Here is a 144,179-nt window from a genome sequence, read left to right as displayed (position 1 = left end):
ACCGACTCTATTCTTCAGCACAGCCTGAGGCAAGCTTTCTTGTCATTTCTTTAAGCAGTCTTCAGGAATAGTTCTCTGGGCTTCTTAAAGGACTTTTAACGCTCTTTTTTGGATGTTGGCTGTCTTTTGTTCTGATCTCTGTCAAGATGATCCAACGCTACTTCAGTGTCAGTGTGTTTGGTATCACTGTCATGATGAAAAATGAAGCCTTTGTCAATAAGACACTTTCTTTTTTCCATTTTTGTGTTCATAAGTCCATCACTTTTGATAAAATCCTTAACACAACTGGCTGAAATGCAGTCTCAACCATGACAGAGCCTCTGCTGTGTTATACAGATTTTTTCTTTTTGGTACTTATTCTCAGTCTAATTCTTGTGTCATTTGGTATTTCTAAGTCTTTTCTCTCTCTTGGTCTTCAATAAAGTCCATCTACTATTTGCTGAACATTAGATGGGAAATGTTTAGTATTACTTAGGCTTCATGGTAGCATTTTCGCTTCATTTTTGATGGTTCTGTGTTGTTATCTGTTGGTCATCTGTTGAGTGATGAGTTTCTAAAGTATGGACTTTTCAACCAAATTCAGAGTTTTCATTTTTCAGATTTTAATAAAGGTCTCATTTTTGCAAGGTGTTTAAAGCTGTAGTGAAAAATTGACTATTTGGATGGATGTTTGTTAGGTAGTTATTAAATTTTGGGAATTTGATTTTTTTTTTTTGGGAAATGTAAACCATCTCATATGGTATTTGCAAAAACTAAATTAAAACCATTACATTATTTTATTATACTATATTCTTTTTTTTTTTTTTTTTTTTTACAAGAAAGCAGATAATGACCATAAACAGTTAGCATTCTGCTAATGTGTGCTGATTGGTCTGTTAGGAATTCGTAATAGGATATATTCCCCTAAATCACACTTATTGCTAAACAATAACTAGATGTTAGAAACACTTTTAAATTACAACATAAAATTACATGCTCGTATAGGAGGGAGATGATTGCAGTGGACTAACTTGACAATTCTCCATGGTGCTATAAAGTCCCTGATAATCACAGAAAGACATTTTTCTACAGTCAAAATCCTTAAAAAATCGAAAACTGGGACTAACATCTACAGTCTGACTTCTATTCAAAACATAATTTATATTTTAGGGCTACAGGTAAATTATTCTGCATTTATTTTAATAGAAGCACACAAACATCAGGTACAATCCTCACATACATAAAAGCCCTAAACTTGTTATTGTGGTTATGCATTATAAACATAAATATCATTTTTTCCCCATCTTGCTTTTTTGACTCGCTTCACCTACATATTGTTAATTATTTTTAAATACAAATACTCCAAGATGAAAAATATTTCTGTCATTCCCTGTTCCTTTTTGTATCGTATCTTCCCTGGTACACTCCAACGAAATTTCTAATCCAAGCAAGCTGTCATCCATCACTGTATGTTTAACAAAGCTGCATTACTTCCTCTCATCTGGACATAAAGCCATCCATCCATTCAGCCATACATTCACTAATCTAATCTACGTTTTCTGCCGATCCACTCCCTCATAAGAAAAATTAGCTTAAACTCCTTTGTCAAGAGCATTACCATTACTCCGTATCTGTGACAGCTTTAATCACATTTGATAGATTTAGCATAATCGGTAACACAGAGAAGTGTGACCTCGCTGAGATGTTACAGCTGTACAAAAGAGAAATGAAACAACCTGCATGGCCAAAAAGATGCCAGGTATGAGACAGCACTGATATCACTTATTTCCATCATGTCACCTTCAGATTGATGACCACAAAGCCCTGAGCAGTACGCATCTACTAAATCTTAAGATGACGAGGCTCTGAGCTACACACTCATCCATCCGTACAATCATCAATCTGCAGATGATCTGACTAAGCAGCCAGCTCGCTGAAGCATAACCTGACAAGCAGCAGCATGCAGTTCTAAGTCACCTCAGGTGAGAGCCTGTGCACTGATCTTGTGTTTTACGTGCAGGAGGGGAAAACAAAATCTGAGCTGGCTGCATATACAGTACACATGAATTCATAATTTATCCATGTTTTCTATAGCCTTGGCAAAGCAGCTCTACCTTCAATAGCATTAATCATATGATAATATGCTAAACAGTGTTTTACTTTTCGTTTTGCTGGCAGCAATGACTCATTTCCGTGTTTTGTGCCATATATATACAGTTTAGTGCTGTCAGTGTTAATCTCGTTAAAAAAAAAACCCTATTAAAATGACGTTAACGCCATAACCGCATTAACACAGCAAAACTCCTTTAGCGAGTTAGTGCGGATCACTCTGTGCATGGGGCTGCAGGGCATCAACGCGTTAGCGCGGTTAGCTCATTAACTGCACGGCGCTAATGAGCTAACCGTTGACGCCGTGCAGCCCCATGCACGGAGTGATCCGCGCTAACTCGCTAAAGGAGATTTGTCGCGTTAATGCGGTTATGGCGTTAATGCCATTTTAATGAGATTAACGCTGACAGCACTAATACAGTTACACTGGTTTAAGGCCCTATTAAACATGCTTTCAATGATGTGGTCAGTGTGTACACAAATAACTCAAGGTTCGGGTTACTCTAAACACTCAGTTTCATAGTGTTTTTTAAACTCTTGGCTTTGTATGAGTGGTCATAGAGAGAAGATATGCCTAATGATCTTATAGTCTGTAAGCACAGAAGCCCCACCAACATTATAAAAATCTGCTGTTTGTTAAGGGTAGTCAATCACAAGAAAGTTGTCTCACAGGCAGAGAGTTAATATGGTAAACTTTTTATTATTACCCTCTGACAAAAATACTGTTAAACAACATTTTTCCTCCAAAGATACTCTGCCAAACTCAGCGTATTTGCACATATCAACAAGATACAGTAAAGTCACCTGAGCAGCCATACTGTTATTGCCAGTAACACAGGACAGTTGGCTGTTTTTGAAAGCTATTGGTGGATGGCTAGCATCAGCATTTACAGCTTTTATCCTACCTGTAAAGAAGAAACATTGAGTGATTCTTCTGAACCAACATTCTTTCAGTCCAGTTCTTGTGTAATTTGGTATACCTCAGCCTTTTCTCCCTGTTTCCCTCTGTTTAGAATGACTTCTTGACAGACATCCTTCCACTGAGACAGTTTCTAATGAGGCTTCAGCCAACAGTAGCTGGATCAACAGAAGGCTGAAATCTTTGTTTTTAGAGACTGCAAACCTCTGTCCAGAGAGAAGAAGCTGAAATTCCTCATGTAAGGGGGGGGGAAGCCAGTGTTTAATTTGGAGCAGGTCATCCTCTGCAACATGGTATACAGAGACCTGACATTAAGTTGGGATTGACCAATCAGATTCCCTGACCATTCACAATTTGCTTCAGTTTGTTACTGCCCTTCAAAGGTAGGTTGTCATACCTGGTCTGGTCAATGGTAATGATCTTGTCAGTGTGAATGGAGCACAGTTTCCACAAGCAAAACAAAAGATTTGCACACAATTTGCCAATAGTGCATTTATTAAAGTGCTTGTGAGTCACGTTATGCCCTTGTGTACATTTGGAGTCACCCACAAGCGTACATTAGAGGAAAGGTTTATTTTATTAATATATTTAATTTCATACTATTTATTATTCACATCCAGAAGTTGCTACTTGCTTCCAGACCTCTTTTGCCTCTTTCATTCACACATTATGACACAACAGTAAGAAAAAAACAAAACAAAGCAACCAGCTAAGTGGATCTTGAGTTTCAGCTTGCTGAAGGATTCAGATTGATTCCTTAAATGGCAGCAATGACGGAACCAAACAGAAACAGATACTCTTTGGTTATTCCAACCATGGAAACTGTTGAGTCTGTGTTTCCACATGCCCGGCTAGTTTAGAGACTTATTCCTCATGAAGAACGAAAACAAGACAGAACATCTTCAACCGGTCTTTTACTCGCTAATGAGGGAAGCTTGGTCAGAACCAGGTGGTGGAGCTTAATACTCCTCACCTGTCTCCAAACCAAGTCCTTCAAAGAGCAGCTCTCTTCACAGCTATTTATTTAAAAAACTATTACAATACACAACACAAGCACCTCCTACTGTAAAACCCCCCAATGGTTCTAACAGACAAGGCACTGTGTGTATGTGTGTGCACGTGTAAGCACGTGTGCAAGAATGTGTGTGTGTGTGTGTGTGTGTGTGTGTGTGTGTGTATGTGCGTGACTTCCTGATCACAACATCCTTAGTCATAAAGCGGGTAATCTTCCCCACACCCAATATATGGTTCAATTCCTGTTTGGTTCACCATACACAACACAGTGAAGCCATAAAAGGGCAGGAAGCTTACCAAACATCAAACAAAAGCTTGTGATAAAACTCTACAGCCTCCCCCCAGAACCTCGAGAGGCTGGGGAGGGGGACAAAGGAATGTCTTTGATCACACAGTTTGAACTAAGACTTAACAAATTTAAGAAACACAATGACAACATTCAACAATTTGACTTAACAGAAACCAAAGTTCTTATCTGTAATAGCCCAATATTTGTGCAATTTGAACATCTTTTTTTTTTTTTAAATCACTCCGATTGAGTGAGTCAGGTTGAGAAACTCTAATTCTACATGAGATATACAAGTGTTTTTGTACATGCACTTATACAATCTAGTCCACAGAACACTTGCAGCAGCAGAGAGATGGAGAGGTGTAGTCTAGCTGATCAGAGGTGACAAGTAAAAGGTGAAAGCTGAAAACTGCACATCAAGAGGAACAGTCAGCTTCTCAGCGATTACAGAAAAACGCCTTTTGTGTTTGAGTTGATGCCCACGCATCAAATCTCACTTTCCACTGGTCTGAAGTGATAAAAGGGCTCTGAGGTTAATGCAGGTTACAGAGCATGAAGAGAAGAAAAAAAGAAAGGAAACAAATGGCAGAGGGTTTAGACAGGAAAGCAAAACTACACCTGTAAGGAGGCTTACTGAGGTTCACCATCGGTTCAATTACTGAATCTAATCTAATCAATACTTTACCTCTGGCCCCATAAAATGATCCATTTCAGTCCGTTTTTTAAGGTAATTTATATGTTCAAACCTGCTATTTGCCTTTAAAAAACAGTAACCACAACCTAAATCCCTCCCCTACCACAGGCATATTTGACCGTACATTGAAACGCTTTTAAATAACTATCTTTATTAAGAATGGTATGGTTTTGTTATGGGTCTATTATTCATTTTCTATTAGCAGCAATATGTATAAATTAAAATTTAATTGTGAAATGGGAGGAAAAAAATTAACCCCACTGTTACGAAGGACAAATTTATCCATACTGACACAGTGCATTTACAGGTACAAGTACAATTATACTATTATATTTGGTCAGAAAGCAGAACAATATAACAAAAAAATAAAACAGAATAAAATGAAAGAGAAGTTAAGATGCAGGAAAAATACATGAGACGTTAAAAATAAAATCAAACTCAAGGTACAAAAATGGAGAAAGAGACATGACAGAGAAGTATAAAAAGTATAAAACTTGTTTTGACAGCAGTCATATTTACTCCTCAGGTTAGGTTATTACAAAGCTGCCTTGAAGGCAAATGCTCACCTTTGGATTCAGGCCTTGGTTTTGGAATTGCCAGAAGGACAGCAGTTGAGGATCTAACACTGCAAGATGGCAGATTATGATTTAGATAAATTTGATTAAATGATTTTTTTTGCCACTAGGTGTGAATGTGAGTGTGAAAGGTTGTCTGTCCCTGTGTGTTGGCCTTGCGACAGACTGGCGACCTGTCCAGGGTGTCATCAGGTTTCAAAATTAAGTTTGTCTATGTCTGTGTAAAAGTGGAATGAGACATAATTTGGTCCAGGGAAAGAAATTATTTAAAAAATAAAAAAGGGCCTAACATCAAACCTTGCGGTACACCACAGGTAATGTGAAATAGACGATGAAAGGTTTATCTGCTTTGACTGATAGGCGTGCTTTACAAGGCAACAGTAAAGCCAGCTGTTCCTGATACCAGCTTTATTTCTGTAAACATGGAGATTTTGAGTCTATAAGTGAGAAACTGCTTTAACTTAGATTAAAATAAACTTTAAAATTTAAAATACAAATTAAATATAACAACAAGGAGTTTGAGGGTTTCTTATATTTCTGTGATTTGTAAACAAAATCTCCCTTTGTTGGTCAGTCTGCTTTTTGTTTAACTTTGCTATTAAAATTAATTCAATGTCATCAAAAAATCTTAAATATCTCTGAGGGGAATAGATATAATTTGAATGACTGAATGTGACATATGACTGCTGAGTCAGAGCTTTGCTTTTTTCCTGCAAAGATTCATTGCCCAGGATGCAGCTAATTCCACAAACATAACATACTTTTCTACTATATGTACATATACTCTTACCAGACACATGTACCTGTTGTGATGGCATGATAATTGGGGCTGTTTCTGCTTTTATGTTAGTGGCAAACAGACCTTAAGGGAGCAATGGGTGGATAAATGGATGGTAGGACAGGGCGTATCAACATAATGATAGAAGGCATAGTATAAATCCTGAGGGGAAAATATGCCTGGATGACAGATGTATTCCTCGAAAAGGGCTTTAATGAGTGGCTAGTTGGGAAAAAAATGATCAAAAATGACAGAGCTGAAGGACAAATGACAGAAGTGACAAAAGAGGCAACGACTGTAAAGTAGAGGGAAAAAATGTCAATGAGGAGGAAGTGTGGTGAGGCTCAGAGGGAAGAAAAGGTGAAAGACCTCAATAGAAGTCAAACCAGGAGGAGGATGGTGTAACAATTTTCTGGTGACACACTGGAGACACTTCAAAGACAAGCTACCGTGGATAGGAGGAGATGAAACTTTAATGCCCCCACTGGGAAATCAGCTGCCCGACGTACAAGTTAAATTTCACACATTCAGCCGGATGTCTTTATCATGAGTTAGTCGTTCACTGGTTAGGATAAAAAGAAACTCTAATAAAAACAACCAAAATCCTAATTAATGGAATTTGTTTGTTTCCCTCATGTTCCTTAGACATGCCTAATCCACTTCTGTTTAATTGAGCAATTTACTTAATTTCCCACAATGCCACTTTAAAACATTTAGAGTATAAATTAAAGTACTCTGCTTGTTTTGTTGTTTTCCAATTGTGTTGCTATTAAAATGCTGAAGAAAAGCTGTACAAGTTAAATGAATTTTTCAGTCCTCATTACTTCTCTGTTCCACATGAACAGCACACAGAAACATCTCTGACGACATAAACAACCTGGGAAAAATGATGGAATCACCACGTTTGGAGGATGTTCTTTCAGCTTGTATGTTTAATAGCTTAACTCTGGTTTCATGGCCTTATGTTAAAATAAGATATTTTCATTTATAGCATATTTTTTTCATCTGATTTTTTATCTGATCTAAAACAAATACATACCCAAATATGCAGAACAGTCCGCAGTTAAGGGGAGAGTTTTGGAGCCTTAGTGAGCTGCTTGAAAGGAAGCATTGCCCCAAACGAGAGAGCTTTCAGATGGAATAAAATAGGATTAAACAACTCCTTCAAGAAGGCAATCCAACATTGGATATGGCAAAGGATGTTGGTTGTGTCTAAGATTTGGAGCAAACAACAAACAAAGTGGGAAGCTTAACCGTTATACTGTTATACTGACAACTTGACCTTTCTCAAAACAAAACATTGGTTTTGTGTCCAAGACTAATGGAGCCTTGACTAATGTCACATAAAGTAATATAACTGCCTCTGATCTTATTGTAGAGGTCAGGTTACGTTGTACCAGAGCTCCCAGGGAGGAGAGTTGGGTCAATGGCTGGGCCAACAAAACATCACAAGTGCTTCCTTTTACTCAAACATCAACCTTTTTCAAAATCTAAACAAGTTGACCTTGTGCCAAGAACAACCTTAACCACAGTCACATAAAATGATTAGTTATTGTTTTATTCAACATATTGTCAATAAAAATCTCACTCATGCAAATATCAGTGCAATCATGCAAATATATTGACATTTTATTATTATTAATATTTAAATGCCTACATGGTGATGGGGTGTTAGTCACTGCTCGGTGTGAACAAGAAGACAAGTTAAACAGAGAACCTCATTCAGCTTTGATGTAGTCTGTGTAGTTGTACCAATTTTAAAAGTAAACTCACTTCCAACTTTTTAAAGTGCACTCATTTTTTCTGAAGTGATGACAGTCATGTCAGGGCATTGATTTAGAACAGATACATGGGCACGCTCACATTAAGTTATTTTCTTGTCACAAACGGATGATGCCGTGACAATCGGACTTGTAAACAATGTGAGTGCGATGCAATTACTTGTTTTCTCGACTCTCCTGCTGTCTTAGAACATAACAAACCTCTCAGGGAAGTCAGTGGAGATTTTCCTGATGCATGTAAATCTATCACAGTCAAGCCATACGAATGTTTAATTTGCGTGAGGCTGTTGTGGACGTGATCGGTTTTCCTTCCAGTCAACGAGGGGCTCCACATGAGTATGCTCCATTAGCACTGTGAGTTAACTTGCTTGAAGAAAACGAAAATGAGATTCAGACACTGATTAAATACAAACACTTGTTGGATAATTAATAGCCGCAGTGGTAACAAAAAGTGTTTGGAGTGTTATTTTTTATTTTTGGTGGGACGGGCTGATAATTAGAAACAAATCTTGATTTTGAAGGCACTTGACAGCACTATTGAACCATTTTGTAAATTAATTGGTGATTTCAGCACGCACTCATTAAAAGTTTGGTGTATTTGTTTGCAAATGAATTTTCTGTGGAAGTTTTGTTCAGTAGCCGAACAGTTGGAGTTTGTCATCTTCATTTACTGTTTCCTAATGTGGCCATTACCCAGCTGTTTAATATCGCCGCTGTGATGAATAACATCGCAAATAAAATTTGACACCCGGAAATGTGATGAAAAAACAAACAAACCCTGAACCACAAGGATGGGGACATTGAGCTCCAATGTCTTATTTTTTTATTTTTCTACACAGACAAACTATGACATGCTCTAACTGCTGGGTCATTAGTACTCTGCTGCAGTCTGCCCAGACTTGTGAGTTTAGCTTAACTGCCCTTGAAGTGTATATTTAGTCTACTTAGTATTATGATGCAAAATGACTGCAAATAGTTGCGTTCTGTTTCCAGTTTATCTCATTTGACGTTCACACCAGGAGTCCTAGTAAAGGCAGCAATGCATTTCTGCCTTTATTCCTCTTAAGAGGTTTTCTTAAACCTGCTGAAAGAAACTTCAATAAAGGAAGTCAGAGAAATCCTGAGAAAATGATTTGTATCAGTTTCGCTTTCTGCTGTTTGCACCTCTTTTGAAATGTTTTTCCTGCTTTTTATGACAGCTGATTAGCATAATTGCAAAGTAGAAAAACAAAATGTTAATCTCTATATGCTGTTCCTATGTATTTTGGGGTCCTTCGTTTCTTTATTTCTTATATAGTTTTTTAAATGCCCTTTTTTTCTCATTTCTAACTTAAAAAATATTTTAGCTATTTATTTTTGTTTTACCCATTTGTGTCTTTAAGATTTATTTAATTTCTTTTTTCAATTTTATTTCATATACTTTTTGCATTTTTATTAAATTATTCATTTTAGTTTTTTATTTTTATTTATTTTCACATAGTTTTTTAAATTGTTTTTTCTTATTTTTTTTTCTCTTCGATTTGATCAGTGTAAGGTGAACCCTATATTCATGTGACTGGAACATATAATATAAGACAGCTGATGCAATTCAGGGAAATTCAAAGGTCAATTTCTGTGGTGCAATAAAAAGGTAAAAGAGTCATGTGGTATGCAAGCTATTTAAAAAAAAGGATTTCTAAAAAAAGAAGACTTATTCTAGTGGTGTAAAACCTTTGCCGTTATTACAGGATTAATTTCAGAGTGTATTAAGGGCAGCCAATGCATATATTAAAATTATTTTATTCAGAGAAACAACATATTGTGTTTTATCTGACATCAAACATCTGTGTGTCAATATTCTGATTTTGTCCCGCTTAATTCGATGTTAGATCACATTAAGTCCTGCGGAGACTTGAGTTGCTCATACTTTCACTCTCCCAAACCTCAGGTTGACGGATGGATAGCTCAGAATTGTCCCAATACCCCCTTTGTGGGTTGACTCTGATCTCTGAGGTTTTCATGTGAGGTTTTGTTGCTAATTGAGACTTCTCAGAAGTTTCAGAAAGTCTTCTTGATGTGTTTGAGACCATCACCTGTGTTGGTCATGGGGGCTGCAACAAATAGCCTTATCAGCCAGTTTTCAATCACAGGGTGTTAAAAACAGCATTCTGTCAAAGTTGATGTTATTGTACATTCTGTGTTTCAGATGTTTTTATAGAAACAATGAAACATGCCTCACTTTCAATGATTCACATAAAGATGCTTGTAAGAGACCTCTCTGTCTCCCAGTTAAACACCGATATCATTTTTCAATGTGCAGGGGTTCATTTTGTTAATGGGTGTAAATCACAATCTTTTAAGAAACCTAAATGAATAATTTTTGGTGTATATACAAAAACAGTGAAAGAATAATGAAACATGTCTCTTATGGATCCTTTATTGCATGGCATTATTTTAGTGCAGGGCTAAGGTTGTAAGGGCCCATATTTTCACCCAAATCCAAATTGTTTGCTAGATGTAACCTATTAATTTTTGGCGCCTGAACCTAACCAGTAAGTAAAAAAAAAATGCACACACAAAAGTTTTCAAAAGGCACATCAGCCATGGTCTCCACCTCCAGCAACCTAATGTGGACTTTACAGGCCTCATTTTAAAGAGTGATAATCTCCCAAAAAGATGTTGGACGCTTAAAAGCCAGAAGTTTATCACATAACCTTTTACCCACCAAGTCACCAGCAACCTTTGTGGTGTTACTTGTATGAGAGTTGTTGTAGAATATTTTACACCTCAAAATACAGACCAACAAAAAGTGAAAAACAATCAAGTAAAACTCCCCCCCATGACTGTTACGTAGTTTTGATGCCTTTCCATTTACAATAAATACATTTATTTTAAATGTGTGAACTTTTGTTGTGTTGTATCGCAGTTTCTTTTCTTTTTTTCTCTCCTACTTCTCCTAATGTGAGGCACAAGGCTGTTAGATACAGAACCACTCCTTGCAACACAAACACAAACCCTAAATGCCAGCCAAAATATGGTTTCCATTTTGAAGTGCTGTTGGCTCTGCTGATTCACTCCCACTCATTTTTGTTTCTCAGCAGGTCGGCAGAGCTGACATTTTACGAACAAACTTGACTCCCTGCTGCTGCTGCCAAACAAGTTTGGGTTTGCTTTAGTGTTCTTTCTCCACAGACCTCCTGGGATCTGATGAAAACTCATCAATGACACTTCAAAAATAATACTCAAGTCCAAGAAGGTTTCTTTCACAACTTGATGTACAAGGTGAAGGCGATACAAAAAAATAGTGACAATAAAAGATTACCTTCCCACAAAGGTTCATTGCTTGAAACACACCAGAAGAACAGTCATATGTCACATTTAGTGGCAGATCTTCTTTATTTTTAATTTTGTGTGATTTCCTAATCTAGACAAAAAATGTATCCTTCCTCTCGTAGGACTATGTGAAAAGTTGTGAAGGTTGTATTTAAACTCAGTGCAATCTTCTTTTAAGCAAGCTGTTTTGTTGACTACACTTAACCAGTGAGTGAAAGTACATGCAAAAACTAAAACTAATTTAATATTTAACATATCCACCAAAAAACATACCGGACACTAATTATAGGTTTCTACAATCCTTGGTCAGTATCCACCCCTTTTTACAGAAATTTAACCCATTTGAAACTCATTTTAATACCCGAACCTAAGTAGTTATTATTACCTAAACCTAACTGATCAGTTCTTCTTCCTTAAACCTAACCCAAGGAGCTTTAAATGCCTAAAGCATAATGGAGTAGGATTATTACTTAACAATTCTGAAACCAGTCTTCTGGAGAGGATACCACCTACTGGGAGATGCTCACATAGGTAATGACAGTGAGATGTGACTGGGAGGATCATCCTGTCTGATATGAACCTGAGTGTCATTCTATTATTGCACTTCTGTGCCAACCACAGTTTGTCCATAACGAACACCATGTTCAATCATGCAGAGTATTTATAACTGCACTTGGCACCCTTGATCACAGCTTGATGATCCATTTTGAAATCATATCATCAGATTTTTGGCCGCATGTCTTGGACATTCAGGTCCAAAGGAGCTGAAGTGTCAACTGATCGCCACTTGGTTGGAGTTGGATCAAGTGGCAGGGAAAGATACTGGACAGGCCTGGTGCCCCCAGATGTAAAGTGAGGGTGGACTGGGAGTGTGTGGTAGAGGCCTCAGTCTGTGAAATCTTCATCCAACCTACAGGAGAACTTCAGCTTGGTGGGTGGGGACAACGAGTCTGAATGGACCATGTTCCTCACTTCCATTGCTAAAAATGAAGGTGTGGCAACAAGGTGGTTGTTACCTGACATGCCTTTATTCCCTGAGCAGGACTGTGGACACTGACGGTGAAGGGAGCAGTCATGCTAAAGAACACAAGATATCAAGCCTGGTTAGCAAGTAGAGGGAACTGACAGGTAGCCGGCTGCATGCCAAACTGAGTGCAGTTCTGACAGTTACTGAAGCAAAAACATTCTGGGAATCCATAAGACAACAGGGAGGAATGCTCATTTGAGCAGGAGGCTATCTACATAAAAAGAGAAAGACCATCTCTGAAATGAAGAAGGGAACTAAGTGTACATCTTTTTGTGGTACTCATGGCCATTGATCAATGATAATGATAATTTGCATATTAATGATCATTAAACTTACCTCATGGCCCATTGTTAGCCAGTGTTGCTGGTTTTGGCCATTATGCAAATGGCAAATGTACTGTTTATAAAGTTGGGGAAACCTGCAATTAGCTGAGACTGAAAAAGTCACTTGTAATCAACTTTCTAGCATTTCCTCACAAGGATAATTGAACATGCATCAAGACTCTTACAGCTAACACCCTGACATTTTGGGACAGGAATGAATTGAAAATTCCTGAGGGCAAAACACATGAGAAATTGAAATAATCTGACAGTATTATAGCCACATAATACTGTACATAGATAATGTTTTTCATACATCCCCTGTATTTACCTCGACTTTAACTCTGATAGTCTCTTTTCAACTGACTCTAAATACTTTAAATCTGTCTGATGAGTTACTTGAAGATTCATGTTTAGAGAGCCTTTCAATTCATCAGTGGATCTCCAAATTAAACACTGTTTTGTTTTAGTCATCCATCGTAATTTACCTCTACTCATCTCACACAACCATATTCCTTCACAGCTCCATTACAAAACAAGTCACATCTCCTCACTGCTGTCTTCTGTTGTCATTATCAGCTCTGGCCATGCACAACCTTCAGCATTCACTCGTCTGGATGCGTCAGACGTGACGCACACTCATTCGTTGCATTCCTCCACCTTTCCCCTATGCATTTATCCTGATTGCTCTTCTGTCGGAATCAAAACTAGAAAACATATTATTTACGTCAGTCAGGAGCGTAGTTTCTCTTTGAATATATTGTGTAATGAGAAAAACATCAAGAAATATTTGCTGCTGTAGCAAACAGTGTCGGTACTCTGCATTTATATTGGTTCTCTGCATTTACATCAGTTTCTCTTTTCTTTTGCATCATAACCAGTATCAGTCTCTTGTCAGATCTGAAAATTGGAAAACAGATGATGGATGGATTTGTGTGAAAATTGTAATTGAAATTCCTTTTTATGAGTGTAGTAATGGATCATATTGAGCATGGAGTTAAAGTCTTTACAGGCTCTGGGATTTCAGTAATCCCGTCATTCTATTAGAAGTGCAACATGTATCTAATAAACTTGGGGAGGACATCAAGTCTGAGTCATGCAGAGTCTAGGTTGCTATTATTTCCCTTTCTTTACATGCTAAATCATCCTCAATGCATTTACCATAGGAGATGAAAGATGCATCATTTAAAAAAGCTATCTTAGCTGTCACAGGGCAAGAGGCAGGTTATGGCATTAACAGGTCACCAGTCTATTGCAAATTATATAGGTATAGAGTGGGTTAATATTATCTTCATGAGCAAGAAGGATAAAAGTAAGATAACTTACCTTAAACAGAATACTGCCTTGAAGTTTATCTGCTTTTCAAATGTTGCTAGAAATGCGCCATGCTGTTCTTGAATCCCATCACTTTGTTGATAAGATTCAGAATTTTAAAAGGCCAAAGGCCCCCCAAATTGGGAATCCGCTGCTGTAAAGACGATCAATAAATGTAAAAGAATGATCAATATTCAAGTGGAGGCCTGAGGCCAAGAACACTGAGCTGATCCCTCCTGGCTGAGGAAACATTAACCCCGACTTAGTGGTACTGCTGGAGGAAGGCAGTAATTTTACTGGCAGCTGGCTGTTGATTGTCCATATATGAAATGTGGATTGGTCTGAAAGGTTTGCTGACATCTTTAAGTAGATTTACACAGCTAAAGCTTGAATATTGATCATTGATCAGCTAAATATTGATCAGCTAAAACTTGAATATTGATCATTCTTTTACATTTATTGATTAATGTGTTTATCTTGATTTAGCTAGTTTTTAAACACATAGGCGACGTAGCAACAAGAAGATATTTGTATCCTGTTTAACAGTGAATGAAAAATTGTGAAGTGCATAACAAGGCAAAACGACAACAGTGAGCATAAACTGCATGGAAAAAGCACCATTTATAGGTTAGTGTGAAATTAAATTCGTTCACCACACTAAGGTCACACCAGCTCCTACTTTACCTGTTCCTATTTGCAAAGCCACAAGGATCACTTATTTTAAAAGATTAACGATAGGCCTGTGGTGGCAGGGTGTGGTTTGGCTAAGCTGGGGGCTTTGCCAAGAGAGACTGGCCAGTAAATTATCAATCAATCAGCCAAGTCTTTGCTTCTGGTTTTGACTCTTCCTATATGAGTGCTTATGTGGTGGTATTGTCTGAGCAGCGACACCTACTGTTCAGAATACTGCAGCGGCTTGCTTCACTTAATGGTAGACATAAATAGAAGTCACTTGCAGAGGTGTGCGATCTAACCAATACAGAGAGTATACTGGCATGTTTACACTCATCAAACAGGCTGTAATAGATCACCTGGACCACTGATGCCATTCCTGCAGGTGTCTTCTGAAGATGGGACAATTTCTTTGCCTATGCACAGAGGCTAAAGGAACCAGCAACCAGCTTGTTGCAACTAGGGTCATCTGGAGGGGAAATGTGCATGCTGGAACTGGTGGTGTTGGAACAGCTGATTCTGAGGTTCACAGTCAGGATGATGGAGTGGGTACTATGCCACCAGCTGGTGAGCTTGGAGGCAGTTGGGGCAGAAGTGCTGGAAGGGCCAACAGCCTGGGGATTTCTGCAAAGGACCGCTCACTCATGTAGGTGAGGCAGGTAATCCATATGGCTGGGCTTGCCACACCTTCCTCTAGAAAGGACACACAGTGGTTTGGCATGGTACCAACAGTGTTCGGAAGGTTACTTTTAAAATGTATTCCACTACAGATTACAGAATACATTCAATTACTCCCCAACACTGGGTACCAAGAGGGTATGCACCAGGCAATGGTGGACTCAGGTTACACGCATAACCTGGTCCTGTTGAACCTGGCTTTCAGGGCCTGCTGAGGAGACCCCACCGGCTCCCATGATTGACTCCACAGAAGATTTTCCACTCGAGCAGCTTTGTGACACGCTATGCTTTGCCAAGCAATAAAAATTGATGGTCAAATGGTAGGCTCAGACACAGCACAGTTATACCCCCATTTTCTGATGAATAGGCACAGATTGTGTAGCGTTGTGACACTCACACTGAAAACACCCACTTGTTGATGCCAAAAAGCTGTTGGGAATTAATCTTCCAGATCAGAATCAGAATCAGAATCAGAATACTTTATTGATCCCTTGGGGAAATTATTTTTAGCATCTTTGGAATAAGGACGAGGCATGATGTCTTCCAGATGGCTCATTATAACCCAGTGATTGGGCACATGGGATGATAAAACTCTTTATCGAATTATGACCAAGAGGTTACAACCAGGTTTGTGTGACCGAGGCTGTTTTTCAAGTTGCACCCCTGAACTGTAGAGACACAGGTACATATTCAATTCAATTCAATTCAATTTTATTTATATAGCGCCAAATCACAACAAAAGTCGCCTCAAGGCGCTTTATATTGTACAGTAGATTGCACAATAATAAATACAGAGAAAAACCCAACAATCATATGACCCCCTATGAGCAAGCACTTTGGCGACAGTGGGAAGGAAAAACTCCCTTTTAACAGGAAGAAACCTCCGGCAGAACTAGGCTCAGGGAGGGGCGGGGCCATCTGCTGCGACCGGTTGGGGTGAAAGAAGAAAAACAGGATAAAGACATGCTGTGGAAGAGAGACAGAGATTAATAACAGATATGATTCGATGCAGAGAGGTCTATTAACACATAGTGAGTGAGAAAGGTGACTGGAAGGGAAAAACTCAATGCATCATGGGAATCCCCGGCAGCCTACGTCTATAGCAGCATAACTAAGGGAGGATTCAGGGTCACCTGGTCCAGCCCTAACTATATGCTTTAGCAAAAAGGAAAGTTTTAAGCCTAATCTTGAAAGTAGAGATAGTGTCTGTCTCCCCAATCCAAACTGGAAGTTGGTTCCACAGAAGAGGGGCCTGAAAACTGAAGGCTCTGCCTCCCATTCTACTTTTAAATACTCTAGGGACAACAAGTAAGCCTGCAGAACGAGAGCGAAGTGCTCTAATATTCAGGGTGAAGTAAGAGACTAATACTATGGTAGAATTTCACACGACCAAACTGGAGAGCAAACTTATTGAATGGAGTGCTAGTGCAATTAACCAAAGTACAAGATATATTATTTATTAGATGAGTGCATTAAAATGCTCCAAAATGTCTGCTTATGTCTGACTCAGTTTTTGAAGCCTTCCACAAGTGACCATTAGAGGAGCTGTGTTTCTGGCACTTCTGTGTTGGGTTCACTTTTTAATGTTTGGACCCATATTTCTAGCCTTCATGCTAAGCTAATCTAACTTCACCCTAACTACTGTGTAATACACAGAAATTAAATGTATATCAATTTTTATGTCAAAAAAAAAATAATTAAATGGTGCCTTCATGTTTTAAAGTCAAAGTTAAACATGTAACCTTGTTAGGACTTTGTCCCCACAAGGCAGCATTTAATGAGAGTCTACACGTAAAGCGCTGGCTTGTAAAATTCTTTGGCATTTGAAATTTTATTAGGCTTGGCATATTTAGTAAAAAGTGCCAAATCACTTTGGGAAATGCAGATTGACAAAGCTGCTAGGAAGGCAACTCTGTTTGCAGTGACTGTCATCAGGACAATGATTTACTGTCACTACACATGCCACGCAGTGTGAAACGCACTACAAAGAGCTTTGTCATGGGAGAAGGCTTCACCAACATCAAGCTAATCTTTGGCGTTTGGTGTCATCAGATGAGGGGCTCCATTTTAGCTACAATGGAAACACTTCACTGTGAATTTAGCTTGCAGATATCAGCTTCGGAGCATATTGATTGTAGATGGGTAGGTTCGATTGATGCACAGCTACGTGCACCTACACAATGGAAAGCAATATGAACAAAATCCTTATTTTAATGTAATAGAAGAGGAATGGATTTGAAGACATGTTTGCCTGTGGGAAAATAAGATGTAAGTCTTTTATCAGATATGATTGAACATCATTTCAAGACAGGCGGCTCTTCTGCTTGCATTGATTTCAAAAGGAAAGATTCTCCTCAAAGGCTCAGGGCTAGAGCTTTGAAGGTAAATGATAGCAGGGGGGCGTTTGTCAGTTTACAATGACCACCACACAGTTATAATATTATTGAAAGTCCTACTTTGAAAGTTTTCTGATGACTTTTTGACAGCACTGCTTTATTACAGAAGTTCTTCAAATGAAAAAAATAAGCTGACGTCCTTTAAAATAGCTCACACATTAGATGCTTGACACATTTATTACATCACTTATGTTTCTTGAGTCAAATCACAAATCGAGTCACATTTATTTCTCATTAAATACTTTTCATTAAAAAATGTTTTGGGTAATCCTGTCAAAGTCTTCTGAAATCTACGAAACCCCCTGATTCTCAGTTAAACCAAAAAAGAGGGGGGGAAACTGCACATGCTCATTCATTGGCTGGATGAATGAAACTCAGACTGCATTGGGCAGGTTGCATTTGGGAAATAACATCCATCTTATCTGTCTGAAAAAGCAAGTAGGTGCTAAAATTGAACTGACTGAAACATATTATTTTCTGTATAAAAAAATACAACTTCTGATGAGACAGCTCACGGGGAAATATCTTCACAACAATGAACACCATGTGAACAGTGTTATATGACAAAAGCTGTCAGCACATGAAGCCTAGAATCTCTTATAAATAAACAGTGAAAGCAAGCCTGCACCACAGAAAGTAATGGGAATACCTGTGTGCATGTTTTTTAGCACATTCCTTAGAGTTCCCCAGTAAATTGCTGGTTGGTTCAGAGTGCTGTCATCCACACTCTGAATTGGTTTAAATTGGTGGCTTTTACGCTGTCCATAATTTTGGACATAATAATTCTCCATAATTTCCCGGTGTACCTGCATTCATATCTGTACCTCTATGTACTTAAACATCATCAGTTCAGGGCATTTACAGCATTCATTTTGAAAAAAAATGTCACTACTCCAGAAGCACATAACCCGTCTTCTTTTTGAGATAATTTATCTGAATTTCTGGAGCGGGACCACACCTCCGTACACGCCCCTTCCAGTTCTTTGTCTGTATATGACCCCCTCCAAGCTGTTTGCTCTTGTTTTCATGTTCCACCCTCCATCCTTTTTTCAATTCATTCACTTCTCACATTTCTCACAATTCATTCACACTGGGATCTGCCCGGCCTGGAAGCCACCAGTCCTATCTGACACCTTTCCCAAACCACACTGTCAATTTATGCTCGATGTATTTGCCATTATCTGCTTGTGAATTACCCATTATTTTTATTTTGCTCTTGTTCTTCTAATGTGTGTATGAAAGTTTGCATCCAATAACGAATGGACAATTGTACTATGTTCGGACATTTAAACATATCTTCAACAAGTACAAAGATACGTTAGATAGTGTTCTGCAAATAAAAACATTAGTATATTTGTATTTTTTTTATGAGGCACGGACATGCCAACACTCTTGCTACATTTGGTTTAAGTCTAGTGCTTTTTAAATTTAGGGCAAGTTTCTCTCTGAAGCAGTTTGTGATGGCAGCTCCCAATTTCCTAGCTGGATGTGGAATATAAACACTGGGGCCATGCTTATATCTGCATGCATGAATAAATGACAGGAATGAAAACGGGATCAGCTATGAGGAACTCCTGGATGCGTCTGTTTACCAATATTATGCATAAAACTGGCTTACAGAGTAACTTTGCCATAATGCCAAATCAGCTCTGTCTTAATTCATTTTGTTTTACTTCTCTGCTCCGCTGATTCTATCTTGGTATTGATCTGCATGAGTATTTTTCATCACTTCCTCGTTTATACTGAGGTTAGCTTAGTTTCCTCAAGTGTCCTATATTTTTCCTTCCTGCCTTTACCTCCCGTCATGCAGACCTAGAAAGCAGTCAGAGACCCTGGAGACCTCCAGTCGCGAGGGAAAAACAGATATTGCATAACTGCAAAGTGAATGGTTCCTGTAAGTTGCTGAGAGTTGCAAGAATTGCTCACAAGTCATATACAGTGTTGCGGCAAAAACCTCTGTGTGATTGCTTTGGTTGCTAGCAAATTGCTGAAGCTGATCGTAGCTTGAATGGAAGAAACTAATGTGTGTTCAAATAGCTGCTAATGCTCACCGAATGACACCAAAATGGAGGTGAGACAAAATTAAAGTTGTGTCTTTTGAAATGTGTTGATTTCTGCAGGAAGGCATAAATTTGAAGGTAATAGGTCTCCGTTCGTGGTCACACCTTGTCCCACCTTTCATAGCGCACTTTTACAGCCATTCAGTGTGCTCCTTCCAAACTATGGTCAATTGTGGCAAAGTACAAGCAATCCAAATGCTCACAAGGAGATTTTTCTTTAACCCTCCAGTTTTCTCATGTATACTCCAAGCTGGTACATTTTTTATAACAGTTTCTCAGTTTAGGTTCAGTTTATTTTGTGCTTCTAGGTTTTGGGTTTTATCTACTGCTGACCTGCATGTGACCTACAGTACATTTTGTTCATTTTTGTTGTTAGAGTTCGTTACTTCCCCCTAAAAACTAGATTACAGCTTTAGACTGCAGAGGAAACTTTTAATAGGAACTGGAATATGTGTACATTTTGTAAGACTTGGTTCTTTTGTCAGTTTTTCCATTTCAAGGTTTGTGATGACAAACATTTCATGACAGCTCTGATTTTGCTTTCTTTTTGCTTTCATCTTTAACAGTGGGTTGTCACCGAAGGCTTTTTTTGATCATGGTTCTTGTTAAAGAAACAAACACTAGTTCTACTTAACGTGCAGCTATGTGATTTGATTAAAGCACGACGAAGTACAGCTGAGCCCAGAAAGCTGAATCTCAGAAGAAAATAAAAATATTCAAGTATATTGGAAAAACAGTAGAAAGAGATATTTTATTTTGGATCTCTGGATTGTGTCTGACTAAATGCTTCCAGTCTATACAGCAGAGCAGGGGGAAGGACTCTGCTTACAAAACACCTCCTTTCCTGCAGGCGAAAAGGTGCATAATTGTGGCACTTGAAAAGAAAGTGTCTCCTTTTCTCTCTTGGTCTCTCGCTCTTCCCTTTTCACTTTCTCCAGCTGTCATCACTGTCATCTGTGGAGCTTTTTTTCTGTGTTTTAATCCCAGACACTGTGACTGGCACGCTCATTACAGCAAGGCTTCAAACGCTGACTAGGAAAAGAATCGACTGCGCTGGAGTGGTGACAAATATAGGCCTCCACAGCCAGACACATTACAAAGTTTTCAACAGAGGTACTAGGAAAGGTTTTCTATGTGTTCCTATTAAAAATGTGTGACAGAGTTATACTCAGCATTTGTGACAACCGTGGGAAATGACATTCCCTTGGACTGAGTGGTGAATATTAGAGTGTACAAAAAACTCTCAGTCTGATGGAAAGTAAGACTCTGTGCGACCTGCGTTATATAACTGTGTATGAATGAGTGTGCAGGCTCGATGAAGCCTTAAGTCTGATATTCACACTCGGCTGGTGGTCCTGACAAGAGCAATCTGTCTTTTGATGGGACATGAAGCACCACAACGTATTCAGGCCACTGGAAAGTCCTGCAAATTTCTGAGAAAAACAAGGAACAGTAGGCCAAACATTAAAGTTCACTTCAGTGCAATTTCATATTGTTGCAATTTCATTCAACTTGAGAATGATCTTGTAATGAAACTTTGCAGTATTTTAAATTTGTGCCATCTAGGACTTGCATGCAAAATATCTGAAGTGCTTGTCAGTGCTTAAAAAAAACTAATTTTGCTTACTGTGTAAATCAATGTTTCCCAACCACTGTGCCGCAGCACATAGGTGTGCAGTGAGAAATGATCAGGTGTGCCGTGGAAGATTATCTGGTTCCACCTGATTAGTACTCTAAGTGACAGGTGTGAGTAATGGGTAGAACTATTACATTCTCTTCCACTAGAGGGCAGTACAACTACCTGTTCTAATTAAAAAGAATGCCAACTGCCACTGAAACACAAGAAGACGACGAAGAAATTACAAAATAGCCATGCTGTGAGTGAGAAAACACAGCGCATAATAGCAATAGATAAATGTTTAAAAAGAAAAAGTAGTCAATCTGATCTGGGTCCTGGAGAAAATTCTGACAAAGATGAAGGCCCTAGCATGAGAAGTGGTCAGAAGAAAGCAAAAAAGGTATACTGGGAACAAACCAGGCCAATTCCGCTCTGCCTGGTGCGCTGGGAAAAAATTATTAATATGCTTTTTGTGAAATTTTTGTTTGGCGAATTTTTCTAAGATGAAATATGTGCCGTGGCTCCCAAAGGTTGGGAAAAACTGGTGTGAATCACCCTTTATCTTAAGATACTTCACAATTGTTGGTTCATGTTCTAGTGATGATGCTCATGAAGATAACCATTACTGTATAGTTGCAAAATAACCAAACCAGTCTTTTCTGCAACTTTATTGAATAATGTAAATACAATGTATTTTGTACACTGTACATTTTATCTCCTCCGCGAATCGCTACCTTATCGTGGTGGAGCGGTTTGTGTGTCCCAGGGATGCCAGAGGCTATGTTGTCTGGGGGCTTTTGCCCCCTGGTAGGGTCTCTCTTGGCAAATTGGTCCTGGGTGAGGGACCAGACAAACAGCGATTCTGAAGGCCCCAGTTCACAGTACCTAGCCTTCTTGGAGTCCCTGGATGGGGTACTGGAGGGTGCTCCATCTGGAGACTCTGTTGTCCTACTGGGAGACTTCAATACTCACGTGGGCAACGTCAGCGAGACCTGGCAGGGCGTGACTGGGAGGAACGACCTCCCGGATCTAAACCCGAGCGGTGTTTTGTTATTGGACTTCTGTGCAAACCACAGTTTGGCCATAACAAACACCATGTTCGAACATAAGAGTGTCCATAAGTGCAGGAGGGACCAGGACACTCTAGGCCACAGGTCGATGATCGATTTTGTAATCGTATCACCAGACCTGAGGCCATATGTTTTTGACACTTGGGTAAAGAGAGGGGCTGAGCTGTCAACTGATCACCACCTGGTGGTGAGTTGGATCAGGTGGCGGGGGATGACGCTGTACAGACCTGGCGCACCTAAACATACAGTGAGGGTGTGCTGTAAATGGCTAGCAGAGGCCCCAGTCCGCAAGATCTTCAACTCACACCTCTGGCAGAGCTTCAAAAGCATTCTGTGGGAGAGTGGAGACATTGAGTCCCAATGGACCATGTTCAGCACCTCCATTGCCGAAGCCGCTGCACTGAGCTGCGGCCACAAGGTACCTGGTGCCTGTCATGGTGGTAACCCCCGAACCAAATGGTGGACACCAGAGGTGAGGTGAGCCACCAAGCTTAAGAAGAAGTCCTATCGGGCTTGGTTAGTCTGTGGGACTCTGGAGGCAGCTGATAGATACCGACAGGCCAAGCGGAATGCGGTGCAGGCGGTGGCTGAAGCAAAAACTCGGGTGTGGGAGGAGTTCAGAGAGGCCATGGAAAAAGACTTTCGGACTGCCCCGAAGAGATTCTGGCAAACCGTCAGGCATCTCAGGAAGGGAAAGCGATGCTCTACCTGCACTGTGTATAGTGCGGGTGGAGTGCTGCTGACTTCAACTGAGAAAACCGTCGGGCGGTGGAAGGAATACTTCAAGGACCTCCTCAATCCCACTGGCACGTCTTCCTTGGTGGAAGCAGAATCTGGGGATGAAGGGGATGACCCACCAATCTCTGGGGGTGAGGTCACTGAGACAGTTAAACAACTACTTGGTGGCAGAGCTCCTGGTGTGGATGAGGTCCGCCCCGAGTTCCTGAAGGCTCTGGACGTTGTAGGGCTGTCTTGGTTGACACGCCTCAACAATGTTGTGTGGCGATCAGGGGCAGTACCCCTGGACTGGCAGACCAGGGTAGTGGTCCCCATCTTTAAGAAAGGGGACCGGAGGGTGAGTTCCAACTACAGGGGGATCACACTCCTCAGCCTCCTTGGGAAAGTCTATGCCAGGGTGCTGGAGAGGAGAGTCCGTCTCCCAGATAGCAAGGAAACATTGAAACAATGTTGAGTCAATATCAGGCGACGTCATTGAAGCAACGTTGAAGTGTGACGTTGACCCAACATCACTCTTGCACCCATTTTTAACGTTGAAACAACGTCAGGTTTTGATGTTGAATCAATATTGAAACCTGACATTGATTCGACGTTATATTTTCGAATACTGTTGACATTGAAACAATGTCAGATTCTGATATTGAAACACTGTTGAGCTATGGTATTGATTTTCCACCTCTTTCGTACAGTTGCTTTTTATTGAAAAAAAACAAAAAAACAAAAAAGGTCAATAGACATGTATCATTTGCAAAATACTTTATTAAAAGACAAAGTTTCCTATTTACATTTCTATGTTTCACGTCACTTTTTATTATTTACTCCGGGATGGGGATGGATGATGTGCGTCCTGCGCGCCACCCGTACGATCTGGAGCATATCTGAGCCATTTCTGGACTGCTTAAGCAAAGACCAACTCAGACATAGAGTTCGCCCCTACCTGCTGCGCCAGGCCATCTAGGACAAAAATAGACACACACACACAAAAAAAAAACAAAGACAAAAAAAAGGGAATTAGAGCACATGAATAAGCTCTTGTTAATTGTCTTCAGCAGGGAGAAAGTATGTAAACTCCTAGGCTGATAAACATGAAAGTCACCAGGCGGAAATCAGCAAACTGCCGCATTTGATTCCCAAAGAGCTATAAGCTGAAAATGTGATATGTCTTAGCATGGTGTGCCGTGTATCCTTTAAAAAAAAAAAAAGAAAAAAGAAAACATGGGGTCCTCGGGCTGTACAAAGTGTACAACCCGAGGACAAAACAAGCCGAAGACCAAAGACTCCATCTCCAGATTAACCGGACATGAAAGTCTTGTTATTAAGAAAGACAAAGTAATATAGCAAAAAAAAAAAAAAAACATAGGAAATGTGAAACGCACCCAGCACATCAATTGATCCCTTTATTGTTCACTTTAGGCTCATAAAACTACAATAAACAGTAAAACTTACCAAATATGCATCTGCACAGCACTGTCTCTTTAAATGCCCTTTTTTGCTTTGTCTGGTCCTTGGTTTTTTCCCCTGCCCAGTTGAGTACAGAGGCCAGCTCCTTTGTAATGGCATAAACCATTACACGGCGGACTCGCACCTCCAGTGTGGTCCAGCAGCACCAATCAACGCAAAGCGTCTCACCTATAGACACATTTTAAGAGATGGAATTAGCGTGTCTCATGTCTTAAATGTGTATGCAAGTGCTTGTGTGTTTACTTCATGTAATTGATGATAGAAACATGTCATTTAGTTTTCCCTAAAGCCTGATTTTCAAGTCATACAAAGAATAAACCAAAGTATTGGCAGTACAATGTATTTCTATTCCCTTTTGTTGGATATTCATTTGTTAGTTCTTGTAACTGCTAAAAGTGTTTACTAGTTTTTGCCTGTCACATATATTTGTTATACCATGTAAACTGTGAAATTCCAAGATTTTCAAACTTGCCTTGTAATAGTGGCCTCACAGAGTCTCTGGAATCTACAGAAAAAAAAAATCACAACAAGATGACATTCAGGAGTATAAATTGGGGTTTTTTTTTAGATAAGAGTACAATGACATTGTGATGCAGCTTTAAAACTTTTTTAAAAGCATACCATCTATAGGGAAGACATCAGACTGCATGCTGGCGAGATCGCAAAGCTGTGTCGGTTTGTGCCGGAGTGGCGAAAGGTGCCGGAAGCTGGGTGGGGCATTATGATGGTTGCTATCAGTGGGCTGGGGGGCAGACTGGAGTGATGAGGGCTGTTTAGAAAAAGATAATTTTTTAAGTATTTAAGAATACAGACAACTTGTCAAAAAAAGTTTCCTTGTGTCAGACACAGATATGTACACAGACACTAGACAGTATTATATTACCTGGTATTTTCACTCGAGGGGCCTGGGGAAACCGTTTTTTTGTAGGTTGCTCATCCTCTGAGTCCGTATATGTGTACAGGGGATTTGGTCTAAAGAAAAGAAATTAAAAACGGTCTTAAGTAATTGTAAATATGCTTTTGGCATATTGTTTCCTAAAGTTAGTTTGATTTCTAACAACACACACAGGAAACAGAGACGTGCAAGAAGGTACAGTATACAATGAATTTTTGAAGTGCACAAGTGTACACGACTTTGCATTTTTAAAAAGTTTACAAACTTCCACTTTTTGGACTATATTATGTGGTGATATTGCAGTATGCAAGCACCACAGATATGTATAAAAGACAAGATCATAAATTCTTAACAATCAAAGATATGTTTGTGAATAAAAGGGTTTTACTTGTGCTTTCTTTTAAGATTGGTCTGGGTTTCTTCTTCGGACTGAAGGTCAGACGTATCACAGCGTTCACGTGGATATCTCTGAAGACTGCGTTCTGCTTCGTGAAATGTGCCTGGAAATACAAACACAACGTACGGCCAGACATAAATTACGTGTGGACAAAAGGTGCAAACGCATAGAAAAATCAGCGTTTTCAAAAATACGCTGGTACGTGTGGACATAGCCTTATTCATTATACAAGGCACAAACAGAAAGTCATGTACGCGTGCAACGTAAAGTTAGGTCAGCGTGCAACGTACAGTCACGTGGGCATTCAAACTGAGTCTAAAGTTTTCGTGTGCGAATTGAAACGAGTGCTCTCCAATCATCAAAAGTAACAAAGTCATTGAACACGTTTATACAGTTAACTTTACGTTTATCAATCATATATCACAGATTTAGAATTTTTTGTAGTACTAAGCAACTACAGAGCGAAAGTCTGGGTCAAGCGCCGAGGCCACGGCAAGAACAAAGGAAAACTCGAAGCGTTAAAGCTAGCTTTGTAAGGGAATATAACGAAGAAATTATGAAACGAAAATGTTTTCTTTGTTGATATACTTTGTTCGCAGTGCAGTTTATTTGTTGCCGGATTGTAAGAAGTAGACACAATTTCGGGCTCGTAAATAACAGTAAAAAACTTGTTAATGTACAACATTAACGAGTTTTTTACTGTTATTCAAATGCAAACATGGAAATAACGAGTAGGAAAAAAAAATCATTCATTCTTACCTTATACTAATCGTGGTGCAGGCCAGTGCAGTGCATGAACTGATGCCTTCTCCGGTCAATTGCGCTGAGAGTAAATCAAATGTCCCGCTCTACTGTAGAAGACAATGAATACCTGGGGGGATGTACCAATGTGAGAGGGGTGCTGCGGAATAGTCCAAGTGATCGCTGCTTTAATTTCCCGGTCAACTATACATAAATTGCACGTAGACACGATTTTTTTTAAAGCTGGTGAACTAGACCAAGTCATTGATAACAAATGAACAATAAATCTACTTTCTCTGGTACTTTATACCCGATCAGTTGCAGTGCAATTTAATGCTCAACTACAAATCGATGGTTTTTGATGGTGACCGGAGCCGAATGATCGTCAACTATAAATAGACGTTTTCTCGACGTTGTTGTTGTCACCTGGTCGACTACAAATAGATCAAATATCAATGACAAAAAAACAACGGTGAATCAACATCGTTACAACGTCTCTATAGTAAGACCGTCGGTTTACCACAGTATTTCAATGTTGTTACAACATTGGCATTTCAACCCCGACCATATACGACGGTTTGGATGAAAAATCAACATAGATTCAATGTCGTCTTGCTATCTGGGCTGTTAGTCGAACCTCGGATACAGGAGGAACAATGCGGATTTCGTCCTGGTCGTGGAACACTGGATCAGCTCTTTATCCTCTCAAGGATACTTGACGTTGCATGGGAGTTTACCCAACCAGTCTACATGTGTTTTGTGGACTTGGAGAAGGCATTCGACTGTGTCCCTCAGGGGGTCCTGTGGGAGGTGCTCTTGGAGTATGGGGTATCTGGCGCATTGCTACGGCCATTCAGTCCTTATACAACCATTGCAAGAGCTTGGTCCGCATAGCCAGCAATAAGTCGGAGTCATTCCTGGTGGGTGATGGGCTCCGCTAGGGCTGCCCTTTGTTCTGTTGGCTTCATCAGATGATGGCCTCCAGCTCACCTTGGAACGGTTTGCAGCCGAGTGTAAAGCAGTGGGAATGAGAATCAGCACCTACAAATCTGAGGCCATGGTCCTCAGCCGGAAAAGGGTGGAGTGCCCACTCCAGGTCAGGGACAAGTTCCTGCCCCAAGTGGAGGCGTTTAAGTATCTCAGGGTCTTGTTCACAAGTGATGGGAGAAGGGAGCGGGAGATCGACAGACGGATTGGTGCAGTGGCCACAGTGATGCAGACACTGTACCAGTCTGTTGTGTTGAAGAGAGAGCTGAGTGTAAAAGCGAAGCTCTCAATTTACCGGTTGATCTACAGCCCTACCCTCAGCTATGGCCATGAACTGTGGGTAGTGACCGAAAGAACGAGAACATGAATACAATCGGCGGAAATGGGCTTCCTCCGAAGGGTAGCTGGCCTCTCCCTTAGAGATAGGGTGAGAAGTTCTGCCATTCGGGAGGGGCTCAGAGTAGAGCTGCTGCTCCTCCACATCGAAAGGAGCCAGTTGAGGTGGTTCGGGCATCTGATAAGGATGCCTCCTGGGTGAGGTTTTCAGGGCATGTCCCACCGGGAGGAGGCCCCGGGGCAGACCCAGGACATGCTGGAGAGATTATATCTCTTGGCTGGCCTGGGAACGCCTTGGTGTTCCCCTGGACAAGCTGGGGGAGGTGGCTGGGGAGAGGAAGGTCTGGGCTTCTCTGCTTGGGCATCCATTTATTTTAGTAAAGCAGATATTACATTACAAAAGCTAACATTTTAGAATGTAAGTTTGAAGTATCCACAAAGTGTTTTTGTAACTTTGTTTTAATGGGGCCTTGGCCTAATGGTTTTTCCTTGATATTTGTCATGTTTTGCTGTGTGGCTGGCAGGAGGAAGGACCCAAATGCAGGACTCTTAGACGGAAGATTAAACTCAGCAAAAAATCTAAAAACAATAGAGGATGTCACAAAGATTGTGTCCGACTTAGAAACAATGTATTCATTGCAATAGTCATTGTGTGTAGAATCAACATTTAGTAAAAGGTTCGTCAAAACTTTGGCAACTCTCCCCAAAAAATAACTTAATCTTCGATCGCTTAAATAACTTAAAAAAAAACAGATTTCTCTGCACATCCTAGGAGATCTGTGAATAACCACTAAAACAATAAAAAGTACAATTTTCTTTACTATGTTCATTTGTAGAGAGCTATGCCTTTTTCCTTTCCATTTCAACTTTTTAACCACTATATCCAACTACTAAAATTCACATATGTCCTTTATTTTTCAGTAAAATTTTCTGTTAGCCAAATATCTTTTAACAATTTATTGAGTACATTTAGGTAGGTATAGTTCTGCAGATTAAGACATTAATTCACTACTTTGATGTCTTGAAAAATAATTTAGACCTTATTCCTAGCTAATGTTCTACACTTTTATCCACTACTTTTACTTTATTCATCATATTCTTTAGCTACTTAAACATTATAAGATTAACTTAGGAGCCAAACATTATTCTTATATCCATTAAGTTAATCTGATTAATTCAAAGTTTTAATTATGACAACCTAGTTAAACTATCCTATTTCATGAATAATTCATCACTTTTAGATGATCATTTCTAGAATTTATCCCATACTTGAAGCTTCATTTTAATTATTTAATTATAACTTTACATTTAACTACTGATGCACTACTTTAATGTAGTTCTACTGTTTCCCCACCATCTGACATCTGATTTTGCTATAAATTTGCAATAGTTGCAACAAATATTTTCACAGCTTCTTAAACAATTCAGAGTCACGTGGGTGAGTTTAAGGACACCCAGGGAAAATCTATGCAGCCACTGGAAGAGCAAACTCTGTAGAGTAAGCTCCCAGACAGATACTCTTTCTTTTTTATTCACAACCTTTAGCCATTTCATTCGTTTACTATCATTTAATTTAACATCTGGTCAATTTATTCCACATCTTAATAAAATCTACACTCTAAACTTTAACTGAACATAGTCAGTGACATTAAATTGCCATTTGCAGTTGCAAATCACCAAATTAGTGCTTCAGCAAAGCAAATAATAAAAATAAATATGACCTAGATAAAATTTGAGAAAGAGTTTATGATAAAATATTATGATACTTATTCTTTTGATGGGAAGAAGAAAATACCGAGTGAAAATATTTCAAATAGGATTATAAAAAAAAAAAATGCTGGACATCATGCTGCTAATACGGAGCACTAACAGCTATTAAGCAAGCTGAAAATATTATGAGTGATATTATGAGCTTTTTTTGAGTGTTTTATCTGTTTATCTGATTCACTGGTCACAAGCCAATAAATATATCCATGGTAATCCTCTTTTGTGACTCTCAAAATGACTATTTACAGAATGGACTTCATGGTTTTTTAAATATGATCCGAAATGAGTAACTGAGAATGTGCAATCATCTGAAAAATTTTTTAGACAGGGTTGAGGGCCATTTCTCATAGACTTCTAAAGATCTCAACAGTTTGCAAATAGGCTTGTATTGAGCTTCTAGCACAATAACTGTTTTGTCTAGACTTTATATTGCACAGTTGTGTGGCTTTTGTGAACTCGATAATAAATATATAATAAGTTGACTTCATTTTAAAAGAAAGTCCAGGCTTTGTGTGCCCACATAGAAAATGAAATAGAAATTTCAAATAAAAGAGAACCGTACTCATGTGTGCGTGTATGCACACATGCAAGACTCTTGTAATTAATTAAATACAGCTCGTCTCACTAAAAGCAGAGGGGCAAATGTACCTAATAAGCCTTTTAATGAGGTTAACCCACAAGCTCTTAAATAATCAATTACAGTACAATGAATACGACAAAAGGCCTGTACCACCATGTTGGATGGAGACAGAGTGAGTACAGTTATAAACCCAGTGGAGATACGCTGATGAGTTGGCTGTTCACTGTATGCTGTGGTAAGAGAGACTGCTGTCTTTACTTCAAATACCTTAAAACTGGTGAGAATCAAATGATTTCACTTTCCATTTCCCATTGGTCTCAAACGATTTAACCTTGATCAGCACTGGGGCAGCAACTCAGAACAACTGCAGGAAATAGAATTTTCTTGAAATAAAGTCCTGGAAAACCAATCAGTCAGGAAATGGTTCACAATGTCAGAAAGTTTTGAATTTTGAACCCACTTTTGGTTTTTGATTTTGATGTGTTCACTTTATGAACAAAACACCTAACCTTTAAAAAAAAAGCTCAAAATAAATCTTTCATAGTTGGATTAAAGTCTGTATTCTAATCTTGATCTAAAAATACATATAGCCACTGGTTTTTAAAAGAGTAACCAATGCTTAGAAGCCTTAGACCTTTATTCTTTGTACTGGCCAACAAGGGGTGACTTGCCTGGTTACAAATGGCAATACAACAATCTGACTTAATAATCCTTCTGCTCTCTTTATTTATAGACTCAGTGAACACTTTAATGCTGAATTTACTGTCTCAGTCACTAGTTTAACATCGTATTAACTGTAAAATCATATTTGTATATTTGCAATGTAAAATATGGTCTTCATTAAAGCAAAAAAGGTGAAAAACATCATATCAGCATGAACTAGACCTTGGTTTCTCAGTAGGATTAAATTTTTGCCTCTCATGTAGGATTTTAAGTTGACAACAGAAAAAGTTATCAGCTTGAGGCTCCAGAACCTGACCACACTAACCAGTGGAAACATCACAGTAGCTATGTGCTTACAGTCTACAGTGTTTCTCACAGTACAGTAGTCCCTCGTATATCACGGTAGTTACGTTCTAAAAATAACCCGCGATAGGTAAAATCCGTGAAGTAGCTAACGTAATTTTTTTTTACAATTATTATAGATGTTTAAAACCCCTCACTACACACTTCATACACTTTTCTCCGACAGGCTCGAACATTTCCACACTTTTCTCTATTATAGAATAAAACCAAAAGCACCCGCAGTTGCCTTTGATGGATCAAAACGTTTCATCGACATTTTTGTGTTTGTTGGAGAAAACTTACAAACATACAGTACAGCACCTTAGAGTCGCACTGCTAGCGATCAAAGATTTAGGTAAATTTGACAAGCTGAACGCATTCTGTACTGTACAGGAGAACACAGAACACAATGCGCAGTTAAAAAAAAAAGAAAAAAAAGAAGAAGCATTAAAAATTGCACAAGAAAATCTGCGAAACAGCGAGACCGCGAAAGGTGGACCGCGTTATGGCGAGGGACCACTGTAAAGATTTAATTTGTATTAGTCACAGTGGCATGCACCTAGACTTTCTTAAATACATAAATTAAATATACATACTGTTTTACATTTTGTTGACAATAAAAAATGGATGCCATTCAATTGGCCATTCACTAACTTATTCATCATGTAGATTAACCTTTCTTGAACTACACGTAGCAGTACATGAACCAGGCCAGGCACTCCACACTCTGTTTTGAGTGACCCTGCAGCGCACAGAGGATGTGACTGGATAAACAAATCAGTGTGCTACAAAAAGTCCACAATAAGTAGTTCATAAAAAATTAACATTGGAGTACATGAAGGTTAATCACACTAAAAGAAAGATTGGGGTGAAGGACAGGACTAGTTATACACAAGGTAATCAGGGAACTCAAAAGAGGAGGTTAACGGGACAAAGCTGAGCCAAATCTAGACAATGACACAGAAGGAGAAGACACAAAAGACAATAATTATCAAAATAAAACAGGAAATTAATAAGAGCCATAACTGAAATTAATTAATTTGTTAGGAAACCCAGAAACACAAAGGAATTTATTGGTGGGAAAACACAAGAGGATAAGAGAAAAAAAACCACTCAGCAGACCAACTAAACTCCCCGCAAAAAAACGTAATAACTGACTATCAAAGGGCTTTCTAACCTCCCAGCATATATTTTGCCTTCGAAAAACAGTTGACTGATCATATTTTCTCAGAACAAAGATTTCTATCACAGATTCAATCACTTCCAAGGTGCATGCAGCTTTCATCAAACCCTGATGAAGGCCAATGAAATGTATTGGTCAAGTAATAAAGCTCCATCCATCCATCCATCTTCTTCCGCTTTTTCCCGGGCTGGGTCGTGGGGGCAGCAGACTAAACAGAGAAGCCCAGACCTCCCTTCTCCCCAGCCACCTCCTCTAGCTTATCCAGGGGAACACCAAGGCATTCCCAGGCCAGCCGAGAGATATAATCTCTCCAGCGTGTCCTGGGTCTGCCCCGGGGCCTCCTATCTGTGGGACATGCCCTGAAAACCTCACCCAGGAGGCATCCTTATCAGATGCCCGAACCACCTCAACTGGCTCCTTTCGATGTGGAGGAGAACCACATCATCTGCGAAAAGCAGAGATGAGATTCTGAGGGCACCTATGCGAAAGCCCTCCGCCACTTGGCTGTGCCTAGAAATCCTATCCATAAAAATTATGAACAGAATCGGTGACAAAGGGCAGCCCTGGCAGAGCCCATCACCCACCGGGAATGAGTCCAACTTATTGCCGGCAATGCGAACCACCTCTTGCCAAGGTTGTATAGGGATCGTATGACCCGTAGCAGTACTCCCGCAGCACCTCCCACAGGACACCCTGAGGGACACAGTCGAATGCCTTCTCCAAGTCGACAAAACACATGTAGACTGGTTGGGCAAACTCCCATGCACCCTCAAGTATCCTTGAGAGGATAAAGAGCTGGTCCAGTGTTCCGCGACCAGGACGAAAACCGCATTGTTCCTCCTATATCTAAATTTCAACTATCAGACGAACTCTCCTTTCCAGCACCCTGGCATAGACTTTCCCAAGGAGGCTGAGGAGTGTGATCCCCCTGTAGTTGGAACACACCCTCTGGTCCCCCTTCTTTAAAAGGGGGACCACCACCCCAGTTTGCCAGTCCAGGGGTACTGCCCCTGATCTCCACAAACATTGTAGAGGCGTGTCAACCAAGACAGCCCTATAACGTCCAGAGCCTTGAGGAACTGAGGGCGGACCTCATCCACACCAGGAGCTCTGCCACCAAGTAGTTGTTTAACTGTTTCAGTGACCTCACCCCCAGAGATTGGCGGATCATCCCCTTCATCCCCAGACTCTGCTTCCGCCAAGGAAGATGTGCCAGTGGGATTGAGGAGGTCCTTGAAGTATTCCTTCCACCGCCCAACAATTTTCTCAGTTGAAGTCAGCAGCACTCCACCCGCACTATACACAGTGCAGGTAGAGCACCGCTTTCCCCTCCTGAGATGCCTGACGGTTTGCCAGAATCTCTTCGAGGCAGTCCGAAAGTCTTTTTCCATGGCCTCTCTGAACTCCTCCCACACCCGATTTTTTGCTTCAGCCACCGCCCGAGCCGCATTCCGCTTGGCCTGTCGGTACCTGTCAGCTGCCTCCGAAGTCCCACAGGCTAACCATGCCCGATAGGACTCCTTCTTCAGCCTGGTGGTTCCTTTAACCTCTGGTGTCCACCATTTGGTTCGGGGGTTACCACCATGACAGGCACCAGGTACCTTGCGGCCGCAGCTCAGTGCAGCGGCTTCAGCAATGGAGATGCTGAACATGGTCCATTCGGACTCAATGTCCCCACTCTCCCTCGGAATGCTGTTGAAGCTCTGCTGGAGGTGTGCATTGAAGATGTCGCGGACTGGGGCCTCTGCTAGGAGTTCCCAGCACACCCTCACTACGCGTTTAGGTGCACCGGGTCTGTCCAGCATCGTCCCCCCTGCCACCTGATCCAACTCACCACCAGGTGGTGATCAGTTGACAGCTCAGCCCCTCTCTTTACCCGAGTGTCCAAAACATATGGTCGCAGGTCTGGTGATACGATTACAAAATCGATCATCCACCTGCGTCCTAGAGCGTCCAGGTGCCACCTGCACTTATGGACACTCTTATGTTCGAACATGGTGTTTGTTATGGCCAAACTGTGATTTGCACAGAAGTCCAATATCAAAACACCGCTCGGGTTTAGATCAGGGAGGCCGTTCCTCCCAATCACGCCCCTCCAGGTCTCACTGTCATTACCCACGTGAGCATTGAAGTCTCCCAGTAGGACAACAGAGTCTCCAGGTGGAGCACCTTCCAGCACCCCACCCAGGGACTCCAAGAAGGCTAGGTACTCTGAACTGCCACTCGGCGCATAAGCGCAGATGACAGTCAGGACCCGTTCCCTGACCCTAAGGCGCAGGGAACAAACCCTCTCATCAAGCCGAGGGGATATTAGAATACCCGCCCAGCCCTCCGCCTCTCACCAGGGGCCACTCCAGACTGAGACAGAGTCCAGCCCCGCTCCAGGAGACTGGCTCCAGAGCCCAAGCCATGTGTAGATGTGAGCCCGACTATATCTAGCCGGTACCTCTTAACCTCACGCTCTAACTCAGGCTCCTTCCCCACCAGAGAGGTGACATTACATGTCCCAATTGCCAGTCTTGGTAGCCGGGGATCAGTTCGCCAGGGCCTCCGCTCCTGGCTGCCGCCCGGCACACAATGCACCCGACCCCGGCACCTTCAGTGGGTGGTGGGCCTGCGGGAGGATGGGCCAATGTCCTCTTTTCGGGCTGTGCCTGGCCAGGTCCCATGCATTAAGGCCCGGCCACCAGACCTCTGCCCTCGGGCACCCTCCCCGGGCCTGGCTCCAGGGCGGGGCCCCGGTAACCCTATCCCGGGCAGGGTAAACTGTTCCCTCGATGTTTTCCTCATACAGGTCTTCTGAATCGCTCTTTGTCTGGTCCCTCACCCAGAACCAATTTGCCATGGGAAACCCTACCAGGGGGCAAAAGCCCCCGGACAACATAACCCCTGGGATCCCTAATAAAGCTGTTCTTTATAATCCAATATATCATATTTTCTTGATTTGGTTGAAAAATATTTCCAAAATGAAAGTTGTGCCATGGTCTGTTTATAATACTCATCTGTGTACATAGAGAAGATCTCGTGTGACTATCTCTTGACAACCATTTAGTGACCAAATTAGTTCAAATAACTTCTATTATTCATGTTAACAACATCAACACCTGCCCACAGACAAGCTTTTGCTGACACATACAGACAAGTTTTGATCCAGGACACAATGCTACTGATCGTCTCTCTTTTTTTTTTTGTGGGAATACTAATGAGGAAAAAGGAGATGAGAGTGTCCTTGTCTAGTTGGTAGTGGTGTGTGATACTGCATATTTTGGTATCTATCCAATACCAATTAAATACGGGCCAGTATCGCCGATACCAATACAGATACCGATACTTTTCAATAAATAAGGTGGATGCGTCATTGAATTGCTAAATCCAAATAAATTTTCAAGTGTTTTTTGTGATGTTTCCTTTTTTATTATTAATTTGTTAAAACCCAGGACATAATTAGGAGAAATGATTTATTTATAATTAAATTAAAAATGCTTTATTATTGTGGCGGGTCGTGGTCTGCAATGCCGCTGCAGGTGAGATGGACTCACCTTCACAGCATCTACAGTCATGCCTCGCCGGCTTAAAACCTGTGCGCTGCTTGTGCTTTTGTTGTTTTTGGTGGTGATGTGTATGGCTGGCAGCGGGAGAGCTGCAGCCATTGAATGTACTGTCACAGCACCCGTATGATTACTGTAAGGGTGGACAGCGCGCGGCTCGGGGTGAGCCGGAGGCTGGCGCGCCAGCAGGACCTGCCAAGCTGGAGATGGAGGTCGAGGTGCGCGGGGGTCGTGCCACCCTCGAGGGCGCTGTGCTGTCCGCTTCGGCCTACTCCAACAGAGGCCGGCATGCTGCATGGGCCTGCGTGCCGGCCGTCTGCCCAGCTGCCTGTGAGCCCCGGCTCACTTCCACGCCGCTGCTGGGGCCTCCGGGCTTCCGCTGGAGGCATGGGCAACCGCCAGAGTGGACTCTTCCCTGTCGCTGGGCCGGGGCATGGGTCTGGAGAGACCGATTCCCTCACCTGCTCGCGGAGTGGGGAGTAGGTTCGGCCCGATGGCTCCCCGGCCTGAAGCGGGCGATGGGGGTATGTGGCGGGGCGTGTTTTGTGATGCCGCTGCAGTTTTGGTGGTGGTGATGTGTACGGCTGGCAGCGGGAGAGCTGCAGCCGTTGAATGTACTGTTACAGCAACTGTGTGATTATTGTAAGACTAAATGATGCTGTGAAGTACGAAAATGCCATCGGGTCTGGCGTGGTGGCTTTCTTTTTTTTTTTTTCTAAATCTTAAGTGCACGCAAACCAGTAAACAAATTAAAACAAATACTGTTGATAAACTATAATACAAAAATTACAATTAAAATTCTCAACAACAAAAACAACTGGTAAAAATATAATTAATATGTAAACAACTTAAAAAACCCCAAAGTGTCTAAGTCATGTGATGTGACAGCTCAACACTGAAACATAAGAGTGGGGGAGAGGGAGCAAAGTGTGCCTGCTCTTCGCTGACACAGGAGCGGCGAGTCCAGCGACCTGGCTATTTCGTCTTTGCCGAAAGCACTGTGTTGCAAACGAGCAGAACTCATAGTAAAGAATCGATCTCACCAGGCTAGTATCGATTCGATACCGATGCCAAATTGGTATCGATACTATCGATATTTGGATCAATTCGCCCACCACTACTAGTTGGCTAGCTAAGCGTGAATTTTTGAAATCATAGTGTGGGGCTTGTGCACCAACCCACTGATAAAATTGTTTTTGAGGGGGAATAAAAAATATAAATCACAAAATGAAGGCCAAGTGAGGTCTGTGTGCAGTCTGTCATCTCCTCCTGTGGCATGATGGGAATCTGAAGTCCATAAATGCTGGTCTGTGATAATTTTGCACGCTCAGCTGACTCCATTTTCAAATGTGCTTTTTCAAACTGATAGTGTCACACACATGCTGACGTGCTGACACCAAACTTCACACTTCATTTTGCTTTAGATTTGCACTCTGCCAACACACATATTCACACATCACAGCCTTACAACACACACACACACACACACACACACACACACACGCTTCTTCAGCATCAATGAACAGCACTCTGAAAGCCAACATGTGATATCCTCCACACCACACTTTCGCAGCACAAGCTCTGGATCACACACACACTGTGTTAAACACACACGCACGTCAGCAGCGGATATGAAGCGGGCTTCGTCGCAACACTCACACATGACTGGTTGATGTAAACTGTCGCCCTCAGCAGCTGGTGGACACCAGATTTCCCAAATTTGTGTCGCTTTGACTTTAATCACTAGGATTTTGTGACAGTGAGCGAGCTGCACAGAGAACCTCAATCTGACTCATTAATTTACATGAGTGTTCCTGTACAGAGGCTGTTCTCCCTTTTATGGATTATGTATTTAAGCATGTATTATGCATTTGAAGAGTGTTGCTGCCTGTTACATTCCCCAGGAAGTCCAGGGGATCTGAGGAAGTAACATTAAATATTTCGGTGAACTAAAAAGGAGACAAGGAGCCGGAATGAGGTAGAAAAAAGGACAGTGAAGAAATACATTTCACCCACTTTCCTGTAAGTACAACATAAACACTAAATGTTGAATTCTCCAAATTTAATCCAAAAACACATAAATAGAATATAACGTAAATAAAGACTGTCAGTCTCTAATATCAGATCAAAAACAGCCAGATTCAAAAATCTTTCTCTCCCAGTCCCAAACTCAAGTTCTCAGTGAAAAGTCCATAAATGGTTCCACCACCAAATGTGAAGGTTTCTTACTTTTACCATAGAAAATAAGTAATTTTCATAGCATTTGTTTTGCCCATTGACTAATGTTTTGTGCATTTCTTTTCTTCCATAGCAGTTCTATAGTTCTAGTTTAATTTAGTAGCCTGTTTTCCATGGAAGAGTTTCCTCAGAACAGTCCTCCCAAAGCTGATTAACTTTTCTGTACTCCCACCTAATATAGAACAGCATTTCCTTCACTTCATTACAATTCATGCAAACATTTGGAAGATTTTTGGGTTGTTGTTTTTTCCCCAGTGTTGCATACTGTCGGTGGCCACTATATTAGGTACACCCATCCAACTGCTTTTGAATGCAATGCTCTAAACAGCCAATTTCATGGCACCAACAGAGTGCATTTAGTCAGTTTTAAACTGAGTATCAGAACTGAGAAGAAATCTGATTAAAATGACCTAAAATGACCTTAAATGATTGGTTCAATGGTTGCGGGTGCAAAAATATGCAGTTCCTCTTATGTCCATCGGAGGCTGGCTGACAGATAGATGGCGAGAGGGGGCGGTAATTGCCTGCTGTATGCTAGGCTTCATCTCAGTGAATTGGAGCCATTGGACTGTTTCACTGGACTGCATGTGTCCTCTTGTGTCCTTCAGTTTTGCTAATTGAACCTCTAGGAATTTATTTAAATAATTAATAGGAATCTGTATGTGTGCATATGTGCACCTATATACTTTATGAATTCAGCAGAAACTAGTGGGTGACATCATAGAGGCTACAATGTTTGGCATAAAATGTATCTCTGTACCTGTCATGTTAATTATGGTCTACTTCAAAATATAATTATACATAGATATTAGACACACAAAAGTCATATGAACATAGATTTACTACTGCCTTGGACGAATGCTAATTTATGGGTATTTCTAGATTTGGACTGTAGCTGCAGACATATATAATGCAGACAAAAACAGCTGCAGAGATATATAACCTGAACAGTAATGAGTTTTTGGTGGACACTGATTATTTTTAGGTATCCACATTGGTGCACTATAACTTATTTTGCTCTGGACCTGGGCCCAGGCTTCTGGAATAAATCTCCTAAAAAAACCCCGAGATGACAGCCGTGATGCCTCTCTCATTCTGTATAAAACAAATTGTTTAACCTCCACTTGAGTTCTGTGATGTTTGTCTTTGGCAGATACAAATTCTGAGTATAAGATAAATGTGAAATAAGGTCTGTTTTGCAAACAGCACAAGTGGCCTGCAGTTCTTTAGAATAACATGGGGACATAGACATTTCCAGCTCAACACAGCATGTTATTACACAGTTATTACACAGTGACTGACAGCTTGTTCCTGAATTTGATTCAGTCTATCTGTCAGTAAAAAGACTTTGTTCAGTGTGATGGCTTCATCCATTGATTTCTGTGGGATGAATTGAGATGTATTACCTTACTGGATGGTCAGCAGCTATTTTACCACTCAGAGGAACCAGTCAGGCTGAAAAATCATTTATTCTGTTTCAGTGAGCTGGATTAACTGGGCTGCACTGTAATGTGATTCTACTGCTGAAGTACATACAGGGATTAATGAGTACATCAAGGTTTGTGTGTGTTGTGTACACGTTTTTGTGCTAATTTACAGCTCCATATTTTTAATCTTGGATTCTACTATATAGCTTTTTATGATTCTCACTTTGCAACTGAAACAAGCTCCTCACCATTTTAGCAGTGGCATCCTGTCAGGGCAAGCAAGGCAAGCAGTGTTTGCCAAACAAAATCTAAAAATAGACATCATTTAAAATGTACCAAAGTGAAAGCGATCTCTGTCTTTTTATCTCAACTAGAGATAAACTAGAAATGTTTCTGTCATAACATTTTTGCACCCTCCTTAAGTTTTGCAGCCAAATTTGGCTGTTGTCTCTGGAAGCAACTTTAACTCAACTTGGATTCCATTTGAATCTGTAGTACATCTCTTTTTGATGGATGTGTCCTTTTATCATTAACCAAGGCCGGGGAGCTGAAGGGAAACTAACAAAAGAAATGTTTCCACTGTTTATGCTTTCACTGCTCTGAGGTCAGTTACCGTCTGTGCTTATGTGGAAACAGAGTTAGCATTAGCAAGTAAACATTGACTTCTTAAAAAAAAAAATCAAGGAAAGGTAAGTATTTTTGAGCTCATTAACAACAGGTTTTTTTTTAGCCTTTGCTTTCCTTTCTGTAAAATACACCACACCAGCCAACTTTATTCTGACTGTCTGTCTTTTGTGTACACTTTATATGAGTAAGATGCACATTCTTTGGGAATTCTTCTGAATTTCATTCCTAAAAGTGAAGCTAATGCTAAACTTGCATTTTTTCTACTGTCCAGCAGGGTTTGACACAGTTGTGAACACACAAAAGTCTAGCTGTATAGCAGTCAACAAGAAAATTAGCCTTCACTCCCCTTGCTCTGTGGGTTTATGGGAACAATGACTAGTTTACAGTTTTATTCAAAGAAAATTGTATCAATTTTATAGACTTATGGTCTCAGAGAAAAAAACAATGTCTGCTTTACAGCTGACTGAATAAAAAGTCTCAAGTGTTGCTACCACATGATTTCAAAATGTGAAGATGCACAACTCAGAAAAGCTCATTTCAGGACTTTAAGTTAGTGATGGGATTTCCGGCTCTTTTTAGAGAACTGGCTCGTTCGGCTCGGCTCACTAAAAAGAGCTGGCTCTTATGCACAAAAGGAATTACTAATGTTAAAAAAGTGGTTTTATTTATATAAGTTTATATATAAATATATGCGGTGGCCCATAGAGACAAAGCATGCACAAAGTCCAAAGCACATTTCTAGCGTTAACTGAATTTCCAAAACAGAGCTACCTAGATCACTTAAATTACACAATTGAAAGCATATGTGTATTGTTTGTGTATTTATACACAAGCACTCATATATATTCAAATAATTCAAAAATTTGTTCATTTACCTGTTACTACCACACACCAAATCCGGACGTTGGTACTTCCTGGCTTGTGTAGCCACTAGGTAACAAAAGCTCAACACTGCGCCGAGCATCCTGGAGCACTTCTGTTGTGTTTTGTACGTGCTTTGTCTCTAGGGGCCACCGTAAATATACTTTTATTTATTCACTCCACATAAAATGTAATAAATAAATCATATAATACAAAAACCAACTATTTATATTTCAACTTTTAACTATTTAAATTTTCAGCTTTTTCCTTTTAAACAAATTTAAAGTGAAACCACACAAAACACTGCAAACCACAACACAATTAAATATAAATTAAAATATGAAAACAAAAAGAAGATGCACATTCTCTGTCATATGGATCTGCATGAATAAACTTTATGAATCCTTTATCATCCGCCACTGAAAATAGTTGTGGATGATTACTATACCTTTCTAATGTGACGTTGTTGTCCCTGGCTCTCTTTCTCTCTCTCTCTCCCTGCCGCTCTGTTCCTATTACGAGTTTAACTACCGCCCCTCCCCCTCTTCCCAGTGCAAAGCACAAGGCTTGCGTGCGGAGTGAAGCGGAAAAAAAGTGTGAGAGAGAGGGTGAGAGAAAGAAAAAAAAAACCCACGGCTCCCAATAAGGAGCCGGCTCGCATTGTTCATTTCAAAGAGTCGGCTCTAAGAGCCGTTTCGTTCGCGACTGACACATCACTACTTTATTTTTATGTCATTGTTTTTACATTAAAAATGTTTGGATCACAGTCAATACAAGCACAAAAAATTCAGATATTGGATTTAGAAAGACACAATAGTATTTCTTCATTTCTTTATGACCCAAACAACCTAAAACTAGTAATACTTTCGATTTTCAGATACTCTAATTTCACTCCTGCCCTGCAGCGTTGGTATCAACAAAGCAGGAATTTCAGTGCATTTTACTGATAAAAATAGACTAATTACATATTTGACACCATTTGTAAGTGACTCTGTCTCGTATACAGCCTTTGACACACAGGTACATGTACAGACACTGACCTCGTAATTTTTAACTATGGCCATGTTAAATTTGAATATCTGCCATTGAATAAGATATATATAACAGGAAATAAGGTTCCTCAAATTTTTTTTGTATTATTTTAACCACAACCCATCATTTGACAGTGGCAGTTATGAGTTTGGGTAGCACAGTGGTGTTTGGTTGTCATCTCCCAGCAAAAAGTTTCCTGGTTTGAGCCTCCTGATTGGCTGAGGACTTCCTATGTAGACTTTGCGTGTTCTCTCGATGCCTAAATCTAATTTAATCATTTTAGCTTTATGCACTGCGAAAAGTTGTGAGCAACAACAGTAGAAACATGAAATATATTGCCTTCAGTGGGAAATAAATAACTACAACTCTATCTAGACTAACTCTGTGGCCTGAAGAGCTTATGTGAGTTTAACGTGCAGCTACACCTAGTTTATAAAAGGTCGGGGTCACTAATGACCTCAGGGACTGTTTGTGGCCATGCTGAAAAACAAAACATTTGAGGGTAAAAGCTGAAAAACTCCTACTGTGAAGCCACAAACACACACTCACACATATACAGTTTTCATCTTTCAACACTTTCATCCCTCACCAATGTAATAAATTAGGAGTGAAGAGCAGCCTGAATGCTAATGGGTTAAAATCTGAAATTGGTTGTAGCTCCTGTTTCTGTACTCTCCTTATTCCTTCGTCTTGTCTTTTTTCTCTTTTCCTCCTCTGCAGCCTTTATCAAAATATATTTCTCCTCCTCTTCCTCAGCTCATTCTCTAATGTTCCTTCCCTGGTGTCCCTCCTCCATCTTCCCCTCTCGCCTTTGTCTTCCTTATCCCTTAAATTCCCTTTAAGTCTCATTCCCTCCTCTCCTCATTCTTCATCCCTTTTCTTTGGTGTTTCTCTCATTTCTGCTTCTCTCTCATTCCTCTGTCCTCATCAGAGAAACAAAATTAAAACTAAAATAAAAACAAGATCATTACAACAAATTATTTGAAATTATGAATGAAGTAAAATAAAAGAATATGAAAAATAAAGAAAAGAAAATGATTAAAAGTCTATTAAATGATTAACTAAAATATATGAATAATTTACAAAAAAAAAAAAAATAGAATTCCACTAATCACTTTAAATTTTTTAAAATTGCTATAAAAGATTTGGCAAAATAGAATTTTTTAAATCTGTTGCTTCTTGAATCAGGCAGCAGTCTTTATACCTTTGTGGTGTGATTGTGGAACTGAAACTGAAATGTTAGCTCTTTAGTGGGCGGGAGCGTGAGCTGGTGTGTGAGGTCAACAGATACACTCTACCAGTGTTGGAGTCATTACTCAGAAAACACTAATTGTATTACACATTACTCGTACTTTTTTTAAAAGTAATGCAGTACGTGAAGGTGAAGTTGTCAAATTACCGGTTGATCTACATTCCTACACTCACCAGAAATGTGCTTCCTCTGCAGAGGGCTCAGCCTTTGCAGTTATGCTAAGGAGCTGAGGCATTCTCAGTCTTAAGAGCTTCAGAGTGACCACAGCTCCTCCATACTAAAAGAAGGAAAGGTGGTTCAGAATGCCACCTGGACATCTCTGACATCTTTTGGGAATATCCCTTGAAGAGATTAAGAAGAAAACCCTTGAACTCACAGTGCAGTGGTTATGTCTTTGGGATCACCTTCCCCTGTGCTCCTGTTGGAAGAACTGGAAGTGGAGGCTGGGGAGAGGGAGATCTGGGCACCTGTCCTGAAACTGATGACCCAAGACCCAATCCTAGATAAGTAGCAGAAATTCGATGGATGGATGAATAAAATAAATAAACTCCTCCCTCACGTAGCCTCCAGTGCCACCAACACCCCCCCGCCTCGTCTATCCTCCCTGCCTACGTTCTTCCCTCGCCTCCCCTCCTATAAACGAAGAGCCCTCCTCCCCTGACCCTCCACTCCTTTTTACGCGCCGTGCGTAAAGCGCTTTAGTCCGTCTCCAGAGCGCACGGACCAGCAGCAGGGAGAGCAGGAGAAGAACAGAGGTGCATATTTTAAACACCGATGTAGAGTCTGTTACGTTTACACTTTGCTCTACGTGCAGGAGGTGAATCTGTCTTTAAAAGCTTCGTGTGTCCTCGGCTCCTTGGAGGTTCGTTTGGGGGCCGAATTTACCGGCGGGTTCCGTTGATCCAAAGTGACAGAGGCGCGGATGTCAGCGCTGCTTCAGAAGCGGAGCCGAGCGATTGTTTCCTAAAATAGGGCAAAGGACAACCGAGACCTGGCTTCCCGCTCCAGGTTTGGTTAATTCAAAAGGACAGAGGAGAGAGAAAGAAGCGGGGAGAGGAGAGAGACTTGTAAGCGGGACTTACACCCGAGGATCCAGAGGATGGAGATTTAAACTCTCAATCATCGTCAGACACCCGCCCCCTTTGTTCCTTTCTTTTTATTTATTATTTTTTTTCTTTTAAATTAGATTTCCACTTTTGGTTTTATTTATTTATGTTGATGGCAGCCGGGAGCCGCGTGACTCTCCCCGGGGTTTTCCACTCGGGCTGCCGGGGAAAGAGAGAGGAGAGAGCCGAGATCACAGAGCGGTGCCGGGACCCGAGCTAAGCGCTGAGCGCCTGAGAGGAGAGACTCGGAGCAGGTCAGTGTGCCAGGCACGCACGCGCACCACGCGCTCACACACGCGCTAACGTGAGACACTGAACACGCACCTGCTGTCTCAGTGCTACAGGGAAGATGGTTGTACTGTAAGGGACCACACGTGCACTGATGGGCGCACGCTCACGATGATTTAAAGTGAATTCAAACTGCGCGCACGAGCGAAAAGCGCGAGCCTTTAAATGGGGTTAATTAAAACTTTTCACGCTTTTATTTTTAATAATAGAATGGTCTCGTTTTCTTTTCATGTTTCATTTCAGTTAATACAATTTCATGTTGTTATTTAATTTTATTTAATTTCCCGTTAAAAAATAAGAGTAATTTAATAAAATGTTATTTGTAATATATTTTATTTCAGTTCATCTTAATCCGTTTAATGCATTTTATTTTACTAATATTTTTCTTATTTTTAATTTTATTAATTTAATTTATTAGTTTACATTTTATGTGCTTTTTCACTTCATTACATTATTTTATTTAAATTTATTAATTTAATTTAACATTATTTAGTTGTTATGTATACAGTATATGTATTTGTGTGTCTCACTAGTCTTTAACATTTTTCTTATAACTTTGGTGATTATAAGGAAGCTACACAAGAATCTGTCTTCTTTATACTGTAACTGTGAATCTACACACCAGAAGTAGCTGGTACTGTGTTCATAAAGTTTTGGCTCTGAAAGTTCTTCTACAAGCTTCAGTTTTAGTGTTATTTTGGTCTCCAAGTTGAAAATGTGTCCTTGAAAAGCAAATGTTGGTTTCACACGCAGTGCTGATATGCTGTTAAATGAGAGAGAAACAACAGCGCCGTGATTGCACATGTTCACTGCTCATGTTATCCTCCCTGCGATAAGGAGCACAGCTGTTTAAATATTAAACCATAATTTCCAGCAGAAATCTGTCCTCCACACTTCTCCTCCGATGAGTCGCCCACAAACACTCGCTTTAATGTGTGCGTTTGAGCGTCAGTGTGGCTTCTGAGATGACAGAAAGGTGCAGGCTTAAGAAATGTTGAAAGTCCTAATGTTGGTGGATTCTGTCTGAGGTCTTAAAAAGAATCAGAGGCTTAGTGAGGTTTCCTCTCTGAGCTGACAGCTGGTGACCTGCTTCCAATAATTCATCCGTCTGACCACATTTTAATGTGGTCACCTTTTAAATGGTACACACTGTTCCTGGATGTTGAAATTCTAACTGAGATGTTGTTTATCAGATGAATTGTTAGTAAATCCAGCTCAATGAAAACAAGCTTTTCGTGTGTGTGTACCATTGGATTCAGAAGTCAGCAAATTACTATTAAAGTCCTATGTGACAACATTTAGTCCCATTAACATGCGACCTGAGATCAGCTCACAATATCAAAATATCAGCTGTGGGACATTCATTATTAGCCATGGATGACAAAATTGGTCCTCTGCTCAACATGCGTGTCCAGTGGCCTTAATCAAACACACCCACGCTGCCGCCTGGTCCACAGACACACGCTGGATCCTGAATCGTGTGCAGCTCCTTCCTGTTTGCCATTTGTGAGTCTGCAGAGCAGCAACAGCTCTCTGAAAGCTCTCAGTGGGCCGGAGGATGAGCGATCAGGCAGGGTTTGTGCTGCACAGGTGAGTTCACCAGCACCTTGGTGCTCCTGGAAGAGCTCCTGTTTAGCTTTACTGTATCCATGCTACAGCTGCTTGTTGACTCCAATATATCTAGTTAAAAGAACGCCTGGGTGTCTAATATATGCAGGTGTGCATTGATGTTTGTAACCACGGCAGACTCATTTTTACTTTGTGGTTGGTCAGTTTTGTCCTGTTTTCTGAAAAAGTGTGACAGTTTAAATGGAAGCATTAGTGCATCAAGCACCTTGTTAGCAAGCACAGACAGCAGAGGAGCAGCTGTTCTATTGTGTGCACTGCTTCGTCAGTACTTCAAGGTTCATTTTCACCAAAGTGCCAATAAGATAACACTTCTGACACAAAATAAATATCAGTCTGACTTCAGTGAAACTTTAGCGGCTAAGGCCATAAACTTATGAGGGAAGTGTTTACTGAGGTCGTAAATTAAGTTTATGAAGGGTAAATTTTTCATAGAGTTCTTTAGATACGTGTACTTTTTCAATCCGGTCTCGTGCCAAACAGGTTTGGAGCCGAGGTTTTATTGCCAAAGCTTAACCAAGTAGCTTTCAGTGCGTAGTGCTACACTCACATTAGGAAAACAGTGGCTGGTACGGCAAAAGTTATTGCAAATGTGTGCAATAAACTTGCAACCTTCATGCATTTAGCATAGCTTTTATCACGGGGACCTGGTCTATGACCACTCGCAGTGAGTTGCAACTTTGGTTCATCAAGTCTGCAATAAAACAGCAATAAGATAGAATCATTCTGCTAATGAATGGGGTCAGGTTAGCAATTACATGCAATCTCCATCCATCTTTTTTCTCTTGCTTTTCAGGGTTACAGAGCTGGAGTCCATCTCAGCTCCCGCAGGGTGAGGTGCAGGGTACACTTTGGACAAGTAGCCTATCTATTGCAAAAAGAGAGTTAACTATTCACAACCAATTTAAAATCAAATCACCAATTAACCTACCATACACGCTTTTAGGCTGTGGGAGGAGTCCTGTGTACCTGAGAGAACCCACATAGACATTGGGGAGAATAAGCAAAGTCCACCTAGAAAGGTGCTAGCCGGACAGTGGATTCAAATCAAGGGCTTTCTTTCTGTGAGGCGATGGTGCTAATCTTTACCATGCCACTCCTACATAATTATCTGTTTGTGATAATACAGCAATTAAGTTAGACGTTCACTGATCTGTCTAGCAGTGATTGCAACCAGTTCGAGTTGGGTTATGATTGTTTGGAGACAAACTGCCACCCACAAGAAGACCCATGCAATGACCTTGTGAGGTTGAACATGCAACACCTTCAACATCCGGGCGACGAGTTGGTCTCCGCAAGTATTTGCAAAAACCCCCCAACAAATATTCAATTAGTACAGGTTGCTGTACTATATTTAGTCTAGTTTTTACTCTTGACTGAGGCTACGTCGACACGTACATGGGTATTTTTGAAAACTGAGCTTTTTCTATGCATTTGGGCCTTTTGTCCGCTGTGTTTTGGAATGCTGAAAACTGAGATTTTTTTTTTAAAAACTCCTGCAAGGGTGGAGATTTTCATGTTTTTGCGTTTACATGTGGACGAGGAAAACAGATTTAGTCACGCAACGTGAAAGGTTTGCGTTTTTTTTACGTCACGCTGTGCGCCACGTTATTTTTTACATGAGATGAATTTCTACAATGGCAGATATAGACAAAATACTGTTGCTGTTAATCTGACTATCTGCAGCTTTTACACTTGTACATATACACGCAGTTACTGTCCCTCCATTTAGAAAGACTGCTTTTATGCGCCATCTTTGTTTACTCTTTCCCTCCCAGGCTTCCAGACTGGCCGATTGGCCAACATTTCTACATGGTTAGGATTATATCGCCACCTGTTGCTTTGGCATGTTCTTGACAGCGTTTGACTTTGTTTGTTGCGTTTACACGTGGATGGAGATATTTTTTCAAAACTGCATGTATTGACGGGATTTGTTTTGGTTTTTTTTAGACGAGAACAGAAAATCTCCGTTTACAAAAATACATGTGGACGTAGCCTGAGCCATGAACATAAATCAGCTGATTTCACCAACTCAAGGTTCTTTTTCAGAATGAAATTCATAAAGTGATTTACAATTCAGAATAAGATGCAACAACTGAAATGGTATAAAGATATAAAACTAAATAAAGGTAAAAAAAGGTAAAGGTGGGTCTTGAGGTTTCTTTTTAAAGGTATCAATAGTATTGATACCTTAGGTCCAGTGGAAAGGAGTTCCTATTTACACTGTACAGCCTCATTAGTTCCCAGAACTCAAAAAAATGAGTAAAGTTTACTTAAAATAATTAAGGTAGGCAAACCTACTCATTTTGAGTACACTGTACAACCTCGTTAGTTCCCAGAACTCAAAAAAACTATGCAAACCCGTTGCCTCAAAAAAATTGAGTAAAGTTTACTTAAGATGACTAAGTTAAGGCAACTTATTCACTTTGAGTACAGTGTAAAAACCTATTTAGTTTCCAGAACTCAAAAAAACTTAGTAAAGCTTACTTAAGATGACTGTTAGGACAACTTATTCATTGCAAGTCTGCAGTATTAAGAATAACTTGGTATTTCTGACTGTACAATACTAATTGTTTACCTACTGAGAAACATTTCAAGTTCAACTAAATGAAAAAACAATTTGTGGTAACCTGAATGATTAAAAATAATTAACAACACTTTTTGTAATGATGTTAAAATCAGCCCAACTTTTATTTTCAAACACAACAAAGTATAACAGCCAACATACTGGACACTGTTCTGCTGAACAACAAACAATTATATTGCCATCACTGTTATAATCTTACAATGAAACAAAGTCTCAGATTTAATTATTCTGAAAATAAGTTTAGGCCTACCACAAGTTTGTTTTGTACTTACATCACTTAAATAATCAAAATAAAATATATTTATTGTTCTGTCACAAGTGCAGTCTCTAATTTAAACAACACATTTGTTTTCCATTCCAACACATGAGCTGGAATGTTGTAATGTTTTAAGGATGGCTTGTTTCCAGGCCAGGCATTACTGCCTGAATGACTGTCATGGATCGAGGTGATCCAAATGTAGGTGCAGAAGAAAGTCTTTAACTTCCCTTAAGTACAGTGGCAGTGGATGTGGGTTGGAGATGCAATGAGCTTGAACCTGCAGGCGACCATCTTCACTGACCACACCATCTGTGACGGAGGACTCATCTCTCCTGTTGTCCTGCAAGCAAACAATCATATTTTTTGGAACACGAACTTAATTGCTTTCTTAAAATATTTTTTTTTCTGCATTTGGTATAAAACAGACTCCAATTTAAACAATCTCAGGCTCCTTCCCCACCTGAGAGGTGACATTCAATGTCCCAAATTGTCAGTCTGCATAGCCCTGACCACCACCCAACACACAATAATGTCATGAAAGCATCATTTTAAAAAGGGCTATGCAAACATGGCCAATAACTTTCATTCTAATGATGTGCAAAATGATTTTGGGCACAAAACAGATTTTGCTGTTAGAAAACTTGCAGACTTCACTATATACAGTGTAGACCCTCTAAACTAAGTTTGGGGGATGTGATCTTTCAAGAAATGCAGACCAAACTGTTGTTGTTTGTTTACTTACACAGCATGTCTTGTAGAATTAACTGTGGTCACCAGCAACAGCATAGTGCAGTCATATCTCAAGTCTAATAACAGAAGACAGGAAAAGATCAGTAAAGAAACAACTTCCCCAAACCAAAGCACAAATAAAACAATAAGTAAAACAGGCTGATCTAAAGTATGATTCAAGTTCAGCCTGATTAATATAAATGTCACTGACAGTTGCTAATATATTGGAAAACCAAAATACGACTGAGTTGATGTCTTTCTGTCCAACAACAGGAGTGCTGGTCCCGAGCCTCAAAGACAGTAAGAAGCAAGCAGAGGGAGAAAAACAGAACATTTTTCAGAAACTGATTTGATCCTTAAAGGCTGTGCAATCATTGTAACTTACAACACAGAAGGTCAATGTAGACCCCATACAACCAAATTAGAGTAACACATATAGTAATAAAAACACCATCTACTACTGTGTCTGAATGTGTGGTATTGGCACTGTCAGTTTAGGCCTAAAGAGATATGTGTTTAAAAAAAGACCACCTAATTTAAATATAATCATTACATGCTTGTTAAAAGTTAACTTTCAATATATAAAGTTTCTAATATGCAAAGTGACCAGATCTAACACGTGGCAGGGTCTATATGTAACATAATGTTTCTTATGATTCAACTGTGGAATTTAACTTAATTCTTTAGAAGGACAACCTATATTACATTATTCTCAATTATAAAGCCAAACTAGACTTTAACCATTTAGCAGGCCACTAATCTGGATTATAGCTTTCACAACAAAACTTGTTTTTAAACACATTTTTAACAAAACAAATACTATTGTAATTATTATTATTGTTATTTAAAATGTAATTAAACAGAAAAGTCGGTTAAATATAACAGCAGCTTGCTTATGTTGTTAAATAAAGGCTAGATTTGACATTAATAGATGCCACAGATGTTCAAAAGCTGCCACAAAGCATTAAAAAAAAAATAGACATCTCCGGAAACGTCGGAGCATTTTTGCAAATATGTGATGTCTTGATAAATCGAGCAGATATTTGAACTTTTCACAGCTACATTCTCGCCTGAAAATATCTTAAAAGTTTATTTTGTGACCCAGAAAAAGTAATATTTAAAAGTTTTTTAGCCGCTCCTCCGCCATTGCCGCATTTGAGTTTTGGACGAAATGCATTCTGGGATATTTAGCTGTACCAAGTGGCTCCAAGTCCACACAAGTCACCACCAATACATGCTCGATAAAACGGGAGGAGCAAAAACACATCCTGGAATTTTTCGCATTCTCGGCTTCATGTGTACTTTGAATTGGAGCAGTACTTGGTCCCCGACGTATCACAAGTCCACGAGACCACAAGTACACACAAGTACACATACAGAGGCTCAGACAACTGCAGCCGACAAATGCGATCCTCCTTTTCCCCAGATGACCCCTTCTGGATCACAAAATAAACTTTTAAGATATTTTCAGGCCAGACTGTAGCTGTGTAATGCTCAAATATCTACTTAATTTATCAAAATATCACATATTTGCAAAAGTGCTTCAACGTTTTCAGAGAGCTTTGTTATCCACCAGCGCGATAGCTGACCGGGATGCCAAGGCTCGATAGAGCCGGCGAGCACAGCTAACTCCTGGCATATCATTTTCAACCCCCCTGCAGTCTTTTGCTACTCAGGTTAAACATGATATATATAGTTAGTTAGTTAGTTATGGCTATGGATTCAAAATATCCCCCACACCCCACCCCTAACGGCTGCACCTCCCGAAAAATTTTGTCTGGGCTCTTATCTCACTTTTTTACTTCAAACAATCAACAGAAAATTTCACCACATAGTTTTATGTAAGGTTTTTAAGGCTGTGGTGTTAATTTTTAAGTAACATGAGCCCAGCGGCAGCAGCAACGCTAGGCTAACACTAACTAGCTAGCAAGATTATAAACCTGGTGCTAAACTAAGAGAAGCCACAAAATCAGTTTGAATAAGAGTAAACATTTACTCACCAAGTCAGTGTATCAGGTAAAGATCCACAGCAATGACAACAATAATATCTTGAGCTGACGCTTCTCCAGGTTTGCTCAACATAGTCCAGAAAAAATGCACCGTGAACATGCGGACTGATCCGAGAGGGAGGAGGACGGTAGTGACGCGGCATTTTCAAAACACATCTTTCATCCTTCCGCACTGAGAAGCAAAACTTCCAGCTTACTTAGTTTTTCTAAGTTAAGACAACTCAAATAAATTGAGTTGATCAGTGTTTTTGCATAAAAAGTACTGGTAACTTACTTAAATTGAGTTCTAATAACAAATTGATAAAAATTTAGTTCAGCCTATTTAATATTTTTAATTAAACACAATATTAGATTTTACAGTGTATTAACAAGGGGAACGCACACTCACTTCATCTTGACTACAGTAGCAGATTGTGACTGACTGAGCTGTTTCACAGTCACTCGATGTTTCAGGCTCTTTAATCTCCCCCTCTGTTGGATATGCCGCTTTTGATTGATTACAGCAAATCAGACTTTGATGTGTCAGTATGACCGGTCAATCGATCAGTCACTGTCACTCACCAAGCTCGTTCTGACAGTGGCATCACTCATACTGCTAGTTTCCTCCAGCTGCTTGTGCTTTCTCAGGCTCATTTAATCTCATCGAGGCTTGTCAAGAAGTAACGACGTCTGCTTGGATTGATCGTTATAAACTGAGACTGAAATATGTTTTGAAAGAGTGCTAATGGACATATCAGAAAAATCAAAACATGAATACTGAATGGAAATTGATTCACGGATTAATGATATAGCTCTCTAAATCTGTCAAACTGTGGAGTTGAAGTTTTGTCTGCTTTTGCTTGTAGGGTCTAAATCGGTTTCTGTGAAATAAAACTGTTGGGTTTTCAGATCTCTTGTTGAGGATATTTAGCTTCAGCATTCTTATTTTTAAGGGAGATGAATTTTTTTCCCATTTTTATCGTGAAAGGTCTGCACTGCAGGCAAGCCGGTTCAGAACATAGATTCTTCTACCAAGAAGCCATGCTGCTGTAATAGATGCGGTTTGCAGTTTAACATTGTCCTGCTGAAAAAGGCAACCCATTACTGAAAAGAGCACCTTCTGAATGGGAGCAAACATTGTTCTAAAACCTGTACATACCTTTCAGAATTGATGATGCCTTTCCAAATGGGCAAGCTGCTGATTCCAAAGGCATTGATGCACTTCCATCCCATCAGTGATGCAGTTTTTTCATGGTCCCTCGCCTCTTTAGTGCAGGGACACGGTATCTGCGGTTTCCATTTTACTTCAACCCACTTTAAATGAACTTTGGTCCAGAGGAGACAGCAGTGTTTCTGGATCATGGTCACATATGACTACTTCTTTGCATGATAGAGCTTTAACCTGAATTTCTTGGATGGTATGATAAACTGACAATGATTTCTGGACGTGTTCCTGAGCCTGTTCAGTGATTTCAATGGGAGAAAATGGCCTATTTTTAATGTAGAGCCACCTGAGTGTCTGAAGATCTCCAGATGAGCATCCAGTATTGATTTTTGTCCTTGTCCCTTGCGCACAGAGATTTCTCCAGATTCTCAGAATCTGTTGATTTTTATCACATGCTGGAGGTGATATTCAAAGTCCTCAGAATTTTACCCCGAGGAACATTATTTTGAAAATGCTCCACTTTTTTTCTTTCTTTCTTTCTTTTTTTTTTTTGCTGAACCACTGCTTGTGTTTACTTCTGAGAAACCGTCTCTTTAAGATTCTCTTTTTATAACCAGCTGTTTCTTTTAGTATCAGTTACTTTTCCAGCCCGTTGTTTCCTCAGTCACAACATTTTTGAGATGTCTTCCTGCCATCAAACTCAAACTGAGTTAATAGTTTTCTTATATATATATTTGATAAGTTTTCTGTTGTGAATATAAAAAAAGGTATTTATGAGATTCTAAATCTCTGCATTCCATTTTTATTTACATTTTGCACAACAGCCCAACTTTTTTGTGATTGTTCTTGTACTTAAAGAAAAAAAGGCCTAGCTAACTCACCTTCAACACTGTTTCCATGGTGTCAGCACCATAATCTGAGCTGAATATGTGCCACTACAATGCTTAACCTGAATGAATAGGTTTCATTGACTACTCAGATACAACAATTCTCTGCACTAAAAGCTACTATCTTTTCTGCGGGTGACTGCGTCCATACCATTAAAGAAAAAGGGGTCCTAAATGACTCTCCTTTAGCAGTGTTACCATGGTGCTGGCATCTAATAGGAACCCACCATGTGCCACCACAGTGCACTCACAAATGTAACCAACAGAAAATGGGAATCATCCCAGCATGTAAGACCGGCGCTTCTCTCAGTGTGTCTGTTCTCATGGTTACATAATCACAAAAAGCCCCACGCTCGCCTGCTGCGCTCAGGCCTCACCGCCAATCACCCCGCTGCTTGTGTGTTTTGTCTGATTTCAGTGCACACACATAACACACATCAGGACTGAGGATGTCGAGGTGATACTATTCCCTCAGTGTGTTTTCCCCATTGTTTCACTGTCTCTCCTCTCTAACGAGCGCACCATGGCTACAGATGTTGGGCAATTAAAGTTACAGGAAGCTGTGTGAGAGATTATCAACAGCCACACACACACACACACACACACACACAGAGGGAGGGTGATCTAATGGCTGCTGGCAGCTGAGCTTCAACACGCAGCTTTGCAGCTTTTCACCCTGAGGCAGCAAACGTTCTGTTTTAGCCCCGCCCTCCATCGCACTGTATCACCTTTCAATCATTTTGATGGCCTGCCTCCTATCCTGAAGGTCATAACCTCCCATCACCTCCTCAAATATATTTTCTTTCTTGTCTACCAGAGACAGAAGTGACTTCTGTCCTAAATGTCAAGGTCAAAAATCCAAAAAGTTGATTGATTCATCGTCTTTTCATGTAACTTATTCTGTCAGTGGAAAACTGCAACAGAGACCTGTATGCCTCAAGCTGAGGTTCCTGGTGTGAGTGGTGTAATAATTGTTATTTAATTGCTAATTAAATTAATGAATAAATAATTAAACTGTTGAAAGTTGCTTCAGCAGTAAACCACTTTCATTGGCAGAACCAGAAGTTACTCTTAATATTTGGGACAAATGAATAACAACAAACAGTCAAAACAGTCCTTTTTTTTGGCAAGCTGCAACTCCTCTTTTATGTTCACCTCTTAATGGGACATTTGAGTCTGCCTGAGACACAATCAGGTCCAGTGTGGGTGGGATGGGGGAAAGGCTCACTGTCAGAGTAACTTCCAGCATTGCTCTGAGTCTGATTCAGGCTTTGGTCTTGATTCTGGCCACGATGGAAAATCACGATTCACACAGATATGTAGTTGTGAATGGGAGAAGGGGTTTCAAAGCTCTCAGTGGCAGATATGGATACTCCTTTGAGACAGCCATCCAGAAGAAACCCAGGTCCAGTTTGCCCCACTGCAACTTTAAAGTGCTGTCAGTGGAAACTTCCAGAAGCTGGAATTCCAGATGTGTGGGCAAAGCAACATCATTTTCAGTGGGATCCATAGAAAATGGGTCCAAATTCCACATGTGTCCTTCTCTTGGATCCTCAGGGACAGACAGAGCCACTGACCTTCACCTGAGAGAAGTTATCCAAGATGTGAGACAAAAGTGGAAACATGTTCATCCTCTTTTCCTGGGCCCTCTTAGTCCACAAAGCAAGTTTCCATTGAAAGCTTGAACTTTGTCTGCAACGAAAAACTTGTTGCTGTTTCTCCCTTGAAGTGAGATGTTCAGCTGGTTCACCAGTGAAAAAATGTCACAAAAGTAGGCAAGCTTAGCTGTGAGCTTTGAGTTGGCATAATAATGTGCAAGAGATTTTTTTTCTCTGTGAGAACAGAGAATACCTCGTTCCTCAGTTTAAACAAACACTTGAGGACCTGTTGTCTTGAAAGCCATCCCACCTCACTGTGGTAGAGCAGCTGGACATGATCTGCTTCCATGTCCTCACAAAGCTTGGCGAAACATCTGGAGTTCACAGCATTATTTTTAGTTAAGTTGCTAGTGTTCACACTTACATCCATCACCTCGTGGAACTCTGGTGACATCTATTTTGCTGCAAGGCTTTCACGGTGGAGAAAACTGGGTCCATTTAGCTTCTGGTGCACGATCAAGAATCTGCCTAATGATGCCGTGATGAATGCCAGTCATTGAAGCTGCACCATCACTGCGCAACCCAGTTCTGCCAGTCCAGGTCGATCTCAGTGAAGTAGTTGTCATTCATTAGTGGTGGGTTGTGTTGGTAATGCTCCACAAAACAGCATGTCTTCATGCAAACTGATAATGTCTAATCTTTGTCTAATCTTCTGTTCTGCTTCAAGGTTTGATGTATTTTGCATTCACAGATGCTCTTCTGCACACCTTGGTTGTAACAAGTGCTTATTCGAGTTACTGTTGTCTTCCCATCAGCATGAAGCAGTCTGGCCATTCTCATCTGTCCTCTAGCATCAACAAGGCATTTTCACTGGATATCTTCTATTTATTTGGAACATTCTCAGTAAACCCGAGAGATGGCTTTGTGGGAAGATCCCAGTAAATATACAGATCAGCCTGTCTGGCATCAACAACCATGCTGTGTTCAAAGTCACTTACATCACCTATCTTCCTCATTCTCATGCTCAGTTTTAAACTGCAGCACATGATGTTGACCACATCTACATGGCTGGATGTACAGATTTAATGCCATGTGATGTGATTAGATATTTGCATATATCAGCAGTTCAACTGGTGTACCTAAGACTGGCGAGTGTCTATAAGTAATCCATTTGTTTTTAAACGGTTAGTAATTGCTGAATTTACATGAACTTTTGGGTTAAATAAAATTAATCTTTTTAATCTGAAAGTCTTAATTTAGTATGAGATAGGTGTGAAATGAATTTAAGACTCTTTTTTAAATTGTTATTCTTGGCTTTTGCAAAGTGTTAACCATGAATGTTATCATATATGTGCACGTGAATCAGTTCTGGGATGAGTTTTTCATCATTCTCTGTGTTTAATACGCTGCTTGATATGCAGTGCTGATCATTTGCATCTCATTTGAATTATTACAGAACGTTCAATTTGATTTGTACTCTCAGACATTATTTCGTGATGATGTCCTCGTGCCCGTCGGAGCGTCTTGTCAGTCTGAATGAGGAGAGAAAACAAAATGAGCTAGGCAGGTTAATTAAGAGGTCTCATTTAAAATTGTACATGTCAGCAATCAGATAATCGAAGAGCATGGTTGCACATGGCTTCATTTGCTCATTTCTCTAATACCCCTTCTTCCTCATCTCTTCCTTTCTTTTTTTATTCTTCTTTATGCAACACACAGCTCAAAGTATGCGAAAAGAGAATAAAAAGAGCAGCAAGCCATTTACATTGGAGAATTTTCAAGCCGGGATGGAGTTAATTAAACTATTGTTTTTACAACATTGCACATGATACCATATCATACCATACATATCACATTGCTTTATCATTGTGTCAAAGTTGTAAAATTGTTTGTGTAGCTGAACAACCTGCCCGATCCACTCCACCACATTTCCTCCAGCTTGTTTCCCTGCATTGGCCACCCTTATCTTGTCCCTTTTCTGATTTATGTTAATCCTCTTTCTATACTGTATACTCGTCTTCCTCTTTTTCAGGGGAGTTCATTAAAGCTGACATTATTACTGAGCTTACGGCTGACTTGGTTGCAACATTCAACCATAAAACCGCATGTTTATCTCCTTATCAACAAACTATTACCACCCACACTCACAGGGACTGTTAGTGCTCCATTAGTCGTACAACCAACGACTTCACTCTTTTAATAAGTCCACATATATTCACTCAGTTTATGTGTGTTTGCTTTTGTGTGATTATATGTTTATGGTTTGTAAATATGTTGTAAACATGGCTTTGAACTTTGCATCTCATTTTTATTACCTTTAAAATCACTCACTGATTCCACGAGGTTTATGACTTTACCTGACCCGTTTCTTTCAGTCTTTCCCTGTATGTTTTCTTCCTGACTGTCTTTTTATGCAGATGTTATTTGGTGCATTTTTATTATATCTGTGTAGTCCCTGTTAACTGCTTAGCTCCTACCTTAACAATACAAGTGAAAGGTCAATTGCAAATTAGGTGAATCATTTGAACTTTTTTTACATTCCAAAGCTGTCTTACAAAGTGGTTATTAAAGAAGACACAGCATCAAAACACATACAAAATGAAAGTATAATAGAAACAACAGAAAACACCCCCAAAATTGACAGAAAAATGAGACAAATACTGCCAAAATGAGACAAAGCCATTCCAGATCCAAAATGACCAAAATGAGACCTAAAAAGAGCAAAATGACCTGACACCTGACATATATATATATATATATATATATATATGTAGAGAGAGAGAGAGATCGATCTATCAATCTATCAATCTATCTATCTATCTATTAGGGGTGCAACAATACTCGTATCGATATTGAACCGTTCGATACAGTGCTTTCGGTTCGGTACGCAATACAAACTTTTTTGAGCAATACAAACTTTTTTATTTATTTTATCAACTTTTCTTCTGACGATGCTGTCTGTGTTGAGCGCTCAGTGGATCTGCGTTCGACTACTCCGCCTAGGCTGCACTGTCGAGTGCAGATCCACTGAGCGCAGCGCAAGCTAGCAGCTAAGCTCGTTGCAACATGGCAACTGCCTCAACTCTACCCAAAATTGAACCTCCCCCACCCTCATTCAGATCTGGCGTTTGGAACTATCTTGGTTTTCATGTGAAGCATGACCCTGATGGTAAGCGCGTCATGGACAAAAGTAAAATAGTATGTCGGATGTGCCACGCAATGCTCTATTGGTGGGAACTAGTGCGTTAGCACAGTTAGCTTGTTAACGTGTTGACGCCGTCCAGCCCCACGCACGGGGCGATCCGCGGTAACTCATTAACGGAGATTTGCCGCGTTATGGCATTAATGTCATTTTAACAAGATTAACACTGACAGCACTAGTGGGAACACAACGAATATGACTGCACATTTACACCGACATCATCCTAGTGCAAAGACAAGTGGAAGCAGACAAAAACAACAAGCACGCATGCTACAATTTAGACAGCCGTTAGCACATGATTCTCCTTATGGGGACCTGATATGTTTAATATGCTGCTGAGAATATACCCCAGGAGAAGCATATAGTATAGCTTTTATTTTGGAAAGAGCCATTTCTCTATAATAAACTCTCTATTCCAAAGATGAGCGATTTCTCGATCAGATAGATTTATTTTTTTATTATTATTTTGTTATTTCAGCAACATTAAATTTAAAAACTGTACTTTTGAGTTAAAATATATATTTATAATTTTAATAAATGACAAATTAAAAAGGCACGAACATTTTTTTTGTATCGAAAAAATATTGAACCGTGACACCAAAGTATCGAACCGAACCGAACCATGAATTTTATATATATATGTATATATATAATTTTATATAAATAAATAATTGAGTTGAACTGAAAGGTTAAAGGTAAAATGACCGAAACGGGCAACAGAAGATCAAAAATGACTAAAATCAGTTATAAAATGGGTGCAATCAAACATGAAATTACCCCACATTTTGCAAATTTCAAAACTGAGTTAAAATTGGCAAAAGACATACAAAAAATGAAAAAATAACATTAAACAATTAATATAATTGTGAGAATGAAGCAGAATAACTCCATAAAGAGCAGCCAAAATGACAAAATATTGATCTTAACTGAGCATAATGAGCACAAACACATGCAATTTGGCAAAATGGGAGATTTAGAGAAATTAGAGGAAAATTAGAGAAAATTAGTATAAATGGGAAAAATGAGAACAAAATCAGACATAAACCTCACAAATTACAAATAACAGGCACAGAATTACAAAATTGCCATAAAATAATAAGAAAATGAGACAAAACTAGATGTCAAGGAAGCACAAATCACCAAATTGAGAAATAAAACCACCTAAACATAATTTGAAATCCCATATGATCATAAAGACATTAAAAAATGGAGATATCAAACAAGCAGAAAGATGGAAAACAAGACAGAGAAAGAAAATTTGATGAGAAATGATATATAAAATGATATGTTAACCATCTAGAACTTTAAAGGTCTTCTTAATTTGACCAAATGCCAGCAAAATGTACATATTTTAACTGAGAATCTGGAAGGAATTATCATAGAAGGCATTATATAGAGAAAGACAGGGGACCAAAGGTAGAGCCTTGGGGAACACCATGAATAAATCTGATATGTGTCTGAGATGTCACAATTCTAGTCTAATTGCTTAACTTTGTTGTTTTGGATTTGTGTTAGAAGCATTTCCATTTTCTCTAAATAGGAGAAAATTCTATTGAAAGAGCTGAATGTTAACATAACTAAGACCCTAACATAGGGTGATAGATGGTGACCTGAGTAATGTTAATAGATTAACATTACCCATTATTGGATTTTCTGCCCACTTCCTAAGTTGTCATTACTTCTTAAATTGAAAAATTAGTATTTGTATCCACTTTCTACCTCAATAAACCTCTTGAATTAAACTGCAAGGTTTTAAAATTTATTTTATTTAACATAATAATTCCTTATACCTTCTGAAGGCGAAATCACCCCTAAGGTACTGTTGGAGGGTTGTGAATCGCCTTTTATTAGACCAACAGATAAGGTGCCTCTGGGTACAGAGGAGGATTAAGTCCCCAGCAGAAATGTACTTTTCTGTGTAAACAGCAGCTGTGCAGATGTTATAAAAATCATAAATCTTAAACACTTTAATTCAGCAGAAAAATACACAAAGCACCAAAATAGTTGTTAGCGTAAAAGTAAATAGACGTCTTTTCCTTTTTATCTCCCGTCTCAGCTGAGTTCGAAGGATTTTTCCCAGTGGGTAGAGCTGACATTTACATCCTGCAGCTAGACTTTTCCCTCCCCTCCCTCCTTCCCTTGTTTAATTTCACTTCAGTCCATCTCGGCTTTATTGCCTTGATAAATCCCAGACTGTCAGACAGGTGGCCTGCAGGTGAGGAGCATGTGAGCAGCTGCACAAATCCAGCAGCATAGCTTCAAATCTGCTCGTACACGCCATCTCCAGTCGCTTTGTATTATTCACACTTCAGTCCTTTTCTTTGTTTCTCATACTCCTCTCTGTTGTGTTTTGTCTTTACCTCCTTTCGTTCTCTCTTTCCTCTTGTCATTTCATTCCTCTCCTTTCTTTCTTGTCATCTTCTATTAAGGTTTGTCTCATTTTTTCCCTCCTTTGTTTCTCCCTGACTTCTTCTGATTCTTCTCTTCCCACATGTATCTCCTGTTTCAAAACCTCTTACCTGATAAGAGTTCTTACCAGGTTTGTGTGGGTGTATGCAGACCTTCTGACTGCCACATCTGATTTGTCGCACTTCTGAAGCCTCTCCCCTCCAAAGAAATAAAATCACAAATAAGAACACAAGTAGAAGTAGAAGATGACTTTCACAGCAGTATTACCACAATGGAGCAACTGTTAGAACTATTATTAATAATATATATAAAATTAATTTGATAAATAAATAAAATTGAATTGATACTGATAATGTTTTCTTTTGTGTTTTTTTTTCTTTTGAAGTTTAGTTTCAGCTTTAGATGATACAAAATAAAATTGTCTTGATTTCCATCAGCACCAGGGGCAGCCATGTTTATATAACAGAGATTAACCAAGATTGTAGCCGTACTAAAATTTTCTTTTCAATCTTCTGCTTTGCAAAGCAGAAAAATATCTGTTCACTTAGTATTTCACTCAGTATTTTATTTGCAAACCTATGCCAAACCAACAATGCAAAAAAATTAGTGCTGTCAGCATTAATCTCGTTAAAATGACGTTAACGCCATAACCGCATTACCTGGCAAATCTCTGGCAGATCGCCCCCTGCATGGGGCTGCACGGTGCTGCATGGTAACGCATTAACGAGCTAACCGCACTAACGCATTGATGCCATCTAGCCCCAAGCACAGGGCGATCCGCGCTAACGGAGATTTTCTGTGTTAATGTTATGGTGTTAATGTCATTTTAACGAGATTAACGCTGTCAGCACTAAAAAAAATATACAATAAAATGTTACATTTAGCAATTTAATACCACAAAGACCGAAATGGTCCTTCTCCAGTTCAGCTCCAAATTTATTTCAGTTCAGTTCATTTTTATTTCAAACATATACATTCACCAACATCTCACAATATCATTCCATGCAGTTGTTTGAAAAGGAGTAGGCAGAAGTATATACTTATTTAGCCCTACCCCCTTAGGTTTACATCTTAATCATTTCCCCATCATCTAAATTTGAACAACAAAAAATTATACAATGGTTTCAACTTAGAACCTACATTACAAAAAATATTTTCTCATATTCAACTAAAACTATATTTAGATTTACTCATTTGCAAAAGAAAATAAACATCAGTTTGACTGCTGTCTTGGGTTAATTGCATTTTCTTTATTCTTATACTTATTTAATATTTCTTTTTTTACTTTTATTTTAAACTGTTTTATATCACTACTGACCTTTATTTCTTCTCTTAACTCATTCCAGAATTTAACTCCTGCTATTAAAATAGACATCCTTTTCAAAGATGTTCTTACTCTTTGTAATTTTAAATTCCACTTCCCTCTAAAATTATACCTCCCTTCTCTTTCTAAGAACCATTTACTTATTTCAATTGGGAGCATCCCTTTCCTTGCCTTATATATTGTTTGCACTGTTTTAAACTTCACCAGATCCTGGAATTTTATAGCTTGTGTCTTAATAAAGAGTGCATTTGTGTGAGCCCTATACCCCTCCTGATTAGCCCTTTTCTGCATTATGATTATAGTCTGAATATTACTTTTATATGTATTTCCCCAAACCTCTACACAATAACTCATGTGTGGTAACAGTAAAGCACAGTATAACATATACAATGTTTTCCTATCCAGAAATTGTTTTACTTTCCTTAAGACAGCAATGCCCCGTGCCAACTTTCCCCTCACTTGCGTGATGTGTGATTTCCAACGGGCTTATGATCCATGATCACACCAAGAAAATTCATAAATAAGAAAAATCAAATTAAAACCCCATTAATCAGACACTCCCCTAGGTTGCCATGCTGGTTTCTTGGAGCCAGAAGTGACCATCTTTAACCATACCCCTAACTTTAAGCACCGATATTATCTAAATGGTTGAATTATACCCACATTTTAAACTTCCTTTGTCTCACCAGGACAGATCTTTTTTTCTTTGGTCTTTCATTAGTAACTGCACATCTTGGGATGCGTAGCTGGGGTCAGGATAATCTTCGACCTCACCGATTAGCCAGTCCTCATCTACTGTTCCCCACTCATGAGCAGCAGGAAAGCAAATGAGGAACATGAGCTGAACAAGAAGCAGAGGCTGCCAGACTGGAAACAGGGCAGTGGCCCGAAGTGTTGGTGTGCCTAACTATCGCCTGTGAGATTGTTGTGTGCTGAAAATAATAGGGACAGCTTTTTTTTTTGTCCGTCAGACCTTCAGTTTGACTCCAATTATTTTTGTCCGCTGTTTATCTGAAAGTGTTGAAGAGTCTCAGAGAAAGGCTGTGAAAGTTATACTATACTGTGCATAACTACAACTTCGTCCCAGAGGGCTCGGTTTCTCACTCTGTTTGGATAACAGTATACAATAAGTACTGAACAGATAACTGATTCAGACTGAGAGGATAGCTGTACTTTAAAAGGTTGAGTATTTGTGCTGCTTACATTTAGCCAAAAAAAAGCCTCAGAGTTGTTCTGTCAGTTCTGCTCAGTGTTGACAAAATCCCCCAAATGTTAAACATGCTTTTGTATTTTCTGGCCTCCACTCGTACATAGATACTCAGCCTCTCAGTCTGAGGCTCACTCTGATGCTTTCTCTCTCTCTCTGTCTCCATTTAGCTGCACATCACCATTCGCTGATTTATTCATCTCTCTTTTTTTAAGATTCTCTGTCACATGCAGCACCTCTATTTTTGTCCTCGTCCCAGAGAGCGTGAGCAGTAAAAGCATAAAGTATAAATGCGCATCACTGTACTGAGTGTTTGGCAGTAACAAGCCTTCAGATGCTTCACGTAATTCACAATCGATCACTGGAAGGCTTTAGTTTCTTAATGAAATTAAGTGTTTTCCCCTCAAATTATACATGATTATCATCTTCAGCTGCATTTTGAATGGGACTCAGAGGAATTTGGAGTAAATCAATGCTAAACTTTAACACAGTTCATCTTTCTTTAAGACTGCACTGACGCACGGACTCGGCCACTGGTCACTAGGTGCATACATGTGTATTCCCAGGCTGGTGGCTGGTGAGTGGTTGTTGAATGTTGCCAGCTGTGGGTAGATGTAATTGGTTCCAAACAGTTATGCAGTGCTGTAGTGAAAACCTCCCTGTGGCTGCTTTGATCCCTGTCAGGCACAATTTTCATGGAAGATGTCAGCAATCTGAAAATACTCAGCAAAACTTAAAGTGCAACAAACTACAAATAGTAGTTTGTTGCACCTTTAGAAACAAGGAGTAGCAAGGCATAACTTTTACTTCGAAGGCAAAAGGTCTTCTCTTCTGGAGCAATCACAAAGGAGGGCTTTGGTGCATTACCCTCTCTGAAACCTCCAGAATCCTGGACGAGACCCCATTTGTTACTGCGCCACATGCAGTCTCTGTATTTTCATTGTAAATTCTTTCAGAAGAAAAGTTTGAAATACTTGCTGTGATGGGAATAAATGTGTGGTTTTTCAAGTGTTCTTTGACTAATATTTGGGAAAAACACTGTGGCACTGTGATACCCATTTTCCTACTAGCGTTAATCAGGAGAACTAGGCTTGAAAAGGTTTTGGCTCCAGCTATAGAAATCTGTCTATGTTCTTCACACAGAACAACAGAAGCAGGAGGTGCTAATGATAAACAGCTGCTTGAATCTCACTAACCACACAGGCAAAGTATATTTTTAACAGTCAGGCTCATTTTCAACAGTTGATTTTTGCTGAAATGGGTTTTGGTGCTTGGGTGAGAAAGATATAAGAGGCTAGTGTGTGCCAGAGAGCAGCTTGTCTCTCCATCTGTAATCATCAGTGTGACACTAATCCTCACACTGTGTGTCGAGCAGAGAATCTCAGTCCCAAAAACTGAAGAATATGAGCCACGGGCTCTCATTTGGCCCATCCAATCAGGCAGTGATTTATACATGAATAAGACTGGACCACAGCTGAACTGAAGATGATGTTCAGGTGATTGCTTCTTAGGGTATTAAGCAACGTGTTGTTTATTTCATTTCTGTTTGTGTTTTTGTAGCTCGGCTCTCATTTTTGCATTGTCAGTCAGTGTGGGTGGTGGGCATTGCTTATATATACATTATTCATTGTTTTTTTTTTCTGTCATATAAGCTGTCACCAATAACAAACAACAACAACAATTAAAACAAACAAATAATGGCACAAAACCAGAAAAAAATACACAACTAAAAGTTTTACTATTGATTTTCATGACTTGATAAATCTGTGGTTTGTTTCCCTCGCAGCCTTGTGATTTACCACCCTTGTTGCTCCAGAATTACTAGTGGATTTGCTTGGAAGTGTTTGTTCTGTTTGACACTTCTGCATACTAACTTTGTGCAGATTTGTATCTGTCTTCAAAGCAACAGTTGTCAAAAACTGATGCTTTGACTTCATCTAATGCCATCAGCAGGTTGCATTTTTTTAGTCCTGTCTTTTGTGGGCAAATACTAGGAAGACAAATAATGAGAAATTTCATGTTTGATTTCACATCTTCAAATATTTCTTCTCTCTGCAGAAACCAAAATTTTTCACAAATCGTCAGATGTCAACATCCTGCTAAGCCAAGACATTTTTTATGTTTTTAGCCTCTAAGAAAAGTAAATCATTAAAGGCCATGGGTTGGGTTAAAACTACTTGTTTTTGTCAGGTTAAAGTTGCAGTTATAGGTTTGGCGAAGAAAGATGAAGCGTGAATGGTGGAGACCAAATCAAATCTTAAAAAAAAAAAAAAGTTTTTTGTTTTTTTTTTAAATGGAAAATTATCTCTTCAAATACAAATGTATATTATTTCCTTTCCTAATTCCTTTTTTTTTTTTTGGGAAGACTGCATGCCCAAAAATCTATAATTAAAAACGGGATAGATTTTACAATAACTGTTATAACTACAGCAACTCACAACGTCCGGCACCCCTCGTGTGCGGCAGCCTGTTACAGCAGCTCTGCTCATTCTGAGTTTCTTTCTTTCTTATCTTTTTCTTCTCGTAATTTTTTATAACTAACGTATTAGTAATTAGACTCTGCAACCATGTTCTAACAAATTTCCCACGTGTGGGACTAATAAAGGTTATCTTATCTTAGCTCCTTTAGTGCTTGATATATAATTCATGCCTCCCACATTTTATTGTGCGGTTTTCTTTCCTTAATTGATTCCAAACAAATGACTGTTAAAAAATAATAATAATAATAATCCCGCCACCCTTTTTTCCTGCAGGATAGCTGGCATTCAGTGAACATCACAAATATCTAACAAACTATAAGATCTGTGAAAGAAGGTTATTTATTCAGTGACATGTAAATGTCACAGATAATTTCTTTAATTTCACCTGCAGCTTTATTCTGACATTTAGACAATGGTGGCATTTGGATTCACTGATACTGAGTGGGTGACTGAAATGTTAATTATATTCAAGCTAAGCTGTTCTTCAGTTTGTGAGGAAAACATTTCAGTTACAAATGAAAATTAGAAAAAATTGTAATTATTAGCTACGTAGTGTTTTCCACATCCAAACATTATGTTACTGACAGATTTCCAGCCACACAGTGATATCTCTGCAGTTCTTAATGTTATACATCAAAGTTTAATGAAGTGCTGGGATTTTGTGCAAAAGCTGCCGGCTGCTGTTTCAGTTCTCACCAATTTGGGAATATATTTCTTTGTCTTGTTGGTTTAATTCCCCTACTTAGCTTATTTTTGTGTGTTGCCCATTTCTCTCTGTTTTAAATCATTCTTTCAGGTTTCAGACTCTTTTTAACATAGAAATGACTCAGCAGTTTTAATAATTGCATACTCACTTCAGGAATTTCTGATTAGCATTCACATCATGGTCATGACTTTCTTTGCCCGACTTCAGTTACTATTGGCCATTGAAAGGCTTTCTTTAAAATTCTACTCCATGTCAACATGATCAGTCACAACATTGCTGCAGTTTGACTTTGTGCCACGGCCCATTATCTTTGCTAGAAGAAGCCAGGAAATACATGGATGTACATGTGTGTCAGCACTCCCTCCTTCCTGAAATTACACAAAAGCTGGAATCACATTTAATCCAAACCACCATATTGTCCTTAACATACCAAATGAAAAGCAGTTTCTGAGTACATTTTCTGAGCGAAAACGAAGTGAACCAAAGTGCAAAACTCAAAGATTTCAGCAGGATTCCTACCAGTTTCCTAGTTTCCTGACAAATATCTGAAAGTGCATTTCTACAGCCTTCTGATGAACACTTTAAAAAAACACAGCTCTTTAAAACGGGAGCATTACCAGCTCAGTAAGTGTATAGATGCAAGCTTGAAAAAGCTGCCAATCTCTAAAATCCCAAGGATTTCCAAGCTGTATTGCAAAGGAAAAACATACATTTGTATTTAATGGGGGTTGTATGTGTTAAGGCGGAGAACGTTTGTGATTATTTCTGTTATTTCAGAGCACATATTTCCCATTTTAAGCACTGCCAGCTGGAAGATTATATCACAAGGACATACAATACCTGGCATTTTGACTGACAGCTGGTTGATTAGATTAGGTGGCTTCATGGCGGCTCATAATGCCCCAGAGGATGAACTCCAAGCAGTGTTTTAAATATTTTATCTTTTGCATTGTCTTTATTCTCTGATTTGTCTTAATAATTTAAATGCAGAAGGTGTGGGAGCAGCTTTGGAAAGGCTCGGGTGGAATGTTTTTAGGTTATGTTCGCCAGTTTTGTTGTTGTGTGCCAGAAACATAAAACATCAAGTGACTTTCTGACAGTTTATTTCATGAGTTTGTTCACAGTTTGGGGTTTTTGGCCTGTTTCCCTGTCATCAGCACTTCCTGCTCTTATTATTTTAGCTGAAATGTAATTCATGGTTCTCCTGGCATGCTGTCTTCAGGGTCTCCTTTCTGATTAAATTTACAGAACCTTGTGCAGCTCAGCTCTTTCCCTGATGCATTTCTTATGTAGGTCACCAAAGATCAATGCAGATTCGAATTTACCAACTTTTAGTACAGAGCGGATGTCGTGTTTAATATTCTACCTTTTGATTTTTGCCATTCTTAAGGGTCAGAGAGATCACCTTCTTCCTCAGGGTGACATTCGACAGTGCACACTGCTGACCATTTTTAACATCTATAGAAATCTACAGAAAGCATACCGCCAGATATTTGTCTTTAAAACATTTAAATTTACAGATTCTTGAAAAGGTACCAAGACAATGAGGTTAATTTTCTCTTTCGGCTTAAGCCTAACTACTAGAAGACTGAGCTTTCTGAAAGTTTTCTAGTAATAGGAATATTTCATTTACATTTATATGATGATAAAACAGCATTTAGCTGAAATGTGTTCCTCATAACTAATTGTTCTCTGAGGACAAATCATGTTTATTAGAAGGGTTCATGGTTTCTAAAAGATTCCTGCTTTGGTCAAATAGGAAGACCACATTTTTGAACTGTTGATTCGATGGACTGACACATGCATAGTCCCAGCATTCATGGTTTTGCAGAAGAAGCACACTAATGACTGTAGTGCTCCAATATGTCTGTATGCATGAAGTGACAGTAAAACAACTGCTGGACTGCCTGTGATGAAATTTAGTTCTGATTTTGTTTCCAGAGGATTGAAAGCTTAGCGCTGATATTGATAGTTGTCTTGATCAATTGTTCTGACTTTGGTTCTTTATATTCATGGTTCAGGTTTCCTGTTGTGGTCATGATTTTTGTTTTTATTGAAACAACACTACTATTGAATGGACCGTTGTGAAATCTGGATCAGGCATTCATTGTACCCAGAGGATTCAATTTCACAAGTTTTGTAATTCTCTGACTCCTACAGCTAGATCAAAATTCTGACTGGTCACTCAAAACCACTGGAACAAATTCATGGTGTCCAGGGGAAGCATCCTAATGATACTGCTACTCCGTATGTTTCACCACTCTGAGGCTGGCATTTTGTGCTTAGCCTGACAGTTAAATTTAGTTTTAACTGTCAGATTAAATGTAGTTTAATTTAGTTTACAAATGTAAAGTGCAGAGATCCTTTACATGTCCCAGGACATGTATTCTAAACTTTGTTTCCCCATCAGGTTTCTAGGAGTCACTAAGATCTTTGGTCTTTGGTTCAGAAACATGTTGTAACATACGCATTAATTGTAAGAACTTTGCCTGTTCTCAAGTGTTGACTTTATTACTTGATGTATTGTAACATAGTCCAGACATTCATGATTCCTAGACCAATAACCTCATTGGCATTGGTTGTCCATTATTTTCTATAGTGGTCGATATTCTTGTTTTTTTCTGAAACATCTACCAGATGGGTGGTCAGCAGTATTTAGATCAGAAATTCATGGTTTCCATGAATTCTGTTAACCTGTATAACACTTACAGTCTCTCTATAGTGCTGCTGTGAGGTCAAAGGTTTGACTCACGTACTTGGGCTCAAAATGTAATCCTCATTCCCCAATGCAGTTAGCAGTGTTTATTTTTGGGTCCTAATTTAAGTTTACTGAAACACTGACGTTAAGTGGACTCCTTTGATGGATGACATTCCTCAAATCTTTACAACAGAGACAGAGACAGGTGTACTGGCAACCTGTCCACTTATTTTCGGTGATTGTTGTGTCTGAGTGCTTGACATTTTGTTTAAATAGGATTTAATATTTAAAAGTACTTCATACTTTTTATGTTTTAGTCCAACATTAAAGAAAAGAGTCTGTGTTTCTTGTCTTAGATCTTCAATCTCTTTCATCTCTGTCGTCAGACTGCTTTGCTGGACTGATGTGGATTGAAGTGGACATCTGGCCTTATGTCCAGCGGCCTGATTGTGACTTCACAGTGATGCGATCCCATCAAATCCTCCCTAATGAGCAGCACTCTAAAGGCTCAGTGATTGATTCTCAGTTGAAACTGGGGTGGGGAAAAAGGGGAATTAGAAACACTCCCTTGTGCTCTGTTTCTGTTTTCTGACCACATAACTGGGACGCTCCTTGCCATCTTTTTCTCTGACCTTAGCTGTGACTCAGACCGTGTCATTTCCTGCTCGGCAGCAAAGAGAAATGGTGTGACTTCCTGTGTTAAAGTGTCACAGCCTTCAGGGTGTCTCCTTTGTCTAAATCTTTTCTCTTTTCATTTGATGGGAGTTGTGAGCTTGTTGTGACTCTTGTAACTTTTGTTTTTATTGCAGTTTTTTTAAGCTATGTCACAGCAGAAAGGGATGCTTTTGAAAAAAAAAAGGAAAGCAGAAACACCCACAAGGAAAATCCCTCACTTTTAACAAGAGTTTTGACTTAGTATGTTAGTCCAAAAAACCCTGGCACTTTTAGGAGTTCTTAAAAGGTGGTGACGACTTCTGCCTCTGTATGGACTATTTTGCATTGAAAACCTTTTTGGGTGGAGGAGTTTCTATGCTGGCACCTGATGACAAATCACACCAGCATTTTTCAACTTCAATATATTGTTAATGCATCCCATGAATTTCAACATTTTTGAAGATGCACAAACCTTCCATCACATAAGCAATTAACCCTTTAACTCCAACTATGAGTTCAAACCCATTTCATATTTACAGTTCCTTTTTTTGCAGGTAGACTTTATTAGACAGTTGTCTAGTCTATGTCCAATATTCAGCCATATTTCCCCCATGTTTTGCTCTGTCTGCCGTTGAGGCTATTTGCAATACCCTCAAGGTGTTTTTTACGGTAAGGAAAAGAGCATATAATATCAAGGTAGAGGAAAGTAAGGCTGCTGAGCGTACGCTCAGCTCATCACAAAAAGTAGATACTCAGCACTCATAGCACCTTCTACCAAATGCAAAAAATAGATAGGTGTTAAAACTCTTTATATACTATTTATATACTATTGTCAGTTATCTCAGAACTAAGTTTAATTTTTTCTTCAACTCAAGCCAGCATCGTGGTCAAATGACACAGGCTATCACAATAGTAAGGAAATTAAATATAGTTCAGTATATATAGGTTAAATCTCTTTCCTGTGCAATATTGATATTATGTTTAAATAAAGCCACTGAATCAAAAGAGCTTCCATTTCATATTAACGGGATTTTAATATTTTTGTTGCTCTGCTGGTGTGCAGTGGTGCATGCTTTATTTCTTAATAATTAGTCCTTATGAGGTATCTGGCAAGTCTACTGCCTGTTGTTATAAATTAGCTTATTATTAACTCCCCTGGTTGAAAAGTGCTGAAATGATTGAGTCATAACCAGCTCAGATGCAGTAAATTAAAACTATCTTGTTCTAGAAATCAATAGAAACCTTAGTTTTTTTGCTTTATCGCATTTAGTCATCAGCATTTAAATCATCGATATGATCTGTGCTTATTTGATCTGAATATGTATGAGGCATAATGCTTAGTCATTTGGCATTATACCCTGTTTTTAACCACTGACATGAGGGCTGTATGTAGGGATAATGGGGCTGTTATTTAGGGGATTGATTAACAACTGAATGAGAAGTTCAGTCACCCAGGTAATTAGTCATTAAGCCAAAGAGTTGTCAAGTTCAGCTAGAGCTGTCCCGCTATTTAGGAACAGCAGATTACTAATGGTGAAATATATCTCCCGGAGGGAACTGTGGGCTAGTTAAACAGAGAGGTAAAAGTGACAGAAAGGGAGTTACTGCAGTTTGGCTCATTGATTTGCGCCCATTACCAAAAGGCCAGAGGTTCAGACAACAGCAGTGAAGGTTAAAAAAAAAGTATTTTGCATTAAAAAAGAAAAAGAAAAGAAAAGAAAACTCCAATTCTCAAATTTACAGCTTATTCACAGGTAACAATGCAGATAAATGTTATTTTATATTCACTGTTACCTCTGGGAGATATGACATCTGCTGATGTTATTTGTTACTGTGTAATTTTTTATTTTTTATGTTTATCTTGTTGTTATTAAATGTGCTATATAAATAAAGTAATCATTACAAATAAATTGCTATAGAACAAAATAAGACATAGTTATAGTCACGCACAAGATACTTTAACTCTTTCACTTGGGGCAGAAACCCCTCGCCAATTTGGAGCGAGTATTCCACCCTTTTCTGGCTGACAGCCTCATATGTGGCAGTGGTAGTTCCCATAGTTAAAACCATATATAACTGTCGGACAATCTGAAGTCTGCAAACAGTAACAGGGCACACAGTCTTATGCCAAAAACAGAGCTAAAGACACACACCTTTGACATATAAATGCAAAACCACATTTTTTCAAAAGGTCAATTTTCTGTGACCTATAATGCCATTTACATGTAGACAAAAGGGCAAAATGCACAGAAAAGCCCAGACAGCAGAGGTATCTTGGTCAGATCTCCCAAATCACCTCAGAGTCCCATGACATTATAAAGACTTACAACACCAAGCCTCGGGCTCCAAAATATAGTGATATCCTTTATGCATCCTTTGGCCAGCCGGGTCTGGCTCCTGGACTGTTTGACATCTCTGATATATAAGAACTTTAGAAGTTACTTGCAGGGATGAGTGAGTAACATTGGCATTATTTAAAAACTGCATGATTATCCAGAGTACCAAAGGATTTGCTCTTATCACCTTCACGCTCAGCTCCACTCGGCTGCTTTGCTCTGTAAAACATTCAAACTGCAATACTGCCTTATCCCAGGAATCCAGGCTTATGGTGCTCAGACAGACAGAGTCAGGAGAGCTTTATTAACCCTTGTTTCTCTTTGGGTCACTGAGTTTTATGTAAACACCCCCAAGAACCCCTGTATGAATGAACTGGTTGGTTTACAGCATACGTTGCTTCTGGAACAGATGCATCCACTTGATGTTTTCCCTTTCTTTGATTTGACCCAGCTTGTACAAATAAATGAGGGGCAGTCATCCGCAGAGAGATTCAGAAGATCTGAAGCATCTGTTGAATGTCAATGAAGCAGTTTGACAAAAATTAAATGAAATCAAAGTGTTTGACTACGTGCAGCCAATATAGAATGATAGAGACAGAGAGAGTGTTAAATTTGGAGTTTAGTCAGGAGTGATAGATTCACAATGTAAACAGCTGTACAAGGTGTAAGGAGAAGATTAGGAGGAGAAACACATTAAGGGGATTTGCTCTGTTTCTGTCAGAGCTGGCAAGAAAACAAAGGACAAATTACAGTGAGAAGAGGCGTGCAGCCGTCAAACTATTTAGATTATATTAAAGGCACCTTGCTTAGCGAAAACGCGGACACTGGCATTTAAGTGTTTGAAGGAGTGCATTTACAGCCTGTCATTTAAAATAAATGGAACCTGTCCTTAAGCCATAAACACTCTTTGAGACATTTCTTTCCAAGACGCAAATGGCAACAAAAGCTCAGACGCCACGGTTTTGTTCAGGATTTGAAATACTCTAAAAGAGTTGTGCTTAACTGCAATCTGTAGCCAGAGTGGGTGTTAATAATTTTAAAGTTTGATATTTCTTTGGATTGGAAATGTATTTGCTAAATATATTTAGAACAAAGACTTTAGTTTTGAAAATGTGGCAGTATGAAGAGGTTGAATGCTATTTATGGAAGTTAATACTTTATGAGTCTTTTCACCAGTCTTTTGGTGTCACCTGCTCCGATGCAGCAGAGTGATAAAAATCTCCATCGTTTTGTTGCACAGATTGCAGTTTTTTAAAAATGATTTTGTATTTATATTCAGTTCAATTCAGTTTTATTTGTAGACTGCCAAATCACAGTAACAGAAGCCTCAAGAAGCGTTATATTGTTTTGTACTCCTGCCCATCACTAGTACCTCCAACCATAACCACTGCAGAACTGTCAGAGTATTTCTGTAGGTCCTGTGATCTGGACTTGTACTGAAAGTCTGCGCTGTGTGAGGTCAGCTAGTATATTCATAACATTTCTCTTACTCTTAAGCTTTCAGTGCAGCTTTTATTTATAAAAGTTAATTGTGAATCAATATCAGTGGGTCCTTTTAACAATTGAAAATTATGTGGCAAAAAAAGTGATTATTAGAGCCTGATATCCATTTGTTGTTTCTTAATTTTTTATCATGATTTTGATGTTGTGATATTCTTAAAGTGCACAATGAAAGCCATGATTTCTTAATTTTTTAAATAAAATTTATTACTCTTCAGATTTTAGGTCAGCCTCAGTTTCCTCAAGATCAGCAGCTCCTCGATCATGATCCTGTAGAACTAGCTAACATTATTATCTTTGCTTTGGCATCCCCAAAGAATACAAAGAGTAATTTCTAAGGAAAAAAACCCCCCCTGCTTCTTAGAAATGCTCTTTAAAATCACTAATATTCATAAATATGCCGCGCTTTACTGTTCCACTCTTGGAAAGCCTTCAAACAACCTTAAAAGACATTGGACTGAGGTCTGGGAATCAGGAAAACATGGATGGTTTGTCACAACAATAAAGAAGTTTAAAGTTGACATGTTTCATGAGAAGCAGCCTTTTGAAATCATCCCCTTGTGCAGATGCAAGATTTATGTCTGCAGTCACAGAGAAAAGGCAGAAACAGACGCGTCTTGATAGTGTTTGTACTCTGACTGTAACGTGGCTCCAGAGGTGAAGAGTCTAAACTGAAACAAATTAGTTTCTTGCTTCTGGAGGCAAATCTCAGCAGGCATGCAATGCATAGAGAAGGCTTCTCTTCTGTCTGTGTTCAGTAACAAACAAAGTATTTTAGGACTATATGTGGCTTTGAGAGAGGCATTAATTAAAGCAGTCATGTAAACTTTGGTCACCAGGCATGAGGCTTTAAATATGATATTTTTGGAAGTGAATGCATCACATTTACCGAGAGAAGCCAGAGGTCCGGCATCAGTTGAAGCTACACTTCACTTATTAGTCTTTTAAGCCTGTGCTTTGATCCATTTTTTTCCACATCAGCTCTTTTTAATTTTAAACCTTACACAGGAGGTTTGGCACCGGAAAGCTTTAATTTACATTTTAAAGGCTGACCTTTATGTTGTGCTGTTGAAGTTCTGTGTTACAACCGAAATTAGCTGTGATGTGACTAAATGAGAACAAAGAACTTAAAATAACTAGAAACTAACAGGTTTGGCCTTTGCTCTTATTTCACTTAGTATCTTTTTAAAATCTGTATCAGGACTTGATATTATTTATTCGGTGGTTGACGTCGGATATGAATTATAGAAGTCAGAATTCAGTTTCATTTTAGGATGTTTTAGGGTTTTAGGGCTTCTTCCTGAAATTTTGACACAACACAAAAACTGGCCAAAGAATCCCAGCTATTCTAAATAACAGCCAAGCAAAGGTTCAGTCAAGAACAACAATCTGTCTTACTGTCTAATATTATTATCTGTTAGTTATCCTCACTGCTTGCGAAATCTCTCAATACTAGAGTCCTTAATATATTGTCCAATGTAAGGTTTATACCGCAGCAGCCCAAAGTAACAGTATTGGCAATTACCAAAATCATTTTTTGTGTTTCTGTAATGGTTAATCCACCATTAGTCAATTCAGTTCTGTTCAGTTCATTTCAGTTTTATTTATATAGTGCTAAATAGGTAAGGTAAAGATCCTACAATAACACAGAGAAAACCATGATTGTTGGCTAGCTGATGTTGTCATGATAACTTTGAACTCCTCCCTCTCATCCCAGTATGGTCCCTTCTGGCTAAAAAAACACCCAAACCACTAACCTTGAAGCTTCGAAATGTCAAAGTTCATGGCTGACATCTACCATATTTTTCGGACCATAAGGCGCACCGGATTACAAGGCGCATTAAGCGAAACAAAATCAGATAAGTCAAACTTTTACTCAAATCATTGTTTTTGTAAAACATTCATTAATGTTGAATTCTCTCGCAGCTGCTCCATTCCCATGTTGTTGCAGTATATTAATGACTAACCTCGTATTGTGGATGGATTATCTCAGTTGTTCTCCTGACTGAAGTTTGGTCTGTTTACAGCATCCTGCCATGCAATCGCATTTGTCCCTAACCATCGGGAACCCTCACGTTAACTTTTATCGAGTGGAAAAAAGTTCACTGTGTTTGTTATGCTAACATAGCTGTGTTGCTAGCGATCACGTAGCACATCATTATATACCAGCTAGTCCAACTTCAATAACCCTACAAACGTCACTGCTGTTTAGTTTTCTGTCTTCATTTATGTTGGAAGTGATAGCAGAGCTGTACGTTTGAATTTGTTCAGAAATCTCTCAGTCAGAACATGGTATATCATGTTTAGGTGGAAACTAGCGAGCTAACTTCCTGCTAACTTCTAACTCTGTTAAATTTAATAAATTCTGTTTTCATGGATGCCTGGACGTTAAACTTAATTGTTACACCTGGTAAAGCAGCAATGCTGATCATTTTATTAAAGATGAAAGAATTTAGACAGTTTTTAACTCTCAGTGATGCTGCAGTGCTCGTTTGACTTTGGGACCTGAAGCAGACAGAGTTTTGGACCCAGATTACTCTGCGAGGCCCTGACTACGGTAGCTGTAATGCTCCGACAATCCATCAATCGATGTGGCTTCTTAGCTTACCAAAGTCTTACTAAAACATTTTTGAAAGATTTTTTAAAGCCGTGTACCACATAAAATCGGTTCGAGGTCAGTAAGCACAACCAGAATTCATACATAAGGCGCACCGGATTAAAAGACGCACTGTCAATTTTTGAGAAAATTAAAGGATTTTAAGTGCGCCTTATAGTGCGGAAAACACGGTACATCTACTTTTTAACAATAGATTCTTTGGTTAAAATTATTTATTCATTCATTCCTTCCTTTATTTCAAAAAGTAACCATTCAGTATTTTTTAAGCTATGACTCAAACAAGCATACCCTCAGATTCAGTGCATGACAATGACTTGGACTGCAGTCTGGATGTTTTGCTCCCAGTACAAGGAGCAGGGGGCCTTTCACATGTCTGTGCCCAGAGGCCAGTTAATACATAACAGATGAATATTAACCGTTTCAGCTAACTCTGGCAGTTCTTTGCAGATCTTTCAGTCCTCTGATGACCAGTGAATACGACCGACTAAACTAACACCTCACCCCTCACCTGTCTCTATTTGTAGACATATAAACATGAAAAAGATGCTTTGTTGAGTCCTTTTGTGAGTTCAGTTTGCTGAGCACTGTCTCGCAGTGTTGTGTTTCTTGTGGCGAGTGTGATTCGGCACAGTCACTGATCCTGTCAGCCGAGAGAGAGAGCAGGAGGGAGCTGAATGCCCTCTAGCAACTTGCTCAGTGAATCAGCTCGCTGGGGTGTGTGTGTGTGTGCGTATTTGTGTGTGGATGTGTTTCTTTGTGTGTGTTTATTCCCACATGGATTTGTGTGAGTGCAGTTTCAGTTAGGCCGGGTTTGCTTGTAAGTGCATTCAGATTCACATTGGTGTGTGTTTGTGTTACCATTCTTGTGTTGGTGTGTGCGTGTCTGTCTGTCTGTCTGATGAAATGTCCTTTGAGGCTTGTTTAACTGACCTACATCACAGAGCTGTGAAATGGAGAGGTCACAGCTGCATGTGCATGGTAGTGTTCAGAAGCTATGACACAGCTGGTGTGACATCTTCCCACCTGTGAACCACACAGTCTAACTTTGTGCACCATTATACACAAACTAGAAACTTTCTTCCAAGATGGCACCTATCCATTTCAATTTAAGTTCTTACAATAGGTGGACACCCAGCAATAATAATACAACAAAATAACAATAAAAATAATTATTTATTTTGTGTACTACAGAATTACTAAGCTCTTCAAAGTTTGGATGACAACACACATTAAATAAGTGCGTATGTCCCAACATCCAAACATGCATGATGAATTTACATTTGTTTATACCTGCGAATTGTGCTAATTTTTACAGAAAGGGATGCTTTTCATAATTAACTTAATTAACATCAGGGTGTTTGACATCATCAAGGATTTTTTTTTAGAACTTGTGTTTTGGTAAAAAGTAGCAATTCCACATAATGCAAACTCTTCACTAAAAATAAAACTGTAAATAGGACTCCACAATATGGTAGCTACACCCATCTTTTATACTCTTGGGGGTTTTTACACAATGTGCAGATTGTAACTGAACTCCAGAAACAGCTTCTCTAGCACACTACTCTCCCATCAGCTGCCCATCAAAGACTAAAGTACATAGCAACCAGGATAAGATGTAACTCTTTTCCACTAGGACCTACTGGGTTCGACTCAACTCAACTTGGATTTTAGGATTTTCCATTAGGTGATAGTACCTGCTAGGTCAGAGTCAAAAATGTGTCACCAGGAGACTGGATCCCACCAATTGGCCAATGAGTGGCAACCTTTGATGAGTAATAAGACCCTTTCCTTCACAAATATCAAAACTGCCATTTTTTAAACCCAGCAAGAAGGAACATTACTATACATCAACATCATGGTCCCTAAGTCTGACAAAAAATCATAGACCATGCAGCACATATAGCATTGTCTCAATGTCCTCCATTCTTGTGTTGTGTTTGTGTCACATATATTTATATGTGACACAAACAGTCTTTCTCACATGTTGCTCTGATCACCCCAAGCACATCAAGGTGGTACTCAATTGTAATGGAAAATGACCAAAACTGAGTAGAGTACAATAAAGTTGAGTCGAGCTATAGTGTCCACTCAGCTTGCTCAGCTGCAGCCTTTGTTAATGAGAAATAAGCATCCCCATTTATACAACTGATGCTACCAATTCCAATGGAATCAGAGTCCAGAATCAATAGTCCTACTATGGCTATAAAATGGCAGTAATTTATTGAGCTTTGTGACAGATTGCTATTGGAGATATAAAGAAAGATATCACCCACAAATGTATAGTCCTGATTTTATTGACTGTGGGGACCCTGTTTTTTGTGGACTTGTATTTAAGGGCATATTCCACAACTTCAGATGTCTCACCTTTTATATCTTTTTGGCAGACCAATTTTAAAAATTGGGCAAGCAAGACAAGGACTATACATTTGTGTGTATGGTGTAACTGCTAAAGTTTTTAAAGTTACCTTGCTAAAGATTATGAATATTGAATTTTATAAAGCTTCTGAAATATTTTATTAGGATTTTTATACTTAACCTAAAGTTGCTTTTTGATTGTCAGGGTTTTCTGGTCTTATCAGATCATTGTGATTAGAAATTCAAAATCCAGCACTTTTTTTAAAATGAAAAAACTTTGTAGATTCTCAGACTTTTACTTTGTCCACAAGGGCTGAATGAGCAGCAATATTAACAACCTGAGGGTGTAAGTCCACTGAGAGCTGCCCAGTACTGCCACCATCTGCTGCTCTACTACCCAGGCCAGAAGATTCTGCCTGCCACAGGGAACCTCGGCACTCAGCATTCAGTCTTTTGAGGAGATTTTTGATGCAAAAAGTTTGATACTCAAAAGCAAGACAAGTAACAGCATTTTTAATCAAAACCAAAGAATTACTAATAGTATTTTGTCAGTATCTTAAAAATGAGTTAGCATTTTTTAACTCTGTTTTTATTTATTAATTTATTTATTTCTATTCAGATTTATATTTATCATTATTATTATTATTATTGTTATTATTATTATTGTTGTTGTTGTTGTTGTTGTTGTTGTAAATATAATGAACTGTCATATATTTAAGTATTTGGTGTATTTGACTGTTCTGCAGATTATATGAGGCTCTACTTTCGGCAGTAATCTGATCTCATTTATACTCTATGCTGCTTTCCAGGAATGGGGATTAAGGATAACACTGTGACAACAGGTTGATTTGACAGTGACCTGATTAGTTTTTGGTGTGTGTGTGGAAATGGGTAAAGTGATTTTCGATGAAATGAAGGCATTGCAGTCGTTGAGTAAAAAAGTAGTTTCGCAAACCTCACCTTCCCAACTTCAAAACAACAATGTTTAGGGTTCAATTCAATTTTATTTTATTTATATGGCACCAAATAAAATAATGAAACATCCACCTCAAGGTGCTTTATATTGTAAGGTAAAGACTCTGCAATAACATTTCATATTATTGCAGGACGATGTGTCCCTGATTTAATCCTGTGTCTAGTGGGGCATTGTAGTAATCTGTCTGTGTTCACAGCACCATGGTTAGTTATTATGGGCAAACAACACTGGCTGATTTAAACTGGGGCTTTAGAGTAATCAGCCTCACATAACATGGTTTTCCTACTTTAACCTGATTCCTTGTTGTAATCTGTTGAGTATAAAATGAATGAAAACAAAGTCTCAAAGTTTATTGATATGGCTCACAGATGATCTCATTGCAATTATGGTGTCGAACACAGTATTTCTTGAACTTTCTCTATCAATCATTCTGTTATTTATCAGAAAGGCTCCTCCCTCAAAAATACTAATATCATTTGCAAAATGTGATGAACTTACTTTAGTCTTTTGATTCGTTTTTAAACTATTAAAACGTCACTTTCGTGTGAAACAAGTTAACACTAACAGCAGTTACAGCTGAAGGGTTTTTGGATTCAGAAAACTGAAGTTTCAGTCATGTAACTGTAGATGTTGCATAGTTTTGTTTTTTTTTAAATAATTAATTCTTGAATAACCAGGCTGGTTGACTGGCTGGTTAAAAGAAGAGGAATATGTAGGATTTTAAGAGTCAGACCTTTATCTGAGCATTTGATTGAGGTTAAAATGAAGCTTAAAGAAGATTAAATATTGGATTCAGATAGTAGGATGGTCATGCTGCTCAATAATATGACACAATATGACAATCAGTCAGTCAGTGTAAGTTACGTAAGATACACTACAGCTCAAATAAACCTCCATTTACTCTCCCTTCTCAGCATCTTAATTTAATATTTGTCCATTGGTGTATTTCTTTGTTTTCCCACAGGTCCTGTGAGTGTAACTGTGTGTCTGTAAAATGGCGCTGCCAGCTAAGCACGTATGATTGGACATGGAGGCCGTCATTCCAGCCAACTCCACACAGGACGAGCTCCCACCCGACGATGACGCCCTTAACGCTGCTTTCCTCGAATACGACCCTAACACTGGTGTCGCTTCCCCGGCTCTGCCTACATTGGCATTTGAGGGAGTGAATTACCTAGAGGACCCCATCAGCCTACCGAGTGTACAGGTATCGGTCTCACTTCCATTCATTTTTCCATTTTGAGGAAAAACATGAATAATTTATCCACTTCTAGTACCTCAAATCTGCCTGGCAGCCCAACAGTATAATAATTCATTGGAAATGACGGCTATCACAATAAAAAAAATATTGCATTTATTTTCATATACTTGAATGAATTTGCCTAAATGATGTTTCGATCTTGCTATACATATAACTATAGTACTTTTTGCTTTATCTTAACAAGTTAATAATGAGACACTTTTATAATATAATATATAAATATATAACATATATTTTTAAAGTGCAATAAAAATGGTTTAAAGTGTTGATGTATGATGGAGTTTGCAACACAGGTATTAACTTGTTATTAGGAAGCTGACCTCAAAGTTCTCTAATGAAACTACTACTAATTTATATGAATAAAAAAATGAATATACAGTATATAGCTGCATGAGAGAAAGCCCTTCACCTGGGTCAGTGCAAATAAAATTTTATTTTCAATTAATTCAATTCATGAATCTAAAATAATTGCAATTTTTCCCATTATCAAGCAGCCTTACCTCAGTCTGCAATACAGCCAGTTGACAAGTGCCTGTAGGTTCAGATGCCCCAAATATCTTTTATGTTTCAGTTTCGGTTTTTATATTATGACACACTGTTTTGCTATTTGTATAAACAAAACACGTTATAATTAAATTAATTTGGTGAAAGTAGGAAATTAAACATAAAACTATCTGAAAGAAGAGTATAATATTGCTTCATTCTTCAGTTGAGGAATAAAAAGGATTCACATCTCTGTTTTTTCTAAATTAGTTTCTTCTGCTGCAACAACTTGCCTCTGAGAGATGTTTACAGCTTGTTTTGTGTTACAGGTGGTGTTGATCCTGGCCTACAGCACCATTATTGTGCTGGGAGTTCTGGGTAATTCTCTTGTCATCTATGTCATCTACCGCTTCAAGACGCTGCGCACTGTCACCAACTTCTTCATTGCTAATTTGGCTGTTGGTAAGTTTATACATACACACACACGGCAGCAGCTTTTTGTTGCTACTAATATAATACTGTCACTGTGCTCAGAGCAATAAAACACTTTCTGACATGTGAAAGTGGTGTTTGTGTCTTCCTAAGGTTGTGGGGAGCTCAATCTGTTTGGGAACATAAGCCCATAACAGAAATTATTCAAATTTAAGATGAGAGTGAGGTTAAAGTTTGGATTTGGTTGAGTTTACGATAAGGTTAGGTTTGCGCTATTGCTAAATTAAGGACAGGTTCATGTTAAGGATTCCTCAGGATTACATGTCTTCAAGAAATGTGCATTTATACAATACAATTTATGCAAAACAGTAGGCCAAGCACAGAGAGGAGTCCATTTTCAGAGGCCTAAGAAGATCATCATCTTTCCTGACCTTCATTAGTGCTGTTTTGGTGCTTTGATGCACTCATCAAATACACTATTCCTTTGCAAATTATTTGCAATATTATTAGGAAGCACTGAATTCATTTTTATTGCTATGCAGACATCAAGACCTGGATGACCTCAAAGTTCCCACTTCTAAATTTAGATAGCAGTAAGCAGATACTTACTTACTGTGTAGCATCAAGTTGGAGTCATTTTTAACAGAGCATGTCCTTCAGTGTGCACATTAAGAGTAGAATTGGAGATAGAGCATTCAGGCATCTCTAATATGGAACCATCTCACAATTTGGATTTAAGATACTGCCATCCTCTCTACTCTTGACACTAGGTTTAAAACTTTCTTTTTGATGAAGGTTGTAGTTAGTGAACTTTATCATTGCTAAATCATTAGCAGTTATTAAACTCTGGTTCTCGCTCCCATGGTGAGTCTTTTTTCCTGTGTCTCTCTGCTTTTTTCTCTTTCCATTCACTTCTAAAGAGTTGAGGCAGATGGCTGCCCCTCCCTGAGCCTGGTTCTTCTGGAGGTTTAAAGTGAATTTTAAGGGTAGGATAGGACCAGGTTTGGCTCCACGTAGAAAAAATAGAAAGCCAGTATATATTATGAAATGGAGATGGGAGGGCTTTAAACTCCAGGGATTTCCCATCTTAATGCTTCCCAACTTAATGCTTCTCATAGGAGGGATTTATATGATTCTGAGAGGAAACTACTTCGGAGAATTATCTGTCATTTCCATGGCATGCAATGTTCTTTCCCCATTTCCTCAGCACTGTAAATTTAGCACATCCAGATGCTCGTTCCACTGTTAAAAGGTTGTGCCACAAACATTATGAGTCATTTCGCCTGAAAACTTCCTTTTGGGTTGCTCTTCATGTTAATAATGTTAGTGTTACCCTTCTGGTGATCCCAATGATAAAAGTTCACGTTAACTTAATGGAGACTGCCCTTGGTAATATTCTTTTTAATGCCTGGTGATTTTGTGGATTGTCATTTTTAGATAGTGATCAATGTTTGCATGCCGCAAGCTCACATGTTTGAAGCCTGACAGTTTTTGCTAGCAAGAGAAATGACAGAGTGAGAGTGGTAGAAAGATGTAAAAAGAGTTCACAAGATGATATCCAGGAGCGGTTTGTCCACCTCTGAAACACTATCCAGTCATTCTACACTAGTGCCAATACTGGGTTCATCATTATTAGATCACTGAAATTGCATTATGAGTGTTGGATTTATGGGAATCAATTAAATGAGTCCCAAACTGAAATTCAAGCGCTGAGAATGGTCCGTCAACTTGATGTCAAGCGTAACAGGTAAACAGACGTGGTCTTCTAATGCTGATGTTCTAATCTTGCACCAAGTTTAAAAGACTTCTTTGTATGTAAGTGGAAAACGCAATGTAGCCCTTTAAAGCCAAGCGTATCACATTTGATATGTGAGTTATTGTGAGTTTTCGAGACTTCTACATGATCAGTAAACCCTCCCGCCTTTTTAAAAAAAACAACTTTCCAAAAAGTTAGAATTTTCTGGTAATTATTTCATGCTTCATGCTTTAAAAGGATAAAGAGCCAAAGCATCTGTTGCAAATCAGTACAAAATAAGATAATCTTTTCCCAAAAAGCTGCACAAAGACTATACTTTTTAAAATCTCCAAATAATAAAACATCAAAAAATTCATGACAGTCAACACCAGAAGGGGACAGAAAACTCCTTGTTGTATTCACATATCTGTTTATAAAAAGTACCCCCAGCCTAGATGTGATTCACATCATCATACTCATCATCCTAGTCACTCATGCCCTGTGGATGGGGGTAGCGTCATCCTGGTAGAGACCACTCCCATTACCATAGAAATCTTTCATCATGAGATTAAGGTGAGCTCACTGAACAGATTTCTGGGGCCAGTGAACCCAAACGACAGCACCAAAATGCCGCCTGCAGCATAACAGAGTCACCATTTCTTCAACGTAGGGGTCGAAAGTTCAATTTTTTCCTTTAATTTCTAACCCGTCTGTATATGTGTGTACTGCTATGTGTAAGCTGTCGGCAATGATGACTCAAACATCTGTCAGACGCTGTGTGCTAGATCTTAGTGATGTCTCGAATTTGTTGGCTGGTTTGCGTGGGAGAGGTCAGCAGATGCTGAGATGAACTGAGACATTTGTTGTTTTTGTGACACGTAGACATTTTAAAAGGAGGAATCAGAGTTTTCTTTACCAATATGTGAAAATGTGTGAGCACATAAATAAGGATTTTATACCGAGGATAGAAAAGTGACATCTAAAGAGTTCATTAGAATTCCAAGAGACGCACAAACCCAATTTTTCCATTTTCATTTTATATCAAGTATGATGATCCATTTTTTTTAGCACAATATACTTTTAATGTTAGAGAAGGAGACAAAAGAGGTACAAAAGGCAAAAATCAAAAGAGAGTTAGACTTGTGATGTGATTTAAAATGACAATAATCAGGTGTTTCTAAGAAATAAAGTCTTAAATTTTAATGTTTGTTTAAAAGAGCGCTTTATTGGTCATAATGACTGTATGATCAAGCATTTATTTTTGTTTTGTTATTTCTCTTGACTGTTAACATATTTTAAATGTATTATGTATGTCAGAGGTTAATATAGGCAGTTTGGATAAGATCACTCAAATCTGATAATAAAGAATAGCTACAATCTTGTTTGACCTCACTAAGCATAGTGGAAATAAACATTTACTATTGAGATAGTTTTTGATTAAAAAGATGTTTAAATATTTACATTTTTATTAATATTTTAATATTATTTTACCCCTTTTTAAACCATAAAACATGGACAGGTGACCAAATTTCTCAATCCATTTATTTTTTTAAAAAGACAGGAAAGGAGTACATTAATATTTATTTCAAAAATCAACATCTTACATGACACTGTGCACAAAACGGGAGACACATTTTCTAATGGAAAAATTATGAATCGATCACACACTGCAGCATTTGGGGTCACCGGCTGTGAGTGCAAATTTTTCCATTTCTTTTGTGATTTTCCACTGAGAGCATGCCTTTAAAACTATCTGAACAAACTCATGAGTGCACTCCCCAATGTCTAACTTGCACAGACCCAAATGCTCTATAGTCATTGTCCTCCAGCACTGAACTACTCATAACCAAATCATTAACATGAGCTTAGTTATTACTACAGTAACTCATGTATGTGGTTTCTTTCCCAAATTGTATGACTTAACTGCAAAGATATGTTGGTAGAATTCATCTGAGAAGCACAGACACCTTTTTGAATGGATCTGGACCTCGAGGGCCTGTCCATAGTTCTGATGCTACAGTACACGGATAAACATTCCTAAGTAAGTCTTTAGAGCCTTTAAAGCCATCTCTGTACCCGAGTATTTGAAGAAAAAGCAAAGCAGAAAATGATCGCACAGTTTCAACATGTGTTTAATGGGAAATGGAATGAATCTGCAGATAAAGCATGTTGAATTCTGTCTTTTTTTAATGAAATTTAAATAATTTGTTTAAAACATACCTGCAACCCCCCCTCCCCCACCCAGGTATTCATTTGTCAAGCACAGTTGTTCTTAAGTGAGAATTCAAGATTTTTCTCATTGTTTTCAGTAAAATAATGTGATGTGCACTAAATAAAAAATTTAAATAACTTCCCCGGAAAAATTCATACCATAATTTAGACATTGGGGAAGAATATGTAATCTATGAATAAATAGATGGGAAACTCAAACGCATCTAAAATAAATGTCAGATTAAGTCATCTGCATTTGTTAATGAGATGTAAATCTAGATTTATTTCAATTTCAGTTCTATTAAGATGCTTTTTTTTTTTTTAGAAAATGTGTTGGTCTTGATTGTATATGATTAATCAAGTGAGGTCTTTCACTATTCATAGAGTTAGAGTCAAAACTAAGCAGCAATGAGTGGAGCAACAGAAGACTGGTATCACGTTACTGAAGTTTTGTTTTCTCACTGTAATGGACTCAACTGCCTTTGCACCAGTTTTACCTTTTTAATGAGTTTGGAGACTGTTGGTGTCAACCTGAAACATCAAACACGACTGAACAGCAACAGAAGCCGAGACCAGCTCTTAATCACCTGCTTTGATACGTGACAGGCAATCTCACCTCAGTTTTATTTATGTCTAATGAGACAAGGGTACACAGTCTCACATGTCCCCTGGCTGTGATACTTACTTGTGAAACTTCACTTTGCTGCATGATTCACTGTACTTTGTTTTACAGCAACTATTCATGTTCAAACTGAAAGATGGGTTGCAAATCTGTTTTTTAGGTTTTTCTCAGAAATACCAATACAACTGAGACAGTTTTGCCATAAATTAACATGAACGAGACACATGAACTAACCATTAAATGCACAAAATGAAAGCTATTAATTAAAACATACGAAACAGCCCAATAAATCTTAGTAAATTTATTCTTCAACCAAACAGGTGAATTTATATGCTAATGAATATAAAAACTGAGAAGTGATGGAGTGTGACGTGGAAGGGAAATTGCCTTTGCTGTCAGAGCTTGTCAGGCCTGAAGAAGCACAATAATATATTTTATTCAGAGCATACACTTTAGGGAGCATTGATGTAGCAGTAAACAAGACAACAAGCACTGATGGACAGGTAAGTGTTCCTTCATATAGAGAGAAGTATCAGTACTACAAGGCGTGTTGAGCTAAGAGTGCACAGACAACGACTCTCTGCTAAGAGACTGTTTGTTATTGTCGATAATTCTTACAAACACACACAAATGCCTCCTCCTATTTTTGTTGATGTTTAAAAAGCTGTTGAACTATCATAGACCTCTGTGTTACAGACTTCCACTATTGTCTAAAAGTTACATATTGTGTGAGTGAATCCTCCTATAGTAGTGCAATGTGTTTGGTAAATGATGATGAGATATCACTTCATGCTGCTTGTATGAGATTAGCATGTATGCTAAATAGTTTAGCTCCTTTAGTTAGAAACAACTTTTGTTGTTGATGTTGTTTCTTAATAACAGAATGAAATTATGTGCTTTTTGCTTTATATTTGGTGGCAGTTTTCCTCAAGAGGCGGCAAAGACCAAAATTAGAGAACCACAAAAAAGCTCACAAAAAACAACCATAAAAGATGCCAGCAACTGGAAACAAACAAAAACAACAAACAACAATCAGCACACAAAGAGGAACAACCAAAACAAAACTCGCAACAATAACCAACAGTAAACACAAATCTGAAGACTACAATCCAAAAACTAAAAAAGAACAAAAAACCCAACCACAACAGAAATTTTTATCAGCCAACATCAACCAAAACAACAACAAAAGAGCCCAAGAACCAACAACGTAGAAAAAACCCCATTATCTTCTAACACAAACCAATAACTGAAAAATAATTTAAACTAACAACCAAAATTAACATCAGGATTTACCAAAACCAAAATCATCACAACAGATAATAAACAACCAACAGAATCCAAAACCCAAAAGTGAAAAACCCAACATGACAGCAACTATTAACAATCATCAACAACCCACAAAAACAGCAATTATCATCCAATATATACCAACAATTAAAAAAAGCAAGACAAAGACAAGAACACCACCAAAACCCAACAAACAAAACAGAAAAACCTAACCACCACCACAGAAAGTATCAAAAATCAATAAGCGGCAACTAAATTTACCAATCAAGAATAAAAACACAAACATCACTATTAAAGCCAATGAAAAAAGCCCCACAAGCCAAGAATGTTTGACGTAAACACAAATTATGTTGCACAAAGACAAGTAGCTTACTTACTCCTAAAAGATGATGTGTGTGATTAATTTTGTGAATAATATTATGATGCATCTTTAAAAAAATTCACTCACATTGGGATGATTCACAACAATAAAATAAGTATTTTATGTCCATAAATCTTTCATGTGTTGTCTTCGGAGCTAATTTTTTCAATTCTGTTCAGTTGCCTCAAGGCATTTAATAGAAATGGATGTGATTGTGAAAAGTGATGCTAAATCCAAACCAGCTAAATCGATCTTAGTATTTTAACAGGATGGCCTAGTTCAGTAACTTCTTGCTATCATACAGTGTTGTGTGGGGAATTTCCTTAAACCCTTTAAATGCTGACAAAATAATGTGGTAAATGGGTAGTTCTAGTTTTATTATATATAATAAATGATAAACAAGATGGCTTTGCATGCAGTCACAGCTCGTTGTACAACTGCTGTACAGTTTGGCTAAATACTTCACCGTTTCTAAATGAAACATAAGACTACATTGTGAAGCAGTAAGATGAAGGCAGAAACAAACACGTGCTGTATTGTTAAAATCTCTTTAACCATGACTCGATGACCTACATGCCTTTTGGTTTTAGTTTTTTGAGGCGCTGCAATCAGCTTTGTGAGGTCCCTGGCATCCCCTCTCCATCTGTCACAAAGTACGAAATGAGCTAATGAAGAAAAAGAAAATAAATAATTAGATGAAGCGCCATTTGCTTACTTGTGTGTGTGCTTAACTCTACGGGTGTGTGTCGTGTGCAGTAACATCTTTATATAGCCCCGAGACTCGCTTGTTCCGAGAGGAGTAGAGAAAATTGGATGCAAAATAAAATCGACCGTTGGCCATCATTAATAAATGCTCACACACACTTACTGTTCATGTCCTGGAAAAACACTATTAACTTATTTTTTGCCTTTTGCAAGTTTTGCAAATTAAATCCTCAGTTAAAACTCAGTTGGTTTTTTTTTATCAGTACTTCCTTGCTTCCCTTAATTAATGCACTGTGGTTTGTAACCCAGCTAGGCTTAGATATAATATCAGTGGCACTATATATGTCAGTTCAGTTTTAATAACATTGATCCAGTTCACAGTAAGGTGTTTTATATTGTAAGACAAATTCCCTACAATGTTAGAGTGAACATCACAGCTGTCAGGCAATCCCTTATGACTCGCACTGGGTAAAAGCTTGAAGGAATTACAGAAAGGGACCTCATTTAAAATAGGCTGGGGACGGTTAGCTACCTACCTCGATCAGTTGGGGGTTAATACATTCCCTTCTCGTACAGGAACATTATTTTGGCGCATTTGTCTATTTGAGCGTACTTGATATATGTGTAAGATACAGTGATTTGGTAAAAATGGGTTTGATAGGTTTTATATATGTGCATGCTCCAGCTTGCACACATATAAGCTGAGGCGATCCCAATCCAGCTAAGAGACATAATCTCTCCACACCCTGGGGTCTGGCCAGGCTCTCCTCCCGGTAGGACATGCATGAAACACCTTTCCAAGGAAGCGTCCTGAGGTTGTATCCTGATCTAATGCCCGAACTACCTCAGCTTTCTCCTTTCAATGTAGAGGAGCAGATTCTACATGTATCTGAGCTGTTAACCATAGGTGAGGGGGTACGGTAGATATTCTAGTGAGCTCACAGCATTTCTTTCACTCTTAGCTCTCTCTCACCACAATAGCTCCATACTGCATCCACATTATTACAGATGGTTCACCAGTCCCCCTTGAGTGGATGTAATAAGTTTAGAGATAAAATGCTCATACCCACATAGCAAAATTGGTATGGCCCGGACCTGGCCCACACAATGTGCTTACACATGGCCCACATACTGCAAAAAATGACGGCCCTTTGGCGGCCCAGATCTGGTTTGCCAGAGGTGGCCCATACAGACACACTGCTGGCCCTGTGCTGGCCCAGAACAGTTTCAGCTCTGGCCCCAGATGTCACCCTAATGTGCACCTTAATCAAGCCATGTAATAACAACATGTGCCGGAACATAACAGTGCAAAAGCAACATGCCGAAACTCTGTTCAGACTGATTCTTATATAGCCCTTTTTTCTACTCTCCAAGATTACTCAAAATGCTCTATACAACATTCACCCACTTTCTCTAAATGGAGTGCTTCCTAACTACATTCACACTCGAACTACTAACCTTCCGATCAGTAAGTGCCCTGCTCTACCTCCTGAGCTACAGCCACCCAGTGGTAAACATGAGTAAACCCTCACTAGGTTTTGGATAAAGTGTACACTCACAAACTTTCAAACCTGCATTTGAAACGTTGGTTACCATAGCAGTATAGTATTGCAACATGGCATTTGGGTCTTCTAACTAAAATAGGAAAATAGGAACATAAATAGTGCCATCATTGCCAGACCTGGCCCACATCTGGTTGACATACACCCTGCCATGACACCAGTCAGTCAGAAGTGCCAGTTTGATGCCGGATCCGGGCCAGACCTGTTTTCTATGAGCCTGGGCCACATAAACCAAAGCACAATCGGGCCAGTGGTGGCATGCCATCACATGAACAGTGCCATCTACACCAGGCCTGGCCCATATCTGCATGACATACCACTTACCATGCCAGAAGTCGGCCAGCAGTGCTGGCTTGACACCAGATCCGGGCCAGACCTGTCTGCTATGTGGGTATAGTGTAACATACATATTGCGAGCTTTTGTTTTCTTTTGTAGTATGCTAAGACTGAGAGCAGTATATTCTGCTCTGATCCAGGCAAATGGTTGGTTTCAGGGATGCGTGTAGTACATCGAGCGCATAAAGACATTACATAAAACTGAGACATGACACAAGCGAATATGACAGTCTGCATAAACAGTCATGCTCAGTTTATTTCTCAGTACCCCATCCGTCTGGCAGGACAAGAGCACAGCATTCATGCCTTTGAAATCTTTTTCTGGCATCTTCACTGTTTGCTTATATCATCTGAAGAAGTTAGATGTGTTTGTTTTCCAGCTGAACACACCTTCACTAATGGAGACGTGAAGTGATAGATGTCAGTTTCTTTCTTTTTCAGCAGATTGTGTCATAACAAAAGAGAATGTGACCAAATGAAAGTGAGTATAATTAATGATAATCTGAATGAGAGTGCTGCTGAGAGTCTTTCATGGTGCCAGAGGCTGCTTTAAAAACAAAAAAACAAAAAAAATATCTTAAAACTGTGCATCCAAACTAAGCAGCCTTGGACTCAATAGATAAATAACACTTACAGGATTTTGGAAATACAGCATCTTGCTGTCTCCAGCTGGTCAGAGTGAGATTTGAAAGCAAAAAAGAAATGAAACAGTAACAGTAGTCCTAAACAGACTTTCCATTTTAGCTTTTTCACTAGGTCAAATTTTAAAAACTGAGCTATTAATTAGAATCAGGACTGCTCATGAGGAGAGGTTTAAAGGTTACAAACACTGTTGCAGTGTCTTAAAAAAGACCTACGGCTTAAAATGGAAAGCACTGGAGACAAAGCATTTACTTTCATGTAGTCATGTAGTCTCTCTGTTACAGAGAGGGAAAATGGAAGAGGAAAAAATTAATAGCCTGCCAGAGGGCCAACATTTAAACGGAAGTGGAAACAAAGAAAAGAAAAGAGAAGCTGAACTAAAAGTGACTGATGGTAAAATGTATTAACTTTAAATAAAACAAACTGTTGCTCCATTTTTATTACACAACGTCATTTAAATAAGTTAACTTAATATTATACAGGACATCAAAAGACATTAAAAAATGTTTTCCCATTGTGTATAACAGTGGAAAGTAAATATATTATAGGGTATTCTAAATAATTGGTAGAAACTACTTCTTCTGCCTGTCATAGTGATAGACATAATATGGCTGTATAAACATATCACAGCTGTGCTCGCACATTCAGTTGATAAAAGTCATGAGATGAGATGATGATGATGATGAGATAGCCTTTATTTGTCAGTTGCAAGTCTTTTGCCCACAACCGAGATGACAGACCTTGCCGACCGTACATACAATACAAACATCACATTGGGGAGACAGGTCAGGCCAGGTGAAAAAAACATCGAAATATGTAACACAAAAGGATAATACAGGAATGCACAGATATCAACACACCATAACACAATAAACACAGACAAGCAACAAGAGTTCCAGTGCGTACATCTGATCTGGGACCGCAGCAATCTTCGACTGCGTCTCCAACTGACCCGATGTCCACATCAGAGGGGAGGTAAGCGTTGGAGGTGGCGTTGGGTAGGGAGAGTGATGCGTCAGTGAGTGCTTATCAGTATCAGTATATGTATGTGTGTGTGTCCATAGTTCAGCTGAGACAGCGTCCTTCGCCCTGCCAGGCTAAGTAAACAGTCTTCCAGCCAACCCAGGTGGCCTTGTATGGAATGGGAAGGAACAGACTCAACACAGTCGTTATCAGGGAGTTTTTGTTCAGCTCCAGCCTTGAGCCCACAGCTGGCGCCGAACGGGTAGCCGCATTATGATGGTGATTTTTCTTTTTGCAAACAACTCATGAGAATTTCGAGCTGTTTTTAACACTCCGACACTGGTCTCTCAATCTCCCGTTGGATAGCTGCGAGTTTCTCCATGATGTTATTAGCCGTCGATTCCGTGGTCTTGTCACTCTTTTGCTCACAGAGCAGATTCTGAGACCTCACGACCACAGCCAACTGATCCGTGATGTGTTGTTCATGAGTTATTTCAGCCACAGAAATAGCCAAGACACTGTTTGAGACACATGTGGCGAGGCCACAAACCTCGCCAAACATGAACAAAAATACATCATTGCACATAATATGATGATGAGTTTATGATGAGGCGAACTGAAGGAGGAGGACAGGGACAGGTGCTGCTAGGGCGAGACAAACATACAGGGCGAAAATGTGAACCTGTTAGCAACATATAGCACCATTGCTGAATTTTTGAAAATGCCTTGCATCTTGGCTCAGTTTTGCCTGACTGTTATTTGAATATTTTAAATAGTAGGGATCAACTTTCCAGTTTTTTTACTACTACTACTCCACCTACTGAATAATAATAATAATAATAATAATAATAATTATAATAATAATAATTAGTGCTGTCAGAGTTAATCTCGTTAAAATGATGTTAACGCCATAACCGCATTAACGCGTTAAATCTCTGTTAGCGAGTTACTCGCCCCGTGGGTGGGGCTGCATTGTGCTAATGTGTTAGCGCGGTTAGCTCATCAACGTGTTAGCGTGGTTAGCTCATTAGCGCCATGCAGCCCCACGCACGAGAGTAACGGAGATTTGGCGCGTTAATGCAGTTATGGCATTAATGTCATTTTAACGAGATCAACGCTAACAGCACTAATAACAATAATAATCATAGTTGTTGTTATTACTGTATTTCAGAAATTCAAGTGGATGGATATCAGCTAAAAACAAAGATAAATGGTGGTAACATTTGCCTGATTATTTTTATTTCAATGTTCATGTATTTGGTTCTGTGGAGTGTTTTTTGGGGGCATTGCATCAGGGCAAGCAAGGACGACGGTACTTGCCCAGTAAAATCTAAAACTGAACTGGGCTGAACTGTTGTTTTTTGTGAGCTTTTTTGTGGTTCTCTAATTTTGGTCTTTGCCACCTCTTGAGGAAAACTGCCACCAAATATAAAGCAAAAAGCACATAATTTCATTCTGTTATTAGAACTGGGCAAACTGATATGCCAGAAGCTTTTCGTTTGTTGTTTCCATGTTGATCAATCATTTATTTCTGTTCACAGGAACCAATCTATGATGTATAAGTACAACTGTTATAGACATCACTATATCCAGCATTGCATTTTTTCAGCATTTTGCTTATTTTGAAACTGCAGTTATTGAAATATGGAGAACCATAATGGCTAGTGTTCTTATAGAATATGGCTTTAGATTAAGAGCAGCATTAGATTAATGCACTAACTTGAAATCTTGAATCCATGAACCTTTACTGGAAGGATCTAAGGCTTTAAGAGGATCGTAGGGTAAAACCTCTGACATTAGAGTAATGACAAAAAGGGTTCCTAACATCTCACATGTGATGTTTGCTAGTTTCTATAATACTGGTTGTCTTTGTGACCTCATTTTAAATCTTCTTTGGTACTGGTCAAGGTTTTAGTCAGATCACTTATAATCTACCTTTTATCAATTCTTCTTTTGTTAGATTGGTTTCTAATCTTCACTAATGTTTATTATACCCCCTGACATTTAGTTCTGTTGAGGATTAATTTTATTCCTCCTCCAAGCTGAAGTTCGGATGGTGTTATGTAATCTCTGTAGACAAATATATGCATATGAATCTCCAGGCAGGGGACAAGACTGTTGGTAGTGAAACCTTGCTGTTTTCTGTTTGTTGCCTGAGGTTAAATGATCACTCACATTTGACCAGTTTGGTTCCATGTAACTAGATGGTCCATGTAGAGGCAAAAGGAGGAAGATATCCTTAAATTTGCTGGTTATTAAAATCTTGGTCCAGATATTGGCTGTATCACAAGACACTAAGTCAACACACACTCCAATGGGTTCCCAAAGTGGGAGATTTTTTATTCAATAAAATTACCCCACCAAATTGTATTAACTTGCCAGAGAGGCGGACCCTCTGCAAAGAACAGACCCACTAAAATTTGGGTGCAGATTCGGTCCAATCTTTAAACTGCAAAACAGAACATTAACACTGATGGAAGACGTGGTCTCTAAGTGCTTCTCTGTTATAGTGCACTCAGAAACATGTCTTCATATCAGGATTTGTCATAATTTATAGTTGCTTACAAGAGATGTATTCTGCTGATTTTCAGCTTCATATTTTTCTTCTTGGACTCTACAGTGGCTTTTCCCAATTCACAGTTCAAAATAATCCTTATTCACTTATACGCTGGACTGGTGCAGCCCATAAATTTGTCCTCTGACTGTAACAAGAGTCTGTCAGCTTGTCTGTCTAGGAATGTATGGAGAAATTAAAAGTTACACTGTTCTGTTCCACTTTAATTAGATTTAAAGGTTTTGTTAGAGGCATGTTATTCAAAATAGAACCAGAGAAGTTTGCTTATATAAATGTAGGGTGCTTTGAAACACTTAATGGGCATATTTCTTTCATATTTGAGGCTCTTTCAATGTGTTGATGTCTGAAAAAGCTTTCTTTGAATTAAAAGACTTTGAGAAGCAGCCGAGGAATGCTGTGAAAGAAAAATCAAATGCAGAATGAGACAGAGAGATGTGATTGATGTACTGTGAAATGTGCAGAAAGGTATAAAGATAGCAGCTAAAAAGTTGTCGGTTCAATTCCCCTGAATGAAAACAGGAGCAGTCAGGCAGTGTGTGATAAACAAAGCAAGCGCTGCACTTTCTCGCCCACAGGCTCATCTGCTGCCTCTCGTTCATTATTTCTCTCAGGCTCTCTGCTGAGAGTTTTGTCTTGTTGTCTTGATGGGAGCAGCGGCTGCTGTCTCATTATTGGACACAGGATGACTTTGAGCGGACTAACTAGCTCCTGAAGTGTGATTGTTACCCCGACACGTCAGAACAGAAAAATATAAACTGGGTCTGATTTTAGTGCAGCTACGCCTCCAGCATTAACATAATGAGGAAAACATTTACTGACCCTTGCAGCTAATGTGAATGAAACTTGAGTTTTCATCTGCTATTACTTTAGCTCTTTAGCTGTGATGGAGCAGACAAAGTTTTTGTGGCTGGCACAAAGAGATGATCTAGTGTGGCCTCCTCGTTGTTATCCTTGAATATGCTTAATCACCAGCCCTATCTCATTCCAGGGCATTGATAAATTAGTATTAACACCCCAACTCCATCAGTGTGTCCATTTTCTAATCCCCTTATGCAATTGTGGGTCACAAAGGTTTGGTGTTTATTAAAGGTGTGATTGGGTAAAAGGCAGGGGAAACCCTGAAAAGGATGCTAGTCCAAATATATGCTCATTACGCTGCTTAGTTGTACTTAATTGGTCATAGGTGTGCAACCTATCCGAGTACTTCTTCTTACTGAAAACTAACCAAGTAGCTCTTAGTACCTAAAAACAACTGTAGTTATTGAGTAGTTCTTTCTGCCTAAACCTGATGAACAAGTTAAAGTGAAAGTAAAAACAAATACAAATTAAAGAAATCAGTGACTGTGATCAAAACTAAAACAAAGCACAAACTAGGACATAAATTATGGTCTCACCGCCCTTTCATCTTCGTAACATGCCCATTGTAGGTACACAGATAAACAATTTTATTCTACTTTACAAAGGTTATTATAAATATTGATGGGATTCTTTCTTCCATGTGCATCAGAGCTCAGGGTTTCAAATAAACAGATTTTCAGTATGACTGCTCCTTTTCATCTAAAATTCTCTTACAATTATTTGATGTCTTACTTATTTTATGTGGCTGATTCATGTTTCACTGTGCGTCTGGCTGTCTTTTCTCTTTCTGTCTCTTTTCGTTTCTTTCTGTCTTTGCCCTGAAGCATCACAGGAAGCAGAAGGCCAAAATTTACAAAACCAAAGGAAAGCATTGGACAAACATCAGAATCAGCTCAACCCCAAATGGCTTTTTTGTCCTAACATAATCTGGCACAATGCCCTTATCACAAATTTAATCATCAAAAACTGACATGGTTCAGAGATTTGCAGAATAGCCCTGGCCCCCTTCCGGGGACACCAGTTCAGTCCCTGCGGGGGCTTCATGTACCAGAAAAAACAGTCACATCTAATTAGATATCTAATACAGGGTTCGATTGAAACAGCTGCAGCTGTTGTTTATGCTCTCTCTGACACCGGTAGAGAATCAGTCAGGAGAGCAGGTGGTCCAGTCAGAACAAGAATAACAGTGCAGAGTCGATTATCTGTTAGTCCTTCAGATGAGGAATTAAAAAAAGCATTCAGTCAAGATTTGATTGTTTGGATTACAGCAGGATGTACTGAATTCAAAGAAACCTTAGTTCTGTAGGGGATCACAAACCTTTTGAAGTCTGATTTATTCTAGCAGAACGAAATTGTTCAAGTTTGGCTTCTAGGCTGCAAACTCATCATACCCTGCAAATATTATATGTATAGATAATATGATGTGATGACTGAATATCTCTGTACTCTAATGCACATCGGCAGGTGTCAAAGACTAGCACCAACACATGGCTGTAAAATTAAGCCAATGTGCACGTGCTGAAAACTGCAGTTCCTCAAATGTTCACTTGGCTAAAAAAATGAATGAATCGCCAAAGATTTCTATATTAAAATGTCCAGCTTTCTAGCACAAATAAGCATATTTACAGCTAGGTACAAAATTAATTTCTGTAGCTAATTTCTTCCTTCATAAAAACTGTATAGGAGGCGGTTTTTCTCTGGATACCGGAGTTAGGGGCACATCTGATCTGATGTCATGACACTGGTGTCTGTAGCTGCCAGCTGTCTGGTAGGCTTCACCATTGGGTGGCTGTAGCTCAGGTTCTAGAGCAGGTCAACTACAAATCAGAAGGTTGGTGATTCTGCTTGAGTCTGCATGCCAAATATCCTGCAAGATACTAACTGCAAGTTGCTCTCAGTGTGTCCATCAATGAAGATAAAAGCACTTACACAGAAAAAGTGTAGAAAAATGTTCTTGTGTGAATGGGTGAATTAGGCAAGTCATGAAAAGTGCTTTGAGTGTTCAGTTAGAGTAGAAAAGCATTACATGAAAACCAGTCTATTTACCATTTACCTAAACTGGACCTGTGAACCAAATTTGTGTTGATTAATTCTGTGTCCTTTCATTGCACACATATAGTTTATGGATGCAGCTTAACAGTATCACCATCAGGTCAGTAACATGGTGTTGGTCAAAAATGCACTGAGCTTAGAAAGCAAGGCCAGAATCCATCTTTTGTTTAACTTGTTGTTTGAAGTCCATCAAAATGTGAAGTAGTTGTCAAAGGGTGCCAAGGCAGAACTGGTTCGACGGTGGTAGAAAAGAGGTATTAAGGCTTCCACCAGCATTATCACCGAGCTCTTTAAACCAGAGGATTTGCTTCAGGGTAGAAATGGATTTGGGGAACAATATAACTTGCAGCCTGTGGAGGAAAAGTTGCTTTGAGGTTAAAGCTAGATTCTGATTTGACTTTGGCTCTTTAAAGTGCTTCTGGATTATTTTAAACATGGATTAGTAAAGCAATCTTTCAGTTTGTTCCTTTTTATTCTTTGCAGTGTTTCATTTGTATCACCATTAAAATTGAAGCGTGTGCAGAACATGAGCATGTGACACACATGTACCTACAGATGCTGACTGACCCTCGGCACTGTGTGAGCATCAGCGGCTGCTGCCGCCGCTGATGCTCACACATAGAGAACTGAATCTGATTGTACCGATCATGTGACAAGCTGTCCGTCTGCAGCTCTCCGGGGCAGATGGCGTCTCTCCATCTCTGACGTTCGGGGGACGGCGGCTCAGATGCTCACAAGTCGTTTTGACTCTGCGTGTATCCTCACATGACTCAGCCAATCCTGGAAAGCTCAGTGCTCCCGCAGCTTCATCCCCTTTCATAAATGACATGTAAACATTCAATTATAAAGGAACATTGAGAATAAAGGAGGAAAAAAGATGATTATATCATAAAGTGGTTATATAAGAACAGTAGGCATTAAAGAAAAACACAAGATGGGACAGGAATTGGAAGCAGGGTTTTGACTGTGGCTGCCTTTTTTCCTTTAATTACTCTGAAAAAACATGAACCTTGTTTAATAGATTTGACTTATTTTTGGTGCCGTCAGTGCAGAAAAACCGTGGTAGATCCAAACTGTAAAGAGAGACCCACAGGGATAAATGAGAGGCAAAGATACATCAGGTAAAAATGCATGAAAATGTCTTAAAAAGTCAGCTTCAAATCTAAACACACGGGAATTATACATATATTACACTCATACAGCTTCAGAATAAATATTCACAAACCTGTTTAGAAACCAAAGAAAATAATCAAACCAGGTTTTGGAGACCATAAATAGATAAAACCATAATAGGTATCTTTGGAGCATAGGACCTCTACACATGGGGTTCGGACAAGCAGAGGGAATATAGGGACCAATTTTCCATTCAGTAATTGTGATATTTGTAGGGGAAACAAACAACCAAACAAACCCAAAGCCAAAAAAACCCCCAAAAAACTGCTGATGCTGTTTTACTGGTTTATTCAGCTGTCAACATTTTGATGATAGGAACTGAAAATGAAAGGCTGTGGGCTTCTGCATGTGTACTTTCCTTTGAGGGAGGGCTTGAAGGGTACAAAAAGCATGGTAGGTAAATTAGCTCATTACTTAATTTTTCATAATTAAAGCAAACACAGGCTGTGTCCACACAAGTGGAGACTTTAAAAGAGTTGGTGAGTGTTCCTCAATTTACAAATAAACTAAGAAATCTCTCTTTGTGCTTTAACCCGCCTGTCCCTCCTCTAGCACACATATGTAAAGCTCAAAGTAATAAATCTGGCACTTTGCAAATTTTCATCCAGCCTGTTTCTCAGTTTACATCATGAAAAACAGTAAAATAAACAGACACCTCCACAGCATGCCAAATGCACCAAAAAGCAGAGCCGATGGAGACGATTTCAGCTGTGGGGAAGACTGGAAACTGCTTTACTGAGCATAAACAGAGGTGCATTTACCAGGAGACACTCTTTTCAAAGTGTTTCATTTTGACGTTTGAGTCCACACACCAGCACTGATATGGAGTCACAGGCAGGGAGCAGGCTTCAGAAAGTTACTGAACTGAAAAGAGGCTACAGCTACAGTAGAATACTGTATAATAAGGAAAGCATCTATAAATTATATACATCTGACACTTCGTTATCATAGGCAACAGCTGGGCTCACATCAATGCCGATTCAGTCTAGACTCTGCAGTTAATGTTCCCATAGCAGTAAAATAACTTAAAAACTATCTGACAACTAAACACTGTTTAAAGGAGATTTCATTAACTGAAGTATTTTCATTGGTATTCATGGGGTTTCCCACAGATTGCTAATGAGAAGAAAGCAGGGAAGAAATGCAAAACCTTGGCCTGAACCTTTTTTGAAATGTGTTAGATTTTGTTCTGTTCTACTGGAAGGCAGCTAAGTTCATAAACTGCCAGCATTTTCTTTAAATGGAGCATGTACATACATAGTTTCCCTTTTCTTTTCATCTATCCTTTGCCTGCTTGTTACAGGGGAAGAGTGACTTCACTAAACACCACAAAAAAACTCAAAAAAACAGCTGAGGCAGTCATGGCCGGATGCCCGGTTAATTATCTATGATGGTGGAGAAGATTTAGATCCCAGGGAGAGAGTCTAGTGGGTGGTGTAGAATTTCTGCAGCAAATTCAGTGAAAATTAACCTCAGAAATAGAAGGAGTTTAATGTGTTTGTGATGAGAACCAGACGAAAGAGGAAAGCATTGTACTTCTTTATATGCATAAAAACACAAAAATAAAATGACAAAGTAGTAGGGCACATAATCTTACTATATTTATGCCTTTATGGCTTCACTGGTAACACTGCATTAAATTTTTATGGTGAGCATTTGGTTAACAGAAACTTTTCTACTTATATAACATAGCCCTGCAATAGTGATCAGGAAAAAAGACTCCATATGTCCAATAGTGAGATCCCACAACTTAAGGCACTAAATGCTATTTTCAGATCCAGCAGCATTCGATGTCTTAAGTTGGGAAAAAGCAATGCTAAACTATCAAACTATATCAAGAGGGAAGTCCAAGGAAGGCAAAATGCACACACTTGCTTAACCTTTGCCTCCAGCGGCACTCAGACAACAACATAAGTTGGGTTTATATAACTTAGTTTAGTGGAACTTATCTGTGCATTCATGAGAACTTTTTGAGTTTTAAATGAGGAATGTAAAACCAAACATGTTTCTTCTTGTCTGTCTCCAGCCGACCTGCTGGTCAACACTCTGTGCCTGCCGTTCACCCTCGTCTACACCCTGCAGGGTGAGTGGAAATTCGGTAGCACCCTCTGCTTCCTGCTGCCCTACGCCCAGGGGCTCACCGTGCATGTTTCCACGGTGACGCTCAACGTCATCGCCCTGGACCGCCACAGGTGGGTCACACTTAAAGAACATGTAATCTGTGTTTATGATCTTCCTGTATTACAAGCTTCCCAACCATCATCTGTGGTTTGGGTAGAGTGGATGATTGATGACACTTTGTGTTTCCACACATAATGTTGGAAACACAAACAAACAGAAGAAGTCAAAGAGAGTTGTTTTCTACGTTGTATGGTTCGACGTGACAGTAAACAGATTTACAACAAATACTTAGAAAAGCCTTGTTTGACTACATGGATCCCTACGTTGGTTAGTAGATCCACCTCCACACCCTACACAAGCAGGTTTGATGGCTCATTTGAGCCATTTCTTTTTTCTTTCTTTTTTCACATGTAAGAATGGCATCATCCTTCACTGATTTTCAACTGGCTGTTTTATTTTTGAGTCCAGTCTTCATTTGTTACACTGCACTATATTATCCAGGTGCTAACCTGTGAACTCCCAAACTTCCTGTTTCCTGTTTTCCCCATTGTCCCGTTTACTGCTTAATCTTGGTGATCCAGTTTTCTTCACCTGCTTCCCAAGTTCAGATGAACTTCAACTCCACCGTCCTGGACTGCAGCTGCGAAGGCGGTCTTTGTTCTCTTACGGAGATCTGCTGTGAACTGAAGGGTCACTCCAACAAGACCCTGAAAGATGAGAACTGGTTCGTGTAATCCTACGCTGAACTCACCATAACTGCAATGCAGAACAAAGAGTTGGAGTTCTTCCTCACCATTACAAAAGCAGCTCTTTTGTTGCTTTGTTATGTCTGTCAAAAGGTTCTTTTCAAATGAAATATTTGCAGAGGAGAAATTTGGAAACTTTTGCCAACAAATGTTTTCAAGCACAAAAAGAATTTAAATCCTCATAAAATACTGCAGACTGAAATAAAACTTATCAAACTTAATGAAGAACTTTAATGTACTTTATGACTAAGTATCCTCAAAATTAATGACACTGTCTTCAGCTCTAGTTGAACTAGTTGCCAGTTAGAAAATCTTAGGCTGTTGTTTTTAATCACTCTGAACTACATTCCAAATGGTTGAAACAGAGTGCAGTATGATCCCAGGGAATGAAAAGTTAGAACATCCACAGTGAGATGCACCTCATTTGTTCAGAGGTTAATGGGGTGGAAATGGAGTAACCCCACCAATCCTCAATAAATACAGATGTATGTAGCTGTAGATGATTATTGTGCTCTGACTGCCCCTTATTCTCAGGTACAGGATATCGCTAGATTACCATGCTCTGATGGCCAACTTCACATTTTCACATCTATCCAGTTTACTCAGACGTTTTCACCTTCTGTGAAAGTGCAATCAGTTTGTGCTCCCCAGCAGGTTTTCACCTTCTTGCTGTGAGCTGACGTCATATTAATGACACACATGTAAAATCTAAAATCCATTTCCACCGTAATACAGCTGGCACTGGGAGAAGAGGATTACAGTGAAGATTCTCTGACTCTCTGTCATACCGCCACTGCACTCTAACGGCACAATTAGACTTCGGTTGCCTGCTGTTTTGGCAGTTGGAGTGTAGGTGTTAAGAGAAGTGATGCAGTTAGTTTAGAATGAACAACAGATTATCCGTTTTAACCTGTGTGAGCCTGCAGACTGGCTTTTAAACCTTTAAAGCCTGAACCATGAAATCATTCTCATGTTTTGAAATTTCTGATCAATATTTTGAAAAAAAAAATGTTATTTTAAATATGGGAGTTTAAATTTATATTGAGTTTGCTACATCTGGCATTTTGTTTTTCAATTTATTCTTTAAAATGTATCATCCAATTTATTTTTTGTTGGAAAAAAATCACACTGATGATGTAGAAGTCTACAAAACTCACAAAAACTCTTGTATCAAATATGTTATACTTTAAAGGCTTAAGCACTGAAATGTTGCTTGCACTCATGGATAAACCATTACAGATACTTAAAAATAATTTTATTTATAAATAGAAATAATATATATATATTTATTTATTTTTTTGGTAATTACCAGCACTTGGTAATTAAGTAAAGTAATCTTGCAGTGCATGGTTGTGTATATATACACGTGTCGGGATGTTCCTGTGGCTGTCGTCAGTATCTACAGGCTCTTGCCATTATGCTTATTTTCTCTCCACCACCTGTCCAAAGATTGCAAACAGACGAACAAATCTCTTCTCTGCATTTAAAGCAGATTTTTTATTTGTTTGGTTATTTTTGGGCAGATGGTTCCTGACAAACAAACTTACAAAAGATCACTTTTCACGATCAGGCCATCTGTGCTCTTGTTGTGTGTTTTTTTTAAGAAAACATCAAGAGAGTCAAATCAGTCTCATTTAGTCGGTCTACAGACTTGTTTCATGCACTTTAGTTTCCAGTCTTCTGATTTGAAGACGATATTGCTTTAAAATTTTGCTCTACTGCTACGACCCTACGGTCCTGTTAGCAACGATTCAAGCTGCAAGAGTAGCTTTCCATGATTTACCAAATACTTGGCCTGGCAGCTAGCAGCTCCTCAGTTCATCTTCTGTCCGAAACAAGACAACTTTGCTTTAAGCCAGTTTACCTGTGATGGGCTGCCCCTTGTGCACTTAAGATGACCATATAAGGGAGTACTCGTACATACTCTGACCTCATTATTTCAAATGCTGACTATGAGCCTCCACCACAGTAATAATGTGTATTCATATGTCAGGAAATAGCTACGTTAAAGAAAACTTTTCCTCTACGTGGTGGATGATGACCATAATTATTGTAGTAAATATGCTAAAAGTACAAATGTGTCTGGCATCCTCCTTTAGATAAAACTGACTCACCATGCAAATTTATGTGGCATTGTTCAAAAAGAAATTTCTGAGTTCATCCTCTGTGCTTCAGCAGTATTTAATTAAACTTAATTAAATGTAATGTGCACACAGAGTTCTTTCTTCTACCTACGCAAATTAAAGCTGTGACTTTAATGTAACTTTCATCATTATGTTTCATGCTGAATGTGCCAAAGCACGAAGCCCAAACAAAATCTCAGTGTCAGGATGTCTCAGCTGTAAACTTCATCCATAATGATTTCATGATACACCCTGTTTTTGCTTTCTCTATCAGCAAGGATTGTAAAAGCTAAAAGAAGTTTTGCCAGTTTTTTAACCTTCCTCTTGTGTTAGCTTTCTGTTATCATCTCTTATGTTAACGGGTCGGTTTTGACCCGTGAATTAAATCAGCTATAAAATACACTAAAAACAATAAGTTATCATCCAATTTGTTTCTCATCTCTTGGTTACCTTGTTAGGCTTCCTCATCCATGAAAATGTTGGTTTTAATACCTTTGGTGTGGGCCTCTGGGTCTTTTTTTGTCACAATACCCCTCGATTTCAATTAAAAAAAATAGTAAAATTAAATAAATCTGTTTTATAGATTTTTTCATTTTAAGATTAATAACTAAAATGACATCTATGGTGTTACGGGTCAATTTCGACCCATAGATATTTACATCAAGAAAAGACAAAAAAATGTTGTTTTTTTTCCAGCAGTAGACCTTTAATATAAACTGAAGAAAAAGAAAAAGTCCACTCCTCCTTTGTTTTGGTTATAGTCGTGGGTAATTGTGGGCTTTTTATCACTTCCCAAAGATACAGCTACACCTTAGTGAAGTTTCCTTTGTGAAGTTCTTGTCCGAGGTCATATCTGGTAAAAAAAATAAAAATAAAAATAAAATATCACAGCTGATATTGTGACCCTGCAGTCCAGTGGTCATATCAAGGACCACACATTTTCATTGGTTCTTCTCAGGGATGCCACTCGCAGCTTTGACTCTGAAAATCTGTACATTCCAGGCATAGTTGGTTTTTGCATCACAGGGTTCCCAGATTTTTCTGCCGTATTTCCCTGGCTTACTGGGTATGTATTGCCGGAAGGGGCATTTTCCTCGAAAAGTGGACAAGACGTTCATCCACTGTCACCTCTAGCCCTGGGATGAACATCAGCGGAAGAAGCTGCACCCATCTCACCCAGACATCCCTGATGGGAGCAAGCTTGTCAGACCTCGGTCTGGTCTCTCTGTTGTCAAATCTGAGGTCTCTTGAATCAAAATGATATCAAATGTGTGAAGTGACATCGTTGCCCAGAAAATATTTCTGCCTGTCGATGCGTCCCATAAACTATCAGTGGTCTCATTGCAGTATCTGTACACTCCAGCAAGAAGAAGAACACATCCAGGTATTCCTCATCAATATCTTTCCACATGTCGCCATGGACTTTTTTTCCTTCAAAGGTTTATCATAGTAATGATGATTCTTTTTAGTGACAATGGCATAAATGGCTCAAAACATCTCTTGATGTCACTGACTTTGGTCAGAGTAAACCTTGTGATTCCAGGGGTCATTTTGATTACATTTGCAGCAGCTGCCCTGCTATGTACTTCATGAGGTACTGAGCTCCAAAAGATCTTACCATTTTTGGACTTGAATCTTTCAGCAGGAGTAGCTTCAGCACCAGCGACCTCCACCTCTGATCAGATGTGTCTGTGTCTTCTGGATGATAGTCCACATTGTCTTCCTCCTTAGAAACCTGCCCATCTGAATCGCTGTGCTGCTTTGTGTCTTCTCCTTCATTTTCACCAAAAATATGATCCAGAACTTGGCTCACTGTGAATCTTCTTCTCATTTTTGTATGCTGGAATTTGTAAATGTGCCCTCTGGAAGTCAAATGGCCACTCAAATGAGTGAATTCACCTCACATGTCTTGACATGCCCGTCTTTATTTTGTTTTGTTTTTGTGCAGGTGTACTGGAAAAACACGCAAAATAAGAATCCCCTAAAGCTCATATGATTAGGAGAGGAGCTTGGTGTCAGTGTTTTAGCTGACAGTTCACTTATGATTTCAGTTTTGGCTTTAATTATTGCATTATACTCATAATATTATACCTGCGTCGAAACCGACCCTAACAACACAAAGGTCATAATTTCAAATAGGGCATTTTATAATTTAGTGAAAATATTTTTTTTTGTTTTATTTTGTAGAAATAGAGGTTCCTGACAAAGTCAAAAAGCCTTGATACAATAAACAAATGTATGTGATTTTTTTATGCATTTGAAATTTAAAATGGGTCGGTGCCGACCCTAACACAAGAGGAGGGTTAAAAAAAATTTAATCTGCATAGCAATAAACAGATGGCTGCCAAAAACACCACAGAGACCCACCAGGCTTGTGTTGAGTATGTGAAGCCAACGCTTATTGAGCTGATCCTCCAAATGCAGCTCTGTAGCTTTGATGCTCAGTGGAGGCTTGATCAAGAAACTTGAGAGATGGAGTAATGAGTTCCATATTTTTCTCCTTAAGGGAAGAGTGTCTCATGACTTCAATATTCCGTAGATTAGAAAGGAGCCTCAGTTGTAACCAGCAAAACAAAAACAGTTGGAATTATGAGTTTTTTGCAATTTCATCAAAACTTCAACACTTAAAAGGCAATGCAGCTTACAGTAATTGGTGAATGGCCTTGAGTGCTGGCTTGTTGGGTGTGTTTTATGTTCATGAGTGTGGCTGTGAGCACAAAGGGAACGATTTGCAGTGTTGATTCTGGCTGTAAAGGACTTGATCATGGCCTTCAAAAGAACTGCACCAACAATGCCATCATGCATCCAGTTTAGGGTTGGTGTTGACTTTTTAGCTACATGGTAGATGAGCCTGCTGTCATAGCACAAATTTTTCGAGTGAGAATTGTTTTGTCGTCTTTGTTTGCATTACAGTCAGCATCACTTTGAAACTCACATATATGCTTACTTTTGTGGGGTTTCTTTTAAGTTTCCCCGAAGGTAGTGTCAACCGCACAAAAAGGTGTTAATTGTTATATGATGATGTTCTTCTATCTGAGCAGTGTCTCTGCGTAATTTTGTGGTAATGGGTCTTAAACTTTTGCTATCACTGAACCTCCTGGTCATTTAGTACAAAAGATGAAAATCACTTCCAGGTCTGAAAAGTGAAGCTAATGTTGAATATGTCGAATATATACAGGGAGTGCAGAATTATTAGGCAAATGAGTATTTTGTCCACATCATCCTCTTCATGCATGTTGTCTTACTCCAAGCTGTATAGGCTCGAAAGCCTACTACCAATTAAGCATATTAGGTGATGTGCATCTCTGTAATGAGAAGGGGTGTGGTCTAATGACATCAACACCCTATATCAGGTGTGCATAATTATTAGGCAACTTCCTTTCCTTTGGCAAAATGGGTCAAAAGAAGGACTTGACAGGCTCAGAAAAGTCAAAAATAGTGAGATATCTTGCAGAGGGATGCAGCAGTCTTAAAATTGCAAAGCTTCTGAAGCGTGATCATCGAACAATCAAGCGTTTCATTCAAAATAGTCAACAGGGTCGCAAGAAGCGTGTGGAAAAACCAAGGCGCAAAATAACTGCCCATGAACTGAGAAAAGTCAAGCGTGCAGCTGCCAAGATGCCACTTGCCACCAGTTTGGCCATATTTCAGAGCTGCAACATCACTGGAGTGCCCAAAAGCACAAGGTGTGCAATACTCAGAGACATGGCCAAGGTAAGAAAGGCTGAAAGACGACCACCACTGAACAAGACACACAAGCTGAAACGTCAAGACTGGGCCAAGAAATATCTCAAGACTGATTTTTCTAAGGTTTTATGGACTGATGAAATGAGAGCGAGTCTTGATGGGCCAGATGGATGGGCCCGTGGCTGGATTGGTAAAGGGCAGAGAGCTCCAGTCCGACTCAGACGCCAGCAAGGTGGAGGTGGAGTACTGGTTTGGGCTGGTATCATCAAAGATGAGCTTGTGGGGCCTTTTCGGGTTGAGGATGGAGTCAAGCTCAACTCCCAGTCCTACTGCCAGTTTCTGGAAGACACCTTCTTCAAGCAGTGGTACAGGAAGAAGTCTGCATCCTTCAAGAAAAACATGATTTTCACGCAGGACAATGCTCCATCACACGCGTCCAAGTACTCCACAGCGTGGCTGGCAAGAAAGGGTATAAAAGAAGAAAAACTAATGACATGGCCTCCTTGTTCACCTGATCTGAACCCCATTGAGAACCTGTGGTCCATCATCAAATGTGAGATTTACAAGGAGGGAAAACAGTACACCTCTCTGAACAGTGTCTGGGAGGCTGTGGTTGCTGCTGCACGCAATGTTGATGGTGAACAGATCAAAACACTGACAGAATCCATGGATGGCAGGCTTTTGAGTGTCCTTGCAAAGAAAGGTGGCTATATTGGTCGCTGATTTGTTTTTGTTTTGTTTTTGAATGTCAGAAATGTATATTTGTGAATGTGGAGATGTTATATTGGTTTCACTGGTAAAAATAAATAATTGAAATGGGTATATATTTGTTTTTTGTAAAGTTGCCTAATAATTATGCACAGTAATAGTCACCTGCACACACAGATATCCCCCTAAAATAGCTAAAACTAAAAACAAACTAAAAACTACTTCCAAAAACATTCAGCTTTGATATTAATGAGTTTTTTGGGTTCATTGAGAACATGGTTGTTGTTCAATAATAAAATTATTCCTCAAAAATACAACTTGCCTAATAATTCTGCACTCCCTGTATGGGCAATCAGACTACTTGATCTCAGTGAACACTTTCTTGATGAGTTTATGGACTCAGTCAGTGAACATGTTTACAGCACAAAGACTCATTTCGAGGTTTCAGAATGAGACTTTACTAACTAATGGGTGACATTATGGTGACATTAAATCCATCTTTTGTTTAATCCATTTATCGTGGCCTCTTTTCATGGTCATTCAATCCATGAAAGGTTTGTATAAATGCACTGATTCATTCAGAAATGGGATCCATTTGGCCTTTCAGCTGATCCATCTACTGTTCATCTACTGTAAGGAAGGGAAACATGGAAAGAACAAAGCTAAGGTATGCCAAATTACACAAGAAATGGACTGAAAATTACTGGCAACAGGTCTCATGGAATGATGATTCTGAATTTGAATTTTTTGTTTCAAATCATGGTCTTTATGAACAGAGGAGGTCAGGAACAGCAGTGAGTGTCTACAGCCATCTGTAATACACAGTAGAGACTGCGTCGTGGTTTTGGCTGCTCTGTTGGGGATATCATGAGAATTTATAAACTTGTGAATGCAGAAGGGTACTGTCAGATTTTGAAAACTTGTAAAAATAGCTACAAATGTTCCCCCTGAAAATGAAGATTTTTTGAATGAAGTGTGACAAAACTTCTTGGTAATAACTAATACAATCTAAAAATCAGAAAACTGACATAATATCAGTGGTTTTCTATGTCCTGGCCTGTTGAAAACGAAACTATAAAGTGCACCTCATGTGAACATTTCAAGTTTCTACATCCATTTGGTATCCAATGTTTTGCATTTCAGGTGTATCGTGTACCACCTGGAGACCAGGATGCGTAAGGACGTGTGTTTTGCAGTGATAGCGTTGACATGGGTGCTGAGCGCCATCCTGGCTAGCCCTCTGGCTATCTTCAGAGAGTATGGCTCTTTCACACTGGAGCCTGGACATACCATACAGGTATATGCATTCACACCCCTATAACACCGTGTTTCTGAATCAAATCCCAACTCTTTCATCTCATCCTTCTTTCCTTCGTTTCTTTCCTTACTTACTTCCATTCCTCTCCAAACTGTTATCTCCCTTCTTATGCCTTCTGTTCATAATCCGAGCCTCTTCAGTCACTCCAATCAAATGTAAACTAAGTCAACAGAAATAAACAGGTGCATGCCCCACATGGATTCCAATCTTTGTGACATTGACCTCAAGGTCATAGTCAGAGGTCAGGTTTTCTGAAAATCTTGTGAACAGGATTCTGCATTTGCATAAAATTTTAAAGTTTTACCTCTCAATATCCACGGACGACTGGCAACTCATGCAGGTTTTGGGGTGGGGTTCTTTTTTTATGGCCTTTTAATCTGTTGGGAAGACCCAAATGGAAAAGAAAAAAAAACCCACACTGAGCAGAGAAACTGTAATGGCAAAATGAGACTTCATCGTTAGTGTAACATCTTCTAGTTTCTGAAGATTTGCCCGTTTTACCATGTGGCTAAAATTAAACCCACCCCTGGGTTGCCAGTCACCTGGGGGATATTAACAGGGTAACTTAATCAGAATCAGAATCAGAATACTTTATTGATCCCTAGGGGAAATTATTTTTCGTTACAGTGCTCCATTATAAACAATTAACCACAGTATTTAAAGTGTACCTTCATGTAACACAGTCTAAACTCAACCAAACATCCCATTCTGTCCTCTGTCATAGGCGTGTATGGAGAAATGGCCTGGGACAAACACAGATGGCACCATCTACAGCATCTCCATGCTTATCCTGCAGTATTTTCTCCCCCTGTCCATCATCTCCTTTGCCTACGCCCGCATCTGGTCCAAATTGCGTGGTCACGTCAGTCCAGCAGAGAGTGGTGGCAACAGCAGCGCCGCCTCCGAACGTCACCGCCGGCGCCGCAAAACCACCAAAATGCTGGTGACTATGGTAGTGGTGTTTGCTGTGAGCTGGCTTCCCTTCCATGCCTTCCAGCTGGCCACCGATATCGACAGCACGGTGCTGGACATGCGGGACTTCCGCCTGCTCTACACCGTCTTCCACGTGATTGCCATGTGCTCCACCTTTGCAAACCCGCTGCTTTACGGCTGGATGAACCGCAACTACCGCGCTGCCTTTCTCGCTGTCTTTAAATGTCGCAGTGGCGGCGAGAGGGGGAGGGGTGGCCGACTGGACAGCATTCACCCCGCTGGGGGAGGGGCAGGAGGAGGAGGCGGAAGGGCGAAGAAGATAGTCCTTGAAACGCAGGATGTGGTGTCTACACGCCTGAACGCCACTGATGTGTGAGATCCTGAGGAGGGATGGAGGAGAGGAAGAGATGGAAGAGAAAGGAAGGAAAATAAAACTCTTTTGTCTTCTGGGAGACAAAAGATTGCACATGGAGATGGAAGAAAAGAAGACCTAAAGATGTGTGAGAAAATAGAAACGGCACGAGTGAGAGGGAGCCAGCGGGGGGATTAAAAAGCCCAAAAATAGAGGAGAAGGCGGGGATGATTGGGGATTAGGAGAGGAAGAAGAATGACAGGAGAAGAGATGAAGAGCTGCTGAATAACTCAAAGTCTTCTCAAACAACTGAAACGGCATCTTTCTGAGGACATGACCTTGCTGTGATGGAAATTTCCCACACTGTAAAGACGTGCTTCGAGGATGAAATTATGTTTGAAGGATCTGTGACACTTAAAAAAAAGTGGGAAAGTCTGTATGGAGAACAGATTAAGATGCCAATTTTTTGTGGACAGAAAAAAATGACCAAAAGAAATGGACTTTAAAATCTAGTCAGAACAGGGCTTTGTCTCCATCTTCATTCCACACATGAAACGTTTAACTCAAAAATATAATCCACAGTGGCTTACAAACGGGCTCTCTTACAGAAAGCTTATGAAATTTTAGGCCACTGTTAAATCGAAAATTAGAAGAAAAGCCGGGGGAAAAATACAATTTGAATGCATGATGCAACCTTTGAGAAATCTCAGACACTGTTGTGAAATTGTGCGTTTACTGTGGATTATCTGACAAAAAAGCCAGATTGGAGGAGGGAAAAACAGAAAACATGGAGGTGGCCAAGAAGTAGATGTGGTCAAATGATTCATATTAGAAGGGAGATGCTTTGTTGTCCTTTTTTTTAATTGACGGAGGATAGAGAGCAAGGGAATCAGAGACAAGGGCGGAAGCTGTAACTGTGATAAAGGGATCAGTAGGAGGAAAAGACAAGAGTGAAATGTGGGATAATGAGGCAACATTTACAAAAATGTATTTCAAATGAACTGTATCCAATTTAGAAAGAAACATAAGAGAAAGGATCCTTACTTTCAAGCTAACACACGAATGTTTGAATAAAATGAAAACCTGAGTGATTTACTTCCTTCTCTTTGATCACTTTAGCACCTTAGTGAAGCCGTAAATTTATTACATCGCGACTTCAATTTTTCCAGTTATACAGACACAAAGACCAGGTCATCATTTTATGCTTCTAATATTAATCTGATTTGATTCATCTGTGCTCAGTCTACCAAGACTTTTTATTGTAACTCAATTACGAATGGAGGAAATATCATGAAAGTATGATCGGCCACATTAAAGCAAAGCTCATTACGTAGATATGCCACTTTTTCAATAACTTTAATGGATGCTTTGAATTCCAAATAACTTCCACAAGTGAATACTTTATTCATAGACTTTTACATGGATTTAGGGCATGATGTTTGCCCTGCAGAATTTAAAAACAAAAAGCTTAACTTGTTTTTTATACTTGATTATAATTAGGATCTTTGAGTTTATAGCACCACTGAATCTCTGAATGTTTTGGGACAAATCTTATCAACCCTTCCAAACACAGTCAAATCATCAGAACACTGTTACCACTGTTCTGATGATTTTTTTAGTTGCTCAATCCAGGTCGGTTGGACATGATGGTGGCTATGCCCATGTTTTTATATTGTCTGTGCTCTAGCCTGATGGAAGAATAAGCCCTGTTTATTCCAGCGTTACAAATTTACCCTGTATCTACTTGTATTGTTGTATTTTTAGATTTCAACTACACTGGAACAAAACTTCCAAACTTCAACCAAACGGTGGCCTAGGCTAAATGTAATGCTGTGTTCACCCTGTGTTTACATGAAACCACACCAAGAGGTACCACATCTATACATTTAAAAAAGTTTTCAATTTAGTTGAAAAATTTGAAAGCCTTAGAGCTGAGATTGCCTCATAGACTCTGATGAAGGACAAACCAAAGCTAAACGATTCAACTTCTCTTTTATGCAAACAAAACATAAAATGGGCTTTAAGTGAGCAAAGTCATAGGACCTCCTGATATCTTACTTACTGATGTTACAGTAACTTCTTTCTAGTGCTCTGTTACACTCTAACTCTTGTTTGTGAGGCGAAAATTCACCTTGAGTTTGATGTTTCCGCACCACTGGGGATAGGGCAACATCATTACAAGAGGCAGAGTAGGGCCTACCCAATCCTGCATCAACTCTGTAGATATGTCTCTACACCAGGGGTCCCCAATCCCAGTCCATGAGGGCCGGTGTCCCTGCAGGTTTTAGATGTGTCCTTGATCCATCACAGCTGATTTAAATGGATAAATTACCTTCTCAACATGTCTTAAAGTTCTCCAGAGGCCTGGTAATGAACTAATCATGTCATTCAGGTGTGTTGACTCAGGGTGAGATCTAAAACCTGCAGGGACACCGGCCCTCGTGGACTGGGATTGGGGACCCCTGCTCTACACTATCAACAAGCACCTGAGCTTTCCTTGTGACCCATCATAGAACCAAAACATCTAGAGCCGTCAGCAGACTGAGTTCACTGTAATTCTAAAGGCTCCAACAACACTAACCTTTGTTCAGGCCTCCCTAAATAGGGTTAAACCCAGGAACTCCTAAATGCTAGGAATACCTAATCCACATCTTTTTAAATGGAACATTTCAAGCATTGGTTTGAAAGTAAACACTAAATTCAGCCACCTGGAAACTGTGGGAAAATGGAGACCTACTGCTTGGTTCTGCTGGAGGTGGTCTTTAACATTTCATGCTTAAAATTAGCATCTTTAGAAGACTATGGTTATACACTGTTGGAAATAAATTTAATTTAACTTAAGTGAACCTAGTAAAGCCGCAATAGATTCTTTTTCCTAAACATCTGTTCAAACAAACACATGAAATATCATGGAAAAAAACATTGTCATCATGATTTCAAAGCGTATTCCACAAAATCGTTGTTTACTGCAGCTCGTATTTTTTCTTCACTCAGTCGACTGATCCTGTACCTTCCTTGGTAAGCCTATGGCACAGGAATAGAAAGAAGGTTCCTCCAGTAAGTTGAAACAACTGGGAAGAGCAGGTAGTTAGAGATATCTTTAGGCCTCAGTCAGGCAGGTCTTTAGATCAGCCCCCTGACCCCCCTGGGAACACCAGAAAAAATGTATGGTCCCTGATGGGTTGGTGAGTGGATGCTGGCTATTGATGGTTCCCAGCAAATTACAGTGGTTTTCTGTGGTTTGCACATTAGATGCCAGCTTGTCTGTGTACACTCAGCAAGTACTTGCCCAGTCATGCCTGGGCTTGAAACTTAGTTTCTATGGAAACGTAGACCATGCACCTTTACCATAAAGGTTGCACCTTTTGAAACAAGTTAAAAACTTTAAACTACTAGGTAAGGTTTAGTCAAAAACATCTTCATGGTTAACTTGCGGAGTTAAAAAATTTAACTTAGTATGGTTCCAAATGAACTCCTTAGTGGTTCACTGTGAATGTGATCTGACCTCAATCTAAACCAACTACCAGGTGCACTTTACAAGTTTGATTTAATAAAAAAACATCCCATAGTCACTCATGCTTTGTATTCTCAATCGGAAACCAACTACTGGCAATATATTTGACAACTTATAATGGCCACCGATTATATTGACAACATTCAAATTGGGTGGTCTGCCTCTCTCTGGTTAATATGGTGGGTTTCTGTGTTAAGTTAACATAAATAAAAGGCTAAACTTACTGTTTTGGAAAGGTAGGAAATATTGATGTTACTTGTGGGAAATATTCCTAAGTGTTTCCACACATAATGTTTGCTCTTAATTTTGTGTTAATTATGAACTAATTAGTTCCATTGTTCAAAATGTTATTACCAAAGGTTGTTTCTTTAAGAGTCTAAAATTTAATTGCCTAATTGAAATTCCAACTCTCAGTTTTCCCCTGGCAGAAGCTTTATCAACATACTGATTTGCTGTAAGCACAACTGGCTGATTGAAAAATGACCTGCAGAAGGTGAATACACATCAGAGATACAGGCGTGTAAGAAAACTCATCAAAAGTAGACAAATGACATCTTTTAAAAAGCTTTGGTGTTCTTGACATCTATTCCTCTTTAAATCCTTCCATTAGCGGATCCTTTCTCTCTGAGCTGCATCACTGCTTCACCAGACCAGCAATCCCACAATCCCTCTGTTCCCTCCCACTGAACCTGCTTCTCTCTGTCCTCGTTTCAGCTCCTCGTCTGTCTCTTCTCCTCCTATGAATGCATGTATTACGCAGCTAGAAATGGACAAAAAGAATATGAGAAATGTCAGTTTCATTTTGAGAAGTCTAAGTGCTTAGATGCAAAAACAGAAAAATTATGCCTGCAAAATTATGTGTCGAAACGAACAGCTTAGAAATGACAGATTCAATTAAAAAATGACCTGAAATATTTTTGCAAAAATTAAACATTTGTAACCATTATGTACTTTATTTAAACAACATACTTCTAACTTAAAGTCGTTGGGATGAATTTTTCATTGCTATTATACTTACATGGACATGTAAAGAGGTTCAGATAGGGAGGCTGAAGATACATGCTTTGCTCAGACTCCCCAAATCCAAAAATGAGCTATGTGTAAACATCACCATCCACTTTTGTCCACAGGAATAACTCCTAAAATCCAGAAATATCTTAGTTTTGATGAACTGCTCCCTCATCTCAGTGTCACTGGGGTTTTTTAAGGAGGTATTTGGTTAGATGCCTGAAATAATCTTCAGTTATGTCCCCTTAGTTTTTTTTTTCAACAACATATGTAAGAACATTTCATTGCCATGCCCTAAAAATGTGCTAACAAATGACTAAATGCAACTACATTTCATCATAAGATCCAAAGTGATGCTCAATTCCAGTTTTCCCCACAAAAAAATTATCCCTACAGCAATCCACTAGGAAACTGCACTGAGTAAGCAGGGTCCTGAATTAAGAATTCATATTTGTTATTATAGAGTTGCATTGACATGTAAGGCAGTCAACCCCAGAGGAAAGGAAAAAAGAAGGAAAGCATCTATAAATCACTTTTTTACAACTCACAATTACCAAATTTTAAAATGAATATAATCAGTAACTGTGAAGTTAACACATTATCCTTCTTATTAAAAATTTCAAGGATCCTTTACCCCTCCTTTGGAGTCATTTTAAGAGGTTTGGTTTAAAATAAACCCTCACAATGTTAAATATCTTAAAGTGCTAACTTTTGCCCGTTCTGAGATTGAAGGACTCCCTCTGATTCCAATATATTACTCAGCATGTTGAAGATTTTTCCCCAAATGGCTAACCAGTATATTCCATTATGAAATAAGCATCACTTTGTGAAGATTTTACATGGACTTATGCAACCTCCCAATATAAATCTTCCAATTATGGCTAGACATTTTTTATTGTCCAAAAATGTAGCTATATCTCATCCATCTAGCCGTCTATTCATCTTTTGGTTATCCAGTTCAGGTCATGAATAATGAAGGCAGTTGGACTTCTTTAAGTTGCCTTCTTTATTCAAGCTCATAATACTACCATGACCTGGATGATCGAGAACCTAAACACACATTTCCAGTTCAGTGTCATGGTCTAGCTTAAGCCTATCCCAATACCTTAGTAAAACAGGGGTATCTGTCTTTATTTCCCAGTAAACAACATTAAAAGATGAACTGAAGAATAATAAATCTTCCCCCTACTTCATTACCCATGTTAGTCAAACCATTAGGTATTTCATTCAATCCCATTGCTCACAGGTGTATAAAGCAAGCACCTAGCCACGCAGTCTGCCTTTAAAAACATTTGTCAAAGAAAGAGTTGTTCTGAAGGGTTCAGAGAACTTGAGCGTGGTAATGTAGCAGGATACAACTGTTGCAACAACTTCATGAAATTTCTTAAAACTCTTAGTTATTCCACAACAGTGACTAGACCACATAAAGTTACATGTCCACTAAAAACTCTTCTTCAAAGTTCAGTTAACAAACGTTTACCGCTAGAGCATTGGACCCCTGATTTATCTTCCTCAAATGACCAACTGAGACCAAACGGAGTACCTTAATAAAGGTAAGCCTACATGTTATCAAAGTTGCTAGCAAGATACAAAAGGAGATTTGCCAGTTGTCTCCAATTCTTTCCATTTTCTCCAGATTTCTCAGTTCATGTGATGTATGTCTTTTGACTCATATGAATTGTAAACACTGTCTATTAGTTTCTCAAATGGTCCAAAGTCTCCACAACTGTTTCTATGAAAAAATACAATAAAACCGTCAGTGGAAAAAAAGTGTAGATGTGGCAAATACCACGGTACCATAGCTTAAAAATCCCTTTGAAATTAATCCAAAAATAAGATAGAAATAGATTTAACCTGCCAACTGGGAGCTTTCTGTTGGAACATAATGTCTTCAGTCAAAATTCACCACGGGGATCCTGGTTTATTTTTTCAGTGTATTTTCGTTCATTTGCAAACATTATTGTTCCGTTAACTGTATTTTTTTCTTTTGTACAGTTTTTTTAAAATTATTATTTGACTTTTTCCCTTTCACTGAGTTTCAAAGGCCAACTTTAAACAAATTGAAATGAAATACTTTCACAAACCTCTGCTTTAAATGTTTCTAGTGATTAAATGGGCTGTCTTTTCTGTTTGTTTGTTTGCTTGTCTTATAAGAAAAGAGTTGAACAGATATTTAGCTCCTTATAGGTTATATTGTGCCAGTTTGTGACAGAAGGCCACAGATGCTGCTCGACCTTTATCAAATATGAATGTAAACTGCTTTGTAACATGGCTGTAATGTTGTATATTCTATAACTGTGTAAATATTGACTGTGTGAACGACTGTAACCAAGCACAAACTGTTGGCCTTTACCAGTGTCCAACAACAGATGTACTATTCTCAAGCACAAACATGCCTCTGGACTCCTTCTGTGTGTCTGTGTCCTTTTATAACTAAAAACTGGAACTTATATACATCAAAAGTAGAATTTTATATATTTCCAAGGTTATATTCCAAGGCTTTCCTTCTTTACAGTTTATAAAGGCTCACCAACTCATTAGTCCATGTCTGGAGTAATGAGTTTTAATTTCAGCTGCAACAGTCATGGCAGCGTCAAAATTTGGCACCAACAATATGAAAGCATGGATCCATCCTGATTTGTATCAACAGTTCACGCAGGTGGTAGTGTAATGGTGTGTGAACTTGAACATGATAATGACTTTGCTGGTACTCAAATGGCCTCAACAGTCGCCAATTCTCAATTTAGTATAGCACCTTTAGGAATGTGGTGGAACAGGAGATTCCCATCATTGATGTGCAGGTACAGCGTGATGCTATTGTGAAAAAAAATCAGGAATGTTGCCAAAAAATCTGTTCAATTCAATTTAATTCTGTTCCATTAATATAGCGGCAGAACCAGGCTCAGGGGACCGCCATCTGCCATGACTGGTCAGGGGGTGTGAGGAGGAAATCTGTGCCACAGAGAAAAGGGGATCCAACCTGGTGCTAGCAAGGGGTACCCAATAAAAGCCCTCCAAAATTGATACTGTTACTACTACTAATCATAATTATTCAAGGTTCAGCACCATTTTTGTGAGTCAATATGGAGGAAACTGCAGTACTTACAAACATTCTGCATTCCTATTTAAAATTGTGTGCATCTATTTCTTTGTTTTAAAGATTTTATTACTATATGCCAGTGTTAAAAACCAAGGTCAGAAATGTTATAAAAGGACTGAAGTTGAAATGGAGTAGGCACATTTGCCAATAAATGATGGATGTGATCGTGATACATCCATGAATACATCTGATGGTAGTATCAATGCCAGGGATGCTGATTATAATTTCCTTTTACTGTCACAGGACGCTGATGGTTTCCCAAAGCTTTCAGGGGTTTTTTAGCCTCTTAGACCCTTCAGCAACCTCAAGTGTAATTCCTCATAGAAATACACTCATCACAGATTGGAAGGGTAGAAGGAGCGGATTGAAATTGGGCCCTCGAGCTTCCCAAATGATGAATTCCAAGTAATGGCATTTGCCCATCAGACTGGCAGAAAGCTTTTCCTTCATTTCCATACAAAAGCTGAATTTTGTCTGTAATACTTAACAGTGGGGGTGAAACCATAATGACAAATGCTTTGGACTGGATTAGAATAACTGCATTATTGAAAGAAATAAATTCCATCCAAATAGGGTTTAGTGGTTCAAATAAAGGTTTTTTTTATCCCCAAAACAACTTCATGGATATTCTCTGAGAGTGCATTAATATTGCAGCTTCAGTAATGAAATATGAGACAATATTTTGTTAATTTCACTTTAGATGCACAAATACAGGGTTGTCAGTAATTTTATATACATTATCTTGACAAGTGACTGATATTTAACTGCGGTTATTGAAACTGACAAAAAGCTGGAATTTTTACTTTTAATAAAAAAAATGTATCCTTGATTAAATAAAAAAAAGCCATGTCACATTTGACGTGTTGTAGCAATACAAAAGAAAAAAAAAAGCACATTAAAAAAAATTCCCTTCTTGCCCCTGCGGGCGGTCTATCCTTCAAGCTCAGGTCCTCTACCAGGGGCTTGGGATCTATTGGAGCCACTCGCCCAGCTCCCAATTACCACTGGGACCACTGTTACCTTCACCCTCCACATCTTCTGGAGTTCTTTTCTCAGCCTTTGGTATTTCTTCAGTTTCTCATGTTCCTTCTTCCTGATATTGATATCATTCAGTATAGCTACATCTACAAGTAACCTTCCCTAAAACATACTCTCTCGAGACCTTTATTGTACTTTTTGATTAATGAGACCATAATTTACAAAATTAATCAATCATGTTGTATTCACTAAGACTGGAAGCTACTACTTGAAATAATTAACTCTTCATCAAAATGTTTACTGAAGTCATAGATCAAGTGAGCAGCAAGGTTGTTTTACCATGGACCCTTAAACGATTTAACTTATTTCTGCAACCACATAGGCTGCGCTCTGCTGGATATCAAAAATAATGCTGGTTTAAGGCACTTCCACTTTTCAGGTCTGTATGCATTCTACGTATCAAACAAAAAGAAAAAGAAAAAAGCTCAGCATCTCTCACCACATCATCACCATTTGACAGCAGCAGAAGATGTTGTTAATGGCTTGTACATTTGTAGTAGCACTCTAAAACCAAAGTAAGAACCCGCCAGCCACTTCGCCTCATTTTTTCTCTGCTGGAGACCTTACAGGAAATTGTACTGAGGGTCCTCACAGTAAGGTTGCTTTGTACTATGACCAACTGTGCGTCGCAGCCACGTCTCCCATCGTCAGCACACTGAGCTTAAATTTCCAGATCTGAGTGGCCTTCACTTTTTCTCTTCGATCCCTCTCCATTAACACGAGGTGAAATGGAGTATCTCAATCTCTGTTGCACTCACGCTCACTCGCTTCATCTTGACATGACTGTACAATAAAAGCACTCTCACAGAGCACATGATGCTATTTTTTCTGTGGCAGGGGGCTCACACGCAACTTATCCAATATTTAATGTAAAAATATTCAGTCTTGCTGTTTGGTGGTTGCTGATGTTGAGAAAGTATTCGTTTCTACTGCAAAGTTTATAGAGAGGTGCTTTGGAGGGTGTCCAGAGCTAATGGGTCCCGTTGGAGGCAAAGTGTACAAATGCAAGTCCACTGGGTAAAAGTTTTGATATGTTTTCAATGAAAGGGGGAGAGGCAGTAGATACAATTCCATTTTAAGATCTTCTCACCAAATTAATTGTGGCCAATTTAAGGAAAGTTGGATTACTATAAAATGAACATACTCTCCATAGACTGGATGTGGGCGCAATTAGTGATTACACCATATGCTCAACAATGTGGCATAGTTGATGTCCTTGTGCTGGCAAAGTATCATATACGCTCTTTAATTTTAATCTAAGACCGCCATGCCATAGCTTTGCAAGTTTGTGGGGGTACTGAAGTGCAGCTCTTCCTATAGTCGAGTAACTGTGGATAAAGATGAAACACAGGACTTTAACCAGTGAAGCAGGGGTTTGTGTGCTGCGTGAAATCAAAATTAAAGACGTAGCGGATTTATTTTTAATTAGTTGTTGACAAAAAGAAAAAAAATGTGGCTTCCGTTCAGATACACTTTTCACCATGTATCAAAAAGTTTTTCCAAACTTATCTCATGTACCATCTTTTTACCCATATAGCAAAATGACAACTGTTAAAACATTATTTACCCATTCCAGCAGGATTCCTACAGATCCTAAAGTTCTTACACAAGTTTTTAAATGCAGTGACTTTATCTAAAATATGACCTTCAATCTTTTTAAACTTTTTGGTTTTGTTTGTTTATATTTTTGCTTGCTTTTTTAAAATTTCAGTTTAAAAAAATGTTGGCAAGACAGTGCCTGAAAGGTAAATTGCAATATTTTAGGCTTTGTGGTTATGGCGAGTTTACAGTTGTGTGTGACAAAGAGGTTTTTTCTGAGTTTATTTGCACTGTAGCAGTTTTATTTTGGGTCTCTATGGTGTTCTAAGTGTGAAGAACTTTCATTTGTCTTCCAGCTTGAACATGAGATGAATACAGATGAAGCCGCTTGTTTTGCAAGACACCAAACATGAAGGAAATGTTTTTCCATTATAATCTTAATCTGACGCATCATATAGTGAAAGAAAGTGTTAAGAGGTTAGTACATTTAATCTGTATGAGACAAAACTGTATCATCAAAACTAAAACTTACTTTATTATGGAATAAGATATGACCAAACTTTAACTGCCTGATGTTTTTTACAGATGGATTAAACATTTCTTCTGCAGTGCATCAAAAATCTAACTCATCCTTAAATTCCTCCTTAAACCTTGTTGCCCTTGTTTACACTTTAGAGTATTTTTCCCTTCTCTGTCTTCAATAAACACTTTCAATTCAACACCAGCTGCTGACATCAAACTTAATATTCAACAAAACTCTGAATCCTATTTGGCAGCTCCAGCTGATCATCATAAATATCAGTGACACTGATGTTCAGTCACATTTATTTGATCTGACTGTGTCTCATAGGATATTTATACAGAAAGAAAAACAGCAGTTTCAAAAGGAAGAAGTAGGGAGTTCAAACACAGTGATAGATGCTAATTAGAAGAAATTTAAGCTAAAAGCCCCCCAAGATTAGCTTCAGGGAGCAACTGTTTAGTTGCTTAAGTATTTAGTACCAGACAGACACTGCTGAGATAGGAGCGGGAATGACACATAAGTTTGGTGTGAGCCAAGCATGAAAGCAAACCGGTCACTAAGGCCATGAACTGTGGGTAGTGACCGAAACAATAAAACCACAGATACAACCCATCTTCTTTCTAATAATGGTTATTGCAACTCTGAAAAGTCCACTGCTTTGGCACTGCAATAGAAGAAGAAGTCAAAACAGTGAATGATGCAACCGAAGAGGTTTTTGCAAAGTCAGTACTCCTGCGTTGGCATATGATTAACCAGCTTGCATACTCAAACCCTGGCTCAGTCAGATTACCCCACAAACAAACCATGTTTGTGTCTGTGATGGTTTCCTCCATCCATTTCATCACTTCAAATCAGTACACCATTTAGTCTACCCAGGACCTTTTACTTTTAAATGTAAACAGGTTCAGCATGCCTGACTTCCTCTGTTACTTCACTTGACTTTCATAAGAAAATAGACCCATCAAAACTACACACACTGAACTCAGTAAAACAGGAAACACTAAGATGCAGACGAATTCACACAGCATGACACAGGGAACGGGAGGAAAGAACGCTCAGTGAAATTAGACAGACTCGGAGGAGACAGACATGACTGGGGAGAATGTACATGAAGCACAATACAGACAGGGGTGACATCGGATAATAAGACAAGGGGAATATGTAAATCACAAAGGAGACGAGGCGAGACAGAGGGAGACACAGGAATAACTATTATTGTACGATCTACTGTACAATATAAAGCGCCTTGAGGTGACTGTTGTTGTGATTTGGTGCTATATAAATAAAATTGAATTGAATTGAAATTGAATAACTTAAGAGACACGCACAGAGTACAAGACAGTCATACACAGGAAACAGGGAATGACACATAAACAGGGAAACATGGATGATAACTAAACTAAACCCTAACTAAGACACACTAACAGTAAACACCAGAACTTAACATTTCTCTAATACAGCAAAAAAGGGTGTAGTCAACCGTGCCTGGTGTATCCCTGAGGTTGAAGCATGTATCGCAGATTCTGAGGCACCAGAGACCCAATGGGCAGGCACTGTCCTTAAAAACAGCACACCAGCAGTTGTAATGTCCTCCTTTCATCAAAGAACAGTTGCTTTGTACCACATTTAGATAATAGCTCATTTCCATTTGCAGTTTCTGGGCAGATATAAACATCACTTAAGCTACAGATACCTTCATGTAGCTTGGACACTACAGAACAGAAACATCTTTACATGTCTCTATATTATTGACTTCTTCTAAATGTATGTGTGAAGAGAGAAATGTAGTTTCTTCTGTAATGTGTTTTCAGTGGATTAAGACAATAAAAGCGCTTTAACCTTTGTCTTCTATCCATGGTGTTCACTCTCATGCATGTCAGAATCGAGTCTTTTTCTTGATTATTTGGCAGAACAACCTGGATATGTTTGCTCTTCCGCTTTGAGCTTTGTGTTACAATGTCCAACAATTAGGAAATCCTAAAGGAGTGTAATTTTCCTACAAGCTTGCTCTTTGTGGTTATTGACAGAGAGAAGTGAGCAGAACAGGTAAGGAAAGTAAAGTGAGAGAAAAATACAGGCAGAGGAAGAGGTATTGATTGAAAACTGTGGGGAGCAGAGAGAAGGAGGAGACGGAGAATGACTGACAAGAAAATATTGGAGAGTGGATGGAGAGAGATCGGTGTCTCTGCACAGGGGAGACGGAGAGTAATAGCTTATTTCAGCCCATATGTCCCCTATTGTCCTGAGATGATGGGATAATTGTCGGCACTGGGGAAAGAGTCAGTGGCGTTGACCCTTAATGACTGAGGCTAGCGGCTGGATGGAAGAGAATTATAGGCTGCAGACGTGGATTGATTGGGCGTATTAAGGTCGACATTATGATAATGCGAATGATTTTCCATAAGTGCTTCTCTAACCGTACAGTGAAGGATGATAAAGAACGATGTGGCGATTCAGAGAAATGGTCATTAGAGTGTGGAGAACAAAAATCTCATTAAATCCTTTATCTGTTCACAGAGCATGTCTGGTCTGATGTCAGCTACTGACAAGAAACAAAAGAGCATCTCACCATGAATCTGTCTTCATCTCAAATTACAAATAAGGAAATTCATCCCATAAATGTTGAGTCCATTGAAAATCACAAAAATCAGCCATGTGTCATGTTAAATTGAACTAATGAGGAAAACAAAATCAGTGGAGCGTCATGCCTTCAGGGGCCAATATAGAGCTAACCCGAACATTTCTATGTTCCATGTTTCACAGCACAGTTTAAACCCGAATTCATTCGTTGTAGCTAAACCATGGGTCTGAAGAGAAGCTAGTCCAAAAGTGCCTTAAATCTGTATTCTTTCCATTGGCCAGCAGGGGTTAACTTCTCTGGAAGTCGTAAAAAAGGAACTTCATTCTCAGTTGATCTATGACTTCAGTAAACACTTACTTACAATCTCAGTTACTGGTGTCAGTTCGTATTTAATACAACATGATGTTTGTTTTGCGCATTATAGTTCAAAGTAAAGTTAAGAAGCACAACATAATAAGGTCTGATCCATCCAGCGCTCTGGTTTCAAATGTCACAGTGGCTACATCCATGACCTATCTATCAGTTGTACTCACTAAGTGATAACCTAACCATACTGTTTCTGTGTCTAAATGTCAGCTGGGTTCAGGTTTAACAATGTTTATACTGTATAAAGATGTACAAAGATATTGTTGAATGATAACCATATTATTAACCAAACTTTCAGGTTAAGGAAAGTAAGATAGGCTTTAAAAAAAAAGAATAAATAAATAAATGAAAAAAAGAAAAAATAATCTCAAAACTTCTCATTAAGAAAAAGAAGTAAGTTTAACTGCATTATACTTACTTTAATTTAATGTTTTCATCCTAGTGGATTTCTAAGCCTTAAGAATGTAGATTTAGCATTAAAGCAGTCAATTTACCAGTTCAGCAGTCAATGTTACACCTTATTTAGAAGCAGAAGTTTTATGAACATTTTGTTTGGTAGCACCAATAATGTTCCCACTGTAAACCCAAACACTTAAAGTGAGTAAATAAATTAAGTAATGTAAATGTAATTTTTGAAAACAGTCATACTAACATTTTCTTCTATTTGTTCTATTAGTTCAACTTATTATTTTGATCAACTTCAGCTAATTCATCTAATTTTACTTATTTATTTAAATTATATGGCAGTCATCTTTGGAAGGTTTTGATTCCCAAACATATAGCCATTTTAGTGAAATGTCAGCAAAGCAAATCTCATTCAGTTGCACTGTGAGATAACAATTAATAGACTAACAGCTAATAATTTGATGCAACCAATTCAAAAATTTAGTTAGCTTACTGTAGCAGAGACAGACTAGTAAGTTTTTAAACTGTAGACAGAGTTTTATTATGAAGTATTTTATTTTATTTTTGTGTTTTGGTTCAGAGAAATATGTTGCTACAGATCAGCCTTTTGAAAGTCAGAATTCTTGTTTGATTCTCTTGCAAGAACGTCTAGTACCACTTGAAATCAAATGTGCTACCCACTTCACTCACTCTGATGAGCAACAAACAAATTCACAATGGACGAAATTTTCATGAACCTCAAAATGTAATTTAGAATTCTAGCAGTTGCCCACTTTATTTTAATTTTTTGTTTTCCTTTTTCTCTTCTCCTGCCTTTCAGCTCAATCTTCATCTTTGTTCACTAAATCAAAAACTTCTACTTATATATATTCAAACCATCTCAGTCTTGCCTCTATTTCTCCTTGGGTTCGGTGGCCTCAAAACTGATTACTGTCTAGAACACAGATCACCTGTTTTTACTTATCCATATGTAGCTTCTTCTCAAAACAACTACAAAAATACAGAGTTGTAACTACAATAATACATAGCGTTCAAATATAACTCCTGCACACAGGGTGACGCTTAAAGACACAAGGGTACTATCATGATTTGCAGAATCCTCGCGGTCAACTAGTGTAAACCACCTTTCTGATGATGATGATTATGATGATGAATTGGAGAGATTATTTGTCATAAAATCATCTTGTGATTAGTTGATTAATTTATGATCGCTCTCTGTCATTCATTCATTATAAACTGTTCCCCAGCTTAGAGAGCAACTGTATCACTGTATCAAAGCACAGTACTTTAATTTTTTAAAGCTCTGCTAACTTCTTTTGAGGTTACAGTGCAAGATTACACCTGAGAAAATAGAAACTCTGTTTTTCCAAATCGTTAAACAACCTCTTTTCAAAATGTATGTCATGGTAACCTCCATTGTTTTTCCTCTGCCCTCCTTGGGTTCCCTGGTGTCCACCCTGGGGCGGAGCAATTGTCTTGGCACCTGCTCAGTTCACCTGTTCCTGTTCCATTCACCTGCAGCTCAAAATCCTCGCTGGCAAGGCTCTTGTTTTGTTGCTGGACGCTTCACCTCCCAGGTTCATACCATTCACCACTTCCACCTGCCTGTCCTCCTATCACCGTCTCTTGTGGATCTCTGGAAAAACAAGGTTGGAATCTTCTCACTCGCTCACCACTCTTGAAGCTCACCTGGACATTGCCCTCCCTCAGAGCCTTATATGCTCCACCTGCCAAGTAAGACTCCACTCCAGTAACACTCAGTCTAGCTTCCCCTGCATCATCCCAAACCACACTCTCCCTCTGTCCACAGTTTTTCCACTTTCAACTTCCTGCCAAGTATCCCTCTTTTTTTATCACTGTTAACTCCTGTTTTTAAGCAAATAAAGAGAGTGAAAATCTTATCGCTGTCTCCCATGCTTGAATCTGCTTTAGTCCTTGTATTGGCCTCCGGGCTCCCGTGACAATGTGTACATTTGCAGATATCCAAAATCATCCAACAAAAGTAAAAATCAAAACATTACAAACCTGGGTATAAGTCCAAGACACATAATATTTGAACACTTCAGAAAAGAATCACTCTCCAAGAATTCGGTGAGGACATAAAGCATAGGGATCAGGACTTCATCCGAGTCAGTGATCCAAATTACAAGGCAACATGTTAATAATTAATCTGCTGTTGCTTATGGATCATCTCACTTGTTTTCTTAGGTAAGTTTAACCCATTTTTGGAATTTCTTCCTGCCATGGGATGGCATTTGTCTCTGCACATCAGAGAGCCTCAAAATGAACTCTGAGAACAATTTGACCCTCATACTGGGTTTTCCCAGTACTGATTTGTTGAGTTTGGCCCTAGCTCTGTAGCTTGCCACAAGATCTTTATCTATCAACTAACCCAACTTCACTGCCCCTCCAGAGAGGGTTGGTATTTAGCACTCCATTTTCATTTAGTTTTCAGAGATTTTCGTCAGAACACGATACATAACCTTCAGATAGAAAGTGAAATGGGATCTTGGTAACCCTTGGGAGAACAACCATACTAATCATATTCTTGGCACTGAAAGAGTTGGGAGTATTTTTAACTCTCAGCGGAGCCTCAGTGTTTGCTTTTGGGGCCTGAAGGGGTATTTGGATCAGGAAATGAAAAATGATGTCAGGTTTAACAAACAGATTGCAGCTTTATAACCAATGATCCAACCAACCTACTTAAACCAAAAAAACCAGGATGAACTTTTACTTGTTTTATCCCTGACTGTGATGATCATAATGCATGAGGCGGCTCATGACGTAGATCGCATAGTTTTTGGTGAACTGTGTTTCGAATGTTCAGCAGAAAGCTCCAATATAAATACCCCTCTGTATTCAGACATTTATCTTCTCTGATAATATTTTCTTTAGGAAATAGGTTAAATATGATTAAATAGATTAAAATATGACTCCAACAATTGTCTCTGTTTATTTCAGTGTCTCTCTCTCTCTAATATATATTAAAAAATAAGTTTGGACACACCTTGTCATTTAATGGTTTTTCTTTATTTTTATGAGTATTTACATTGTAGATTCTCACTGAAAACTATGAATAAACATATGGAATTATGTAGTAAACAAAAAAGTTTGAAATAACTCAAAACACATTTTATATTTTAGATAATTAAAAATAGCCACTCTTTGCTTTGAATACTGCTTGAACTGTAAAAGGCAGTAAAAAAAAACAAAAAAAACATTAAACGAGAAGGTGTGTTCAGACTTTTGACTGGTAGTGCATACAGAGGTTTCCAGCTCTTTACCCTCTCAAAGATATTTGAGGGTGCATGGGAGTTTGCCCAATCATTCTACATGTGTTTTATATACTTGGAGAAGGCATTCGACCGTGTCCCTCGGAGTACTCTGTGGGAGGTGCTTCGGGAGCATGGGGTGTCTGGCTTATTGCTACGAGCCATTCAATCCTTACACAACAGTCGCAAGACCTTGGCCTGCATAGCTGCCAATAAGTTGAATTCATTCCTGGTGAGTGTTGGACTACGGCAGGGCTGCCCTTTGTTGCAGATTCTGTTCATGATTTTTATGGACAGAATTTCGCTTCATCAGGTGATGGCTTCCAGCTCGCACTGGAGTGCTTCGCAGCTGAACGTGAAGCAGTGGAAATGAGAATCAGCACCTCCAAATCTGAGGTCATGGTCTTCAACCGAAAAAGGGTGCAGTGCCCCAAGTAGAGTTTAAGAATCATGCTGTCGTGTTCATGAGTGAGGGGAGAGGGGAGTGGGCGATCGATAGATGGATTGTTACTGCACTGGTCTGTCGTGGTGAAGACAGAGCTTATTGTAAAAGCAAAGATTTCAATTTACAGGTCGATCTACGTCCCTACCCTCACCTATGGTCACGAGCTTTGGGTAGTGACCAAAAGAACAAGATCACGAATACAAGTGGTGGAAATGAGCTTAACTGGCAGTCATGGTGGGCCTGACTGAAAAACCACTTGTTAACTGAGCATAAACTGGTTAATCCAGCTTTCTGAAATGTGAACAACATTTTTAAAAATGGACTTCAAGTTTTTACAGCACAATAGAAGTTAAGATAACAACAACGTTTTTAGGTGACTGATGGCTTGGGCATGCTCTTTGTGTGTTTCAGAAACATTGTGGATGGGGCTTGTTCAGCCAGACCATGAAGCAGAGTTCCTGGCAGATCAGCTGTCTGTGCCAGCCCAGATAATTTAAGTTTCCTCCATTTAATCCTCTCAAGTCTAGGTCTTTATGACCTTTATATTGCCATGTGTGTCAACCATAAGTACACCTCTGGTTTTTAAATGATTCTAGTTTAAGTATTCAGACCTCTTGAGAGCAGCTGTCATATTAGCAGCTTTACTTTCCTACATGCTGTGAAGAACTATGAAGAACCCATATGAACTTCTCAAAGTAGCACTTACTTGGCTCAAATGACTTGTCAGATATCCCCTTTTATGTGAGCACACTCAGAACCAGAAGCGGAAGCCAAGGTTTAATAGATAAAGTTTAATACCATTGTGATGTCGCTTATCTCTGATTAGAATTCTAGGCTTTGTCACCTGCTTCATGGTATACCCACCCACCACCCACCCCGTCATCCTCCCTGTGGAGCCTCTTAAGAGCTGTTGATGTGTCATACTTTTGAACTGCTAGTCATGTAAAACTTTCTCAGAGTCCAGAACTAATAAATATGGTGCTGAAAATGTACACAAATGTTTTGGAACAACTGATTCTCCTTGAGAGGACAGTCTCAGGAAATCATGTGCATTTTTTGTGGTATTGAATTTCTTATTCTTTACTCCGTGAATGTAGCTTGTTAAAAATCCTTGCACTTATATGCTGACCTCAGCTACAGCACAGTTGAAGTGGAAATACATTATTTAAGGACACTTAAACCCTTACCCTGATTATAAAGACTGAATATTTTCATTTTTCCTCAAGTCAGGTGTAAAATGTTCCAACAGCTTTGCAAAGGTAATTAATTCTGAACATTTCCAGCAAATTTCACTCATCGCTAGCATCAATGAGGTCTCTTTGACAGATCGACTTCAGTGTCTCTGTGTGCAGCTGCCACTCATCAACTCAAGTTTGTCTTCTAGAGACAGAGAAAGAAAATTAAGTCTGCCAAAAAAGCAATGTGTTGGCCCATCTGTAATTACAGTGATGGGATCTGGAATCGTGCCTGCTGTCACTGATACACACAATAATGCCAAATTTGTGAAAAAATGTGTGTTTCTGTGAGCAGAATGTGATACAAATGCTCAATTACATTAACAGTTTGCAGCATGAACTAAATTGCTCAAATTTCCCACAATGCCACAATTTCTGAAGGATTTTTCCTTTTTCACAGCGTCCACAGTCCATATCTAACTTTCCAAAGGAATTTTACTTTCCACATTTTCCCTGTTTTCTTTTAAATTGCCAAAGCTTTACCCAAAATGTTACAATTTTACAACTAAAGCTTTCATTTTTTTACAATATTATTCTTCCCAAATCTGTTCATTTTCCCCTAAAATGGTCCAGATTCAGAGTCAGAGTCGTCCCTACTTTCTAAAGCTGTCTAATTTTCTTTCCAACTCAAAAATATCAGAAAGCTCCTTACCGAGATAGAGGAATACACATAAAACCCCAAATAACTGGTCACACTTTAGCTGAGCAGTTTGCATGACTGAACGATGACACGGTGTTAGCTGAGAGCAAACAGAAAAACGACATCCGTTGGCTGACTGACACATAGCCGAGTACAAACGCAGAGGCAGTAAAGTAAACAGAAAGAGTGGCAACAAAACAGCTGGAAAGGCTAAAATCAATAAGACGATGAATGGAAATAAGGAGGTGAAGCTCATTCCCTGTGAATGGTACACCTGGTTAAGATGCTCAGCTTGCTGCCATTGCAAACAGAAAACATGTCACTGCGTCTGTTTATCTGCTCGCCCCAGCTCACCCAGTGGGACGTCTGATTGCTGATGCAATCTTTGCATCTCTTCTCTCAGTGGGAAACCTCTAATTACTCTGTTAAACTGTGAGGAAAGCCTCTTCTCACTGGTTTAGTCTTGCACTTACTGTAACATGTGTATTTTTTTTATTGTATTGAGCATTGTAACATTGTAGTTGTGACATTTAAATGTAATTTTATAGCCACTCTGTTTATTGATTGCTGTAAAACATGGTTGTACAAGACCAGATTGTTGTGTTGAGTTTATACGCTCAAAAGGCATACGTGCTACACTCCCAAAAGTGTCCTCTCATCTGCCTTCACATGGCATCCCATTTTTAATCCATAGAGTTAAATACAATGTTGTCCCAGCCTTTGCAGCTATAATAGCTTCAGCTCTTCTGGGAAAGCTTTTCACAAGGTTTAGCAGTGTATTTATGGGAATTTTTGACCATTCTTCCAGAAGCTCATCTGTGAGCTTGGACCGGACGAGAAGGACTGGCTTGCAGTCTGTGCTCTAATTTAACTCTAAATATTTTTTTTCTAATTTATGAGACATTGTTACATGAATAGTCCTAAGATTGGTAATGAAGTCAATTTAATTGCCAACTAAACTGCCTAACTTATTTGGTAATTATCCATTTGTTTTTATTAAGTTTTATGCGCATCAATTTGTTAATATCAGGGTAATTACTCAAAAATGTTGTGGACAAAATGAAGGTTAATGACACTAAAAAACAGCTGTGCTTAAATAATGAATGTCACCTTTTCTTATAGAACACATAGGTCTCAAATGCCTCTTTGACTGAAATTTTTTCAAAATGAAAGCCTGGATTGTGTTTAAATACTGGAAAATTGTGAAGTGAACATTTACTGAATACATGTTATTTCTACTGATATCTCCATTGCAATCTCTTTTTTTATGGATTTTATGTATGCAGTGTACCTCATTAGGCCAGAAAGTGGACTCAAAAAGAAATCATAATGTCACTAGTTATGTTTCATGTGTAAATATCCCTCGTTTTGCCAACAAGCTTTCCATGTGACCCAGTATTCATAGCTTGTTTGAAAAAACAAGCATTTTCTGTTTGGAGCCTTTAGTAGTCCTCTGTTAACGTCCTCTGCTGGAATGAGTTATAAATATAATAAATACACATAATTCATACTGGCTAAAGAGAAATTGACTTTGTTAATGACGCATTAACATGTAGGTCAGTCATTCACTGCTGCTGACTTTTAGCTGTCCTTCCACCATGGCACAGATCCAGTAAAAATCCACAATAACCTGTCCCCTACAGCAATTCAGGACTTTTGCATTATTTTTGCCATCAGCTGTCATCTGTCTGTTTCCTGCTATCCATCAGCACACTGGAACACGTGACGCCTGTCTCCCACAGCTACACACGCATCGATTCTGCCGCAGACAAATGTGTGATTTTACGCTGTGACCTTCACATCTCTGCAGCCTCATTTCACTTCCACCAAAATGACACTGGAAAAAATATCACCATGTTTGTTTGTTTTTATTTGTCAGTGTTTTCTTTCACTTTCACACACTGATTAAAATCAGCGGTTTAGGCAACAAAATTGTGTCATGTGTTTAAATCCACACATTTAAACTAGTAACTCTGTGAGTGACTCACTCACATCTATCTATCTGTCAGAGGTAGAGAACCAAGCATGGTAGAGAACGAAATATTAACATTTAAATACATCAACAGCTATTAGATGTATTGATTGAAACTTCAGATGAAGTAAGTGTACACCTCACTCTAGGTTGGGGGAGGAGCTGGACATGAGTGCAAATAATCATAACAGACAGAAATTTCAGTTAACTGTGACTTTAGTTTAAAAAAAGGTGACAGTTTCACAACAAAAATAACAACCTGGGCCCTTTACAAAATAAAATGAAAATAAAACGCATTGTGCTTAATTGTTGAAATTGTCCCTTTGAGAGTATTTGTTAGGTTGCAAACTTATAGTTCAGTTTGTTCCTCAGAGTTTATAGAGTAGAGGGTCAGTCAAGTCTAAGCACAGATCAGATGAGGGAATGATCTGTAATGATCTGTCAGTCAGCAACAAGTCTAGTGAAGTTTCACGCTTGGTGTATCTATAGTCTGGAGTGCACTCTTTTTGTCTGTTCACTGTTGCCATTCGGGCTGACTGGTGGAATCCTACCAGAAATCTAATAAACCATTGGCTGTCTGACTGGTTGTGCAGATCTGGATCCTGGAAATCACACTGGGAGGCTCGCCATCAACTGGAATCACTGGTCCTTCCTCATGGAGCTCATAGCTCACGAAAAGACCTGACCTGTATTTAGAAACAGGTTTATAGTCTCTCATCATCACTTCTTTCAGCATTCAAATTAATCATAAATTCAACAACAATAACTGCTATTTGCAATTACTAACACCCTGAAAAAATATGGTACTCTTCAGTTAACAGATTAAATTGTAACTCGTGTTAGAACTTCTGTCTAACCAACACAGTTACAATACACTTCTGCCTAACATTCACCTCAATACTGAGATGTTAGCCGATAACTTTTACAAAAGCGAGGCAGTTTCTGCACCTAATCAAGACAGCATCATATTTTTCTTTTTTCCTCGAACGGCTGGTAACAATTCGCCATGTTAACGCACAACTTCCGGTGAACCTTCAAGATAAAAGCTCATGCCAGGCACAGCAGGAAGTGTGGAAATAAAACAATTTTTTTCACATTATCACTTCTTGTGACAATAAAATAAACAAATAAAAGAATGATTCAGAAACTAGACAAATACCTTATAAAGCTTATCTTATTTTACCTTGTTTCTCGAGATAGGTTACATAAGTAAAGTATTTTTTTTTATATAGTACCTTTCTAGACAGAGAATCACAAAATGCTGCACAAAGAATAACAAGTCATAAAACATTCAAAACCTACTGCCCAGAGAAATAAATCACTTATACAGGGTATCACCTGATTTGTCCTCAGCTGTATCTCATGTGTGTTTGAGAGGCTTCACCTGTATGAGCAAACTGTGCAGATACACAAAGTTTAGTTTTTTGTTATGGATGCTTGTGACTTGGAAACAGTTAAAAAAAGATATCACAAAGAAATATGTAAATCAAGTAATAAATGGTAGAAATATGATTACACTTCTGCTCAATTACCACAAGGACAGGCATCGGGAGGACTTAATTAAAACTCTTAAATCAACAAAAGAAATTACTTGAGTGTCAGATGGAGATTAAGATGCAGATTAATGAGTCTCAGAGGACCCTCAGGAATGAGCCAACCTTGAGATTTAAACTCTATTTTTCTAACTACTTTTTTCTCTCGTGCTTTGAAAAGAATGAAAAGTTTGTTAGGTTTGTTTTTGTCCTTTGATAGTTTTGCACTAGAATTCAACACAAAGTGAGACAAATGACAAAACATAGACGAAAACAATGGGAGCAACTCTCAGAGAAGCAGAAAATATTTCAATTCAGTTTCTAGCTTTTAAGCAATGTCCATGATATCTTTTCCCAGTAGATAAAAAACACACATTTGCTGATCTGCCACACAAGTAATTAATGTTGTGTGTATGTAATTTATGTTTTTATTATGTGAGATGAAACCTTGGGTTGCCTTTGTATCTAGAAGGTTTTCTTTCTTACATATGATACATCACTGTGTCTAAATTTAGATGACAAAGATGTTTATTTTCTCCTCTGCCATCATTGAATACAAACAATAATTAAGGCTGGACACACACACACACACACACACACACACACACACACACATATATTATTCAGTTTCCCTTGTGCATGTTAAATACTCATCAGCAAGGGCAAGGACACGTTTAAGTTTTGCCTCTAAAGGCAAAACTGAACACTACACTACAGCTGTTTTCTCTTGCCTTATGTCTTCCTCAAGAGGCTAACAAATCTCATTTTTTAAACCGCAGCTTTCATATTAAGTATATATTCAGATCAAAAGGACTCTTAAGTGGCTCTCCTTTAAAGTTAACATAACATTCTCAAATGAAGTTTCATACACTGCATATCTTTTCATCCTATTACTGTTATTCATGAATTGTGCTTTTAAGGACAGAACTCGTCCGCTCTGACCTTGATCGTTCATTTATCCAATAAGAAAGAATGTCAACAGCTGTACTCTATCGTTGCGTGTGTGCCTGATAACCCCTGAAAGAAAGTAGGAGGTTGAGACGGTCGGTTGATTGTAGCTGTCAACATTTTCTACCAATTTAGCAAAGTGCAGAAAATTATGCAAATCACACAGGCAATGATCACACTGATCGGTCAAATGACTGGTTGTCGCCTGTAATTACGTTGATTCATTTCCTGAGAGAGAAACCAATCGAATGCAAATCCCTCCTCCATAAAACTATCTTCTCACTCTCTATTTCTCGAAGTGTCGTTGGCAGCTACACACACTGGGAGTTGTTGCCGGAAGGTTGCCGGTTATAATCCTTGATCGAGCTGGAAATACTGGTGGGTGTAGACATTTAGACATGACATCCAGCTTTTATTTTAAGCCAGACAGCAATAATTTTGGCTCATTTATTTTCCATGAACAATCTGCACTTTGATTTCTAAGAAGCTGTTCACATTCGACTCTTTGGCCGTTTATCAATGCCCAAGTACGCGAGTACGTACCCGCCGAGAACGCACGGGAGTACGTACTCGCTGAGAATGCGAGCACGGACTCGCGATATGTACAATTGGAACACCTGCGTACGTGATGATGTCACAGGTCCGGAGTTTTTACTGCCGTCCCCTCCTAATTTAACTGTGAGTAACATGTTATGAAGCTTAACTTTAATCACAGCCAAACCGGTTTACTCAGGAACAAATAAAACACTGAAATAAACCAAACATTAACATTTAGAAGTGATCTAAGTGACTTATATATCATTGTTAACCTCAGTAGTGAAACCTCTATTAATAAAAATAGTGTACATGTACATACGTGTACATACCTAAATAAAAACAAGCAGGTGAGATGTTAGAACGCTTTTATTTCTATTCTAGTGGACACTCAATACTATAGACAGCTGCTGGGGTTTCTTTAACCTGAGTAGTGAGAAGTCCGCGAGCGGGGGGGGGGACGGACGATGTGCCGGGAGTCCGCTGTTGAGTTTTGGACGAAATGCATTCTGGGATATATAGCTGTCCCAAGTCCACACCGATGCATGCTCGATAAAACGGGCGGAGCGAGAACACATCCGGGACTTTTTCGCGTTCTCGGCTTGATGCGTACTTCGAATTGGAACAGTACTTGGTCTCCGACTGATGACGTATCACGAGTACACGAGAACGCAAGTACGCACAAGTACGCATATTGATAAACGCCCTTTGTGTCTTCAGTATCAACTTCCAAATGCAGAGTGACGACTACAATGGCTCCTGTTGTAATAGCTCAACTCTTTCCCAATGTGTTAAATATTGTCTTACCAAAAATGATGGTGTCACTAATAGCTCTGCTATTAGTAGCTACTGGGATCAACTTGACTCGTTTTCTACTGCAATTAAGTACTACCTAATGTCATTTTTATGCATTATGAACACCACAACAAAGGACCACGTTGAGGTGATGGTATACACATCGCTCGGCCTGTGGCTTTATGTCCGACTCAGTGTTGTTTTTTGTGTAGCTGTTTCCCAAGATGCTGTGTTTTAAAAAGGGTGGGTTTGGTTTTTGTGAAACAGTTGCTTTGATGTTGCATCATGATGCCATTGACTGGCCAGTCATTAGCATGCAGACTGCTGTGTCAAACTGTCGGTTTTCACAAAAGAAGAACTTTTTAAAATCTGATTCATTATACTCACCAGCCACTTTATTTAGTACAACTACTCATTAACACAAATATTTCCTCAGCCATGCAAGTAGGTCAAGCCTTTGAAGTTCAACCTCAGCATCAGAATGGAGAAGATGGTTTAAGTGACTTTGAATGTTGCATGGTTGTGAGTACCAGATGCGCTGCTTTGCGTATTTGAGAAACTGCTCATCTACGGGGATTTTCCCACACAACTATTTCTATGGCTTACAGGAAATTATCACAAAACAAAAGAGGAAAACATAAATAAAATATAAATATACAACAAGCAGCAGTTCTCTGGGTAAAAATGCCTTTTTGTTTTCAGAGGTCAGGTGAGACTGGTCAGACTCCTTTGAGCTGAAAGGAAGGCAAAAGAAAGTCAAATAACTGCCAGTTACAATCAAGGTACGAAGGAGAACATCTCTGAAATAACCACATGGACCCATCCTGTCTTGTATCAAGCTTATGGTAGTATAATGGTTTGGAAGATACTTTCTTTGAACACTTTGTACCAGGTGCACCTTAGTACCAAGTGAGCAGTGTTCAAATGCCAAAGCTTACATGACTATTGATGCTGACAATGTCTATTCCTTCATCCCTTCATATAAAAAAAACACTCTACCCATCTCTTCTTGGGTATTTGGTCAAAATATTGGACCAAAGTCTTTAAAGAATGTTTCCAGGACCATGTATGCCATGTAGGCAGTTCTGAAGGCAAAAGGAGGTCCAACCTGCTACTAGCAAAGTGTACTAAAAGTGTGGCCAAGTATATTTCCAAAACCATGTACAAGCCTTTCAGACCCACCTTGGACAGTCTTCTACTAGCAACTTATTAAAAAGTTTAGGCAATGACAAATAAGGTTAGTTAACATCATTTTCAGATGCCTGTATAAATGAATTTTGTTGCAGGATACATTTGATTAAAAGTACCTTCCACTTTGCACCTAAAGTATATTGGCACACATTCATGTCACTAACCACTGCTTCCTCTGATTTTTTGAAAATCCCTGGAGGTCATTTTAAAATTGTTCCTTTTCTACAGAATCATTAAAAATTCTTCAAACGGAAATATTTGATGTGCTTCACAAAAGAAAAGTTTTCTACCACATTTGACAGGCTGCCACAAGTTTGTATTGTGAAAAAGAGTTGCAGCACAGGAAATAGGTTTAGTTATTTTATGATTAACTGAAAAGATTTTTTTTCCTCCATTCAGATGAAGAAGTTTCCAGGGATTGTAGAAATGCCATTTAACCAACCTTGTGGGTTTTTAAAACCTAATTAAATTTAAACTCACATGAACTCTGTGACACCAATGAACACTAAAGGGATCAAGTGAGGGGTCATTTCTGGATTAACTGTGGATTGAATTTGCATTTGAGAAAAATCTGTGAAATACTGTAGATGTCTTTAGCCTCTTAGGATTGTTTCTGTTTCAAGTGTCTCAAGCAGGGGTGTCAAATTGAGTTTCACTTACGGTCATACACGCAATGGGACCTTTCCAACACCTTGAAAGACAGTGTAGAGTCACAGGAAAAAACCACCCCCATCACACCGTTCTTGCCCAGCCTATATAATCTCAGAGAGGTGATTGCTGGCTGGGTCCAGGTGCCAAACGAGGGTAATGAACAGGAGGTGCATCCTGGAGAGAGGGCAGAGTGAAAGGGCGTTTATCAATATGCGTACTTGTGCGTACTTGCGTTCTCGTGTACTCGTGAAACGTCATCAGTCGGAGACCAAGTACTGTTCCAATTCGAAGTACGCATCACGCCGAGAACGCGAAAAAGTCCCGGATGTGTTCTCGATCCGCCCATTTTATCGAGCATGCATCGGTGTAGACTTGGGACAGCTAAATATCCCAGAATGCATTTCGTCCAAAACTCAACAGCGGACTCCCGGCACATCGTCCCCCCCCGCTCGCGGACTTGAGAATTGAGAAACATCCCACGAATCCGTGCTCGCGTTCTCGGCAGGTACGTACTCCCATGCGTTCTCGGCGGGTACGTACTCACCGAGACCGCGAGTACGTACTCGCATACTTGGGCATTGATAAACGGCCAAAGAGAGACAGGGGGGTGGGAGGAGCAAGATAGGAGGAGGCGGAGCGAGAACAACACCACACCCACACAAGGGCAATTTCAAGAGGAGGCCCTGCTAGGGCTGTAACAAATGTGATAACACAATAGCTGATTAGCAAATTTCCACAACCCTGTGACTCTAAGTCATGCAACCCTAACACTAAGTTTTAGAAAGACCAAAAGGGACTTTTTATTTTTGATTGGTGAACAATCAAAAATAAAAAATTACGTATTCTGATGGTATATTGTTAAGGTTGGTGTAATCACCAACAGTGACTCCGGGTTGATCTAAAGTAAATAACTGTGTAGTTTACTAGACAGTTCAGCCTTCTTTAAAGAAAGTAGCCGCACATGAATATGACAGAGCTCTGTCGTTCTGACCTAAACATGCCATGCTGTAGTTACATTTCTCTTTTCATTTCATATCTTTTCTGATGTGTTTTGTTCTTCATCACAGAAATTATTTCATGGCAAACGGTGATAAAAATCTGAGTCATCAGTCAGATTCCCGTGTTTCTTCAACAAATTATTCAAATTATACTTCTACTTATTTTTATTACTACTTTTGAAATATTGAGGAAAAATACATTTCTGACTCACATTTTCACCTAATTGTGTTATACCAGCAGAAAATGAAGGTTGTACATTTTATTTTTATTTTCCTTTTGAGGCACAGATGTGGAGTATCTGTCTGCAACACATGCTCTTTCTTGGAAAGCTGAGCATTACACTGGGCCTTGCTTGTATGTTGTTGCCTCATGTGTTTGAGTCACAGAGGAGATGAAGTAGAAAAGTCCATCGTCCTCAGTTAAAACGACTGGAACTGGAGGTGTTTTGTTTGTCGCTCTAACAAAAGGAGACAGTGTCCCGGTGTTGTTGGTTTAAGGCTTCTTCTCTCTCTCTGAGCTCTGCCAAGTCCTGCACCATCCTGAGCCTCAGTCCCCTGCTGTTCCGCTGATTGCTTAATTAGAGGATTTTGTTGGCCGTCACTTCGTTTTGGGACGTTTCCCTAGCTAGGCCCAGACGACATTTGGCACCGGCGCTGCTTGGATTCATTTTTAACCTCCTTCACTGTGAGTGCCGTCAACACGATGATCCATTCTCATCTCTGAGGCTTTCAGAGGTACATTTAGGCTTCCCTTTCACCCCCTTTACAATGTTCTTTGTGATAATTGTGATAAATGTTCTTCATTTGTGTAAATGAAGTTGCAACAATTTAAATCTGACTTTTTAAACATTTTTAAATAAATGTTTTTTGGTTTTCAGAAGTTAGCCACTAGTTTAACTTTATGAAAAAAGGCCAGGTGGTGTAAGCTTTGTAAAACATTGAGAACAAATGAGCTATAGACAAAACTGATGAAGTTCCAGCTGAAAACAGGATGCTGGCAGAGGACTCGTAGTGACAGTTCAGTGGTGGGTGTTTTGGATTAGAACAACAACAAAAAAAAGGCTCACTGTTCACTGTGGAGCAGCCCACTGTGAAAGCTTTGTTCATCAGCTTGAGCTGCCAGAAACTCGGTTTTAAAAATAAACCACAGACGCAGGGATGTAACCTCAGCAAATGCTTCTACACATGCTACATTTATCACTTGTGTCACTTGCAGATTGTTAGAAAATCACGTAGAAGAAATGAGGTCCCGAGGGATGTCAGTGATGGCAAACGGTGGGAGGGTCCATTTCGTTGGATCCACATAGCTCAGGATGTATTGGATTTATTGCTTTGAATTGAGACACATTAATGTTTACCTTAGAGTACAAATATACAAAGTGGTGAAGTCTCCATCGATGTCATTCCTTATCAATAATCCTAGATTAACTAGTGAATTTTCAACTACTTGCCTTTACTAACTGGCTCAGGCTCAGCCAGTTACTGCTGCAATCTCATTTATAGTTACTGTGAATCCAGTTAGGCTATGCTATGCTTTTTTAAAATAATCTGAGTGCTAAAACCCTAAACATAAGTAAACATGAGTCGTGTTGCAGATATACATGACAGTCATGGTTTTCTGTAAGACTAAAAGCAAATTTCTTATATAGAAAAAGAAAACAAAAAAAATAAGAGGACATCCCTTTCTCGTCATTACATTGTCTACTCCCAGGATATTATAGCCTGCACTTTTTTGCTGAACTCTTCATTGATGTCTTGAAATTACTACTCCACAAACAACATTCATGGTTTCTATTCCTTTTGTCCTCCTGCTTCCAGCACAATTTCATAGTGAGACTCATCCTGCAGCAGCTTTACATCAAAACATGCAATTTGGTTTGAAACAGCCTGCTGTGATATTTGGTGGCATTTTGGATATTACAACATTTTTAAAACACTGTTCTTTTTTAATGCCACTGAAATTAATGGGAAGTTGTCTCAAAAATAAAAAAATAGGATCCCTAGCTCCTGGACTATCAAAGCAAAGCCATCTGGCATTTAAATAGGTCTAAAAGCTTTTGCCTTTTGATGGCTGAATGATTGTTTTGGTATCATCTATATATATTTTTCATGTTTCAGTTTAAGATTTATGAAAAAAAAACTTTCAGAAAACGTGAAAAGACTTTGCCATTGTTTCATGCAAGATCTTTCCTTCTTCATCTAAGATTCATGTTTAATGTCTGGCTTGAGTTTAAACTCAAGTGAAGCTTCTTGTACAGAATTAGAAGATTATTTTTTCTTCCAATTGTCTGTCTTTGACTATGAAGATGTTCTCCCTCTTTAACACTTCTTCGGTGTACTGTATCCCACCGTTATAAATATTTCATATTTTGTACTCATCATAGTTCATGTTATGAAAAAGTTAGAAGGACTTTCTTACAGTCAAGAAGAAACAACCATCCCGTCTCATTCATTCATAAAGTTATACTGTTGAAGCTTCCAGACTACCTCAGATATTGCCAGAGCAACACACTGACACTGGCAGAGCTGGCTTGTGAATGTTCAGGCCTCCAGTCTATCTTTGATACTTCATTTGGTACTTATTAATCAGCTCTACCAGTGACTCTGACCATACTGTAATTAAAACTTTAAATGGCATATTTCTTTTCTCGAGTCTAACAGATACCTTACTATTTAGCTTGACAGCAGAATTCCATGTAACACTTTTAATGTTTTGCACAAATTAAAAATAAGGTGCCTTGTATATAGTTGAAATATTTGTTTATTTTTCCAACTGTCTGTCCTTGACTATGCACTTGCAACCGCAGATAAATCAGTGCATAACACTTCATGAGCTCTTAGATTTAATAGTCTTTCATATGTGGGAAGGCTGGTTGTTGTTCCTTACAGTCAAGATAAAAAAAATCACTGTCATGTTATTCATTTATAAAGTTCCACCGCTGGATTTTGCTGGATCATTTCTTTCATTTAAATCTAATATATATAATTCACAGTTATACCCAAGTCCATAAACAATATAGGACACTGTATAAAAACTAAATAAAAACAGAACTGAATGATTTCTAAATCTCATAATCCATATTTTATTCACAATAGATCCTAGAAAACACTTGATATGTTTAAACTGAGACATTTTCCTATTTCATGAAAAATATTGGTTCATTTTGAACTTTGCGGCAGCTACACATTTAAAAAAAAACTTGAGATGGTGGTGTTACAACTGCTGTCGTAATGTTGTCTCATATGCAAATCTGAGTGTGCAAGTGCCTCTCCGTGATTGGTGGGTCCAGAGGACGGATCATACGGATTGGATAACCATCTGGAGGCGAGTTATATGTTGACACAGCCATGGACGGCCAGTCATTCATCCTCAGCTCATCCCAACCAGCAGACCTTATACAGGAGTATGTAGGGGTGGACTGCCTTTTTGTTTGATTATAGTTTTTTTTCATGTTTTTCGTAGTTAAGGAGGCAAGCTGCTTTCATTTGGGTTAATTCTTTTGGTTAGGTAAGTATGATGAATCCTCGAGATAGGCTCCTTTTGTTTGTTGTTTTGGCATTAGGTCCACCCCGAAGCTCTAACCAGCTCCACAGCTCCTCTTTTGTGCCAAATAACCTAACGAATCAACATATTGTAAATAAATCCTTATCAAAACTTGAGCAATTGTGCCTGCTTGGGGTCTGATGAGAATGGATCACCCTTATTTTGTTGTCTGGCCACCCACAGGCAGGCCTTAAGAGTGGCAACAAAAGACTGAAACATTAAGTGATATTAAAAAGAAACAGATGTAACTCTAGGTTAACTGGCAACAGGTCAGTAACATGACTGGGTGTAAAGAGGCTCTAAGAGAGGCAGATTTTCTCAAATGTAACAATGAGCAGACGCTCACCAATTTAAAAAAAATCTACAATTTGTGGAATATTTTCAGAATAATTAGCCTCAATATAAAAATTACGAAGACATTGAAAATCTCATCATGCACAGTACATAATACCATCAAAAATTAACATCTTTATTGAATGCTCGTGATCTGCGGCCCCTCAGGCGGCACTGCAGTTAAAATACAGAAAAAAAAAATCTCAGATTGAAGAGGAAACATCTTCAAGAAATTTGAAGAAGTCCTGTCGATTTTCTTTCCAAGCTCCTTAGATTACCTTGACCTGGATGACTGAGAGCCTACGCAGACATTGGATTCTGTTATTGTTTATATTTTTCACAGCATCCAAACCTTTTTTGAAATTGAGGTTGTGGTAAACACTTATTAGATA

The 144,179-nt window shown here is 39.0% G+C and overlaps 1 protein-coding gene across 1 annotated transcript; it reads left to right on the top strand.

The window, feature by feature from the left end:
• The first annotated feature begins 44,353 nt into the window (after positions 1-44,353).
• On the top strand, positions 44,354-118,536 carry npy2rl (neuropeptide Y receptor Y2, like). The gene is made up of 6 exons (XM_003455544.5): positions 44,354-45,040; positions 81,342-81,584; positions 82,451-82,583; positions 101,662-101,827; positions 110,164-110,317; positions 111,063-118,536. The coding sequence occupies exons 2-6, from the start codon at positions 81,405-81,407 to the stop codon at positions 111,645-111,647; spliced, it is 1,218 nt and encodes a 405-aa protein (XP_003455592.1). The 5' UTR covers positions 44,354-45,040; positions 81,342-81,404; the 3' UTR covers positions 111,648-118,536.
• The last annotated feature ends 25,643 nt before the right edge of the window (positions 118,537-144,179 follow it).

The sequence above is a fragment of the Oreochromis niloticus genome, linkage group LG3 (genome assembly GCF_001858045.2).
Source record: "Oreochromis niloticus isolate F11D_XX linkage group LG3, O_niloticus_UMD_NMBU, whole genome shotgun sequence".
Taxonomy (NCBI): Eukaryota; Metazoa; Chordata; class Actinopteri; order Cichliformes; family Cichlidae; genus Oreochromis; species Oreochromis niloticus.
The sequence above is the reverse complement of the archived record's forward strand: the minus strand, read 5'-3'. Positions and strand labels throughout refer to the sequence as shown.

Bases quoted from the DNA above. Each gene is read 5' to 3' on its own strand.
- npy2rl (XM_003455544.5), top strand. From the start codon at position 81,405: ATGGAGGCCGTCATTCCAGCCAACTCCACACAGGACGAGCTCCCACCC. The intron at 81,585-82,450 runs GTATCGGTCTCA...TTTGTGTTACAG, and splicing joins TCAGCCTACCGAGTGTACAG to GTGGTGTTGATCCTGGCCTA. The intron at 82,584-101,661 runs GTAAGTTTATAC...GTCTGTCTCCAG, and splicing joins CATTGCTAATTTGGCTGTTG to CCGACCTGCTGGTCAACACT.